Genomic DNA, 119,239 nt, shown 5'->3' with positions numbered 1-119,239 from the left:
CATGTAATTAGCAGCTCCTGGGGCTGCTGGGTTAGGAATAAAGAAGGGACAGTGCCAGGCACGTGGGCAGTGTTCATAGGAGGGTCTGACTGGAGGTGAGAACAACGCAGGGATGAGAGACTCGACAGGAGGAAGATGGACCCACCACAAGGAGCATCACACATGAGACCCAAGAGGCTGATCTTCACCATCTGGGCAACAGAGAGCCAGCAAAAACTTTTAAGCCAAGAAGAGTTCATGAAGAGATTTAGAAAGTGCCAGAGTGTGGAAGACAAACTAGAGGAAGCTCCGACTAGATGTGGAAAGACCTGTGGCCCCAGCCCGCACCGTCTCTCCCGGCCCCTCTGCAAGGCCCCTCCACACTCCCATCTTAGCAGGCCCATGCCCAGGCCTGCCCGCTGTCAGCGGAGAGCCCACTGCACCTGGGAACAGAAAACCCAGTTTATGGCAGCTGACGCAAATAGAGGGTTGTTTTTCTCACCCGATAGAGTGTCTGGCTATAGGCAAGCTTCAGGTTCAGTGGTGAACACAAGGACCCAGACCAGGCTTCCATCCCTTCCACTCAGCCGGCTGTAGCCTGTGGCCCCACTATTGCGAGGGGCTGCTTCTGTTCTCCAGTGGGGAGAAGGTGGCAGAGCTGCACCAGCCAAGTCTGTCCCTTTTTGTCAGGAAAGCCAAGTTTCCCCAAATGTTCTCTCCACCTGCATCTCACAGGACAGACTTGGGGTCCACCTAAGGGCTCCAGGGATGGGGAAAAGGAATATTTAACTCTAGCTTCTAGAGAAGGCGGTGTCCGGAGAAGAGTGGGAATTGCTGTTGGGTTAGCCCCAAAGCAGTGTCCGTGCTCACCAGTTTCTTCTACCTGCCCCTGTGTGTCCCTGCCATTCCCCCAAAAGAATGACCTTTTAAGAAACCTAAACCAGAAGGGTGCCTGGGTGGCTTGGTCGGTTGTGTCCAACTCTGGGTTTCGGCTCAGTTTGTGATCTTACGGCTCCTGGAATGGGCTGTGTCTGTGTCGGGCTCCACCCTTGGCCGGGAGTCTGCTAGAAGAGTCTCTCCTTCCCCTCCCCCAATCGGTGTGCCCCCTTTTGCTCTCTCCAGTAAATAAATCTTTAAAAAAAAGTAAAAGAGAAAGAAAGGAAGGAAGGAACCTAAATCAGAATATGTCACTCTCCTGCCAAAAACCGTTCCATGGTCTTCCAGGCACTTAAATCCAGATGGCTTTCTAGGGGCCTCAGAACTTTGCAAGACCCCCTCCATCTCTCAGACGTTTTCTGCCCCCTGCCTCCCACCTGCCTGCGTTCCAGACGCACAGGTCTTTTCTCCCTTCCTCAGACATGCCAGCGGAGTTCGGAGTTCCAGAGTTAGGGTCTTCGAACTCTGCCTGCATTGTTCTTCCCCAGGTCTTCACAGGGCTAGGGGGCCCAGCTGGGATGCTCTGGTCTGAAAGGAAGCCTCTTGCTAAGGGAGCAGGACTTACTTTTCTCAAACGGCAAGTCTGTAGTGTCAGTTTAGGGCCTGCCTCTGCGGTTTCTTCCTTTTCCCTTGTGGTTGAAGGCTGAGCAGGAAGGGACTGTACCAGCGATACTTGTCTTTCTTTTCTGGAAAGCAGGTCTTCCCCCAGTAAACCCCTCTACCTCTGCCAACTCCCACTAACACCTCTTTGGCCAGACCTGTGTGCATGGCCGCCTTTAAGGGAGGCTGGGAAGATGAGTATTTAGCCAGCCAACAGTGCTGTAGAGAGCTTCTTGTCACTTCCTCGGAGTCCTTTCCTAGAGTTCCAGACATTTTTAATATTTAATTTAAACATCCACGCCCTGCCTCTGCCATCTTCTCTTATATCATTCTTTTCCACAATACCTGTCGCTGTCTAATGTGATCTTGTTTGCTTGTTTTTCTGTGACTGTCTGTATCTGGACTTGAGCTGTGGCGAGAGCTGGCCTGGCCAGCCGTGTTGGTCACTGGTGGCCCAGCACCTACAGCTGCCCAGAGTGCCCTTGCTGAGTGAAGGCTGAGCCATGCACCTGGGCCCAGTCTGTGAAGGGGCATGGGGACAGGAGATGGAGTCTCATATTTGGGAGGAGAGCAGGCAGGATTGTGGTTTGAATGGGGGAGAGATATAATGACTTTGAGGTTTCTTGCAGGGACAAAGGGAGACATACATGATGGGATCATTCACTAACACAGAAGTGATAGATTTAGACCCAAAGGTGTCTGCTGGGTTTGTAAGTGGGGTGTGGGTGAAATTAGCATGAATCACTGCAGTGGGGTCAATGGGAGTTGGACTGTGGACTTCTTAGTCGTCATGAGATGAGGATGTAGTGTGGATACACATGTCTTTCTAGGAGCATGGTCGTGTAAGGAGATGGAGGAAGGGCAGTAGTTAGAAGGGGGAGTTGGGTCACTCATGGGCTTTTGGAAGGGGAGCTGCTTGAGCAGTCAGGGATCTGGCAATTTTCATTTCTTGAGATCTGTTTTACTTTCAGGCTAAAAATGTTAGAAGCTTCTTAAAAATGTTGCACAGATAGGACCTGATATTGGAGGTAATGGGGACTAACAGGCTGGCCTAACTGTGACTCCGTGTGACCTAGAGTGACCTGTGTCAGCTGCTCCTCCTCCTCACAGTTGGGGCAGTGGCTCTTTGGGGCGCAGTAAGGATCGCCCCAGTCTTGTAGCACAGGGTGGCGAGGAGGAAGGACAGCATTTAGAAAGTGAGGTGCTCTTCTAGCCAGACGGGCCTCTACTGCCCTCTCCTGGGCATGGCTACAGAGCTGAAGCTGCCTCAGGAGACTACCTGTTCCAGGCTAGAGTGAAACCATCAATCAGCAGGGGAAGAGAAACAGGGCTTAGGAATGGGGAAGGAGTCACAGATTCACAGATTCTTGTAGAAGGAAGTTGCTTCAGAAGTTACAACATCCAGTGCCTTGTCTCTGGCAGCCCTGCTCCATGAGCTCACTAGATGTTTCCTTCTTTAAAGTGAGGGAAAAAGGAAACCTTGCAAGATTGATTCATTCATTCACTTACTTGCCCATTCATGTATTCAACAGATATTATTAGACCTTATGTACCCACAATGCAAAGTTTTGGGAATAAGATTCAATTTCCTCAAGGAACTCACTGCCTAGTGACTGAAGACAGGTACATAGATAATTACAATACAGTTTCAAAGGTGAAGTAAGAGAAACATACAAGGTATGATGGGCATGCAAAGGAGATGGCCAGGCAATGTCTCCCAGTGTGGGAGCAGAATGCTGACAAATGGATTGGGACTGTGGGCCCCTGTTTGATACCATGTCTCCCCATTGTCAGCTCTGAGGGGCGATTATCATTTCCTCCAAGGCAAGTTCTTCCTGAACTCTTCCCTCAGTTTTATCTCTGTGTTTAATACAGTCTGTTAGGCCTTCTTTTCACAGCTATAAAAAGAGGAGTGTGTTACTGGATGTTACATTTGAGCATCATTGACATGACCGAACTCTATGAATGCTGACATTTGATGAGTTAAAACATCTCCCCGAGAACAGGTTGGCAGGTGCATATGGCCATCCTTGGGAAAATTCAGCTTTAGTCCAGAGGAACCAAATGTACCTTGTGTACAGTTGCCTCACCCTAAATGCCTGCTGAAAAACAAATTCTCAGCATTCTTAAACCATCCGTGTTGGTCCCTTGGGTGGCTGAGTTTCTTTATTTCTACAGGGCGATAACACGTCCCCTGTGGATTTTGTTGTGAGGCTTGGCATTGCACAGCCCGACATCCATACCCATGTGTGGCCCGTGGTAGGCTGCCGTAGATAGCAGCTACTATTTCAGTGAAGTAGCAGAACTCAGTTCGTCATTTCCCCAGAGCCAGGAGCAGTTCCTTAGGGGAGGTCACAGGTGTGGGCACCCTGGTGAGAGGAGGGAGTAAGCGAAAATGAAATGCAAGTTGACATGTTGGAGTGTAGGACTGAAGAATTAGAACTTCTCAAGAAAGCTTTTTCAGGGCGCAACCCAGTGCTTCAGTAGTCACACTTCTTCTTCTTCTCCTTCTTCTCCTTCTCCTCCTCCTCCTTCTTCTCCTTCTTCTTCCTCCTCTTCCTCCTCCTCCTCTTCCTCCTCCTCCTCCTCCTTCTTTTTTAAGATTTTATTTATTTGACAGAACAAGGACAAAAAGGGAGAGAATCAAAGGAAAAGGAGGGACAGACTCCCCGCTGAGCAAGGAGTCCGATGTAGGACTCAATTCTGGAATCAATTCTGGGATCATGACCTGAGCTGAAGGTAGATGCTTAACTGACTGAGCCACCCAGGTGCCCCACAGTCACACTTTTGACCCCGTCTCTCACAGGCCCCACGTGGACTGGAATCTGAGGTCCTTCAGAAGCAGGACTTTAAAAAGTACCCAATTCTTTGGTCATCAGGGCGGAGAAGTGACAGCACAGATTCCTTAGAGAATTACAGTGATGAGAGACTCTCTGGCGGCTGGGAGAACAAAGTGCCAGGAGTTGCCTGATAGTTGTAGATTTGATTATTGTCCAATTAAAAAGTACCTGGAAACAAAACTAGATGGGAAGAGGCTCAGTCAATTACTATATTTCATTTCCACACTTTATGATTAGAGAAAAGAAAACCAAATGCTAAAGAGGATTGAACCGTAGAATTTCTCCAAGTGGAAATTGCCTTAGATCTTAGTGATAGTTGAAGAAACCTGCCCACAGATGACAGAGTGGTCGAGGAGCTGGCACTCTCCTGATTTCCAATCTAATGTGATTCTAGTATTTCATGCTAGAAAAAAAATACCCAGAATTACTAAGTTTGGAGAGCAAAATGTGGATAGGTGACAGTTCAGGAACGTGGAAGTATTATACCTCTGGGTAGTTAACCTAGCCTTCTAACTGTAGCTGAGGACGAAATTGAGTCATTCATTCAGCTAACATGTGAATGCCTGCTATATCTCACTCAGGGTCATTTCCAGCTCCATGAGTTTCATGAATTCACTGTTCTATACATCGTCTTAAACAAGATGCTATGGGGACATCTACTGAGTGTAAGGAAAGGTAATCCTCCCCTTGGGGCAGGCAAGCTGCCCAGTGCATTCTTGCTCACATGTATTCAATAGGTCATAGCAGTGTTTGGAATATGCCACTTTCTCATTTTTTCCCCTCAGCCGATGACCCTTCCAGTAGTAAAACAACAGACTGTGAGACCCGCCTACACCGAACCACGAAGGAGAGGAATTGTCTATAGCTGTCCTAGCCATTGCATTCCTCATACTTAAAGGAAAGGTGCTGTAGTGGATGCCATGGTGTGCCATCCAAACACCCCTCTCCAGGACTGAAGCACCCCTGTGCTCTCTCTCCTGCCTGCACTGCTGGGAATGTTGGTGGCTAACGGGTCTCAGCTGAGACCCCTCTAGGGTCCTCCATTGAAAAATCACCAAAGTTCATGCCCATTCCTGAGGATCAGTGTGGGAGTACAGAGGTCTGATTCCCTTGCCTCTGTGGGGGACAACCCTGAAGGGTCCTCTGTCCATGTTGTGGCTTCTTGCTCTCATAGATGTGTTGGTCCTGACATACACCTTCCTAAACCTTTACCCAGATTTCCATCTCAAGGAATGTTTCCCAGGGAACTCCACCTGGCAAGAATTGGTGCCAAGACTACTGAGGAAAGCAGATTCTAAATTGAGATTTTATTTTATTTATGTATTTATTTGGGATGGTTGACATTTTTATTGCTTTGGAGTTGGAGGGCGGGGAGCAGGTGCTCAGGAGCTCTTGGTGGGGCAGGCACATCCTCTTCATCACCACAGGCTTCTGGCAGCCGTGTGCAGATCTGGGTGGCTCTTGTTCTCGTGATCCTGTGTCTGATGGGGCTGAGGGGGGCCCTGGGGCGATCTGGATGGTGGCCCCTACGTAGGAGGTGGTGGCTTCTCTGGCCGGATCTAGGATCTTGGCTTCCTGACCACTGCTATACCTTTGTTGTAGGATGCAGGTGCCATGCCCACAGTCTGGTGGTGGATAAGCCTGTTGTTGCCTGTGAGACTTCAAGTTACTGGGCTCTGTGGTGTTTCTCTTTTCTGTCTTCTGCACCACCATCCACTGCAGTCAGGTGGACAGGGCAGCTGCTGCTCTCACTGCCGCAGCCGCTGGAGGCAGCAAGACCGAACTGGAATTTTAAAGCTGAATCACCTGTTGGCCAGCTGGCAGTGAGGGACCCCATCACTGGGGGTAAGTGGAGCTCATATGGCCCTGACACGCTGGCTCAGTGCAATTGAGGCTCTCCTTGGCAGCTTAAGGAGAGACTTGTCTCTTGCATCTAGAGAACCCAAAAACCTCAGAAGGACCCGGATTTACTTGTAAGAGTGGGAAAATTCTGGTGAGGTTTGAATTCTTAAATCTGGCAGGTCTGTTGGGAAGGAGTGAGGCCCTGGGTTGGTGCTTTAAAAAATGTTGAATCCTGCATTCTCCTGCATCCCTTGGGACTGCAGGAGTACCCACTGCTTCCTGTTAAAGGCCGTGAGGCACAGCCGGGTTCCCCCTTAGGAAGAAGGCCTGGAGGCCCCATGGGGCTGGCCAGCATATACTGGCTGGAGATGGTTGGAGATGTGACAGGCTGCATTCTGAGGGTGTTGCACCAAGGAGGGTGGGACGTAAGGGTGAGTAGATGGATACGGAAGCCCCTTCCCATGATACAGGACTTAATATTCTGACAAGTGCCCCGAGAGATACTGTTAACATTCTGATGGGATGGCTCTTAATCACTTGGAGGAAGCCATGGCCCACATTAAGTGAAGCAGAAATAACTGTTTCTTCATAAATCTTGAAATTTTTCCATTAAAAAAAAGTTTTATAGTTTTAGTTTATTTTAGGTCCATGGTCATTCTGAGTTAATTTTGGTATGAGGTGTTAGATGTAGGTTAAGTTTCATTTTGTGCCTACGGTTGTCCAGTTGCTCTAGCATTTGTTGAAAAGGCTGTCTTTCCTCCATTGAATTGCTTTGGTAACTGTCAAAAAAAAAATGGGGGGCATATTTATGAGTCTGTTCCTGAGCTCTGTATCCTGTTCTACTAATCTATGTGTCTATCCCTCCACCTATAGTTATACACAGCATTGATTATTTTAACTGTATAATCTAAAAATTGGGTAGACTGATTTCTCACACTTTTTTCAAAATTCTTTAAGCTAGTCCCTTTGCCTTCCACATAAATTTTATGACAATCTTGTAAATGTTTACAAAAAGTTCAGGATTTTGATAGTAATTACAGTAAACCTGCATGTCTACTTGGGAAGGAAGTAACATCTTTACTATATTGATTCTTTTAATCCATGAATACCGTATGTCTCTCCATTTATTTAGATCTTTGATTTTTTTCATCAATGTGTAATTTTCAGCATGTAAATCTTGTGTTTTATTAGTTATACCTACGTATTTTTGAGCAACTTTAAAGAGTATTGTATTTTTAATTTTGGTGTCTGCGTGGTGTGTGTGTTTGTGTGTATGCATGTGGCATGTGCGTGTGAATTTATTTTTAGTTTTTTTTTTTTGTAGATTCCTTGAGATTTTCTAGACAATCAGGTCATCAGTAAATAGGGACAGTTTTATTTTTTCTTTTTCGCCTGTATGCTTTTTACTTTCCTTTCTTGCCTTTTGCACTGTCTAGAACAGCTAGCATTATGTTGAAGAAGAAGGGTATGAAAGAAGATATACTTGCCTTGTTCTGATCTTAGGAGAAAAGCACTCAGACTTTCACCATTAAGTATAATATTAACTGTAGACATTTCGTAGTTTTTCTTGTCAAGTTGAAGAAGTTTCCCTATATTCCTATTTTTCTGAGAATTTTTTAAACAAAAGCCAGGAATGGTAAAAACAAAACAAAACAAAACAAAAAACCATGAATGGGTATAGACTTTTGTCTAATGATTCTTCTCCATCAATTGATATGATCATGTTTTTCTTCTTTACAGTGTTAATATGGTAGATTACATGGATTGATTTTTTTAATATTGAACCAGATCAGCATGCCTGGAATAAATCCCGCTTGAGCATGGTATATAAATCTTACCATAATTTGATAAAATCTATTTGCTGATACTTTGTTAAATTCATGAGAGCTATTGGACTGTACTTTTTTTTTTGTACTGTTGGGTGTTTGTCTGTTTGTTTTCATGGTAATAGACTCATAAAATGAATTGGGAAGTATTCCATCCTATTTTGTGGAAGAAATTATGTAGAATTATTAGTGTTACTTCCTCTTTAAACATTTGGTAGAATTCTCCATAGAAACCATTTGGGCCTGAGAGTTCTTTTGGGGGAGAAAAGGAAAGCCTCAAATAATGAATTAATTCTCCTTAATTATTATAGGACTATTCAAATGATCTATTTCACACTGGATCAGTTATGGTAGTTTGTGTTTTTCAAGGATTTTGTCTAAGTTGTCAAATTTATGCATATGGAGTTTGTAGCGTTCCCTTATCATCTTTTTGGGATCTGTAAAGTCTCTATGCTGTGTTTCATTCCTGATCCTTGTAGTTTGCTTTCTTAGTCTTGCTAGTGGTTTGTCAATTTTATTGATGTTTTTCAGAATACTACCTCTTTGTTTCACTGATTTTTCTTTATTTCTCTCACATTGCTTTCTGATTCCTTTTATTTTTATTTCCTTACTCATGCTTGCTTAGGGTTTACTTTGCTCTTCCTTTTCTAGGTCCTTAAGGTGGGGCTTAAGATGATTGATTTTAGGCTTTTCCTCTTTCCTAATGTATGCATTTAGTGCTTGAATGTTCCCTCAGCATCACCTTAGCTGTGTGCCACAAATTTTAATGTTTTCATTTTTTATTCAGTTCAATGCATTTAAATTGTCTTTCCTTTGGAATTTCTCACTGACCCATGGATTATGTAGAAGTGTGTTTAGTTTCGAAGTATTTTAAGATTTTCCTAGCTTTCTATTGTTGATTTCTATTTTGAGTGCATGGTAATCAGAGAACACATTCTGTATTATTCCATTTTTAAATTGGTCGAGATTTGTCTTTTTGTCCGGGTTATGGTCTGTCTTGGTGTATGTTCTGTGGGAGCATAAACGAAGGTCTACTCTGCTGTTGTCGGGTGGTGTTCCATAAATGTTGATGAGATCTTGTTGGAGTTGTCATTTCAGTTATCAGCATCTACTATCTTTTTTCATTCAGTTTGAGATCTTCCTGGTTCTTGGTATGATGAGAGACTTTTGTTTTCTAATATGTAACAATTTTTTTAAAAAAGTAATCTTTATGCCCAATGTGGGGTTTGAACTCACCACCCCAAGAACAAGAGTCACACGCTCTCCCAACTGAGCCAGCCAGGCACTGCATGATGAGACTTTTTATTGGAACCTGGACAATTTGTATTATGAGACTGAATAAAAATTTAAACTTCTGGTTTTTTAAAATAATTTTTAAATAAACATATATTATTAGCCCCAGAGGTACAGGTCTGTGAATCACCAGGTTTACACACTTCATAGCACTCACCATAGCACATCCCTTCCCCAGTGTCCATAACCCCACCACCCTCTCCCTCCCCCCCTCCCCCCGGCAACCCTCAGTTTGTTTTGTGACATTAAGAGTCTCTTATGGTTTGTTTCCCTCCCGATCCCATCTTGTTTCATTTATTCTTTTCCTATCCCCCAAACCCCCCATGTTGCATCTCCACTTCCTCATATCAAGGAGATCATATGATTGTTGTCTTTTTCTGATTGACTTATTTTGCTAAGCATAATACCCTCTAGTTCCATCCACGTTGTCGCAAATGGCAAGATTTCTTTTGATTGCTGCATAGTATTCTATTGTATATATACACCAGATCTTCTTTATCCATTCATCTGTTGATGGACATCTAGGTTCTTTCCATAGTTTGGCTATTGTGGACATTGCTGCTATAAACATTCGGGTACACGTGCCCCTTCGGATCACTACGTTTGTATGTTTAGGGTAAATGCCCAGTAGTACAATTGCTGGGTCATAGGGTAGCTCTATTTTCAACTTTTCGAGGAACCTCCATGCGGTTTTCCAGAGTGGTTGCACCAGCTTGCATTCCCACCAACAGTGTAGGAGGGTTCCCCTTTCTCCGCATCCTCGCCAGCATCTGTCATTTCCTGACTTGTTAATTTTAGCCATTCTGACTGGTGTGAGGTGGTATCTCATTGTGGTTTTGATTTGTATTTCCCTGTTGCGGAGTGACGTGGAGCACTTTTTCATGTGTCTGTTGGCCATCTGGATGTCTTCTTTACAGAAATGTCTGTTCATGTCCTCTGCCTATTTCTTTTTTTTTTTTTAATTTAAAGATTTTATTTATTTGTCAGAGAGAGAGGAGAGCGAGCAAGCACAGGCAGACAGAATGGCAGGCAGAGGCAGAGGGAGAAGCAGGTTCCCCGCCAAGCAAGGAGCCCGATGTGGGACTCATCCCAGGACGCTGGGATCATGACCTGAGCCGAAGGCAGCTGCTTAACCAACTGAGCCACCCAGGCGTCCCCCTCTGCCTATTTCTTGATTGGATTATTTGTTCTTTGGGTATTGAGTTTGCTAAGCTCTTTATAGATTTTGGATACTAGTCCTTATCTGATATGTCGTTTGCAAATATCTTCTCCCATTCTGTCAGTTGTCTTTTGGTTTTGTTAACTGTTTTCTTTGCTGTGCAAAAGCTTTTGATCTTGATGAAGTCCCAATAGTTCATGTTTGTCCTTGCTTCCCTAGCCTTTGGTGATGTTCCTAGGAAGAAGTTGCTGCAGTTGAGGTCGAAGAGGTTGCTGCCTGTGTTCTCCTCGAGGATTTTGATGGATTCCTTTCTCACACTGAGGTCCTTCATCCATTTTGAGTCTATTTTCATGTGTGGTGTAAGGAAATGGTCCAATTTTATTTTTCTGCATGTGGCTGTCCAATTTTCCCAACACCATTTGTTGAAGAGGCTGTCTTTTTTCCATTGGACATTCTTTCCTGCTTTGTCGAAGATTAGTTGACCATACAGTTGAGGGTCTATTTCTGGGCTCTCTATTCTGTTCCATTGATCTATGTGTCTGTTTTTGTGCCAGTACCATACTGTCTTGATGACAACAGCTTTGTAATAGAGCTTGAAGTCCGGAATTGTGATGCCACCAACTTTGGCTTTCTTTTTAAATATTCCTTTGGCTATTCGAGGTCTTTTCTGGTTCCATATAAATTTTAGGATTATTTGTTCCATTTCTTTGAAAAAAAAATGGATGGGATTTTGATAGGGATTGCATTAAATGTGTAGATTGCTTTAGGTAGCATAGACATTTTCACAATATTTATTAAACTTCTGTTTTAACTTTCTGTGAACTGCTTTGGCATGGGAGGGAAAGGTGGGGACTTCATGACCCTCCACCAGCTCTAATCTCTGGCTTTGTTTAGGATCCCCCCTGTGCATTGCTCCCTCACTGCAGTGCAGGAAACTACCTCTATGCAATAAACTGAGGCAATTGGACGGCTCAGCTCACCTCATTTATTTTCCTCTTCTCATTTAATGGAGTTCTGCACTACCTGCTTTTCAACATCCACAAACATGTATAATTTTGTCTGTGTCTTTGGTTATTTATATTGGGAAGGTGATTTCTGTAGCTGTGATCATTTCATGGGTAGAAGTGGAAGTCTTCCTGAGCCAGATTTTCAGCTGGAACAACTGATGTAAGAGGCTAAGGCCCTAGGAGATAGGACCTTGAAACAGCGTGACTAGTGTGTAAGATAGTAATTCCCCCAGTCTTCTCCCATAAGGACATGATGATTTGTTTGCACAGTACATACTGGAAAAAGAGGAATATTTGACCATTTGAAGAAGTATCTGCTACAGAACCCTATCTGATATTGATGTCCACAGATCTAAAGCATCATATGGCCCCATTAGAGTGACAGTGTATGGAGACAGGGTGTCAAATATTCCAGACCCAGGTCTGGCTCTCAGTGGTTCTGCTGGGTTCATAGATCCACCTAGCGGTCATTTCACTGGTCTTTAATGGGTAACTGAGATGGACATATTTGATAGTTGGCAGACCTACATTAACCATGACAGGGTAAGAGCTCTCATAGTGAAGAAGACCATCCTCAAGCTCTTGAAGCTGCCTCTACCATCTCAGGCCAAGATAATAAATCAAAACTATCACATCAGTGGCCTTCTTGAAGACCTAAAGGATGCAGAGATGGTGGTCCCATCATAAGGCTATTTGATTCACTAGCCTGGTCCCTGGTAAAACCAGATTGTTCCTGGATTATGACCATCTCAACCAAGTAATTTTCAACAAGTAATCTTCTTTGCTAAATGTGGTGTCTTTGCTAGAGCAGATTAACAAAGCCTCAGGTATGCAACAGGCAGCCATTATTCTGAGCAATATATTCCTTTCCATCTGTATAGGAAAGGAGGATCATAAAAAGTTTGCTTTCACTAGTGGGACAAGCAGTAATATAGATTTAGTCTTGCACCTGGACCATGTAAACCCTCCCACCCCGTCATCCTGTGACCAGACCATCTGGGCATTCCACAAAGTATCACCTTATCACACTGATGTCATCATGGTCATTGTACAGGACGAGCAAGAAATGCAAGTACATTAGAGACTGGAGGTACATAAACCTGTGAATATTCATTCAATGATGTTTTTAGAGGTCCAGTGGTCTGGACCATGCCAGGACATTCCCTCCAAAGTAAAGGAGAAATTTTACATCTCCCATCTCACTACTAGGAAGGGAACACACTGTCTGGTAAACCTCTTTGGGGTCTACAGATAGCATATTTCACAGTATTCTGGGAATAATGTTCTGATACTGCTATCAATTTTGATCATACACGGACAGGTGTAGCCCTGTAAAGGGCACAATGACCAGGTACTTTATCAGGTAAACTCTTTGGACTAGAAGTACAAGTTGAGGGGGTGTAGCTAGGAATCTAAATGGGGAGTAGAGTGGGGAGAGGATAAATACCCCTGCAGATAGAACAAGCTGTAGCAGCAGGGACTATGAGCTGTCCCAGACCTTCCTCTGTGTTTTCCCAGGAAAAGGGGCCCATCAGAATCCCAAAGAGATCATTTCAGAACTTATGAAGTAAATGGATCTGAAAGGCACAAAAGGTGGACTGTAGTGGAGACTTACAGTGGGCCCCAAATTCCTGCTCCAGGACTGAAGCTGCTGAGAATGCTGAAAGCTCTTATCGGTGTTCCTCCTGGGAACTACCTTCACCTGTAGTCAGTTATCTCACCTGAGCACATGGCCCTTTCCGGGTCCATGTGGGGGTACATGTCTGGCCACTTGCCTCAATAGGTTACACATTTCTGCACAGTGATCCTAGCTTGAGTGTGAGAGACTGACCAAGGTCTTTGTTGAGACCACTCAGCAACCCCTCCCCCTCTACCCAGTCCCGCTTCCTTGACTCCCCCACCATACACTTCCTGCAAACAAATTTCCAATTCAGTCTGTTTCACCAGGAACTCACATTATAGCAAATTAAAATAGAAACACTTCCGGATTAGCTGTGTGGAATGTTGTGCTTGTTGCTCAGGCAATTTCAGAGAGCTTCACGTTGCTGATGGTGGTGGTATGGAAAAGATGTTGTTAAATGAGCTTTTCATCTTTACCATAGGGATGGAGATCACTGAAATGGCAAATTTCCAACAACACCAGGGGCACACTTGAGTTATGGAGTCTGGCCAGTGTGAGGCTGGCTACAGTTATCAGTGCAACTGATGACAGACCTCTATTAGTTGGGATAGCCTCATGTGAATGAAAGTTACTTACCTGACTCAGAGTGGTAGATGAGCTCGAACACTAAGATAGAAACAAGTCTCTGTGCTTCTAGTAAGGATAGCAGAGTCAATGGTTTCTTCTTTACCCTTCCTAAATTGTGTGACCTCGCAGTATATTTGAGTGACTAGCATAATTCATTTGTCAACTGTTGGGTCTTTTTTCCACTCATGGACCTTGAATTTATGCAGAACTATCTACCTCCCTTATCTCCCATCAAGATCCCTATTCCATAATTACCCAATGACTAGCCCTATATCGTAACCCTGGTCTAGAAACCAAGATACCATTTTTTTCATAATTTCAGGGGCTGGTTATAGAAACAAAAGTTCTCCTTAAATTTCTTTCATCTCAGCTTCATTTTCTCCCAGCAATTATCCGTAGGCCTTATTTGGATCCCTTTAGAAAAGCAGAATCCAGGGCACCTGTGTGGCTCAAGTGGATTAAGCCTCTGCCTTCAGCTTGGGTCATGATCTCAGGGTCCTGGGATCGAGCCCCACGTCGGGCACTCTGCTTGGTGGGGAGCCTGCTTCCCCCTCTCTGCCTACTTGTGATCTCTGTCAAATAAATAAAAGCTTTAAAAAGAAAAAAAAAAGTAGAATCCATTGTGCTTATTCATATTCTTGACTTTATCAATATACCTAACAAAAATAACTCTTAAAACCGAAGCCTATTTGCTTAAGTCCTTTGCCCATAGCACCCATGGGATGTAGCCTACAAAATGCATCCTCTTCAAATGTAAGGGCCTACTTAATCAGAGGGAGCCATTTTGTTGTTTATGCAGTAAACTTAGATTGACCCTGCCCCTCCCAGAGGAACTTACTTGCAAAGCCTAGATACAAGGGCAGGTCAGGCCAGGTAAAGACATCCAATCAGTGGGGTGCACATCTATCTACTAGGGTAAATTAAAATTCAATTGGCCACCCATGTGTAACCTAGCAGTTTTTTTGTGTGTGTGGCAGACCTAGCATGACCGCACAGTTTTCTCTGTGTATTGCAATCTCACTGGCCACCTGTGTATAGCCCGGCTAAACTACCTCTATAAAAGTAAGTCTGGGGGTGCCTGGGTGGCTCAGCGGGTTAAGCCTCTGCTTTTGGCTCGGGTCATGATCTCGGGGTCCTGGGATCGAGCCCCGCGTTGGGCTCTCTGCTCAGCGGGGAGCCTGCTTCCTCCTCTCTACCTGCCTCTCTGCCTGTGATCTCTGTCAAATAAATAAATAAAATCTTTAAAAAAAAAGTCTGTGAGGCTGGGAGGGGTCGCCTCTTTGCAAGAGACAGCCCTGACGGGTCAGTTTGATTCTCGATGCTTGACGCGAAATAAAGCTTTGTTTGACCTTTGCTTTCTATCAGTCTCGCTCCTTTGATTACGGACCCTAACACTTCTTCCTTCCTTTTTAGCTCTAAACCCCAGTAGCTCCAGAGGACAACCTACTTGGTGGTCCTATCCCCAGTCTACTCAAGCCTGGTAAACAACATCTAAAAAGAACACAAGCTTATAGTCAGTGGTATTGTAATAGCACTGCATGGTGACAAATGGCAACCAGACTTCGGTAGGCACAGGAGAACATACAGAATTATCCAATCGTTATGCCATACACCTAAGACTAACATAACATGGTGTGTCAAGTATGCTACAATCAAGAAAAAATGGAAAATTAGGAAGTTAAAATTTATCAAAACATGCACACAAACACGTAAAGACCATACACAGCCCCATTTGTAGCGGACAGAAATGTAAACATAAAGGTGCAGTGGTGTTCAATCCTAACTGCATAAAAGTAACTGTTGTGCATATTGTATCACTGTTGTAAAAACACCAAAAAATAAAAAGAGCAAAACCTCTTTATTTCCTCTTGAGATACAAATGCTCAGTTTGTATGTGGGACCAGTCCTGGAGACCGTGGCTAGCTCTTCCACTTGTTCCAACAAATTCCAGCCCAAACAGGATCTAGACTGTTTCCATCTGTTAATATTTGGCTCATAAAATCTACAGCCTGGTAGCCCGCGAGCAGGACTGCCTGGTAAGGCCGGATGTAGTAACAGGCAAGCACAGAGGTAGGAGATACGGTGGATTCAATGTGTACGTGCAGTTTAGGCCCATGTCCCCACATGCTCTCTAAATTCCATTATTTGGTCAGAGCTGGGAGTGGTATCAGGGTGCTGGCCCATTGTTGCTCCCTGCTCCTCTGATTCTGCTCTTCTGCTTCTGAGGGACAGAAGGGTTAGATCGTCTGGGAGCTGGTGGGGGCCATTTCCTTGGCAGCCTGCCGGGCTAACCAGTACTTGTATCTTTTGGTCTTAGGCCTCTCAAAGTTCACCACAGACATAGGTATCCTCACACTGTCAAGTCCGTTTACCTGTACACAAAACAACAGGAATCCTCAGAGGTCAGTTGGGCAGATAAGAGCTACTACCATCCAATCCCACCTTTTCACCCGCCAGAAAGAGGAGACCATATGTGACACACTCACCGTCACCTCACACCAGTACTCCCCCCACTGTGTAATGGGCTCTTCTGGTAACTTTAATGCATGTGGGGCGACCACAACACCAAGCTGCAAAAAGTCACAACCAAAAAGAGATCTGTTTACATTGATGCAACTGTAGGCAACCTCAAAGGAGGTTCTGGAGTTTCCTGTAAAGGAATGAAAAAAACTGAATTTACCCTGGTTGATTCCTTGGGAGGGCACAGACCTCCAGAGATAAGAGCAGAGAAACTCAGTCCCAATTTCTCAGAAAAGGAGGAGAATTCACCAAGGAAAAACAGGTCTGGAGACTGAAAATCACTTCACAAAAGTACAAACTCTCCAGTGAGTCACATCTCCTAGGTTTTCCCTATCTAGAGAGGAAATAAATGATACCACCATCTCTTCCTATCTGCCTTCAAATTCTGGCCACACTTAGTCCTTAGCCATTTCCCTCCCACAATCCCTGCAACCAACCAACAACACTTTCCCTAACTCCAGCTGTACGATCACACCCTTTCCTAACAGATCAATTGTTGGCCTCATTCCCGGGGAAGCTTCTACCCTTAGAGGTAGAGCGGTATTTGGGAACACTCACATTTTTGAAGAAATGGCGGGCAACTATTTCAGGGTTTAGTTCCCATTTGACGTTATTCTTCATCCCCACCTCCAGATGACAGCTTCTCAGAAATTTCACAGTCTGATAGGAATTATAAACAAGAGATAGGTTAGAGTTGCAATCAAAGGAGAAGAAACACGTTAGCAAGAAGCATAAGGTCTGAGTTCAGGAAAAGGGCACAATTTCTGCCTCACACGCATACAGGGAAGGTGACTGGGAGGAATATTCTTCTTCTTTTTTTAAAATCTATTTATTTGACAGCACAAGCAGGGGGAATGGCAGGCAGAGAGAGAGGGAGAAGCAGGCTCCCTGCCCATCAGGGAACCCAACGTGGGGCTCAATCCCAGGACCCCAAGACCACAACCTGAGCTGAAGGCAGACACCCAATTGACTGAGCCATTGTCTCAAGGCTGATTTTGTAGGAAGATGTTTTAGTGAAACTTTGGAGGAGAAGGCCACCTATACCTGGTTGTTCCTAAGCAAGGAGAAACAAGCCATGTCAAAGTTAGACCTATCAATGGGGACCAGTGGTGTATCTCAGAAGAGACTGACTTTTTCTTTTCTTTTTGAGAGAGAGAGAGAGAGAGCATGCATGAGTGAGGAGGGGTATAGGGAGAGAATATTAAGCAGGTATGACGTAGAGCAAAAAGCCCGACATGAGGTTTGATTTAACAACCCTGAAATCATGACCTAAGAGGAAATCAAGTCGGATGCTTAACCAACCGAACCACCCAGGCGCCCCAGGATAGAATGACTTTCATAGACCATATTAACCCAATACTTCTGGCCCTTCAGTCCTACCCTTACCCCATTAACAATTTCTCCCTGCTTACAGAATGAAGTATAAATTCATTAGCTGAGGATTCAAAATGTTTTACAAATCTCACCCCAACCTCCTTTCCAGCCATATGTTTTGTAATATTACCCTATGTAAGTCCTCTGGTTTTGCTAGACTGGTTCTACTTTCCATGTTAAAAAATGCCTGAACCACCTATACTTTTTTTCCCTTAATACCTTTCCCACTGTCCTGTTCTATCCAAAGCCTACTAATCCCACCAGGCCCAATTCAATCCCATCTGAAGAAAAGACCTCTCCAGTTACCCTAACCCTTTTTGATCCATGTCATTCTTCTAATCTACTGCCTTGATCTAATCTAATCTACTGATCACCTTCTCATGTGCCTATGTTCTCTGTGACTTGTCTGTAAATATCCTTGGAGGCAGAATCCTCATCTCCCATTTTTCCATGGGTCCCCTTGTAATCGGGCTGGGGCCCTCCTCAATAAGGGCAGATCACCCAACAAGTGAGGATCTCCCAGGAGGTGTCAATACCAGTTATGGCAGCCAAACATTTCCCTTTTTTCCTACACTTGTCTCTGCAATCAGGAGATTTCAAGGAAATCAAGGAGCCTCTCAGGAAGAAAATGGTGACTCCTTAGGTGACAAGTAACAACTTTCTATGTTTTTACTCACCATCTCACCTGCCCTGGTCTGGATCTTCTCTAATTTTCCTTCTTGTCTCAGCTAGAAAAGAAAGTTAAAGATGAGAAAAAAGAAAAGAAATATGAGTCCATGATAAATATTGAACTTACTATGCTGGATACAGGCTGAGTTTCTGGATTCCTGTACTTCTAATCTCTATTTCATTTTTAAGTTAGATAGCAAAGGAAAGAAAGTTGCAAGAAGAAATCTTATGATTTTTATTCCTCCAAGCCCCTCTGCCTTCCTTGCGCGCTCACCAATTTCTCCTCCTCAAACAGTTTCTTGTTTTCAGGGGAGGCATATACAGCCAGACCTTGAGGCAGTAGTTGATTCCGGCCCAAAGATTTCTTCACTGAGACCAGGTCACCCCGGACTCCAAGTCCTACCAATGAGAACAGATACTGGATCAGAAACAGGAGCAGAGAATCAAAGAAAGAAGCAGCTATCATTCCCTCATAGTGCTTATTCTAGAAAAAATGTTAATATTAACTAAGAACACTTAGAAACTTCTAATTAGTTTCTCTGGGCCTGATTTAGAAATTTAATATTCCCTGTACAAAGTGAGAGCTGTCCCATCACAGGATCTCAGTAATTGTAGCACATGCTGTTAGGCCTCCTTTTCCCTCCTTGCACTGTTTCATGTGCATTTCTCTATGCAGGAACGCAAGGGCACAATCATAGTACTTGTTATGGCTTCTTCTCAAATATACAGCAGCTCATTTCTACAAAGTAGAGTAAAGACGAAAACAGCTAAGGGAGGACGGCAGGGAAAAGCTGATGCCAAACAGAGCCAGCCTAAGATAGGAAGTATCTTTGCCGGGCCTCACCTTCCACGGACTGCGTGAGGATGAGCTCCAGGCTGCCTTTGGGCCCGTGTTTCGTGTCCTCTACCAGCTTATAAACCCGGTGTCGCCGGCGTAGGCACGGCTTCCGGCCCTCTCCGGCCAGCGGCACCTTCCACCAGCGCTCCACGATGACCGTGCCCTGGCAGCCGGGGACGGAGGGTGAGAGAGTCTCCCCGGAGAACCCCCTGCCGCCCTCAGCCGCCGGAACAGCCCCTGCCAAGCCGCGGCCCCCCAGAACGGTATTTGGGCGTAAAGAGCCCCACCAGAGGCGAGGACCCCCTGAGCTCAGAGGTGGCCCTCACCCGATTGTGAGAGAGACTGAAGTCGCGCTCCGGGCCGGGAGTGCCCCCTGCGAGTCGCGGGGGTAGCAGCCCCCGCACTGTTCCTCGAAGCAACGCTCTCCCCGCGGCCGCCGCCATGTTCCCAGCGCCGAGGGAGAGTTGAAGAGGCCCCCAGCGTCGGCGCAGGAAAGGCCCTAGCGGCTGCCCGCGTCGTGCCTGAGCTTCCGCCTCTCCGGCTGGCGAAGCCTAGGGGCAGACCCGGCCCCGGTCCGAGGGTGGCCTAGCAGCCTCCTGGCTGTCGGGAGCTGGGGGAGCTAAGGCAATGATCCGTGATTCGGCGTTTTCCTCACTCCCTCCTCCCTGTTTCTTCTCCGAGCAGGGACGCCCTGACAGATCATGGCATGAACCGGAGAAAGACACCGTCTCCCTCTTGACTTCCTTTATCTTTAAAATGGGGGCTTTGGTTTATTTCTTGTGGCTCTGAGGTCACTTGCGGCTGTGGCATTCTGTGATAACCGGATGCCAAGGGAAGAGGGTTGCTGCACTCACTTTTCCTTACTTGAGATCTTCCTAAAATGGGGGAGAGATGGGATCCTCTGGAAAACTATGGCCAGCCAGGAGGAGGCCTACCCTTAATCTTTACAACTGTGGTACTCCAGCTAGTATTTAAAGAATTCTAAATTGCAAGGGAGATAAGCCACAGAAAAAGGAAAGCATGGCAGTGGTGAGGGAGCAGAAGGCACAAAGGACAAAGCACAAGCTGACAACCCACAACCCCCACCCCAGCTTGTGCTTTGTCCCCAGCTTGCCTTCTGCTCCCTTAGCAGCAGGGTCCAGACTGTTCTGTGGAGGATCTTCCTACCGGAGAGAAGACCACATACATGGAGTGAATAGGGTCTGTTTGTCATCGGAGATTGCGTGAAGGTGTTCTATGCATCCTGTTATTTGACCCTTAAACGTCCTCATTTCTCCTAATTACACTTGCCTCACTTAGCTTCTGGGACACCAGTTTTGTTTCTGTTGTCTTCCAACTTCACCAATTTTCTTCACAGTTTGCTTTGCTGATTTCTCCTTTTCTCCGAACTTTACTTGGAGTGCCCCTAGGACAGTCTTTGGATCTTGACTCTTTTCAATATACACCCCTGCTTTGATCTCATTCAATCTTTGTGATTTCCAAAGTTCTTTCTCTCTCCTAGACTTCTCCTAAACTCAGACTTGAATAGCCCACTGCTTATTTGTCTTCTCCTTATTTATCTAATGAACAATTCAAAGTTAACGTGCTTCAAATCAAACCCATCTCTACCCTGCCTCAAACTGCCTCACCTGCAGCCTTCCCCATCTCAGTTGATGGAAACTGTTCTTTCAGTTCTTGGACTCAACTTATTTTTCTCAGACTCCCAGAAATTCTGGGGGTTCTATCTTTAAACTGTTTCCAGACTCCAACCACTTCCCACCACCTCTAATGCTTCAGCCTGGAGTAAGACACAGTCTTTCTTCTGGATCACTGCAGTAGTTTGTTGGCAAATTTGCCTTAGTGCTCTGCAATTTATTTACAACACAACAGTCAGGATCTTTAAAAAAAAAACCAAACATATCAGATCATGTCATCCCGGTACTCAAAACTTTGCAGTGACTTCCGCCTATACTCAGAATAAAAGGAAAGGGCCATACAGTTGTCTACAGAGCCTCCCTAATCTGCCCTGTTAGCTGTTTGACTTCATCTCCTCCTTTCCTCACAGCTTACACCATGGCCTCCCAGTTTCTTGAAAACACTCAGGCACTTTCTCCTGAGGGCGTTTGCACTAGCTGTAGCTTAGGCATGGAATGCTCTCACCCCCAGATGTTGGCTTGGCTAACTCCCCCACCTTTAAGTCTTTGATTAAATGTTACCTTTTCATTGAGGCCCATGTGGATCACCCTACTTATTTCTCCAGGCTGCCTACCCCCTTCACACTCATAATTTTCCTTTATCCTCTTTTCTCCATAGCACTTTTCATCTAACATACTAAATTTTATGTTTATAGTTTGTCTTCTCACTGTTTCAGATTTATTAGAGAGAGAGAGAGTGCAACAGGGAGAAAGGGAGAGGGAGACAGACTTCCTGCTGATTGGGGGAGCCCCACGAAATCAAGAGTCAGAGCACTTAACTGAGCCACCCAGGCGCCCCTGTCTTCTCACTGTTAGAAGCGAAGTTCCATTAAGCAGGGATCTTTGTTTTGTTTACTGGTGTATCCCAAGTGCCTAGAATATTGCCTGGCTTTCAGTAGGCCCTCAATCAATATTTGTTGAATGGGTGAGTGAATGAATATGCAGAGGTTTCAAAGTGGTGGCCCCAGAATCAAATTTTGTTCACAGTGTTGCCTTTTTTTTCATTAACGGTTATTCTTTTTTGAGTTATAGCCCCTAGTTAAAATTTGGAGGAATTTAGCACAAAAATCTTTCCATTTTATGTTGAAAAATCATACGGGGGCACCTGGGTGGCTCAGTTGTTAAGGGTCTGCTTTCAGTTCTGGTCATGGTCCCGGGGTCCTGGGATCCAGCCCCACATTGAGCATGCACTGGGCTTCCTGCTCGGCAGGGGACCTGCTTCTCCCTCTCCCGTTCCTTCATTTGTATTCCCTCTCTCACTGTCTCTCTCTGTCAAATAAAATCTTTTACACACACACACACAGAGTAAAAAAAAAAAAAAAGAAAAAAGAAAAATCATAGATCTGGGACCACTGAGTCTGCATTTCTACAACTGGACAGAGCTGAGTTGAGCTTTCCACTTTGCTACAGCCCCACCCAGCAGCTAATTCCATTAGCTGTCCTGGCTCCTGGAGGCTGTTTGCAATTTCTACCCTACAAGGCAATGAGATAATTCAACCATGTGTAGTACCCCTGGATTATTAAAGGTAGGGATATAATAAATACATTGAATTGATAGGAACTGGGAACCAATGTATTAGGTCAGACATTGCGTTAGGGCCTCCGAAGCCTTCAGTGTTAAAGACACCAACCAGTTAGTGGCTTAAGTGCGATGTGTATGTGTGTGTGTTACAGGAGAGTATGCACACGCATGCGTGCATATGCCAGAATAAGGAGCCAGGTTGGGTGCACTGGACAGGTGCTCAGGTGAGCCTGTTTACCAATCAGTAGAGAAACTTAAGTATTCTAATAACTGGAACTGCTATGAACTACTTACTAGATGAATAGGAGCCATAGTTAAGGGGGTTGGTGGGGTGGGGTAGGGGGTCAGCAGAGTGGAGTCCTGAAGTGACATAAGGGCTGACCCCTTGCCCATGTCATAGTACCTACCGGGTCACAATGACACCAGGTTGTGTGAACCTCTGCCACCCTCTCTGAACCTCACTTTGCCGCAAGGAGGCACTGAACTGAGAAACTGCCTTGTTACAGGTTGCAACCCTCTGCCTTCTCCCTTTCTTATATCAAGAGGGGAAAAACACGGAACTACCTCTACCCGATCTGGTCACCATACGCCTTTTACCTTTACTGTTACAAATACCGGATCACCCTCCGGGAGAAGATGCTGCCTTGTTGTTATAAAAGGTACTTGTTTTCATCTCTACTTGTAGTTGTTCATATAAAGTGTCAGGAAAAATAAAAGAATTTGAAGGAAATTCCCAAGTGGTAAGTGATAATAGCAAAAGAGGGTGGAATGCTGGCATGGAACTTTAAAATTTTTCCATCTGGCTGGCCTGGGAGAATGGAAACAGGCTGGGCAACAGAAGATACAGAAGGTAGTGCCAGAGCCCAGTCTTATGTACCTGGAAGTTAGGAGCCTCTCCCCTTCTCAGACACAGAGGGAACTAATTTGGGCTCCTTTTCCCAACCAGCATCACTTATAAGGAACGGGAGGACTTGACACTCCGGCCCCGTTCCTGCCTTCAGTGCTCCTGAGTCCCTAGCAGGCCTCCAGGTGGTCAAAAGCACCAAACAGGGTGATCACAACCAGCTTAAAGAATTATACTCGGTAAGTGGCCTCTGTGCTGGCGCCGTGCCAGGGAAGTCCCTAGCTTGCTGTGATACTTTGTGAAGAAGGGGCATTAGCTAGTTAGAAAAGAGTCTGTAGATCTTGGAGCTCATGTACAACAGCTAGTTGCTTTAGAAACAAGGGTTCTGGCCCAGAGATATTAAGTCAAGATCATAGAGCTGGTGGTGAAAAGCAGAATGGGAAAAGAGGAGGTGGGAACAGAGCAGAAAGTAGTAAGACTTCAGGGAAATAAAGTTGTTTAGATGCTAAGCAGGGTCTAGAAACCAGAACGCCTCAACTTGCCCCTGTACCCTACTGCAGTAACATGCCTGTGGGTGACCTCTGTATTTTAAATGAGAAATAGAATTCAGAGAAAACACCTATCATGGAAAAAAGTGGTAAAGCATTACCAGTGAGACAGTAAACAAATGACAGAGTGTCGTTTGAGGAGTAAGACCTCTGATGTAAGTTTCCAAAGGGCTGGTGTGCCTCTCAGGTGAGGTCAGCAGGCAGTAAACCTGCAACTGCATTGACTCCTTTCTAGATTGTTTGATATCAAGGAAAACTCCACGGTAGAGAATTAGGTCCTAGGACTAAGGGACAGAGCTCCAATTCTCCCAGGCTCCCTTGTCAGCACATAATTAGCTCTCTCAGACACAGCCAAATCGGCCTGCGATCTGATCTGAGGTCGAGATGAGAACAGAAAACTATTACTCTTTTATTCCTCTTCCAGGCTGGGAACCTGACGGTGCTGGCTACTGACCCCCTGCTCCATCAGGACCCAGTGCAGTTAGACTTCCATTTCCGCCTCACCCCCCAGACCTCTGCCCATTGGCACGGCCTTCTTTGTGACCATCGACTCTTCCTGGATATCCCGTATCAGGCCTTGGATCAAGGCAATCGGGAAAGGTGACTGACCCCAGATGGGAAAGCAGGAAAGAGGAGTGAGAGGGGAAGGGGCAGAGGGTTTCCTTCTTTTATGTCATAATCAGGGAGTGGGGATGCTAACCGGTGAGGGTTGATTCAGAAGCTAGATACTCTCGCACCACTGAACTGGCAGGCAAACAAGCCTGTGAGCTGAGCCAGAATCTGGGCTTCAAGGAATCACAGCCCACAGGAGGCTGCTGGGCTCAGATTCAGAAACACAGAAGTGAGGATCCATAAATAGTTGAGTGATAGGACGTGCCTTCCAGCTGTTTGTGTTTATAGAGCAGTTCCTTCTCCCCAGCCCCTTTGGATGTCAGTCCTATTGTGTGCAATCCCTGGCCTTCAGAGAAAAATCTATCAATGCAAGTTCATCAACTTTTAATTCCTGGCTTAGGTCAGGAAAAAGGGAGTTGTAAGGTTTCTTCTACTCCAAGTAGGGGTCTGGATTTTTAGTTCACTAAACATTGACTGTAATTCTTCTCTCTGGCCCCTAGTTTGACTGCAACACTGGAGTATGTAGAGGAGAAGACCAATGTGGACTCTGTGTTTGTAAACTTCCAAAACAACCGGAATGACAAAGGTGGGTATTGGCTGTCCTTCCTGACCCATGGTGCTGAAGCAGCTGACAGCAACTTTCCCTTTGTAGGAGACCCTCTTCCCCTACTCTTTAGAAGAGAATGTGCCATAGGCATTTCAACGATTTAACCACCCCTCCTCCTACCCCCACACACAAGGAAATGAAGGCACCCAGCACTCTGTGCCTTCAAATTACACTGGGATTATGAGGAAGGCCCTGTAGGTAGATGTCAGAAGCCAGACTGAAGAAGCACTAATGAAATTAACACAGAACCATTCAAGGCATGTAGGCTGGTAGGACAGAAAGAACCTCAAACATATTAAGCACCTACAGTGCGAAGGGGTTGAGCATAGGGCCAGGGGGATAGGAATATTTTTAACCAGATGCTTAGAGCACATGTTGCAGAAACCACTTCTTCCCTCATACTGTTGGAAGATGGTCAAGAGCTTATTACCCTATCATTGCGTTGGGCTTCATAAACCTCAGCTCATTTAAATTGTGAGGAAGGTTCTATGATCCCCATCTTACAAATGAGAAAACTGAAGTTTAGAAAGGTTAACTTGTATGTTACAAAGCTAAGTAAATGTTAGAGCCACGTTTGGAGTCTAAATCAGCTAGTCCACAACACGTCACCCTAATGCCAACACTACATGGCTTTCCCCCAGCCACTCCCCGGTGAAAGAAGCCAAATCTGGGGGAATAGCTGTATGGAGCCTTGAAGTGTTTTCTAATTGTTTTTCTCTTTTCACAGGTGCCCTGCTACGGGCCTTCAGCTACATGGGGTTTGAGTTGGTCAGGCCAGATCACCCTGCCCTCCCTCCCTGGGACAATGTCATCTTTATGGTGTATCCCCTTGAAAGGGACCTTGGCCACCTCTCCAGTGAACCTCCCTGAACATACTTATTCCTTCGGATAATGGGAACCTGATAAATGGGAACCAGGATGTGATTCAGGATACCTTCCATCTTAGGAATAAAGGGTAGTGCAATCCTCAAGTGTTAACTTTTCTGCGGGGGAGGTGGGCTGCGGGGGGGAAGGCAGGGTTGGTTATGCAATCCTCAAGTGTTCACTATTTCTTGGGGGAAAAGTGGGTTAGCTGACGTGGAACAAGAGCCCTAAAGAGCTGAATTCACTACAGGATAAACATTTAATGATGGAAAAATTAAGAGGGACCTGCACCAGAGAGGGAATGGAGAAACTAAGAATCTTAGTTTCCTTTGTCTTTTACTTTTACTTATCCTAACCATTTACTGAGCACTTGCTAAGAGAAAAAACCGGGCACTATGGAATTCAAAAAGACTTAAGCCTTGACGGGAGATTTTTATCCATATATTTCAGTTCAAATTAGAGAAATACTAATTCCTTCTCTTTGGTTGTGGAGGAAATCCAAGAAGGTACCTGGATCCCACAGCTGTGACTCAAGGGAAGGATTTCAACAGACAAATTCAAGAAGTAAGCATAGGAGAGGACATTCCACACAGCAAGAAAAGTACAGGGTTGTGTTGAAAGAATAAGGAACCCATCTGATTGGCAAGACTTAAAAGCCGCATTAAAGGGACAGACTTGAATTTACAGTAACAGACTGCAGCCAGGAATGACGCACCATTCATTTTTCTGAGCACCGAGTTCTACAAATGATTTAGCTCAGGGACCGCTCTACTTAAGGGTGATTGCCAAGGGACCAAGGAGCCTGGTGACTAGCTGGCCTCATGACCTGGTTGTGGAGCAGCACCAACCCCAGGGCCAGCGCTGCTTCAGGGGTGGGTTCACTGCAGCCAATATCTGAAACTTTGCCAGGTCAATGGCTGTCCTTACTGATTCTTCTAAGACCCCACAAGCAACTCATCACAGTTGCTCCTTCACTGGAGCATTTCTGCTAGATGGTACTAAGATTTTTCTGAGAAAATATATTTTGAAAACTGTGGCTATGGGAATTGCCATGCTGTGTATGAGTAGGCCTAATTCCTAGATTTAAAACCCTGCATAAGGCATCCTTATGTACTAAAGTTCTGCAGTTCCCCTTACTGAGCCTTAAAAAGCCCTCCCTGTTCATTGGCCATTAATCCACCACCCACATTGCTGCTTACAGTGTCTGCTTCCAAGCCCTTCATGGCTCCCACTGGCCGTACACTACTGCCTACAATTCAGGGAGACACAAGGACATGGCTCCCAAAGGTCTTACAGTAAGTTCACATGGTGGAGATCCACCAGAACCTAGGCCTCTTCTTCCAAATAGCTAGTTTGGATAGGGTCTTTTTTTTTTTTTTTTTTTTTTTAAAGATTTTACTTGAGAGAGTACACATGCATGTGAGTGGGGCAGGGGGAACAGTGTAGTGTGGCAGGGGTAGGGGCAGAGGGAGAGAATCTCAAGCAGAATCCCAGCTGAGCAAGAAGGCTGAGGCGGGGCTTGATCTCAAGACCCTGAGATCATAACCTGAGCTGAAATCAAGAGTCAGATGCTTTACCGACTGCACCACCCAGACACCCTTGTGGTTCTTATTTATATAATCTGAGCCTAAATTGCTCTGGTTCTTAGTAAATGGTAATTCTGAAGTAACTTTAGGGAAAGGACAGGATCTGTGCATGGGAAGGGCCCTTGTTTCAAAAATGGGCCATCTCTGTGAGGCATGTGACAAATTCTCTACCAGGTTTAGGTTCAGAAGATACCCACAGGCCTGCTTTCACCTGATTCAACCAACATTTAGTTTTAGATAATTTTGTGAGAACTTTATTCAGCAAAGAATCCCCCAAATGATTCAAACAGCTATGTAAGTTCTCTTTCACTCTATGAATGTGTATATACACAAAGATACTACACTAGCACTTCAGAACATTTCCTGAGCTGCTGCTCTCCTTGTCTACTTGTATTTTAACCAAAGTTTACAGGGAAAAACCTATCTCCAATAACATATCAGCAGTTAAGGCTGGGAGGCGGTGTTCTCTTCCCCTTTCCTGAGGCTTTTTAAATAATAATTCTGCTGATTTCTGAAACTGCCTCCTGACTCAACTGCAGTCTTTGAGTTCACCACTCAAAAACCTTTAACTAAAGTCACCTGATGAGGTGAGTCAGAAGTCTGCAGAATCATCACTTCGAGTGACCAAACCCTGGCTGCTTCCCAGCCCCAAAAAGGACATAGTCTTGCAGAAGCATAGATCAATGCCTGGCAGAAAACAGTGAGCCAGATGTTGAGCAGCCTGGAAGCAAACTCTGGAAGAATACGGGGTCAGGCAGGTGAAGTGGGGACGTGTACTTGTCTCCCTCTACTCCACACTCTTTCTGGTAGTCTGACAGAAGGAGAGAAGGCATTCAGTCCGCAGCAAGCCAGATCGTGTATGTAACAGAGGAAGGACTGCACAGATCTCTTTATCATAGGTTCCTCTTTCCATGTACCAAATCCTGTGCCAAACCTGCCAAAGACACAAACACACAGAGACACAAAAAGCTTGAAAGGGCTCAACCTGAGAATGAAGCTGCAGGAACTCAGCTGCAGAGCAGTGTTCAGACAGGCTAGGGAAGAGAGCAGAAGGCAAGGCCCCTGTTGTCACCCTTGTTACTCTCTGGTGGCTTCAGACAGAGGAGAGCTGTACTCACGCGGCAAAGCAGGCAGCTGAGGTGGATGAAGCCAACTTCATAGTAAGTAGTCATCATCCAGGTTATCGTCACCAGACATGGAGGCAGCTTCTGTGTAGCAGGAATGGAGAGGAAGTTAGGCACGGCCACTGAGACTCGGGAAAATGGGCTCCTTGGTGCTCAGGATGCTTTTGGTTAAGAGCCCAGCTTTTATATCACCCCCGGTTTGGAGAGACCTACTGAAAAACAGTAACTTCAAAAGATGCTCTAGGGAGGAAATGCAGCCTGTACCTGATAAGCTGAGGCAGGACAGAGTATTTGCTATCTCTCCAGGGCTCTTCTTGGTCTCAGTGAGCATGCTGTCGAGAGACACATCTGTTTCTGTGGCCTGTAGGGATGAAGACAAGAGAGAAAAAAAGAATGTAGTGTTGGCTGGTGGGAAAGGAGAGGCCATCCCAGCTTTATGCCCACAGGATCTGATTAAGGCAGTTGGGTTTGGCTGCCAAGAGGGACACAGTGCTTGCTTTGAGTAACCTGTGGAGCTACTCCTTAGGAAAGCCCTCCATGGAATGCACGCAGGACTAGAAGCCCTCCCATCTCTCTAGGCACCAGATCTGCACCGAAGCAGCATCCTGCACATAGCCACAATGGCTCACTCACCACATTGTGAACCATGTCTGGGACAGCTCTGCTTTCTTCCACGTCTTCTGGAAGCTCAACTGCGTATCCTTTACGAACTAATTCTAACCCAATATCGAGTTTCTGAGAAGAAAAATGAAAAGGGAATGATGTTCTCTCTAGGGATAGGAATATCTGAGGAACTAGGACAGAAGAGTTAGATTAGGATTGATACTTCAAAGACATTCCTTTATGGGAAGTAAGCAGGATCTTATGAGGTAGGAGTAGTATCAGATAAGGGTTTCTAGGAAAGAAAAAGTGAATGAGACTATAAATATACTGAGGAGATAGTGAGCAACGAGTGGACCCCAGTCATACCTTCCCATTGCTAGTATCATATAAGTAAATCTTGGGCCAAGTTGAGATCCCAGTCTGGACATAGCTGGAGATCTTGGCCACCAGGGGCTTCCAGTCAGCACAGTGAGTTAGTCTGTCAAACTCATCCAAAGCTTCCTCTTCCCACTGTTCACCTGGTAAAAGATTGCAGGGAGAACCTATGAAGGGATCCCTGCTGATGGGGTGAGATTACACCCTGGAGGGAAATTGGAACCACCCCTTTCTACTCCACAAGGGACCTATGTCTGCCTGCTTGCTGCTTTCTACTGCTGGGGAGGAAAGACATCTGAGCCCCCAGAACTCATAAAGCTTGGGAATGTGAGAATTTCTTCCATGTGCTGTACAAAAGTTTTTCTTTGTGGAGGCAAGGTCAATAGGCCACATGACCAATTTACCTGAGGGGGCAATCCGTGCCAGACTACACTCTATTGCTTGAAATGGGAGGCTCAGGAAGTCACTCCTAAAGTGAAAGAAACTGAAATTAGAATCCCAGTGCCAGAAGGGTCTCTTACAGTCCTTGTTTCTAGAGATCACCAATTAACCCAGCTGGAGAAGATAATCATCTGCTCTCTGTAAACAAGTTCTCTTCCCAATCCCCCTACATGAGTGCCAAGAGCACACCACCAGCTATGGCCAAGGCAGAGTTAACAACTGGGACTCCACCATGGCCTCCATACTGACCTGAGTGCCCGGAGGTCCTTCAGTGGGCAATCTCCATTATCTCCAAAGTCAACAAAGTAAAGGTCCAGGTTCCCATTCTCCAAGGTGCCAAGGACTCGAGCTCGATACCAGGAACCATTTGTAGGTAAAGGTGCTGCTACAATGTCTCCCACATGCACAGTCAAGTCTTCAGGCTGCACACGGGAGTGAGGATCAGGATGGGGAAGAGTTAGGATGGGCAGGCTAAAAAACAGATAAGCGGAAAGTACCAAAAGGAAGAACAAGTAGTTGCTTCCCAGGAAAAGAGAACACACTACAATGAAAAAAGAGGCCCCCCCCACCCTTTTTTTAAATCAAACCCAGCCCAGTCCCTATGGCACTCACTAGACTATTCTCATAGTGCTGGGTCATCTCACTGACAAGCTTATCCAGCTGCAGGCTGCGAGAGCCGATGATTTGGATCCAGAAGTGGTTGGGATGTTCAGAGGCAGAGACATAGACTTCCAGGAACTCATCGGCATGGAAACTGAAGTCAGGACTGGGGACTAAACCAGGGATAAACAAGTTAAGCTATAGAATCCTCACTTTCTAAACTGGTGACCATATCAGAATCACCTCTGTTTGAAATGGGGAGACTGTCTCAGAGGTGAAGGTACAAACACCAAATGGCTATGACCATTTAAAAAATGGCTGGAGGGAAAACTGGATGAATCACACAAGAACATCCTGAAGACACATCCTAAGTTGATTTGTGTACCTTTCTATGTAACTGAGTAATACATTGAGTTTACATTCCTAGTCATCTGCCATATATTCAAATCAGACACCAATTACAACGAAGGTAAATCCTCCATACGCTAGCTGCAGCATGGACCAGTGGAAAGATGTGGGCTTATTCCAGATCTCATTCTATCACTGACTCATTATGTGGCCCTGGACAAGTCTGAGAACCTCTTAGGGGCCCTGGTCTTCCCTGCCCCCATCCCACAACCTATGCACAGAAGAGAATGCTCACTATCTTTTCATTCTTCTTAATGGTGATTTTTTTTCATTGGTGATGATTTTTAAAAACAGTTAATGAAGTAGGCCAAAAACAAAACAAAACAAAAACAAAAGAAACACCAGGCTGAGTATTTTACTTATTTAATAAATCTGTGAAAGAATATCATGTAAATTCAATTATTTGATATATTCAGTAGTACTAGTTTCCTGTGAACTAGCATATTTTAAGATTTTATTTTTAAGTAATCTTTATACCTAATATGGGGCTCAAACCTACAACCCTGAGATCAAGAGTCACATGCTCTACTGACTCAGCCAGTCAGGGGCCCTGTGAACTAGCATATTTCTATATCATTCTCCAACACTAACTGGTCTGTGTTCAGAAAATTATTATTTATGTTTAGTACTAACCCCAAGTAAAATATTACCACATAAAGGTACATCTGTGAAGAGACTTCTAAATGCAATCCAAAAAACAAATTGTTTTTACTGCTTCCTATTTTAGGTTATCTAAGCCAGTATTTCTATATTCCATATGGCAAATGGGTTCCCACTTTGTTACATACTTTCAAACATGGACATCTCTGGACTGGTCTGGGCTCCAGATTTCTGAAAGCTGTCACCATTAGGTTTCTCCCAAGCACTTTCTGGCCCTACAACAGCCGCATCACCGCCTCCTTTTCGGGGAGGAGCTCCTGGTAGGGTTGCTGGCTCTGGCACTGTGCCAGTACCAGCGTTTTTCCACAAAGCTGGCTCGCTAGCTCCAGCAGACTCTGCCACTTCCTCTCTTCTCACACTGATTGGCTGCTTGCGTGGGACTCTGGTTTCTGCAGAATGAGCAATTCTCTTCCGAAGTTCTTCATCTTCTGAAACTTTCTCCAGTATCAAATGCTGTGGTAAGAGATGAGATCTCTGTGGCCAGATATTTTCACCCAGGACAGAATAAAGGGTTCTCATTCTTAGACACAATTCAAATCTATTAGCTACTTGCCTTAGCTGCTGCCACTTCCTTCTGTGTTCCTGAGATTTTTATAAGCCTTGATAGTAGCAATGTCCCCTCTGATTCTTTGTCACAGGTAATTTTGGCTCCAGAGGCCTTACAGATTGAACGAATAGTCTCCCCACCTCTCCCTGCATTGAAAAAATGTAAAAACCTGTCCTTTCCTCCTGGCCAAACTTAACTATTAGAGAAATCACTATTTTGTATATACTGGGAGAGAAGAGTCAGTTCTCATGTCCCAAGTGAACAGAATGTAAGATATTGAACAGAAAGCAGAAGCTACTGCAATCCTTACTGTGAGAAGGGGACTAGGCACAGTCTTCTCTTTCTGCTTAAACTCTTGATCAGTATAAGTTCATGTCATTTCCATTTTTTGACCATTCAGCATACTTTACACCTGCACTTCAGAAGATATCCCACATTGTGAAACACTGGGCCAATGATGGACATTTCTCTACCTCTAATAGTAGCGTAAGGAATGCTCTTGGGGAAGGCATAACAGATGCTCTCTACAAGAGCACTATCTTGAAAGATCTGGGATAACATGAGCACGATTAGCTTTCTTTTAAATATCTATTATGAGGTAAACACATTTACCTGAACCCTTCTGGAACCTACCTGTAAGGTTCAGATCATAAAACTTCTTGAGGTAATGGGTTTGCTTTACCACTGGTTCTATAAAAAAAGTAAAGCTCTGGTCTCAATATCCCTGTCTCCCCACGCCCCCAGCAAGGTGAAGGGAGATAGGCCCGGAAAAACCCTTGGGAAGGTGTGAAAGAAGGCAAAGGTGAAGAAAAAAGGGAACAACAGAGGAAGCTGTCCAGTGGTACCTATGATCCTGCCCACGGATCTCTGGGGAACTGAGAGCTGCTCAGACACGGGGGTATTCTCTGTCAGGATCTGATGGATGGCTGCTTTGGCCTTGCACACCTGAACAGGAAACCCACTGATAAGCAGCACCCGTTCATCGCCTACATCCTCTGTGTCCACATCAATCCGAGCACCTGTCTGTTTCCGCAGCTGCAGAGAAAAGGATATATGGCAGTACGATCTAGAATGGCTCCCATTCGGGTCAGCGAGGTACACTCTCAACCTAACCATGGAGGTAGACGGAACTGGAAGTAATCAGCTAAATTAGGATGCTATAAACAGTCCTCAATTACCTGTAGTTATGAAAGGAGATTAGTGACAAAGCTAACCTCAACTAGCAGTTGATTCAAAACAATTTCTCTTAGTGTTTAGAACCCTTTTTCCCCCTAATTTTTTTTGGATTAGACAATCAAATATTTGGGTTTTTTTTTTGACATTCCAAACGAATAATAGAAGAATTAAATAGCAACTCAACATTTACTAACAATTAATGAGAGCTCATTAATTCCATAGTAGAAAGGAATGGTTCAAGCTACACCAAGTTGAGAATCATGCAATCAAAAGTCCCCATTTCAAGGTGAGTCATTTATTCTCTAGAGAGAAGTATGCCTCTCTAGAAAGAAAAGAGCATAGTTAGCTAAAAGTTCCTGTATTTCTTTTCTTTTGAAGACATACATAGTATGGGATGGGGGCAGAGGAGGAAAGCAAGATTAAGCAGAATCAATCGCTGGGGAAGCCAACTGCCCGCTTGCCACTTACCTGTTTAATATTGGCTCCTTGCCGGCCAATGATGAGCTTCACGGCCTCCTGGGGAACTCGCATCTCTATCTCAATGTCGTCCTCCCCAACAAACGTCAACCGCTCTTCTGCACAGATCATGGCTCATCAGATCAGACTTAGATAGCATCCAAGGTACCCCAGCCCTCCCCTAAATCCAGGCATCAAAGAGAACTATCCATGAGATAGACCCAGAATCTCAACCATAAGGACAAGAAGTAGCATCTGAGTAGGCATGATAGGGTCCAGAAGACCAGAACGTTATCTCTGGGATACTACTTCAGATTTGGATCTGCAAGGAACGGGTGCTGGCTTTTGTGCAAACTGGATCTCCCAGGAGATTACTCCTGGAGAAGAATGAAGGTTGGGGCACTTGGGTAGCTCAGTCATTAAGTGTCTGCCTTTGGCTCAGGTCATGATCCCGGGATCCTGGGATTGAGCCCCACATCAGGCTCCCTGCTCAGCAAGAAGCCTGCTTCTCCTGCTCCCACTCTCCCTGCTTGTGTTTCCTCTCTCACTCTGACTCGGTCAAATAAATAAAATATTTAAAAAAATAATAATAAAGATTTAAAAGTTGCCCAAGGAGTTCACTGGGCTCAGAACTTCCATTTGTACCTAAATCCTTTCTCTAGGTCCAGCCTATGGATAAAGTGGATCCCATGGTTAGCTTTCTAACAAATAAATACAAGAAGCATATAAAAAAGATAAAGAGTATAGATGCGTAAAAAAAAAAAATAGATGAAAAAGAACCCATTGTGGTGCTGCTGTTGAATGGAACAAATCAAGAGAATTATGAGTTTATCATTTCATAGACTAGCTGCACATTAAGGACATAGAAAAGAAGAAACAAAATAGTTTCAAAGACCCCTCACAGAAAGCCAATTACATCCCAACAGACATACCCAGTCCAGCAAGGAGAATTTTCATTTCAATTTAACAAGGCCAGAGCACGTTCTGAACATTGCCATATGCACAGCTGTGGGGCTCACGTACCTCTACTTTCCCTGTATCTGCGGTATAGGATATAGGCAACCGTTGCACTGGCTGGGATCCCGAGGCCCAGTGCTATTTTCTGAATAGTGGACAAACTTGTCCAAGAAGTTCGTTCAGTGGACATTTTCTGCTGTATTCAGACTTACATCCTGAAATAAGTAAATGAGGGAAAAGAAGCTTTCATCCTGTACCTTTATGACTGGCAGAGAGGCACGGAAACAGATTACGGTATTATTAAAAAGAACATGACTATCAACCTTTCCATATTAAGAGCCTAAGCAGTCTCAAAATCTCCCCCACCCCCCACCAAATCTATTTCATGTAAAAGGTCTCAGGGTATTTTTTCTAAGTTGCTAAGGGACATACATAAAGAGGCAAACTTCATTCCCCATACCCTCCCAAGGAAAACCATACATTGGTCACAATTTTATAAGATGGAAGAACAAAAAAATTGTTAAATGAATAAAACAGTACAAAAATGTATTTTTAGATTTCACATCAGACTACTTAAAATTACTTATCTGTGCCCTTCCATGGCTCTAGGCCTTTCCAGAAGCTGTTGTCTCTGTAAGAATGGCTTTCCAGGCCTAGTTTTATTTATTTTAAAATATTTTATTTATTTATATGACACAGAGAAAAAGAGAACGAATGCATGAGCAGGGGGAAGGGCAGAGGGAGAAACAGATTCCCTGCTGAGTGGGGAGCCTGACAAGGGGCTCGACCCTGGGATTCCGGGATCATGACCTGAGCCAAAGGCAGATGCTTAACCAACAGAGCCACCCAGGTGCCCCTTCAGCCCTAGTTTTAGGCTCTGCTCCTTCTACTTCCTTACCTCTATTCCTGATTTCTATTTATTCCTCGGCTAACACTGAAAGGTCTGCCCTGTTCCTTCACCAAAACTACAACTTCCCAGAAAGTCAAACTAGCTGGCATGCATAAGCCCTATCTAATATCACCTCTGCACCTTCTGTATTTGGGTTTCTCCTCCTCTTTCCCTGGAAGTGCCTTTGTAGTTTTGGGCCTATCTCTCTGTGGCCTCTATCCACTGCTACTGTTACTCTGCTGTCTTGGGGCAATTTCATCCACACCTGCACCTTCAACTACTACCTATATGTTAATGACTCTAACAACACTTGCCCCTGACTGATTCAGAAGCTCATCAAATCTCATTCAGACCACTGGCCTTGCTGCTCTTTGTCACTGTATCTTCATTTTGCTGCCAAGCTAATTTTTTTTCTAAGATTTTATTTATTTGTCAGAGAGAGAAAGAGCAAGTGAGCACAAGCAGGGAGAGTAGCAGGCAGAGGGAGAAGTAGGCTCCCCGCTGAGTCGGGGAGCTTATCCCAGGACCCCAGATTCATGACCTGAGCCAAAGGCAGACGCCCAACTGACTGAGCCATCCGGGTGTCCCTGCCAAGCTAATTTTTAAGATTTTGTTTGAGAGCAAGAGAGGGAGTGAGCACAAGCAGGCAGAGGGAGAGGGTTAAAACAAACTTCCCTCTGAGCAGGGAGCCAGATGCCTGGCCTTGGGATCCTGAGCTGAGCTAAAGGCAGACACCTTTTTTTTTTTTTTTAATTAACATATAATGTATTATTTGTTTCACAGGTACAGGTCTGTGAATCATCAATGTTAACACAATTCACAGCACTCACCATAGCACATACCCTCCCCAGTGTCCATCCCCCAGCCACCCCATCCCTTCTACCGCCCTCCCCTCCAGCAACCCTCAGTTTGTTTCCGGAGATTAAGAATCTCTTGTGGTTTGTCTCCCTCTCTGGTTTCATCTTGTTTCATTTTTTCCTCTCCCCCTATGATCCTCTGTCTTGTTTCTCAAATTCCTTACATGAGTGAGATCATATGATAATTGTCTTTCTTTGATCCGAAGGCAGACACTTAAACGACTGAGCCACACAGGCGCCTCTCTGCCAAGCTAACCTTAACATCATCACTGTATTTCCTTATTCCATAACCTTTCACATCCTCCCAGACAACTCACATTGTCTCTTCTCAAGCCTCTAGCACCTCCTTCATCCTCACTCTCAACTGATGTCTTACCTCCTATGCAACTGAGAAAGCACAGCATTCAGAGAAGATATTAACTGAGCTCTACCACACTTAATACCTACCTCTATCTATGCCCAAATACCTACCTCCTGTGGCCATGGATGAACTGTCTCTTCTGGCACTGAAGGCTCTCATAAAAGTATTGCTCTCCTTCCTTCTCATGCATTCTTAATGTTTTCCTCTCTCCTGGATCTTCCTCTTTCCATCAGCAAACACGCCATAGTTTCTTGTTTCTTAAAGAAAACCTTTCTTGATTCCACTTACTCCTCCAGATACTTCTCATTTCTTTCCTCCCTTTTACAGGAAAACTCACAAGTGCCAATACTTCAGTGCTCAATTTCTCTTCTTCAATCTACTCCCACTGTTCTTGCCAAGGTCACCAGTGACTTCACATGGCTAAGTCCAATGGTCAATTCTCTGTCTTCACTCTACCTGCCTTCGGCCACATATCTGGCACAACTGGGGACTCCCCCTGCTCTGAGACCCTTTCTTCACTTGGCTTCCACAGCAGCACTCTTCTGGTTTTCCTTCCCCCTTTCTGGCTGACCCATCAGTCCGTTTCCTTCTCTGGCACTGGTAACTTCTTAAAACCACACTGCCCCCAGGCCTCTGTCCTTTGCCCTCTTGTGGGTTCTACCGCACTTCCTTAGTGATCTCAGAGTTTGATTCATAGCTTGGCTTTAAATCCCATCTGTATGCTAATAGCTCCCAAATTCATCCATCGAGGGTCATTCTCCTGAACATCAGGTTTGTATACCCAACTGCCTAGGAGACCTCTCTGTTGGAGATCTAATAGGCCCCTCAAACTTAACAGGTACCACACTGAGCTCCTGATCTCACCCCCTGCCTGTAGTCTTAGCTGACTCAGTAAATGGCAAGTCCATTTTTTTAGTTCCTCAGGTAAAAATCTTACTCATCCTCTCCCTCAAATAGCACCTTTAGTCTGTCAGCAAATCCTATTCATTCTACCTTCAAATTATCCAGAATTTGACCACTTTTTATCTTTCCATTTCTAAGATGACCATCTGCCCTAAACCATCATTATCTCTTGTCTAGATCATTGCAATCAATTATATCCCAGCATTTGCCATTGTCTATTCAGTTTATTCTCAACAGCTGAAGTTAAATAACATTACTCAGCCACTCCAAACCTCCCAGTGGTTTTCAATCTCACTAGGATTATAAGCCCAAATCATTATATTAACCCATGAGGTCTTCATTTTGATTTTAACCCCAATGGAATGCAAACTCCACAGGGCAGGAATTTTTGTTTTGTTCCTCAGTGCACACAGTAGCCAGTCAATAAACATTTGCTGAATAAATAAACTTCTTGAGCAACTCTGTTGCCTATGTGAAAAATCATTAATGGCATGAAAGGGTCTTTATAATCTGCTTGCCTACTGCTTTCACAGCCTTATACTTGAAGCCCACTGCTATCAGGGGAACAGGACGTGCTCTCCTGTGTCCCTTCTGTCTTCCTGGTTATACTCCTTAGCCCAGCTGGTCTCCCTTGCAAAATCCTACTCCTTCCTCACATCTCAGCTCTATTGCTACACTTCTGCTGAGGCCAGTGTGATTTCCCCTGGCTGACTTAGGGTGAGTTTCTCCTTAGCTCCTGCTGCCCTATGAATGAGACTTCCATGATAGTACCTGCTCACACTGTATGCAACTGTGTATCTGTTATGCCTGTGTCCTGGAGAGTGGCTTCAAGCAGGCTAGGTCAGCCACATCTATTCAACACTTCTAGGTGCTAGGTGTTATTGTGACATTAAGGATGAAAAGATAAATGTACTGAGTAGCTACTCTGCTACCAGGCACTTTACCTCCATTATTTTAGTTGATCTTCATGTAATCCTGTAAGGTAAGAAATGTTAATCCCAATTTTATAGAGGAATATACCTTATTAGAGAGGTTACCTCTTACCCAGAGTCTGGGTTATTATTTGGATATTAGAAACCTTACAAAGTGACTTTAGGAGCCCCTCCCTCCTTTCTTTTACATAAACTGAGCAGAACAATATTTGGTGTCTTTATTTAGGAAATTCAAAATTAACACTAGTGGAAAACACTCTAGCTGGTAAAAAAAAAAAATAAAGACAGTGCCTACTTTCAGATAGTACAATCTAGTAGAATGAAACAATATGGCTTTTAACAAAATTTGCTTTAAAATGAATGAGGAAATATAATTTATGCTATGATTTGCCTCCAGGTACAAAAATTTACCCAGATGATTTGATATCCAAGAAAAATATTTTTTTTTAACCTTAAAAAAAAACTGGTTCTAGGAAGGCTAAAAACATACTCATTAATATAGGACCTATTCAGGAATAAAACTTTGATTCTAAATGCTTTTCCTGAGGCGGAAGGAAAGAAAAAAAAGTGCTTTCCCTAAAAGCCTTTCAGGAAGGGTGATGAAGGAAAAGAGGAGACCTAGCACAGATAACTCATTCCAGGGACACTTGGGAGGCTCAGTTGGCTAAGTGTCTGCCTTCAGCTCAGGTCATGATCTCAGAGAGGTACTGGGATTAAGCCCTGAGTCTCCCTCTCCTTCTGCTCCTTCCCAGCCCCTGTCCCCCACGCTCTCTAATAAATAAAATCTTAGTAAAAAAAAAACAAAAACAAAAACTAATTCCAAGAAGCAGATAAAAATCATGGTAAGACTGCAGGTGGATTTCTTACTATATTCAGACAGAGGACTAAATTTTGCATCTGGCCTCTAGAGCTTTACTGACCAGCAGAAATGAATAAAGTTCTTTAGAGAACCACCAGAAGTTTGCCTATATTTTTAAAACTTGTGTTTTTAGATGATAATTTTATTTTATTTATTTTATTTTTTTTAAAGATTTTATTTATTTATTTGACAGAGAGAGATCACAAGTAGGCAGAGAGGCAGGCAGAGAGAGAGAGAGAGAGAGAGGGAAGCAGGCTCCCCGCCGAGCAGAGAGCCCGATGTGGGACTCGATCCCAGGACCCTGAGATCATGACCTGAGCTGAAGGCAGTGGCTTAACCCACTGAGCCACCCAGGCGCCCCTTAGATGATAATTTTAAACAAATTTCATTCACTGTTTTGCCCACTCAGGCGCAAAAGAGAAAAACCTTTTATTACCTGGGTGAGGGACGCTTTTCAAGTTTCTTCTTATTTCAGACAATTCGTTATTTAGTAAAGATCCAATATATACAGTATATCACTTTTGGAGATTTAGTATAGACATGGAGAAATGTGGCTGCTTTTTTTTTCTTATTTAGTAGGTAGGAAGAAAAGGCTTGAGTTTAATGTGCATTTGAGTTATGAGGTTCCTTTCCTAACTGGATTTAAAAAAAAAAATCAGTTTCTCTTTTTTCTAGGCTGTAAATAAAATCTTTCACTGATCTCTGTGAAAGTTTGGGTGGTATCATGTTTGCATATACCAAAGGAAAGGAAATAAGCTCTGTCCCATAAAGACTTTTGCTTAAAGTCTTGAATTTTTGAACCTCAAACCACTTTTTTCTTATTTTTTATTCTGGGTATTCAGAAGAGAGTTCACTTCTTTTATCTAGTGGTTACTTCATGTATTTTTTTATATGGTCTCTATAAGTCCAAAGCTCATCTTCACTATTATAGTGCCTCATTTAAATAGTGCTCTTTGTTATGGGCTGAATATACTGGGGACACAAGGAGGAATAAGAATTCTCACCCTGAAATACAATCTAGGAGGAAAGATAAAACACCAAAACAACTAGCTACAGACAATGCAAAGACATTATAAATTCTTGGTTAAAGCAACAGCTGGAGACATCTGGGTGGCTCAGTTGGTTAGGTGTCTGCCTTCCACTCAGGTCTTGATCCCAGGGTCCTGGGATTTAGCCCCACACTGGGGCTCCCCGCTCAGTGGAGGCAGGGGGCTGCTTTTCCCTCTCTGCTGTTCCCTCTGCTTGTGCGCTTGCTTTCTCTGTCAAATAAATAAAATTAAAAAAAAAAAAAAACAAACCCAAAAAACAAAAAAAGCAACAGCTGGGGGGAGCTAGAACTTAAAAGATTTTTTAGATGGCAGAGTTGAAAACTCTTTAAAATAAAAATAATTTTTCTGCACCCAAACCAATAAATATTTAGTATCCATTATGTGATTGGCCCTAGAGGATACAGCAGTCCAGACAGACTTAGTAGCTGCCTTCATGGGGCCTCCTAACTGGCAAGGAAGGTCTTATCTCGACAGGCAAGAGTCTGTAGGTGTTAAAGGTTTTGGGAAACAAATCTAGGTCTGTGAACAAGAGTGGTACTGAATCCATGCTCTAATGCTGTCTGCCTTTTAACACCACATTTCTGGCCACAATTCATGCCTATGAAACCATAGAATTTTAGAATTGGGAGGACCAAAGAAATGATCTGATTCCACTAATAATGTTCCAACTGGGGAAACTGAAGCACAGGGAAATATAGGGATTTCCCTAAGGTTACACAGCTAATTAGTCATTTCCATACAATGCGGTATGCAGTGTGGTTTGAAGACCAGTCACAAAGGCACCTCTTTAAGGAGAAAAAAAACTAACAGAATTTTCACCCCAGTTCAGAAACTGTAAGGATCAAGGCAAAAAAAAATCGGATATTCCTCCTGCTCTGCTGCCAATGCCCGCTCCCCCCAATCCCAACTTCTCATGCTCGGTTGGGTTTCATCATTATGGGCTTCCATAGTACTCCAAATATCCCTTCATAACACATCGCATTGCTTGTAATTCTTTACTAATGGCTGGGTCTGTACTGAGAAGAATGGAAGGTAGCAAGTGTGGGGTAGGAAGACAAATTCAGAGGATAGTTCAGGTGCCAATGACGGAGATGGAGAGGAGAGTTTTAGTAGGTAGAATACACACAAGATCTAACAATTGATTCATGGAAAGGTTCAAGGGTGAGCCAAAGAGCTAGCTATCAGGTTTCTCATTTGAACATGCAGTAGATGGGTGTCTGAGACACAATATTAATAATTTGGTGGTGGACGAAATGTGGTGGGAAGGTGAATGTCCACGATGAGGATAAATTTATTATTTATTCAAATATTCTATTTGAATTGAAAGCTAAATTTCACTTAACTCCTTTTCACATATTACAAATGAAGTTTGTGGAGCTACCTTAGGTCTCAAAGAATGCATATCTACTTGATTAATCAAGTATGATTTTACTATAATATGCATATCATTTCATATGGTTTCTCTTTTAAAATAAGTGGGAAATATAGCAACAGGGATATAACTGTATAGTACTGAATGCCAACTTGTATTTAATTTTATTAATTCAAATTGAATGTGACAAAGAGGCTGGCATTTAAGACCATCATTCTAGGGGAAACTGAGTAAAGAGGAGACACGTGGATCATTTCAAGGTGAGAGAAGCAGATAATGGTTTTCAGTAAAAACCAATTTTGAAATTTCTTGATATTTATATGAAACAGTTGCTATTTGATATGCATAAATAAGGCTTACTATGTTATTTCAAAAACATCGTTAGGAGTCAAATCATCGTAAGCTCCATGCGGCAAGAAATCTCTCACTCCCTTATCTCCAAATAACCAGAACCTACAAAGTAGCTAAAACATAGTGACAGGCCTGTTGAATTGAAGCAGCTTGTTCAATTTTCTCATCCTTGCTACATTTATTTTTAACCAATGAGTGAAGAAAGTCAACCCGTTCAGAGTGAGAATAGAATAAAAACGTAGCTTTGACGGGGAATCTTCAGACAAAACCTCAAGGAGGGAAACTGGGAAAACAAAAACTCCAATTTACTATTCAGACGACTGACTGTAGTCATCCTATTAGAATAATTAAAGAAAAAGCTGGAGAAAATAAAAGGCAAACTGATGGCGGTTCTCAGTCTCAAAAAAGATCTCTCGAGGAGTCCAAAGTAGCTTGGGGCAAACACTTCGGACCCGGATCCGTTGTGGGACCAGAGCATGTCCTCCGGATTCGGTTGGTAGCCCGCCGTTCGGCTGCCCCATACCCTCCGGACGCATCCCTTCTCTCAGCCCCATAGTCCCGCCTGCTTGTTGCCCCCGGCCCGGCCTCTCGCACCCCCTAAGTTTCCGCGTCCGGTCCCAGCCTTTACCGCTCCTCCAGTCAGCCGTCGCGCGCTCCACCTCGCACCTCACCCCAGCGGCCGTCACCTCCTCCCTCTCGCACAGCAACTCGAGCCCCGCCTGCCTCGCTTCAGCCGCCTCTTCCCCGCCCCCGCAGCCCGCCTGCACCAATCAACGCCCGGCTCGCAGTCCGATCAATCGCCTGTCTCGCCACAACCAATCCTTCCTCGGGCTGCCCCTGAGCGACGGGGCTGCTGCGTGCTGATACCCAATTACCCGGATGGAATTCAAAGCCGGCCACCACGTCACCCAATAGGAGCCAGGGAAATCAGACGTTGTTAATTGAGACTGCACCTGCTGAGAATTAAACAGCCAATTAGAGGCTTCGCGGAGTCCTGCCCGCCCACCTCTAGTCCAATTACCGAGGAAGTTTCAACGTTCCCTAATCTGGGGGAAAAATCAGCGCTCCCGAGTCTGGGACCAAGGTGCGAGGGCGTGGAACCACTCATGCTTGTCACCGTTCGCAAAAAATTAGTGCCTTTGTACAAAGCTAGTGTCACCGACACCCCAGTTACCGTGGGGAGAGCAGCCTCCTGACCGGCGATGGCGATGCTCCGCCACTTTTCCTCTGTGATCTTTTGCCTTGATTGGTCCTAATACTGTGGCAGGGACTCAGGAGGCATGGAAAACTTTTTTTTTTTTTTTTTTTTTTAAACATAAAACAGGCTCGGTAGAGATGGAGAGGTTGAGGGGAAAGAGATGCTCGGAGTGAACAGACGATGAAGACGGCCACGGCAGCTGGGGAGATGGAGAGGGACCCGAGTTGGAGCGCCCCGTGGTAAGGGAGCTACGGGTAGTGCGGGCGTCAGGGGCTCGCCTTTACCTAGGGATCGAGGGGAGCGTGTTGACGACCGGAGCAAAGGCACAGCTGGGGGCCCCGTTCCGTGCAGCGCGGCAAAGGGGGTGGGCTTTCCCAGGCGGCGGTTTCCTTGGGGAGAGGGCATTCCAGGCGCCGTTCCGGACCGTGGACCGTTAAGGACAGTTGGGCCCTGCTACCGCCGTCGGGCGGGCTGGGAGCCTGGCGAGCCGGACCCCGCACTCCCCCCGGCTCACCCAGGGACGCGGGGCTGGGCGCTCCTCGTAACGTGGAGGTCTTTGGCACTATCTTCTGTCGCTCTGGCTCACGATGAGCACTCCGTGCGTGTTGAAGGAACGCCAGATGGTATCTTTGGTCAACTAGAGCGATGCCTTTGGGCCTCAGGTTTTCGCTTTGTATTAATTTTTAAGATGTACATTTTGAGTAAGTAATACATACACATTCTACAAAATTCATAGACTTTAAAGGTTATTACGGTGAATAAGGTCTCCCTTCCCTCAGGAGGCAACCAGTTTTACTACATTCTTGTAATTTTTTTTCACAAGATGCTCTCTCTTTTTTTTTTTTTTAAGATTTTATTTATTTATTTGACAGAGAGAGATCACAAGTAGGCAGAAAGGCAGGCGAGGTGGGGGGGGGGGGGGAGCAGGCTCCCAAGCAGGGAGCCCAATGCGGGGCTCTATCCCAGGACCCTGGGACCATGACCTGTGAGTGGAAGGCAGAGGCTTGAACCCCCTGAGCCACCTAGGCGCCCCCACAAGATATTCTATAGTAAACATGCACATATATTCATATATATATATTTTTTTTCTCAGTCGATAATTTATTATCCGTACTGTTCTTGCCATTATATAGCCTAGATAGCTTACCAGCACAGCATATGTACGTGCTTCATAGTAAGTTTCACAGTAAGACTGAGGGATGTATTAAGATATACTTAACCAGTCCTTTCACATTATATTGATACCCAAGTAGATTTCATCTGGCTGATGTTTATCTGTATAATAAATCCTTAGGACAGCAGAATACTAGGTCAAAGAAGTGTGTGCATTGTTTTTCATTTGGATAGATATAATTTTGCAAATTCCCAAAGACCTTTCTCATTTTCATTCCATCAGCAATGAAATTTGAAAAAAATTTGAAAAAATTTGAAAAAAATTTGGTATGTATTGCCAAATTGCCTTCCACTGAAGCTTTAAATTCTCTCTCCCATCAACAGTGTATGAAAAGGACCCGTTTGGTAACATACTTATGCTTTCTAATTTTTGACAGTCTCATAGTGTAAATGGTTTCTTATTGTAATCTTAATTTCCATTTCTTATTTTTTTAAAGATTTATTTTAGAGTGTGAGAGAGAGCAAAGTGGGGAGGGACGGAGGGAGAGAGAGAAAATCTCAAGCAGACACCTCCGTGAGAGTAGAGCCCCAGTGGGGCTCCATCTTGGGACCCTGAGATCATGACTTAAGCTGAAATCAAGAGTAGGACACTCAACTGACTGAGCTACCCAGGAGCCCCTAATTTTCATTTCTTTTAAGTCAGATTGAGCATCTTTTAGCACATTTAAGTGGCAGTTGTATTTTTTTTGTAAATTGTTCATATGCTTTTTTCATATTTATATTGGTCTTATTTGCTCTTTGTTCATATATAAGTTAAAAATAGTTTTCCCTTTTCTCAGTTTGTCCTATGTCTTTTTACTTTGCTTATGGTGGTATTTTTGCTAGGCAAATATTTTTATTTTTATGTATTTGAATTTATCACTATTTTTAAATAACTTCTGGGTTTCCTATAATATTTAGAAAAGTCTTCTACCAAGATTATTAAGAAATTCTCCAGTGTTTTTAAAAAATACTTTAATCGTGTCTTTTTTTGTATGTAAATATTCTCCTGGAATTTATTTTGGTGTAAAAGTGTGAGATAGATAACCAACTTAGTTTTGTTTTATTCGTCTTATTGAATGAACCCGTATTTCCTCCTTTTTTTTTTTTTTTTTTGAATTCTACCTTTATAAGACCCAAATTGCCATATGTATTCAAGTCTGTTTCTGGATTTTTTGTGTTCTATTGATCTCTTTTCAATTCTAGTACCATACTGGTTTTTTAAAATTAATGTACGTTATGTATTTTCTCATCAAAATTTTAAAAATTGATGTATAATATACATATAGAAAAGTGCACAGATGAAAAGAACACATTTTTTTTAAAGATTTTTATTTATGGCAGAGAGAGATAGCGAGAGGGAACACCAGCATGGGGGAGCTGGAGAAGGAGGAGCCCAATATGGGGCTCGATCCCAGGACGCTGGGATCATGACCTGAGCCGAAGGCAGACTCTTGAAAGCTGAGCCACCCAGGCACCCTGAAAAGAATACATCTTGATTGGGGCGCCTGGGTGGCTCAGTGGGTTAGGCCGCTGCCTTCGGCTCGGGTCGTGATCTCAGGGTCCTGGGATCGAGCCCCATGTCGGGCTCTCTGCTCAGCGGGGAGCCTGCTTCCTCCTCTCTCTCTCTGCCTGCCTCTCTGTCTACTTGTGATCTCTCTCTCTGTCAAATAGATAAATAAAAAATCTTTCAAAAAAAAAAAAAGAATACATCTTGATGAATTTTCAAAAATGTAACACATTTGTGTAACCAACACCAGATCAAGAAACAGAACATTACCACTCAAAGCCACCCTTGTGTTCCTTCTCAGGCACTACTCCCCTCAAGAGTAAAAGGCTCTTTTGATTTCTAATAGCACAAACTAGTTTTGCCTCTTTTTGTTTTTTGTATGAAGAGAATCAAACAGTATGTACTTATTTGTGTCTAGATTTTTTTGTTTGGCATTATTTTTGTGAGATTCAGCTATATTGTTGTGTGTAGTTTTAGTCCATTCATTCTCATTACTGTGTAGTATATTGTGAGAATATACCCCAAGATACTTTGTGATTGTACTGTTAATTTTATTTTGATTGGAACCACATATTGTTAGTTTACCCAAGGGAGAATTGTATTTGTCATACAGAATCTTCCTACATACCCATCTAAGCCATTGGTGTTCTGTCAGCAGCATTTTAAAGTATTTGTCATATAGACTTTACATATTTCTTGTTAAGATTATTCCTCAGTATTTGACTGCCTTGATTGCAGTAGCCACGTTTACTTTTTAAAAGGTAAGCCAGTAGTTCAGACCTAAGCAAGAATAACCATTGTTGCTATAAAAAGTACAGGCCTGCTTTGTGGACCCATTATCTTCTAGTTCGTAGGCAAAAAGGATATGAAGTGGAAGTCCAAAAACTAGGATTACAAATTAACCACAGGAGGAATTTCTTAATCAGAACAGCAGAAAACCAGGTGTAATCCGTTTTCACAGAAATTTTTTGAATGAGTGTTGACTTCTAATTAACTTTTAATTGGCTGAACAGAGAGGTTGGCAGTAGAAGGGACAGGTTTAGGTGAGAGGATTCCAAACTCTCAAATCCTTTTTGGGATTTGTCATCTCACGCACCCCTCCAAAGGCCCGAGTCAGGATTGAAAGATTGGGTTATGAGGCTGGGATTGAATGAATTGCATTTTCTGTGTCCTTATCTTCAGTTTTGAAGAGTCTGTCCTCTTCCCTTCAAGGGTATTCCCTCGAAGGGTGCAGGAGTAGGTGATACCAATTAACGTAAGGTCTGGGTTTTCCAGAGCATTCAGTGAGCAGGTGTTTCCATTCAATAAGATAAGCAGGAAAGTGGACTTTAGCTAGAAGGCTGGGCAGTGAGAGGTTCTCAAAGGCAGTAGCCTGGTTCCAGAGCCTTTCCTGCTTAGAGAGTCCCCCTCTTGGACAACAGGCAAATAATCCAGGCATACAATATTCAGCCATCTGGGTTTTTAGAAAACAGCATTCATTTCTCCCTTTGTCTGTTGTAGGAGTTACCCTATCCTCCCCCACGACTCAAGGCTCTGCATCCGAAACCAGCAACCCAGAGGGCAGGCCTAAGTATTCCCAATTATGCTATGCTGCTCTTTAGTCTTTAGAGCCGATGGATGGATTGTGGCAGGTGTCCTCTACTTCTCTGGTCTCCACCACTCAGCTCTATGTCTTCCTACTTAATTCTCCTTACAGAGCAATTTGGAGGAAGAGGACTCAGGAGTCCCTGATATCAAATGCTCTCCATCCTGAATCACCACCACACTCTCTTCTTTGGGCAAAATTCCCTCCCCACCCTGAACTCTCTTGCCTCCCACTGAGAGATGGAAGCTGGTGGGAGGAGGGGAACAAAGGAGGGGAGAAGCTGCCCTGACCTGTGCTAACATCCATTCTGTGCCATAGTCCTTCCCAGCCTTTTCTCCTTGCCTATGATGGACCCCAGAGAGTACAGGCTTGTCCTCAGCCTTCCCCGCCCCTGCTTCTGATGGCAGAGCTTCTTCACCTGCCTTCCATGGAGCCTGTGATGGTTTCAGGGTGACTGAGGACAATCTATAAGCATTTTTGTTCATAGCTCACTCCAGGCATTCTCAGAGGGGTCTGTGACTCCAAAAAAGCTCTGGATCATTGCCTTGCAGGGCTTTCATCCTTGAATCCGGGATCCAGCATAGCATAGGAAATAGAGAAATTGGAATCTGTCAGGGACCAAAATGGGGAGTGCCCAAATGCTGCCCGAGTATTTAGGGGCCCAAGTTTCTCTCAGCTTAGGTGAGACCATGTCTGAAATGGAAGAGAGGAGAGTGGGAGGATGGGGTAATCTCAGGAAGGTTCTGTCAAGCAGGGGTAGGCAGAAGGTAGGCCTTCTGGTTGTTCTACCATACTAGAAATTACCGAGCAGCCTCTCTATAACCTAAGAGGTTTTTGACATTCGAACCCAGAAAAGGAGGAAGTCTGAAGACTCCAAATTGTGAGAGGCTCTGTTGCTGGCATCCAGGATTTCAGTTCAGACCATTTGATCCATGGAATTTCTGCCCCTTTCTGCCAGTCCCTGGAACAGAGGCAGCAAGGACATTTGGAGAGGTAACTGAGAAGAAAGGGTAACAACCAACCAAATAACCCCCAGCTTCTTGAGTCAGGCGCCTTAGTTCCTGAAGGCAGGGGAGGACCAACAGCTGGCTGTGTCCTCCTACGGGACTTGTTCTGAGTGGTGGGGTGGAAGAGGAGCCAGGTCAGACCCTTCCATGGAGAGGCCCTGGGGAGGGGTCAAAGGAGCAGGCAATGACTAAAGCAGCATACTTGGTGGGAAGCATTTGGGTTTTGATTCCCAACAACCCCGAGTTAAAAAACAGCTGCCTCACTAACTAGTGTGTGTCCTTGAGCAAGTTTCTCAATCTGTTTGACCCTGCGGAGAGCCTCTGTTGGGTTGCCCCGACTATGTGGTCCTTAGTAACATCCCCGCACACCACTAGCACGCGTCCCTGGTTGCATTTACATGCTTCTACACACACCCCCCCCCCCACACACACACCCTGTACAGTCACACCTGGACTGAGGGCAACCTCCCCAGGCAGGTAAGATAAGGAACTGGCTTGCTGGTGATTGGACAAGCTGTGGAAGTGCTTATCACAGTGACCTTGCCACATCAAAGGGCTTTAGGAAAAACTGTGTAGGGAAAACAAGGGGTGTTAGTGGGCGGTAGTTCCACGGGCATTTTCCCCAGGCTGAATGTGCTTCTCGAGGGCTACATTTAAATATTAAAACTGATACTTGATTTAGTTATTGGAAAACTTTTAATATATTTGGAACAACGTGGATGTGTGGAACCCCTTTTTCAACAATGACTTTTATGAAACCTATGAACAGCGCGCATCTTTCTGGGAAAATTTAGTGATTGAATTGAGATTTGCTATAAGTGTAAAATAGACACTCAGTTTCAAACATGTAATATGAAAACAATAATGTAAACTATTTCATTACTAATTTTCGTATTGATAACATGCTGAAATGATAATAGTTTGGGTGCCCTGGGTTCAATAAAATACAGTATCAAAATGTTATGGTATCTCTGGGTTCTTTGCTTTTTCAACGTAATACGAGACCATCTGAAATTACATGGGTGACTCACATTCTCTTGCCTTTGGGCAGTGCTGTTGTAGAGACTGTGGGACCCGGGGAGCTGCATCCTCTGCTCTAGGGCACATCATCTGTTCCCCACTGCCTCTGGGGGCTTTCCAGAGATTTGTCTGCACAGCAATGCTGCTTCTGCCCTCTTTTGCATTGCAGAATGGGCAACTAGAGTGAGGACCTCTAGTATTAGACCCCCAAGTCCCAACCTACTAACCTGTGCATGAAAGATTTCGGAGGGGAAAGGGCTGTGCCAGGGAAACCTTTCTGGTGCCTTACAAACTGGAGAGGGGCAGTTGCCAGGATGTAAGCGAATTGGGTTGGGGTTTGGGGGGATGAGGTTGGAAGCTCAGGGTTACCATTTTTTCAAGATTGTTGGATTTTCCAGCCTCACTCCCCAGCCTGCTGGGTTCTTACCTCTGGTCCACTCTTATATCCTCATTGGGCCCTACTGAAGAGCTTGCGTGCCTGTCAAGTCTGGCTGCCTCCTGGAGGGCACCTGCTCCCCTCTCTGGTCAGGGACAGTTTGAGCTGGGAATCTTCTAATTAGTGGAGTCTCCTCGAAGCAAGGACGCGAGCAGCAGGAATTGCTAGGAGGCTCATGATGCTTGCATATTGTGGTGTGGTTGGGGGCTCTTGAGGGCAGAGGGGAGCTAAGGACACTGAGCAGATGCTGCTGCAGAGAGAGGCTCCCTAGGGCCACATGACTCCCCACTTCTCAGTCCCTCCTCCCTGCCCCTCCTCTCCCTTCACTCCTCCCCTTCTGATGATGCTGGTGCTGCTGCCTCTCGAATCTCCCCTTTTCTCTGGTTCTGCCTTGCTTTCTCTTTGAAGCACACGCAAAGGCAGTCAGCATCTCCTCCCACCCCTCCTCTGTACCTGGGGTCTCTGTTCAGTAGTGACCTCTATCCAGAGACAGCTTCCCACTGGGGCTGCACCAAACAGGAAAACAAGGGGCACCTGCAAAAAGGTAGTGGAAATTAGCTAGGCAGCCAGAACCTGCTGCTGCCTCTTTCCTCTGCTTTTCACTACAGTGTGTGGTGCCCCTTCCTGCCTGTTTTCTCCAAGCCTGGTCCTGCTGGGTTCTGGGCCTCTCTTCTAGCACAACGGGCTCTCTCCTAGCACAACTGCAGATCCTTGCTTTCATTGGGCATTTTCTAGGAGTTCCCTTTATACTTTTCCTCCAGGGCACTAGGGATCTGTGATTGGGAGATCATAATTAGGAGATCCCAATAAGAATGAGAAAGAAGTGAAGGCGCTGGGTGTCCTAGGCTGGTATTTCTGCAGCAGATCTCTTGGAAGGTGGAGGACCTCTCTTTCTCCAGCTGCACAGATGCAGAGGACAGGGAAAGGGCTGAAACTGAAATAGATGGGAGTCTCTCCAGAACATCTCTGGGCCTCCTTCTGTGTCAAGCCTGTATATCAGGCAAGCCCATTGGGATACATGCTCAGTGGGCAGGCAGAAAGGGTAGGAAGGGAGGGATTTGCTAACAATGAAGGGGGAAAAAGAGTGAAATAAAACTCCCGATATCACACTTCATTTAGGCTGCAACTGTCATGGCCATTTGGCAGCAAGTTTAATGATGTGACAGATGGGACAGGTATTGGAGGCTCATGCAGACATAGCGCCAATGTGTAGTGTGACAGGGCCCCCCCCCCCCCACACCGCTATCGCATATTCACATCTTACTACCCTGAGGTCCTTGGCCCTAGTTCCTTGTGCCTGGGGAGGGGACAGAGCAGAAAAAAAGAGGGAGACTGACTGGTTGAGGAGCAGAAACACTGAGAAGCAAGCGGCACTTCCCAGCCCCACCTCTGCAATAATCTTATAGCTGTGGTTGGCAGCTGGTAGTGATTGTTAAAGGGCATAAGTGCGAGCAAGTAGACTGGAGCCTTGGGGATGTTTCCTGCTTTGTTGGGGGAAGGGTGGTTGGGGAGGGCTGGGCTGACTGTGGATCTGTATCTTCTGCTCCCTGGGACCCTCAAACTGCAAAAGCAGGGGGAGGCAGACCATCCTTAGCTGCTGGCGCGAGGCAAGCGAGTGTGGGACTAGCTTCTGGTCCAAGGAGCCTTGGTTTTCTTCCCTTCTGATATCTTGGCTGGAATTCCACCATGGAAGGAAAGGTCAGAAGAGCTTGGCAGTGACCCGGTTACCCCCAGAGTTCTTATCCCCAGAGGGCCGAGGGGCCACAAAGTCAAAGGTCATGTGATGTTTGACCCGGCCTTTGCCCTTGCTCCAGAGGGCAATGAGGCCAAAGCAGAGGGTCACGGAGGTGAGGAAGGGAAGGAAGCCCACTGCCAGCACCATAGCGACCCCCCTGCTGTCTAGGAAGAAGGGCCCTGGGATAGTTGGCATGGTGATATTGGGGTCAGAGAGGGTGCCATTTGGCGGTTCCACTTGGATTACTTCTAGCCAGGTCCTCAGGGAGTCATTCCCAGCAACATTGCTGACCACGCAGATGTAGGCTCCCCTGTCCTGTAGCTGCACTGAGCGGATCTCCAGCGTCCCATCCTCTAGGACCCTCACTCTCCCAGCCCTTCCCAGCCAAGCCCCCTGTGGCCTCATCCAGGAGACAGTCGGAGCTGGGTCTCCGTCTCCGGAGCACGAGAAAACGGCATGCCCCCCCTCCTCTGCGATGACCCATCGCGGCCCGGACTTTCGGATCAGGGCTGGTTGGCAGGTAAAGTGCCCTGGAGGTAGGATGTCTGAAAACTCCCTCAGGCTCTTCCCCTGCACATGCCGGGGTCCTGCACAGGCTGGGGGCGATGCGCCAAAGTCCAGGCGGCGGCGGAGCCGTAGCAGCCAGAGGAGGCGACAGTCACAGGTCAGGGGGTTGCCGGACAGCCTCAGGGTGACCAGTTTGTCTGGAGCAGGGAAGGCTGTCTCCTCTAGGGTCTGAAGAGCGTTATCTGCCACATCCAGGAGGTGGAAGGCGGTCAGGCCGTGGAAGGCGTGGGCGGCAATGGAGGTGAGGCATGCGCCAGACATGCGGAGCTCCTGGAGCCGCACAAGAGGACTGAGCCTTCGGGCTGGGATGGCTGAGATGGGGTTCTGAGATAGATCCAGGACCTTCAGGAAGCTCAGGTGATGGAGTGCTTGGAAAGGCACGGAGCTCAGATTGCAGCGGGTGATGGCCAGGCTGCTAAGATTGAGCCCTGCCAGGCTCCCGGGCTCCAGGGCCTCTAGAGATGGCCAGTGGTGGATCTCCAGCTCTTTGAGCTGCCCCAGGCCCCGGAGTGCCCCGGCTGGCAGCCTCCCGATGTCCAGTTCTCGAAGCCTGAGAGCCACCAGTGTCGGGAGGCGGGCCAGGGCTGGGCCGGGCACCGTGCTGAGGTTACAGCGCTCCAGTGTGAGGGTGCTCAGTTTGGCCAGCCCTGCAAAGGCCCCTGGAGCCACAAACACCAGGTGGTTGTCCCCCACCTCCAGCTGCTGAAGGCTGCCCAGCTCCCCAAAGGCTCCGTCAAGGAATAGGACAATCTGGTTGAGGCGGAGGTCCAGCAGCCTGAGGGCCGGTAGGCCTGAGAAGCTCCCAGGCCCCATGATTCGTAGCCGATTGCCCTGAAGCCTCAGGGTGAGTAGGCTTTGGAGGCCATGGAAGGCTCCGGGTTCCAGGCTGGACAGCTGGTTGTAGCTGAGGTCCAGCTCCTGGAGCAGGCCCAGGCGGGAGAGCATGCCACGCTGAAGCCCCCACAGGCGATTCCCACTCAGGTCCAGGAGCTCAGTGTCCAGTGGGAGTCCTCCAGGCACAGCCTCCAGTCGCCGATGGGCACAAAACACTGCCCGGGGCTGTGAGGCGCAGTCACAGACAGCAGGGCACCCGCCGCAGCTCCCTCCGGGCAGAAGGAGCAGGAACAGGAGAGGGGGCCAAAGGGGCCAGGCTCGCTTTGGAGCTGTGGCCATGGCCATACCCTCTTCAGTCCTGGAATAGATGATGACATGGTCCTTTATGGAAAGTGACTTCAGGTGATGGTGACCCCGGCCTTCCCTGGGCCTCCTTAGAGGAGAGAGAGATGGAGGTATCTGTCTCAGCATTGCCAGCAAGTAGGGTGGAGACCCGGGAAGCACCACTGGTGGACCACTTCCTTGGGTGCCTCCTGGGCCTCCTCTTCGGAGAATCTCTATTTTCCTCCTGCCCCTAGCCCTGGACACCAGGCCAAGTGCTTATTGGCTCATGGAACCCTAGTTGAGCCTGACTCCAGTGGGGAAAGTTTCCTGTGTGATGGGACAGGAAACAAGGAAGTAACTCTGAGTCTTCCTGTATTGGGTTTTTCCTGTATCTGTGAGATCCAGGAATACCTCTGGTCCCTTCTCCCTCCTCCCTACTTGTTCTCCCCAAGCCCTGCCCTCCCACTCTCTGCTGACCCTTGTTCTCCTGTGTTATCTGCCCCAGCTTTTCCCCCCTAGCTCAGGGGGAATCACATCCTTGGATTAAGATTGGAGTGAGGTCCTCACCTTGACTGAGTCCTCCAAGGCTGGGAAACCTGCTCAGCTCTGCTCCCCCAGGCTGCACTTACTGCCCCTCTGCCCTTCTCCAATCTGGCCTGGGGCCCTAAATGAGCAAGATCCAATCTCCCTGAAAATGCCCGTGTGGACAACAGCCAAGCAGCACCTCAGCTACGGTATAGGTTGCAGGGGGCACTTGAGTCCCTCACAAGAACCCTAAGGGCGATCCCCTAGTGGATGACACTGGGGTATGTGAGGGACCCAAGGGATGCCCAAGTTTTGAGGTTGTTGCTTAGTCCTTAGTCTCAGGCTTCTCTTCTATTCCTCCTCAATGGTGTTTTTTATTTAGTCCAAGGTGTTAATCTGAGGGAGCTCTCTTGTCCCCTTTGGGCTCAGCTGTCCAAGTGATACACAGGAGACAGGCTGTGAGCCAGGGATGCATAGACAGGTGAGAGACAGCACCCGGCCCGGTGCTGTGGGTGGGGAGCATGCAAGCCCTTGGCTGGCACAGCGATCTCTGGGGGAGGCCGTGTGCAGAGCCTGTGGACTGCAAGTGAATTTTCTGGGAACCGAGGGCCTTGGCAGAATCATGATGATGGTGGGCAGAATGGCCACCGGGGAGTGATCGAGGTGCTAGAGGAGAAGGGGCCTGGTAGATGGTGAACTCACCCTCAGCTTCCCCTGTTCAATGTCAATAGGGCATTGAACAAGGGAGGGGAGGTATTGGAATTGGCAAGTGAGGGCTAAAGAGATGGGACTAGAGACGAGGGATGCTCCCTGGATGTTAGGCTGCCTGGGTTTCTTTCTAGCTGCGGATCCAGATGTCCTTTGGGGCTTCAGGCTGTCTGGGCCCTGCAGGGTCAGTTTTCTCCCACACGCCCCATTTTCTCCCATGTGGAACTTAGAAGAGGCAGTTTAAGAGATGGTAGGACTTCTTCCCATTCGGGGGGATCACATCCCTGGATCCTGATTGAAACGAGGCTCCACAGCCCCCCTTTAGAAGGGCTGTTCTGGCGGCGCTCCTGCTGTGGTAGTGGGAAACTGAAGATCAGAGAGGCAGAGGGAGGCAGGACACCATCCCCAGGCTTGGGATGAGAGAGAAGGGCACGGGGCAGGCCAAGGCTGCTGCTCAGTCTCCTCTTGTCCCCAGCCCAACCTAGCAGGTATTTCTGGCATGGGACAGACGTGTCCCAGTGTCCCTCGTTGTCCCTGTGCCTGTTCTGGGAAGTCCACCCAACAGCTAGCTCTTTATCACAACCGCTGCAGTTCCTGCTCATCCTTTTCGCTGTGCATTCAGCAAAAGTGCAGTGAAGCATGTAACCCAGCTTCCCTTCCTCCTACTCCTGTGAGTTTCCTCTTGGTCCCCAAAGCCTGCTGGGCCAGGGGCTGGGGGATCTGGGGACAACCCCTTTTCTTTATTTTTAAGGTGGCTAATTTAATCACAAACTTCCCTTGCCAGTCTCCATGGCTACAGGACTGGCTTCCAGCCACTTTTGCAGGAAGAAATGGGTGTCAGAACCACTTCTTTCTCTAAATGGGGTGGGGTCTGGGCAGCATCTCTTCAGGGAACAGGAAGCTTTCTTCTTGCGTCTATGTGGCAGTCCAGAAACACATCTGAACCTGGATTATCCCTTTTAAAGCAGACCTGACTGAGGTGTGGGGACCTGCATGGGGAGAGGGCTCTTGGGGGAAAGATTTCTGGAATTTCCACACTGAAATGTGGGAAAAACCCATCCCAGAGGTAGAGGAAGCCCTGGGAAGATGGACGGAGGTCTACAGGGGCCTCTGGGACATTTTAGTTTTCCCATTGAAGTCCAGCGGGGCCAAGATCAATAGCTGGCCAGAGCCAGGAGGGGAGGCAGGAGGGGGTGCTGGGGACAGCTGGTGGGGAGGGACAAGAGGGGCACAAACCCTCCAGCCTGACAGGCATGTTGGTCTAGCCATGTCTCTGAGAATGCTATAGAGAAGGGCAGCTGCAGCCTTGGGTCACTTACCGGAGAAGCTGGAGGGCGGCATCAAGTTGGACACTGCATCTGTCTGGGGCTGGGGGCCGTCCCATTCAAGCTGCACCCCAGGGCTGGGGTGGGGGCTGGCTGTACCTCCGGGTGTGTCTCACTCCTCACCGCCTGCCACCCGCTGCCCGCCCGCCCGCCCGCCTGCCTGCCCACTGTGGCTGCTGTCGCTGCTGTGGCCGCTGCTGCCAAGACCGAGGTAGAGAAAAGAGCCAGAAAGCATTTCTCCTTTTTTTTTTTCCTCTCTCTCTTTTTAAACCAGGCGAGAATGAGTCTGCAGCAACCCTGTTGGTGCAAAATAAATAAATAAAGCAACCAGGGAGGGCTGCAGCAAGCGCCACCACAGGAAGGTGAATGGGAGGGGAGCGCACAGGGAGACTCTGGGGTCTAGGAGGGGTCAGGAGGTAGAGGCAGCCAACAACTCGAAAGGGTCTCTTGTGGACATCCTGACTCCCCCCTGGGGAGCTCTGAGGCTCAGCACCCTCCTCAGGGTTGTCTTTTAGTCTCCCAGATGCAGGGAGAGTCTGTGCAGCCTCTCAGTCTTAATGTCCCACAGGGGTAGCATTTTGTGGGGAAAGTTCTCAGTCTGGAACATCTCCCATGGGGTTTAGTTTGAGACTTCTTCGGTGGGGGTTCCTGAGCAGCAGCTCCCAGGCCTCCCTGGAGGGCTGTGCAGAGTGGGGGCTGCAGTCCTCATGATGTTCATGGGTCGCTGGGTTAGAAACCTGGGTCTCCACACAGGAATGAGACAGGAGAGCAGCTTGTCTGTAATCGGATTTAAGAACCCCTGCCTCTGTCCCTTCCACACATACCTATGGGCTTTAAAGTCGTTTTATGAAGAATAGCACAAGTTGGGGTTTATGTTTAGCTGACTAAACCCCTCCCCTGAGAGGAACACAATACCCCCACATCACTGGTTGTTTATCCCTCAGAGGAGGGCTCACAGTGATTTGTAAAACCAAGAGAAGTTCTGGGGCATGATCACAGCCAGAGACACAGGTGTCTGTCCTGTTCCCTGGTCTCCCCCCTGCTGGAGTCGGGATGAAATGACGTCTATTTCCTTTCCACACAATGAAGGATGACTCTTCCAGGGGTCCGTCTGTGGGCATCTGACTGACCAGTAATCAATCATCTCTTCTTCTTTTGGGGTTTCTTGTGCTGAAAACTGGGGCTGGGATTGAGTTTGAGCCACCCCAGCTCTAAGGTTGGTGGACTGGTAAACCATGAGAATGTTCTGGGGTCCCTCAGGATTGGGACTCTTTCCTTGAGGCCACTAAGTACCTCGGAGCTGTGACCTCGAGGAACACAGAAATCATGTTAGGTTAAATGTGTCTACAGAGGTACAGAATTGCAGTTTGAGTTTGTGAGTGTGTTTTTCCTTGTATGTGGATGTGTGTCTCTCCTCAGATTTGTGCTGACGCCTGAAGTCTATTTCTAAAGTGCACAGAAGTGGTTTGAGTTCTAACTATCTATGATGTTCTTGGCCTCCAATTGTACCCTATCCCTGTACCCAAATGCCATAAAAAAAATTATCCCAGCCCCTTACCCCCCTTCCATCTGTATTTTCCACATATCCCGTTTTTTTGTTGTTGTTGTTGTTTTTTGTTTTTTGTTTTAAAGACCCTGGGAAAAGGGCAGGGTGCCCAGCCATTTCCTTGCTGAGCTAAGAGGAAGGGGGAAACAGCAAATCTAAAGATTTGGATTCATGTTATGTACAGGTTCTCCTGGGCTTCAGCCATCAGTCTCTGAGCTTGACATATTTCACCAGACAAAGCCCATGGGGAAATGCAATGAGGTATTTTAAAGTCCTATTCTTAGCTTCTGAGCCCAGAGGTGAGTTCTATTCATCCAGGGTATCCTGGATCTGCCTAGTGTCCTGAGGACACCATGGTCCTTCTAGAGGTCCTTATGTGCCACCCAAGGCCTCTCAGAAGCTGGGGATGAAGGGTCATGGGAAAGGAGACGCAACAAAGCTGAGGCTGGAGATGGTGTTCCTTCATCGCCACCCTCTGGCTCTTGGCCCCACTGCCAGGCAAGCCTGTGGGGGAAAACCAGTCTCAGCAACGGCACACCCCTCAAGAACAGGCAGGGACCACCCTCTGGGGGCACAGGTAAGAAATACGTGAAGGTGGGATGAGATCTGGGGAGGAAGGCCAGTAGGCTGTAGGGAAGGGAAAGGAGTCCTTCCTCCAGGTCACTCGGACAGGCCTTCAGGTGACTCAATTTCAGTGCTGAAGAGTTCCTTGTAGAGTGGAGGAAAAGCAGCTTGGACCACAATGGGGTGGAGATGCTGGAAGGTCTGCAGCTTTTCCACATGCTGGCTACACAGGCTCCGAAGTTTCCCCTTGGGTGGCAGCTGGAGATGGGTTAACAGGGGAGGAGGGTCAGTACTTTGGCCTTCTCCCCAGAGCAAAGATGTCCTCTCCTTCCTGGGCTAGGGCAGCCTCCCTTGCTTTCCCCCTCTGCACTTGGCACTGGAAGAGAGGCTGGATAAGAGTCCATCACAGGGGGGTTATGTGTTCAGGAAACCGGAGGCAAATGAGGGCTGCTGCAGGACAGGTGCGTGTTTTCTGAGTGAACCCCCCCCCCCCAATTACATTCCTGCTATTCCTAAAATGAACCCTGGTGAGTACTCTAATTCGCACTTTCTGCTCTTAGAAGAGTGATGCCTTGGGGCTCTGTTGTAGTCCATCACATGCCCCTGGGACCTTCCTTGATGCTGTTCTCCTCACCTGGAATACCTTTCCAATCCTTCTTTGCTTGGCTAATACTTCCTCACTTTCAAGTGTCCCCTCCTCTGGGAATATTTCCCTAACCTGGATGAGGTGCCTTTCCTTTGGGCTTCCCTCTGTGTAGTAGCACTTAAACCCTATTTTAGGAAAATGGTCTAATTTGTTTGCCTTCCCACCCTAGCTAGGTTTAATTTCCTTAGGTAGGGTCTCTCCTTGTCTCCCTCTCTCCGTTTCCCTCTCTGTATCCTTTGTTCCTGTCATAATGCTTGGCACATGACAAATGCTCAATACCTCTCTGAATTATAAATGGTTTCCAAGCAGGTACCCAACACCACCAGTACTCAGCCAGAGGGGAACAAAAGAGGCCCAGAGACCCATGAGGAGACACAGGCAGGGAGACCTCACTGGAGAAAGGCTGAAAAAACCATTCAACCTCTGCACCTTCCTGTATAACTAAGCTGGGCTTGAAAAGACCGCTCACTAGCTGCTTCCTTTTCCCCCCACTTAGTTTCCTAGGAAAGGGGCAGTCAGAGAAGACCAGGCACATAGATCTCTTGATATCTCTTGGATTCATTGTCTTCTCATTTCTGCTGGTTTAGTCTGAGTTTGTCCGGACTGCCACAGTAGTTTCATCTGCCATCTGTTCATCACTAACTGTTGAGAACCTACTCAACTAGGCACTGTGATGGGCTACGGTGATATGTCACTGGATAAAATAAAGTATAATAAAATATCTAGCTTTATTAAATGCATATTCTAATGAAGGATCCAGAAAACAAATATATAATAAGTTTGAGAATTTCTTAAAAAACAGTACTGCCAGGTGAGGGCTTTTTGCCTCAGGCGGTCAGGGAAAACCTCTCCAGAATGAAGAGATGGAGCCATTTGGAAGACTGGGGAAGAACTTTCCAGGCAGCGGGAACAGCAGATACAAAAGCCCTGAGATGCACGTGTGTGTGATGTGCTGAAGGAATGGCAAGGAGGCCAGTGCTGCTGGAACAGATGACTGAGGGGGCGGTGGGAGCAGAGGAGGTGAGAAAAGAAGTCGGGGTCATATCGTGCATGAGGCCAGTGAGCCGTGATAGACTCTCGGGTTGTCTCTCAGCAGGATGGGTGGCTACAGCAGGACTGAAACCTGTGCTAAATGGCTCTCCTGCAGGATGGCTGAGCGAGGACTGGGGGACCTAACAGGCCACAAGAGAACACTTGGGGGTTAAGTGTGATGGTGGAGGGTTTGTATTCTGAAGGTAGAGCCAACCAGATCTGCTTTCCAGCTGCGCTCCCAGGCTCCAGTCTCCTTCCAATCCGGTCGACCGGACTCGAAGTTCTTTAGGACTTAGAATGTTGTGTAAGTCATCTCTTTATCCTCAGCACCTAGCACTTACTGTGCCTGGCACATAGCAAGGGCCCATTGCTTGAATGATTACATAAATGGTTCCTCTACGCGGGTTCCAAATTAAATTGCCTAAATAATAGCTCTGATGATATCATTCCTCTAGCCTTCGGAGCTCTCCATTGCCTGGAAATAAAGCCTTCATTCTTTAATATGGCACTGGAAGTCCTCTCTGATTTGTTACCTGACCTAATTTCAAGACTGCCTTCTTCTACTTCCCTGCCCTCATCAATGCCAGCTCTCAATCTTACACGTTAGAATGTACCATGAGCTATTCCCCATATATGTGCTATTTTGCCTCCTTATTTTTGCCAATGGTTCCCACAGCCTGGAATGCTTGCCCTACCCCCATGAATGTCTGTTAAAATCTGACATACTTCATTGCCAACCTTAAATGCCACCTTCCTAGGAAGCGTTTATGACCCACTCCTTTTACCCCGAATTATTTTTAATTCCTGTTTTATGCTGTAATAACATTCCCCCACTATCTCTTATCGAAGTAACCTATGAGTGGTGCAGGGATATGGTAGGAGAGCCCTGGGATTAAATATTACATTTATTACTTACCAATCATGCAAACTTGGACTAGTTGCTTAAGTCTCTTCATCACTAAAAGGAGGTTTTAATACCTGTCCCGTTGACTAAGCTGCCCTTAGGAGGCCTGCACGTCTGGGACAGCAGCATCTTGTTAATTGCATTACTATTGTCTCACATACCGTAGGCTACTCTATATTAGAGTCACTGGTACACGAGCCTCTTTGTACCAGACCAGAAACGCTGGGTGAGGGCAAGCACCGCCTCTTGGGATCTTGCCCTTCCACAGTGCCTTACACAAACAGGTGCTGGGTGAGTGTTGGCTATATTAAGCCAAATTATTTCCTGGCAGTCCCTCCCAATTCCAGATTCTCTTAACCTTCCGTCTGTATGCACGTCTCATCCCCTTGGTTCCCGAGCTGCTGCAAGCTCTCTTAACACAACATGTCACTCAAGCGCTTCCTACCCCCAACCTTGGAGCCTGGCCCTCGCCAGTCCTGGGGGCCCTGCTCCTGCACTGAACCTGACCTCCTCCACCTCAGGGATTGCTCCTACCTTAGCCAGAATGCCTTGGCGGTGAGTCTTGTAGAGATGGTGATGAAAAGCCAGCTCCAGGTTGTGCTGCAGTTGCTCTACTTTCCTTTTCTCTTGGAGCCCTGGCCGGTCTGAAGGAGGGCATGGGACCATAGTGAGAACAACAAAGAACACGGATGTTAACGGCCCCCAGAAGGGTGTATCAGTTTGGACATCTGTGCTGGATAGTGGCCTTCTCGGCTGAATGTGTACGCACGTGCATGTGCATCCTGGTTTGGTCATGAGAAGCTCTGGAGCCTGGGGCTTGGCTAGCTGTCTACAAGGAAAGCTGGGGAGAGATGAAATGGATAAGGACATCCAGTCTCCTGGGGAGCCTGGGTGGCTCAGTCAGTTAAGCATCTGCCTTCGGCTCTGGTCATAATCCAAGGTCCTGGGATCAGGCCACGCATCTGTCTCCCTGCTCAGTGGGGAGCCTGGTTCTCTCTCTCCCTCTGCCTCTCCCCCTGCTCCTTCTCTCTCTCTTGCCTTCTCTCTCTCAAATAAAATCCTTAAAAAAAGTAAAGACATTGAATCTCCTGACTCCAAGTGGCCTTCTCCCTGGTACCCTGATATTTCACATAGCCCATTCAATGCTCAGATTCCACTATGGGGGGAAAAATGAGAGGGATCCCTGTCTCCTGGCTAAGGATGAGCCTGACAGCAGGTGGCCCTGCTGAAGCCCTAGGCCAGCACCAGGGCTTCTGCAGCCATCTGGGGCTAATTTCAACAGACAAACCACCTTTTGCCCTGGCTCCATAAAACGGCCAGAAGTCATCTTTTAAGTCTTTATCTCTAGTTCTAAGGATGTGTTTAGGTCTCTACCCATTGGCAGAGTCAGACTACAGATAATCTTGATGGGCAAACTCAGGTTAGTAGCTCGACCCACTTCTCCGAGTTCTCCAAATACTTAGCCTTCCCTGGCTCAGCCCAGCCTGCTCTGTTCTGGGGGGTGGGCCCCCCCCACCCCGAGTCCTGCCATGACAGCGCACAGTCCTCAACCCGGCTTACACAGAGCAGTGATCCCCACGCATATGGCAATCTCCTGCGGGAGGCTATAAAAAATCCTGGTGCTCTGGCTATTCCCCAGATCAATGACCTCAGAGTCTCTGGGAATGGAGCCCAGAGAATCACTTTTTAAAAATCTCCAGGTCATTCCAGTGTGTGGCCTCACTGAACTGACTGACATGAGAGCTCAGGAGCAGACAAATCTCTCCCCTGGGAAGTGGCGCCCTTCCTCACCTCCTCACGGCTCCCCGGCTCCCCACTTCTCCAAGCCCATCTTGGAGGGTGTTTCCCTCCCTGAGGCTCCTCTGAAATCTACTCTCTGCTCTTTAAAGCCATTTCCCAGATTTAACCGCATTTGAAGGTCCAGGCCCTTCAGCATCCGTCTCTCGCTCCAGCCACCTGCATGTCCCTCAGGCAAGCCCAGCGACACTCACTGGCATTGATGAGCACTAGCGCTGTGTAGAGAGCGATCTCGTCCTCAGAAAACCGCAAGGAGCTCAGGGAGCGGGAGAAGTCGAAGATGGAGCTGATGAGCTCACTGCAGCCTGAGAGAGGGAAAAACCAAAGGATGAGCAAGGTAGATGAGGCCATGGCACCCGAGGACACCCGCCCTCTTGGTGTTGGGAGCAGTGGGGGTGATTTGCCCTGAAAAGAGGGAGCCTGGGTCTTGAAGCTTTAGATGGACTTGCTATCCAATTCTGGTCTCTCTCATTTCCCCCTGCCCCTCACCCAAGGCTCGGAACAGCTCCATGCCACCGTATTTGCCTTCGAAAAAGACCGTGTGGTTGTCAGCGTTGTAGGCCCGGCACATCCTGACCAGCACCACTTCCATTGCTCCTGGAGAGGGGGGTATAGGCAGGCAGGAGTCAGGCGGAGCCAGGGAGCTGGCTTGGTGCCCCTCCAGGGTCCTGCTTTCCCTAAGCCACCTCCCTCTGCTCAGCCCAGCCCCACTGCATGCTCTCTCCCCCTCCCTCCAGGCCTGCCCCCAGTCTCCGGGCACCTGCTTTGAGAAGCACAATCTGGTCATTCTGGCAGAGCTCCATAAAGCCTGAGAGCCTCTTAGCGAACTCCACCACGTACTGAATGGCCTCGGTGAGGCGGTGGGCACAGCGTTCCCACATCTCCCACATGGACTGCAAGGAAGGAGGAGGGTCCCACTGTAGCCCCGTTTATGACCCTGTCACCCTCCCATGCCCCTGGGAGCCCAGACTGATAAACTGTGGGCGTGAGGTTCAGAACTCCCACACTCTCAACTCTGGCATTTTCAGCCTATTCTCAGCACAGATGCACACTCGGGTCAACTCCTGTCATTTGGTCCCACTCACTGAGCACCCACCAGCCACTGGCACCAAGTTAGCTGTCGTGGGGAAATGAAAAAAAAAATCTGAGATGCAGCTTTGCCCTCAAAGGGTTTGTGTTTTGTTGAGGTGAGAAGCACATACTGACCCCTCTACCCGTAAAGACCTGTAGAGCAGGAAAAACTGAATGCCCAACGAGTGTTTTTTAGAACAGGTGTGATAGGCAAGAGCATAAACTTTGGAGCCCGGTGGATCTCAGTGTGCCTGTGGCTCTGCTACTTTATGACCTACAGTAAGTCTGTTGACTTCCCCGAGCTCAGTTTCCCAGTCTGTTAAATACAGAAATAAATGCCAGCCTCGTAGGTTGCTGTGGTGAGGGTGGAGGATCATTTCTGGGAAGCGTGCATTTAGCACAGTGCCCGGCAGAGAAGGGGTGTTTAACAAATGGGAATCAGGGTTCTGACTACTGCTATCACACAGAGGGGACGGGGAAGGAGAGTGTACCGAGGGCTGTACACACCCAAGGTCTGGGTGCTGGCAGAGGCGGGATGAAGTCCAGGCAAAACATCAATAGGAGAAAAGGAAAACCTATCCATCTGCTACACATAGACATGTAAGCACACACACACCCCAGACTTAAAAGCAGGTACACACTTATGTCTGTCTGCTTTGCCCCAGCCCACTTGCATGTGCAGGTAGCCATCTCTTACCCTCCCCCCAGCCCCTCCCACATGGTCTCCTGGCCTCACCTTCGTCTGGTAGCCGGCCACCTCCTCCCGGGAGAAGATGTTAGGGCGCTGCCGAAGCAGGTCCTCTAGCCGCAGCTGACATGTCTCTCGGTAGGACTTACAAACGTTCTGCACCAGGTGCTCTGGGGACAGAGAAAGGCACAGGCTTCATCTCAGCCAACTGCAACCCTACCCATACTCCTTGGGTATGCCCTTGGCCTATCCTTGGCCTGGCCCACCCCTGTTCTACCTCCCACCCCTCGGACCCTCAGCTCCCTGGGGCTCATGTTTGTTGTACACAGGGTGCTGACTAGGGCCCCTCTCTTGGAAGCCCCTCCCTCATCATCCCTACCCTCTCCACCACCCCATTGCTCACCAGTCTCTGTCAGGGAGGCATAAGGCCCCTCTGGGGCACTGTGGAAACTGAGGCTGCAGTAGCTGTCCGGGCCCCGTCCAGGTTCCTCAAGCCCAGGATGCCCGGCATCCTCAAAACGAAGTCCACATCTGTCAGGGCTCAGCTGGCTGCCTGTGCTGTAGAAGCCCTTGCCAGCCTCAGCCTTGCCCCGATCAGGGCTGTATTCCAGGTGGTATGAGGCCCCGTCAGGCCCGGCCTTGGCCAAGCTGCTGGGGTAGGAAGACCCGGAGCCCGGGGCTCTCAGGAGGCCAGGGGGGCAGGCCGAGGCCTCAGGCAGGTCAGGTGAGGAGCCCAGGGGCAGCTGCCCATCAGGGAGCCCTATATGGCAGGCGAGGGGGTCGGCCCCCTGGCCCCCCGCTGGTGGGGTCTTGGCCACCTGTCCCCGCTGCTGCTGTTGCTGCCGCTGAAGCTGTTTCTGCACCTCGGCGTGCAGGCTGTCCCTCTGCTTCTTGGACATGCGGCCGAACTTGACAGCTGAAAGAGATCGGGAATCAGGAGTTTTCAAGGCAGGAGCTCGGGGTACAGGACAGCATCGACAGGCATTTTGATCATTACAGAATTCACTTGCTGTTCCCTGAATAGCTGGCTCCAAGCAGAGCTTCTCCAGTGTGGCCTAAGAACCTCCCCTGGGGACCCCCACTTTTGCTTGAGAGCCCTTCCACCTCTTGCAGGTGTTTGCTGCGGGCTGTGTCCAGCCCGGTCTCCCAAGCAAACTCTCCCAGCTGGAAACCAGCTTCTGCTGGTAGCAGAATTCAAGCAGCAAGTCTGGACCGAGGACTCTGGCCTCCTGATGTCGGGGCTGGGGGTGGTCGATTTGGGGGCCTCGAGCTGTATTGGGGTCATCTCGCCTGTCTAGGAGGGTCGGAGGAAGAGGAGAGCTGAGAACACAGGTCTCCCTGTGGTCAGGCCTGCAGGCTCCCTGGTGACCTAGATACTCACCACAGCCCAACCCAGGCTCCGCGGCTTGTTTCTGAACATCCTCTTCTGCTCTCTCTTTCCTGCCTTTTCACTACCCCCCACACCCCTCCCAGGTGTGGGGGCACAGCCCCTCGCCCCGCCTGCCCCTTTGCACCCCTGCGTGTTTCCTTTCACTTTGTTATTTTGGGCGCTGAAAAGTGCTGACAGCCTCTTTCTGGCTCCTCCTCACCTCATGCCTCCCCCAACCCCACCCTGGGCTCCCTCTGTGGTGGTGATGGGGGGCTGCACTGAGGTGGTGGGCAAGGGCTGAGGAGAAAGGCCTCAGGAACTACAGCCCTCACCCTCATGCCTTCCAGGTGGTTCTCAGGCTGACTCTGGCTCCAGTCTTTAGCCACTGTCCCGTGTCCTAGCAAGGGGATGGGGGTCTGGGGGGATGAGGCTAGTTCTGGAGCCATGGGGCAGGAGGGAGTGTGGAAGCTGGATGGTAACTGGGCCACAGGCAAAGGAAGTAAGGAGAATCCATCCCAGAAAGAAGGAAATGAGGAGCCTAGGACATTGGGGGAAGGAGGGCTGTTCTAGCAGAGCCTACAGTTGGGGACCACGAAGAACTTTGCTGAGGTGCACCTCCACGATGCGTGGCCAGCCCATGCCCCATGGATGGAAGGACGTTTCTAAGGGGCAACCTCTGCCTAGCACAGCAGGCCCGCCTGCCTCTTTGGAGACTCCAGGGAAACCCCAGGGGGCTGCCTGCTTGGCCTCACCATCTCGGGACATGCCCAGTGCCAGACATTTCTGCAGGCGACAGTGCTGGCATCGGTTTCGGCTGGTGCGGTCGATGGGGCAGTTCTGCTGGCGGGTGCAGGAGTAGACCACGTGGCACTGCTGGCTCCGGCGGAAGAAACCCTGGGGAAGGCAGGCAGAGACCTCAGTTGCCCATCCCGGCCAGCCCCAGCTCTGTCCCCAGGGCTTCCAGCCCAGGTTCTGGCCCCAGCATTCCCAGACCCCACGACCAGTCTGTTTTCTCTCCTCCCTTTCTTAGCAGAATTACGACTTGCCACACAGTCATGTCCCCAGATTACGAAGAGGCCCTCCCGACTCAGGCACTGCTCCAGCAGCCCCCTAGCTGCCTCAGGAGACCGACCCGGAGTCAGAACAAATGCCACAGAAAGAGAACAAAGCCCACATCACCCCTTCTGTCCACCGTGGAAGAGAAACTGTGCACGAGTGTGCCTGCTTGTGCATGCTCACCTTGCACCCCTCACAGGTGATAACCCCGTAGTGGATCCCAGATGACTTGTCCCCACAGATTTTGCAAGGAATGACTTCAATTTGTGCTGAAAGAGAGAAGGAACAGGAGGTCAGCCCAGGGACCTGATCCGCCTCCTACCTTGTGCCTCTGGGCTGTAGATACAGGTACATGGTGTGTCCCTACCCTGCTCCGGCTTGCCCTACCCCGTCTTGCAAAATGGAAGAAGGGCAGTGCCAGTGCTGCCCTGCAAAGGGTCTGGGGAGGCCGTTTTCAGTTTCACGGGGCAACCAGGAGCTGTCTCAGCTCCATGGGGGCAGAAAATGCAGCTGCAGAGAGGACACCTGCTCCGCCCTTGAAGTTGAAAAGCTCCAGTCACCACCCTCCCTCCTGAGGACCTAGGAGTTCTTGCTGATTAACAACACCTGCTTCCCGCCCAGGGGGCTTCCTCTAGGCCACCCTCCCCCACCAGGCTTTGCTCCCATGGGCAGAGGGTGAGGCGTGGGGGTGGGGGGAGGAGATGTAGTACGTTAAGGCAGGAGGCCCCAGGGGACCAAATAGAGATGCTGGCCATGCTCTGGCTGTGCTCGGCTGGCAGTGAAGGCTCAGGGATGGGCTGGGCAGTGACCAGGGCCAAGAGGACAGGGTCCACCAAGTAGGACCCAGAGAGGGTAAGGAGGAGTGAGATGGAGCCCAGGAGAGGGCTCAACAAGCCAGGTCTGTCAGATACAGAAGAATCAAGACGCTGAGGCCCCAGGCCCTGGAGCAGAGAGTGGGCAGCTCTGTGTGTGTGTGCCCATGAGAGTGCCTGTGTTTATGGGCCCAATCACATGTGCGCCAATCATGAATGTTAACTCTGGCTGGGACTAGAGACCATCTCATGCAACCTTTGTCCTTTCCTTTCCTTTCCTTTCCAGGTGGAGAGATAGACCAGACAGGGTAAGGTGGTTGCCCTGGAGTTCATGCAGCTAGTTTCCCCCAGAGCTGGGTCTACACTCTATCTCCCCTGCTTTTCATTATGCTGTTCCTTATACCTGGCTTTGGGGTCCATATGCCAGTGGGCATGTATGAGGGTGTGTGCACACATGGAAGGTATGTTTGTTTGTTAGCCAGCAGGCACAGTTGCCTGTTGGTGTGTTAGTGTTTGTTCATTAGCCAGTAGGACCCCCGGCTGCCCACTGAGCCCATCGTGGCCTTTCAGGGCTCCAGATTCTTCTCCTCTACTTCGCCCTATCCCTTTCAATGCCCAAAGCTCTCTACTGAGTTTCAGGGACAAGCAGTTGGGCTTCTCCCAGCTCATCTTTGAAGGGGAGTTGGGATTCCCGCTATGTCAGGGGTTTTTATCCATCCCAAGAGGACAAGGGTCTCTTCTCTGCCGTGGATGCCTTGCTGCCTCCTCTTTGAGCAGGGAGGCTGAGTCCGAGCAGGCCAGAAAAGTGATCTAAGCCCCCAGCCCCAGGTCATCTCTGACTGGTCCCCAATTGTGTCCCACCGTGAGGGTCAGTGGAGGCAACAGGTTGCCTGTAGGGCAAGCCTGTGTTCCGTTGAGCTTACCTCCGGCCCAGGCCTGGACCCTGGTCCTGCAAAGGGCCTCCTGATGTGAGGTGGGGAGGGGGACGGTGGCTTGCCCACCACCCCGTGGAATTTTGTTTCCCTCATCTTGAAACCACTGTCCCCTCAAGCCAACTTGGAGCTGAGTCAGAGTAAGCAGCTGCCTTCTCCTGGGGGACAAGGCCCATGGGTGTCTGCAATTCCTTCATGAGAAGTCATTTCTTTCCCCAACCTCAGCCCGCACTTGCCTGCCCAACATCCACATAGGAGGCTGTGATCATCATGGACAGATGGCAAGAGAGCCTTTCAGATTCTTCCCAGTAAATTAAGAGCAGATTGGAATGCATGGAAGGGAAGAGAGAACAAGAGGGGACCGGTAGCTGGAAAGGGGGCAGAAAATGTGGAGGCACCTGCATGTCAAGTCACTTAGATTCTCTAGGCCTAGGTTCCCTTGTCAGTGAAATCAGGATTAAAAAAGAACATTGCGGGGCGCCTGGGTGGCTCAGTGGGTTAAGCCGCTGCCTTCAGCTCGGGTCATGATCTCAGGGTCCTGGGATCGAGTCCCACATCGGGCTCTCTGCTCAGCAAGAAGCCTGCTTCCCTCTCTCTCTCTCTCTGCCTGCCTCTCCGTCTACTTGTGATCTCTCTCTGTCAAATAAATAAATAAAATCTTAAAAAAAAAAAAAAAAGAACATTGCTTGTCTGTGGGATGATTGTAGGTAGGACAATAGGTGTGATGACATTACCTGCGGAAAGCACGGTGTTTTAAGAGGCGAATTCTATGTATGCTGTTACTACAGAGCACAGCTGAAGGTGAAGAAATGCAATGGGCACCTGAGGCCCAGCAGAAGCCTTATGCCCCATAGAATCTGCGCTTGCCTCGACACCTTCCCCTCCAGCAGTGTGGGTCTCTCTCCATGGTGGCCCTCAGCTCAGAGAGGGGAGAAACCAACGTGGGTCACCCAAAAAAGCAAGCAGAGGGGAGATTAGGCCAAGCCACAGTGGGAACTCGGACTCTAGCCCAGCAGTCAACCACAGGCCTCCTGGCCTCTTCCCTTCTCCCAGAGCCACATCCGCGTGCGTGTGTGCACCAACCACACAGGTGACCCAGACCCATCTCTCTCTGCCCCACACCTGACCCACAGCTGGTCCCAGCCCCAGGAACCTCACAACACTGTGAACCAGACCTTGCTCTTCTCATGGGATGGTGTAGCCAGCCATGGACCCCTTCACAAATACCTGTGCCTGGGGGGATGCTGGAGTCTGGACCTCAGCCACCAGGCCAGCCAATCTTCAGGGTTCCCCAACCAGAGGCCCCCAAGACAGAGGTAGGAACATGGAGTCAGAGTTTCTGAGCTAGAGGGGTCCAGACCCTGTAGCCTCTGAGCTAGAAAGACCAAGAGGCTTGGGACTGGCAGGCAACAGAGATTTAGACCTTGAGATGGAGAAACAGGGGCAGCAACACAGAAAAACCCACAGTGAGGTCCCAGTCCCAGTGTCCTGCTCTTGGCCCTGTGTGTACCATCAGGCCCTCTGCTCCCACTGCTCCCTCCTTCCCCTGACACCTGTACCCTGTTCAATGCCATCTGCCCGAAACCTCAAAGAGAAAGTAATGGTGTGCATGAGTGTGACTTCTGGAGGCGGGGAGGGGAGAGGATGGGAAGGGCTGGCAGAGGTGGCAATGGGCTGAGCAGGGGCTGAAAAACACCTCGGATCCCTCACCTTCACAGCCTACCCCTAAGCCCCTGCCTGAAGCAGCAGGTGATGGGAACCCAGGTTGGGGAGGGGGAGCTGAGTAATCACAGGATTACTCAAACTGTTGTGCTGGAGCCTGGCCTGCCAGGAACTTACCATCTAAGGGCCTGCGGGTGCCAGGAACTCGAACCAAGCAAAGGTCAGGGCTGTCTAGGCCAGCCCCTGTGGCCCCTGCTGCTTCGGGAAGATCTTTGTATCTCATTGTTGCTCTCTCCCGGGGGCCCAGCAAAGGAAACTCTCACACTCCCAGGAGACAGAATTGCCTCCTTGCTCAGGAAGGCTCCTGAGATCATCTAGGGACTTTGTGATTCTAGCCCTTTGTGTTTCACACAAGATCACCAAGGGATCTTGTGAACATGTTGTGAGAAGGTCCCTTCTCAGGTCTGGGGGCCCAGATTGTGCATTTGGACAGGCTCTGGTTGGTGCTCACTCTGGCTGGTCGTCAGCCTATGCTTTTGAGTAGCAAGAATCTGGGCCCTCTTGAGGTTTTTTGGGTCAGGCGGCTCCTCCTGGGGGGTGAGGGTGGGGTTGGTCATCTCCTCCCCTAGTTCATTCTTGTGTCTTCTCTTCAACCTGGGAGACCTCTAAAGCTTCAATTCTGAAAGGGTGCTGGGAAGAGAAAAGGAATCTCTTCTGGATTGCTTCAGAGACTGAAGTATCCCCAAGGAGCTTGCTATGCATGTCTCCTCTGTGGGGAAATCTGGTAGCAACAAAGTGGTCTGTCTGCCCCTCCCTCCAACCCCCCTAATCTCGCCCTTCCCACAGCTGTGAGATTCATTGATAGCGCTCTCTGAATGCATCCAGAGCCTGGCCCTGGGCCACCTTAGGAAGCCAGCCGTGAGCCTTGTCCAAGTGCCCTATGCCACAGAGAGGAAGTGGTGGGAGCAAAGGAGGGGCTCTAATCCAGGGGGATCTCTCCCCTCAAACCCCAGAGCCTCCCCTAGCCCTGATGGTGAGTGGGTGCAGTCAGAGGAGCTGTGGGGTCCTTAGCTTCTCCTGGTGCTTTGTCAGTCTCCCGCTGGGCCTTCCTTCTCTTCTCTTTCTCTCTCCTTTTCTCCACTGGACAGTGATTAAGGTGGGATGGTAGTGATAGACATCAGCCTTGGCTGAATTCTTACTCTGTGCCAGGCTTTCCATATGTGTTTCCTTAATGATTATGCCAACCCTGGGAACTAGGCATTACTTGCCTTGTCCCCGTTTCACAGATGAGAAAGCAATCTGAGAGGGCATAAGTGGCTTGACTATGGTTACAGAGTCGGACGTGGCATATCTGGCACTTGAACCCAGGTCTTTGTACCTCGAGAGCCCATGTCCCCAACTGTTAAGCTACACCCCCTCCAAGGAGGAGATGCCCAAATACATCAAGGAGATGGGATAGGGGACAAGATTATTGGCTGCAGAGGAAAAGTGTGATGTGTGGAGGTGGGCTGGGAACAGAATTCAGAGAGGACCCCCTGTGGAACTAAAGCTGACACTTGTGTCTAGTGTAAAGACCCATGGAGACATGGCTCCCTCTGTCCCAGCTCTTCCTCTCTGGAGACCACTTCCTCCTGCCTTTACTCATGTCTTGGGGCAGGCTTCCAAGGCCAAGGTGGAACAGCTTGCCTGACCCAGCAGAGCTCCTTCAGGTGTGTGGACTGGCTTTCATACATCTTAGTAGGCCTCTGCAGAGATGAATGAGTGAATGGGAAAGAGGAATGCATCTCTTTTCTTAGTTTAGCTCCTCCCAACCCCCCACCAGCACAGAGACCACAGCTCAGGCCAGGGGTCCCCTGTGTACCCCAGCCTGCCACCAGCCTCCCTCCTTTCTCAGCCCTCCTTCCCACAGCTTCTGCAAAGCTGGAAACCACGGTGGTGGGTGCCACCACAGGGGAGCAGGAGGGGGAGGGTCAGTAGGGGGCCAGGAGAGAGCCACTCTCTACCTGCTGAACACTACTCCCAAGCCAGGGCGAGGATTTTCTGCTGATACACCCAGATCCCGGGGCTGAGAAATTCGTGAAGCTAAAACTCGGGTGGGCGAGGGAGAGTCTGGGGTTCTGAAAAGCCATGAAAGCCAGCCAGCCGCCTGAAACCCCTCCTGGTGCCCCCGCCACCCCCGCAGTCTGGGACAGGAGAAAGGAGGGGAAACAGAAGAATTGAGTGAAAACAACCAGTGCATGGCGGGGGGGGGGGGGGGGGGGGGGGGGGGGGGGGGGGGGAGGGGATGAATCACCAGGAGGAAGCTCTGAGGAGTGGGAGCCCCAAGTCCCAGTCACGGGCTTCCCAGCCGCCAGGGTGGGAGCTCCCTTCCACAGGGCTCTGCTGTTCCAGGACACATGGAACCCAGTGACACTCCGGCTCTGGTGTTGAGTTCCGCCCTGTTAGTGTCCCTTCCCGAAAGAGACACCCCTGTCTGTTCTGAGGCCAGAGTCCCAGGACAGCATTGCAGTGGCAGGAGGAGTAGAGGTTAGATCTCAGAAAGGACTGGCCATGGAGGACGAGAGGAGACCCCAGGGCTGCCTTCCGTAGAGGGCCCTTAGCATGGGAAAGTCCCTGTTCCCTGTTTGAGTCAGGTACACAGAGGCAGGGGCGGGGAGGCGTGCCTCTGGCACGGGTGGGGACACCAACACCCATGCTTCGCTGTACGGGACAGGCTGGGATACTCCAGCTGCTAGTATCTTGGGCTGGGGGTGTTTGGGATTCCTGTTAGGAATGGAAGAGAGGAAAAGGCAAAGGTGCAGGGTGATACAAGGAAGGAGGGGGCCCTTTGTAAAGTCTTCAGGTGGCCCTGGGCTCTCAGGATAAGAGCTGTGACCCCCTGGGGACCTGGACTTCTTTCTGGTCCACTGCTCATCATGATCATGACCAGACTTGGGAAGATCAGGGCACAGCAAAGACAGGCATGAGACCTCCCATCTGCCCCCCACCCCCACCACCTCGCCATCCATAGCCAGTGCTGGGGCCTCATGCCTCTTGGCTCCACACTTTCATGTCCTCAGAGAGAGAGATGCCTAGGGCCACCATGCCTCTGGCTGGCTGGGGAATCCGTTTGGCCAATGGGCTTTTCCTCTTTACTTAGCACCAGGTAGCCATGGCCGGGAACTGTGCCATCCTTTCAGAACCTCCATGTACTCCATGCCTCCCTCTCTCTGCCTTCCTGGACGCTGTCATTACTTCACGTCTCCCTTTGGCCACCCATCCTCCTCCCTCTGCATCTCTCTCTCTGTGTCGGTGTGCCTTACTATCTTCTGTGCTCCAGCTCTGTCTTGGGTTTCATACCTCGGTGTTTTGGTGGTATTTCCTGGTACTTCTCCATTTATAGCTCCATCAGGACATCACTGGCCTCTGCTCCTCTTTTTATTTCCTGGTCCGTGTCTGCCCCTTGGTCTCTGGGTGTGTCATAGTCCCCAGCCCCCAATGTGCTGCCTCTCTCTGACTATGGTCAGAAGGCATGGAGGTGGCTGGCACTCACTAGGAGTGTGTATGGGGCGGGAGTGGGGGACAGTCAGGTAACCCAGGGCCATGAGATACCCAGAGATGTCCAAGTGAGAAGCATTGGTGGCATCCGGTCCCAGATCGGAGGGGACCCCTCTCTCCTATCTACCAGCCTGGATGGAGCTGTTGGGGGATATCATGTGGAGCTGCCTAGAAGCTCCCTCATTCAGTCCTGGGGACTCCTGCTCTCCTGCCGAGCTCTGAAGCATATCCGATCCTTGCTCGCTAGGGTGGATTTGCTGACTGGAGGTCATTTCTGGGAAGATTGGTTTGCTAACCTTTGCTGCTAATCGGAAGAAGCTAGAAGGAAACGAAAGCTCCAAAGGGCCCCTCTTCCTGTGGAAGGTTTGGCTTTTTTCCTCGCCTCACTGACCCACCCAGCTCATACACCTGCACTGGGATCTCTGTCCCAAGCTCTTCCTTTCCTATGGCCTCCTTTTCGTCTGTGTCCTGGGAGCGTTGAGACGTCTTCACCAGCCTTGGGGATGCTCACCTCGGGGACGAGGGCTCTCTTCTTGGTCATGGGTCCTTAGAACTGGGAGCCTCTCCCAAGCTGGTTTTGTTTTTAGGTTCAGCTCTCTTGTTTTGTTGATGAGGAGACCAGGGCCCAGTGACTTGCCGAAGGCTACATGGCGAGTCAGTGACAGAGCTGGCACCAGAACCTGGTTTTTAGACTCTTGACCCATGGGTCTTTCCAGGACCCAATATGGCTTCTTTTCTGTGGTTTGTGGGAAGACCCCAGGTGGAGGCTGGGGCTGCCTCAGGCCTCAGGCCACAGAGACATGGGGCTTCCCTTTTGCTCATTTGCCTGCTGCTCTGAGAGGTTCACTAGCTTTCCTTACATGAACACAGGGATTGTCTGATTCACCCATCCTTGCTCTGCTAGAAGGCACAGGGACCCCAGACATCTGCCTACTAGCTGTTGGCCCATGGCTCCACACCAGGAAGGGGGTGAAGCTGAAGTCTTTCTGCTCCCGTCTCCCTTCCCCTAGCCCCCTCATCAAATGGGTGACTGAAACTGAAGACACACACACACACATACACACGCATGTTGAGACCTGGATGTGGGGTTCGGACCCCCTCTACCTGCTGATCTGGCTTTCCTCTCCCTGTCCTGCTGCTTTGGGGCACAGCAACCCTTCTGGCCTTCTGGCTCCTCTTTCACCAATTCGGAGGCAGGCTGGAGGCATGGAGGGAAACTCTGCAGTGAGAGTCCGGGTCTGTGCCTGTCAGTTAGCAGCTGCCCTCTGCTACAGCAGTGGGATCTGGGGCGAAGCTCTCCCCTTCCTGGGGCTCAGTCCTTTCTTGTTAAACGAGGAGCAGAGCACCTCAGATACTCCTGCAGATCGTTTCCAGGGCTCACGACAGTGGCGTTCCTCTACAACCCCATGTATTACCCAACCCGCTCTAAGAAAATTGCCCGGGGAGCAACACTTGTCAGTTACTCCACCCATCTCCCAACAGACCTTGGCCTTGCCTGGGACACACGCTGCCAGCAAGAAAGAGCACTCAGCTTTGCTCACACTGTTCCCAAGACACCCCTCTGTTCTAGAGGCCCAGGGATGACGATGACGTCCGGGCTTCCCCACTCCCAGGTGGCCCCCTTCACTTACTTCTCATGACTGAGCCTTGGGCTTTGCCGCTGCCTCAGCTCTCTGTCCTCAGCAGGGGGTGGTCCAGGGATGGGGCACAGCTGGCAGCTGGGTTGGGGGTGAGGCCCTTTCTGCAGAGCCTCAGCTCGTAGCTCTGCACCTAGCTCTCTCCCAATTCTTCTGGGGCAGGGGGGTTTAAGCCACCACCACACAGGTGGCTGAGTGACAAACCCCCCTCACCGCATCCCCACCCCCTCTGGGGTGCAGCAAGTAGGATGACAGGCGCCCCACGTGGCCAATCTGGGCCCGGGGCAGGGTGTGAGGGGCGGGGCAGCCAATTGCAGGGGGCGTTGGAAAATTCCAAAACCACATGCGACAGCCACACGCGGTAAAAGCTGTTTCCACCCGCCGGGGTAGTTCTGGCTGGGGAACCAGAATGGAGCTCACAGGAGCCGGGCCAGGGCCTACTCCCCCCTCCCACTGAGGACCCAAGCCTGACCCTCTTTGCCAGGTGACTCCAGGGACAGGAATGTTTCTAGAGGTAAGTCACAGGATGTCTGCCTGGAGGGGGCAGTGGCTTGTGCCACCTGAGACCCTGTGGACTGCCAACAGCCACCCAGTCGGGTGAGATCTGGGAGGCTGCCCCACCACCCACCATGCTCAAGCCCTCCTTACTGACGTGGTGCATGCCCCGGGGCTAGGGAATCAATGATAAGAGCAGCGGTAATAATCATCAGACAAATACCCACTATCTGCAGGAAGTGTTAGTCTGTCAGAAATTTCCTCAAGAGCAAAACTGAAATTGGAATGCAGATAACGATGATAGCGGTGATGATGGTGAGGGTAATAATAATAATAATAATGTTTACATTGTGCCAGAAACACTTCTTAAGGTTTTATATGGATTATCTAATCCTTACAAAATACTTTTATGAGGTAAGGTACTATTATCCCCATTTTGAAGATAAAGAAAATGAGACACAGAGAGGTGAAGTAACTTGCCCAAGGTCACACAGCTAGTAAGTGGTGGGGTCAGAATTCAAACTCCGGCAGTTTGGCCTCAGGAATGGCAGGGTTTCTCTGGTTCAAGTCTGCTCTTGAGGGTGTGTCTCAACTTGGGAGGTCTCCTGGCATGTGAGTCTAGAGTTTTTGGCCTGGGGGTCCTTCTGAGGGGCTCTTTCAGCCTCATATCTGCTCTGTGGGGTACCTCAGACTGGGAGTTCCCTTTTCAGGGCCCTCCAGTAGCTAGGCCCTCTCTTCATCTGGGGGTCTCTCCTGGGTTCCTCCCTTCTTGGGGTTGTCTTGGACCCCCTCCTTGGAGTTGTCTCAATTTGGAGCCTATTTCTCTGAGCTCCCAGCCTGGGGGAGTCAATCTCTCCTGGGTTCTCTGCACCAAACTTTTTTTTTTTCTTTTTGAGGAGGCAAGGCCCCCCGGGGGCTGTTGTCTTAGTGATTGAGTAAGCAGGGAACTTGGCTCTGCCAGAACTGGTTCCTAGGCCAGGCCGGAACCTGTGGAGGCCCCATCCCCCATGGCCTGGGGGTCAGGGCTGCAGCCGGCTGAGGGCACTGTTTGGTTGGGGGGGGGGCTTTGGAGGCAGAGGGAAGCATATTTCTGTGCTCCAGAGTGAGACCCATGTGGGTGCCCTAGGGCTTCTCCCCACCTCAGGACACCGTGCTTACTAGCCCCTCCCTGCAGGTTTCCCTCAATGCTTGGTTCTGGTCCACAGTCTTCCACACCAAGGACACCGACCTCACAGAGGTGAGCGCCCCTCCTGCTCCCCCTCCTGTGTGGGGCAGTCCCAAAGGACCCCAGAAGGGGTTGAGGTCTCTTAGGTTTCCTAGGGACTCCCATCACCTGCACCAAACTTCTTAAAGAGGTCTCTGATCTTGCCAGGCCTCCAGCAGCTCCTCAGCCTGGTATAGGCTTTTCCCCACTGGCCTTCCTCTGCCTCTCAGGACCTGGGCAGTGGATTGGGGTAGGGGCTGTCCCCCTGGGTTCTCAGAGGACACTCTGGACTGGGGGTAGGGACATGGTTGCTCAGGACCTTTGGGCTGGGAAGGGGGCGTGGTCCTGGCCAAGGTTTCTGTGGTAAGAGGTTAAGATAGGAATGGCATGTAGCCTCTTCCAGTTCCTGCTGCTCCGAAAGTCCCCCTTCTCCCTCCCCACCCACATATGGTCCCTGGCTCCCATCCCCCAGCTCACGAGCACGTCACTCCTTGACCTGCTTTCCTCCCAGGGCCCTGCTCAGCATTTCCGTGGGGCCCTGTGGCTAGGGGCAGGCGAGGCACAGATCAGGATTGTGCTGAGCAAAGCAAGCCCCCACCCAGGAGGATGTGGCATCCTGGATGCCCCCCCAGCCCCTGTCTGCCCAGCTCAGGGACCAGGGGATGCTGTTGCCTCTGCGATTTCTCTACTGGGAACGGGGAGGCTCTAAGCAATCTTGGAAGCCAGAGGAGGGTCAGCGAGTTCTCCTGAGGAACTGGCTGGTAATCCAAGGGAGGGCCATGGAGAAAGGCAGGTGGTCTCTTGCCCCAGAATGGTCCTCTGTCCTCATTAATTCAGGGACTTATGCTTATGGAGGCCTTCTCCCAGAGTACCCTCGGGCTATTAAGGGCAGTGTGCATGGCCCTGATGGGATAGAAGCTTTGTGACTGAAGTGGGGTGGGTGCATTTTCTGGGAGAGTAGCCTCTCCCACAAACTAGGGGGCTAGATCTGCTGTGCTGAGAGGTCCCTAAAAGAGGGTACATACTATCCAGTATCCTTGGGAAGTCCTTCCTGAGCTCTAGACCCCTTCCCACATGCTGTAGCCTCAATCTTTCAGGGCCCAGAGTGTCCCTGGGTATCATGTTTCCTACAGAGGTGAAGGCTTTCCTGCTCTCCAGCTCTGTACAGCCTGGCTTGTTCACACCTCAGGACGTGTTAACCACCGAGAGGAGCACCAAACATGGCTCAGCTGCCACGAAGCCTGCTGGCACAGGCTCCCTGAGTTCCCGAGGCTGCCCCTTCCTCCCTCTGCTCTCTCTCTCCCTCCTTTCCCCTACTGGCTCCTGTGCCTCTGTCCAGCACCCCTCCGCTCCATCTCCCAGGGATCCCTTTAATAATCATTCTCCCCTTGTGTCTGTGGTGCCCCCTCTCTGTGAGCTTCCCCCTGATGTGTCACCCTGCTTTTGAGGTTTCTTCACCCCTCCCCCTGCTGGGCTCCCCATCTCCCCTCTTTCCCTAGGCGCTGCCTCTGCCGCCTCTGCTGGGCTCCCCTGTCTCTGGGCCTGCTCCCAGCCTTGCTCTCTCGCGCACACCCCCAGAGCCCTGCTCAACTCATCTCTCCACACCCCATGCCAGGGGCTGCCCCAACCCTCTACTCACAGGTGTGGGTCTTCTTTGCAGCCAGCAGCTCTGGAAAGAGAAGACAGAGGGCCGGGGCCAGAAGTTGAAGACGACCGTGGGCACCAGGAGACAAACCCCTCCCCATCACAGCCCCTATCCTACCCCATTCCTTCCTCCAGAACCTGGTGTCTGAGCAGAAGGTAGCCCCATCCTCCACAGCACCCGTCTCTCTGTTCTCTGCCCCGCAGGGCCTCCGAAGTGCCAGGCTTCTCACCATGTCTGGGAGTCCCCCAAACTATTCCTTCTCTTGAAATGTCCTTTCCTGACACCCTGCTCAGCGTTAAGCCAACTTCTTCTCATCGCTCAAGCTTCCGATGGGAGAAGCTGCCCACGCCCCTCTCTGCTAACCTCGTGCTGTCACTCAGCCCCTTGCGTTTGGTTTCCCAACACTCACTGCCATGTGGTTATCTAACTGCTATCATTGTGTCATTATCCATGAAATGAGGCTCTCTTGCTACCTGGGAGGCTGTCTCAGTGACCTTGTTATTCCCAGAGCCTTCCATAGTGGCTGGCCCATTAGAGGAGCACGTAAATATTTTGGAACTAGAGTTACAGCTCTGTGGGAGTTAAAACTCTTGGTTGCTTTCTGGTGCCTGAAAGCACCAAGGGCTTCCAGAGGTGTGGAGATTGAGGGTAAGACACTGAAGATATCTGGAGGAAGAAGAGGGAGATTCTGCCTTCCCAGACATCTGGTCTACCAGCCCGCAGAGGAGGGAGTCCCTTCCTACTCCTAGTGCAGGTAGACAGCAGGCAAGTAGAGTGCCTGGGTGGGTTGACACAGGGTGGGCAGGGGTGCACATACTTCTGAGGGGCGGCTGCTAAGGGGAAAGCCTTAGCTACAGCGTCGTGGCAGTGGTGGTTTTGGTGGTGGGGTGGGGAAGGTGGTTATTCATTTATAGCATTTATTGAACACCTACCAAGGGAGCCCCTGGGAAAAGGTTTCCCCTGCCAGTCCTTGGTCCCTTTCCTACCACCACACAGCAGCTCCTCATAGAGCACAAGGCCAGCCTTTTGTCCCAGAAAAGGCTGCAGCCCTCCCTTATGCCCCCTATAGTATCCCTGATCTCCAAATCTGCTCTCCTGTTACATTTTCCCTTCCGCTACCCAATCCTGGACATCTCTCCACCATCCCCCACATACTGTCCTTCTGCATAGGAGATGCTCCCCACTGGCCAGCTTCCTCCACAGGGCAGGGTTGGGGGGTGGTGGTAGTGGTGATGAATGGACTAGAAGTGTTGGGCTCTGCTGGGGTGGGGTGGGGGAGGATTGCCCCAGGAAGGAGTGGTTCCATCCGGCCCCTCCCCCCTCCCCCTGATCCTGACTGGCCCCACCCAGCTTCCTCCCTGACGTGGCACCCTCTCTCTGGCCTCCAACCCTGTACCTCGGAACAGTCCTGGGAGGGGGGTGCTCCCCTCACCAGCCAGCCAGTTGCCTGCCTGGGAAGTGGATTTCTTCCTCCACCAGGTGGCCCCAGAGCCTGCTGGCCTCACTCGCTTTGGTGCTCATTACTGATCAAGCATGTGGCAGTGGCTCCCTCTCTGAGAGGGTCTCTGAGTTAGACCACACGTGGGGCCAAGGACTGCCTGACTCTGTCTCCCACTGCCCCGGTCAGCTGCAGAAACGAAACCCCACCCTCCTGGGCCAGTGGGGAGGAAAGTGCCAGGCTAGTGGACATGGGCAGCTGACAGGGTGTGCTTGCTTCCACCCCCGACCCTCGGTCTGTCACCCTTAAAGGTAGGACAGGTCCCTCCGTTGGTGAGTGAACAGAAGGTGGAGTGGCCAGCCTTCCAGCGGTGGCTAGGTTCCGTTCCGCCAGCAGTGTCGCCACCTCCTTGCAGGGGGCGCTCATGCTGGGGAGGGCCTGCCCACATTCTGACCCTTCCTGGCTCAGCTCCTCACACCCCACCTCACCCCTGCCCCACACCTGTTGCTTCCTTCTCCACAGCTCCCTTTCTTTCCTCTCCATGTGTTTCCTGCTTCTCCCCCTTTCCACGCTCTCCTCCTCTGCTGAGTCCCCAGTCTCTCCTCCTGCTTCTCCTTCAGTTTCCATCAAGACTGGCCGGCATCCCCAGCCAGTCCATCTCTCTCCTCTTTTCTTGTCTTGTCCTCCTCCTTCTCCTCCTCTCTTCTTGACCAGACTCTTCCAATCTCTCTCTCTTCCGAACCTCCTGGCAAATCCTTTCCACCTGCCTGCAGGGCCATGGGCCTCTTACCCTGCGAGGCTCGGTGCTGTCTCTGTGGGCCCCTGTCCATGGGGCAGCTCCCTTGGTGCCGTCCTTGCTGCCCTGGCTGCCCAGGAGGGCAGGGAGCAGGGCCCAGGAGAGGGAGGAGGGAGCAGGGAGGGAGCACCTGGCCTGTCAGCAGGCAGGGGAAAGGAGTGGCTGGCAGAGTGGCCTGGCAGCAGGAGGGGACAAGGGGAGAGACTGGAAGAACAGAGTTTGGAACCTGGAGGAGAAACCAGAAAAGGGAAGGGGACTAGCATTTATTGACCACTTATGTGTGCTGGGCTCTTTGCCAGATGCTTTATGTAGGTCCATGATTTTTTTTGATCCTCACAACACCCACCATTATTCCAGATTTACCCCTAAGCTACATGATGCTCAGAGATGTTACTGACTTCCCCAAGGAGAGTAAGTGGCTGAACTGTGATTTGAACCCAGGTCTTTGTGACTTTAGGATGGTGTGTTTTCTACCTGACCAGGAGAGGCAGCAAGAACAGAGGAGATGGGGAAGGGAGGGCTTCCCTGGGGGGGTGGGGGGAGCGGATTTGCTGCTTCTCCGGGATGAGGTCAGACTCATCCCATGGTTCCTCAATTTCTTGAGGTCTCTGGCTGCTTAGCCCCTGCACCTCCCTGTCCTTCCCCTGAATTCCCTGGCTGCTGATGCCTCCACATTTTCCTGGTCTGTTGGGGGCATTGCAGGGCTGGAGGAGTGTGTGGGACCAGAGAGCAATGGGAGGTGAGCAGCCAGGAGAGATGCCCCTGCACTAGCTGGAGGAAGTAGAGCCCCCCCCCCCCACGCCGACTCAGTGGGCGCACACTGGAGCCCACGCAGAGAAAGGGCTCTGCAGAAGGCTTCAGGACAGGATGAGGCTGGTGCAGGTCTTGGATGCCGCTTCTCTCCCATACAGCCTCAGTCCAGAGTTTGATTAGCTGGGCCTGGCTCTCCTGGTTACCCAACAGGCTGGCTGGCCAGGGGCCAAGACGCAGTGGGGCGGCTCCCTGGCCCCGGCTCCTGCTCTCGCTCCCAGCTGGTAAACAGCAGAGCAGGAGCCAGCCACACCACAGCACGTGGCACCTGGCATGGAGAGGGCAGGCGGCTGTCCCTTCCCTCTCCTGCCCTCCTGTCTTGTCATCCTACCCTCTTGCCCCACCCTGGAGCTTCGCACTCTGCTGCCATCAGCACCTCCATTCCTGGGTAACTCCTGGTATCTCCCAGTGGCTGCAGCTTGAAGGACAAAGGTTAGAAGTGAAGAAGGACTTCCCAACTCCTAGGATGGTGGGCAAGGGGATAGGGAGTGAGGAAGAGTGGAGCAGCCACTTTGGGGGACCTTCTTATGCCAAGATTCTGACGGTGTGTCCCCCACACCATTTTCGTAAATGGAGGGCCCTCACATCTAAGTGGCCCACACTTCTTTGGACCACACTTCTCCACACAGAACAGGATGCAGACCTGTTTTGGTACTCTCCCCCTCGGGCAGGCTTGGATTAAGAGGCAAGGCTCTCCAAAGTACCACCCCACCTGGTGCCCTCTGGCAGACAAGTAGAGCCAGCCCAGAGGCAGAGGGACAGGGGTACGGGGGAAGGCTGGGGTCCCGCTGTACTGCTCTCCCTTTCCCAGCCCAGTGATTGGCTTTGCTTCCACTCAGGATCCTCTCTGTCTCTCCCTGTCCGCCCCTTCCTGTCTATGGTTCTGTTTTCTGTGCCTCTCCGTCTTGTCTCCTCTTCCAGCCTCTCTTCCTCTGTGATTCTGGGTCTCCCAGGGCCCTTTCTGACCTCCTGGTTGGGGGCACCATGCCAGGCTATCGGGCTTACCCCCCCAAACCACAGGTATGACTGCCTCTCCCAGCCACGCCACTGGTGCCACTATGTAGGGCGGGGAGGAAGTGACTGGTGCTTTGGAAGACAGGGTCCTGGCATCTCGGCCTAAGCAAGTCATGTGCTTTTTGGACATTCCAGGATCTCTACCCCTTTCCTTTCCCAAGCATGGATTCCTGGGATTCTTGTCCCTAGGACAAGAAGTTACTGTGATCATCCTTTTGGAAAGTCCCCCCTCATGCCTAATCTTCTTCCCTCCTGCTCCAATCACAGCCCCTTTTCTGGAGGAATTGGTCCTTTCAAAGTGGGGCAGTGTTTGGGTTTTTTTTTTTCCCCTCCTCAAATTTATTCTTACAATTCTTATGCAAGGAAGAGGCTGATAGGGATCAGAGAATCATTTCACCCCCACGTGCCCAAGTTCCCTTATCAGACTGGGGAATCTCAAAGCAGGGGGCAAGCAGCCTGGAGGAGGTAGAGGGTGGTGGTGGTGGCTTGGAACTGGGGGAGCAGTCACCGATTTGTTTTCCCTTCCTCCCCACCCTCTAAACCACAGAAACCACTTAAAGCTCAGTGCAAGCCTGCCTTTCCAGGGAGGGCCTGGGGGTGTGAAGATGGAAAGAATGTGGGGTCTGGGCAGCCTGCAGGCCCCATACTGCCCCAGCGCCATCCTTCCAGGGCCACCCCCTCTGGGAAGCCTGAGTCAATGATGAGGACAACTTTTCTTGGGTCCTTTCTAGGAGGTCCAGGCCTGGGAGACCTCAACCCATGGGAGTGATCCAGGCAGGGGGCTGTACCTCCCTCCTCCTCAACCATTAAAAAAAGCATAACAGAGGCTCTAGAAACATCTGTAGAGCTCAAGGTCTCCACCCCTCCCCCTTCCTGTCACAAAGGCCACTGTGGGTGGAGGAAACAGTAGGAGTTTGACCCCAGCTACTGGCCCTGAACTTTCTATGGTGACCTGCCTGTACCACTCATCTGTCAATTAACATCTGTGATCACTTAGGCTTGGGCACAGCAGCGAGTGGTGAAAGGTGGAGGCTGAGAGTTTGGGAACTAAAAGACTTGGATAAGAACATGGACTGCTACTTATGAGTCTTCAATGACCGCAACGTGTAAAAGGGGATGATAGTAACTCCTGGGAACGGGCTTTGAGGCCCTAGCAGTGTGCACACAGGAGGGATTCTTGGCACCGTATTTGTCCGGGGACACGTTTCTGTGACTTCAGCCACAGAAACACAGAACACAGAAGTTCCTCTGGGGACCCTGGCCTCCAGCACAGGGGAACAGCTCATAGCTGTGACTTGAGTGAGTCGCTCTTTGAATCTCCACCTCACAGCCTCCTCTGAGCAGCAGGGTGGGGTGGGAGATCTGGGGGAGCCAGGGTCCTAAACCTTCCAGGCAACCAGGCCCTTCCCAGGCCAGTTTACTTAGCCTCTCTGATCTACCTCTCAGTAAGACTGGAATGACAGTACTTTCCTTACTGAACAGTTGTGATGATTACTGGGAAAACACAGGTAAGCTACAGGACCTGGTCCAAAGAACTGTGGCTAAAAAACGATGTTTTGGCCCATCCATTCCTATGGTCTTCCCTTCTCTTTATCTGACTCCCCTTTCCTAGGCCCCCTCCTGCTTTCTTTTTCTCCATAACATTTACCAAGTAACTTAACTTCTCTTTTCTTTTCTTTCTTTCTTTCTTTTTTTTTTTTTTTTAACATTTTACTTATTCATTTTGTAACTTGTCTGATCCCAATGTCTGTTTTGATCATTGGCACCTCAGTGGGGCCTCCCTACCTTGTGTTGCAGGAATGCATGAATGAAAGTGAAATGACCTCTGTGTTTCTCTCCAGGGACTTTCAAATGGGCATCAAATCCAGTTGCCCATCAAAGGTTGTGATGGGGGGATTTGGGGCTGACGGAGAAGGACAGTATTAAGGACAGAGCTAGACCGATGGGTGATTTCACAGAAAAAAAATGGGAACACTGTCCTTCTAGGGAATGAGGAGACACCTTTCAGAGTGACCTGGGTGGGAGGTGGCAGCGGGCACTTAGAGATATAGTGGGGTATTAAGAGCCCAGAGTCTGGAGCCAGACCCTCTGAGTTTGAATCCTAACTGTACTCTTCACTATAGGAGTAAAGCCCAAGGTCACATTGGCTAACAAAAGTACTTAAACCTCCAGGGAGTTGCTGGGAAGAATAAACGAGTTGACAAGTTGTTGAACAGTTCCTTGCTGGGTGATAATCCTTGCAGCTGTTAGCCCTTCTTATTGTTTGGTCAATGCTACCCCCTGGTGGACAGCTGGAGCAAGGGTTCCCTGGCCTTGGGCTGGGGCGGCTGGTGGAGGTACCTAATCAGGGGAGGGAGAAGGCATCCCGGCGATCTGAGCGAAGTACGTTTGTGTTTTGTTAGCACCACTCATGCTGAGCTTTATCAGGATCCAGCAGGCTCGTCTCTGGTTCAAGGCACCATGGAAACTGAGAAAGGGCCCAAAGGGGAGGGAGAAAGAAGCTAGGTTGGCCCATTGCCTTCTCCTCCTCTCCCTCCTTACCCCCATCCCTCTTTCTTTCCTCTAAGTCGGGCATGAGCCAAGAGGAACCAACTCCAGGGAGGGTGGAGAGACAGACAGAGAGAGAAGAAGGTCACTGCTGACGTCAGGGACATTCAGGTAGGAGGTAAACACAATGTGACCTACATTTTCTCCTTCCCCACCCTCCCCCTACTCACCGGGGTAGCCTTTCAGAGCATCTTTGAGAAGAGCTCTCACACTCAGCTAAGACGCCCTTCCCATCTCAATCCCTGGTACAGTTTTTCTCCGCCATTCAGTCCTCAAGGGCTGCTTGGACTCTTGGCTGCAGCTTTGCCCGCTAGGGTGGCACAGGCAAGAGAGAAAACACCTAACTCAGCACTGTGTGCTGACATCTCCTGACTCACTCTCAAGACACAGAAATTTCTTTTCTCCTCAGGACACACGTGGGTACAAGTGGGGAGGCAGAGGGGTGGGGGACTGCTGATTTCCCCTATGCAGCCCCAAGGAACCCCCTTGGGGGAAAGGTGGCTGATGTTGGTTTCAGTCACAGAGCTTTATCTGGAATGACTCAGTGATTAGAGGACCCCCCTGAAGGGGTGGAGGCCTTTTTGGACAGGGCCTTAGGACCTACACCGCCCAGACCTATTAATCTAGCTTCAGCATCTCTTGGGGATGGAGCCCAAGACTGCGGATGTCCGATTATTCTAATGCTCACTCAAGTTTGAGAACCACCACCTGAGGTCGGCTCTAACTCAGTGTAAGTGAGTTTCTTCCATCCCTGGTGTAGCCAAGGTGGAGGGAAAAGAGTAGGCTGCAGATCGGAGCATAGGATGCCAACAAGGGGCGAGATCCTCCTAAAAACAGACATTTTATTAGCAAAAATAAATACAAGCTGGGCAGACGAAAAGAAAGAATACGCAGACCTAGAGGAGATCACTTTGAGGAAGAGACATTCTCTCAGTCTACAGGCTGAGATGGGCAGGCGCCAGGGAGGTCCCCAGACCCAGCCCCCCGCCCAAGGGGGGCAGCAGGGCAATGAGGGGCGTCTCACACTCCCCCAGCAGCAGGTCTCTGCGGAAGCCTGCGCCCCTGTCCAGCACCTTGGCCCTCAGACTGCGGGCGGCCAGGTCTGGCGGGCCCAGCCCGTCGAAGAAGAAGTCCTCGTTGAAGATGGGGTTGGCGCTGCATTTGACCACGCGGCTCCGTTGGCCCCGCGGACGGACGCGCGGCCGCAGCCTCAACACCACGCAGCAGCCTCCACCGCCGCTCCCGGGGCCGGGCCGCGACCGCGGCAGGCCCTCGGCACTCACCAGGCGCAGGCGCAGCCGCCGGGGTCCGGCCTGGTATTCGGCCGAGAGCCGCAGCTGGCCGCCGCGGGGCCCGAGGCGCAGCACGCTCTCCTTGGTCGGCCGCAGCTGGCAGCACAGGAAGTCCAGGTGGAAGAGCGGCGGCCCCATGCGGCGCGGCGCGTGCGGGCTGGTGTAGGCCGAGCTCGCTTCCTCCGGGGACAGTGAGTGCGGCCGGGGCCTGACGGGGCGTGACCGCGGTGAGCCGAAGGGCGACGACTCGGGCGACGAGGCCGTGTCGCTGTCGGGGGCCCGGCAGAGGCGCAGGTCCGGGGCGGAGACGTGCCGCCAGCCGTGCGCTGGGGAAAGCCCCCCGGCGGCGGCGGCGGCGGCAGCGGCAGCGGGCGGCGGCAGCGGGTGGAACAGGGACTCGCGCCGGCGCGTGTGCGGGCTCTCGGGCAGGAAGGCCCAGCCTTCCCGGCCTGCCAGGTGGGGCAGCGAACAGGCCGCGGGGAGGCTGCGCCCGGCCAGGGGCTCGGGGCCCCCAGCGTCCGGGAGCCGCGGCGGGATGCAGAACTGCGGGATGCGATCGGGAGTGAGGACGTTGGGACAGGCGCGCGCGGGCGGGCCCGGGGCTCGGCGCTTGGGGAGCAGGCTGGAGGGCGCCCATCGGGGCCTGGACTCCGGGGGCCCCAGCCTATAGCCGGCTTTCTCCAAAAGCCACATGCAGTGGGGGTGGGGGTGGGGAAAGTCCGAATTTAGCGTTCCCGGCGGAGGCCTGCGGAGGACAGAAGAGGGCCCGAAGTGGGTGATACGGCCAACATACACCGGTTGGTCCGCCACGGCGCACTTTCCCCCGGCGCACGGGCCCCTATCCGAGCAGGAAAAACAAGGGGGGGCGGGTGAAGCCTGGGGGCCTGAGGAGAAACGAAGGGCATCAGGGCATCGGACAGTCACATTTGCAGATGCACGCCTTAGGCGCCCGAGATCTCAGACTCCGCCATTAGTGCTAAAGATGCTCAGTGAGAAGGCCCAACACACCCACTGAAACTCTAGGCTACTATTAGGAGAATGGACGAACATGCTCAAACTACCGAAAGGTCCATAGTCACAAACACGGACACAGATCCCGAACCTGCTGGGACATCCTGTTCCCCGGAAGAGACACAGAGACCGTTGGCAAGCTCATCCCCTTCTCCCTCGCCCATCCCGAACTCAGACTCTCCTCCTAGGTCTTGTCTGGCTCCCCTCCCAGAGGAAGGAGGAAGCTAGCTCCGGCTACCTTCCTGGCAGCCAGGAGCGCGCCTCTTCAACCTGAGCCATCCTTGGTCCTGGCCCCACCTGCCTCCTCTTGCTCCTCCCTCTCCTTTCTGAGTGGCTCCACGCCGGAGCTGACTCGAGGCACACCAGGCTGCTGCCCTGCGAGCCCCCAGGGCAGGTCCAAGGACACGGACCTCTGGGGGTGGGGGTGGGGTCACAGAATACCCTCCTCCCCAAGCCCTTGTTGTCCTTCTGCTGCCTCCCAGCCCCAGGGCATCCTGAGTCTGCAAGGCGGGCCGTTGGGCCGCCACTCCCACTCCACTCCTTCTCTCCCTAGGAAACCACTGAGCACAAAGGTGGTATTGATTCTCTGCCACCCCCAGAGTCGGTTCCGGAGGCTTCGCCACTGGTCCCTCACCACACACCCACGCCCCACCCGCGGGACCGCGACATCCTGACCGTCTGACCATCTGCCTGGGAGCCCGAGCCCACAGCTGGCTCCGTCAGACGCCCGGAGGGCAGGCCTCACCCGTGGGCTGCCACTGGTTCCTGGCTTCTGGCTGGCAGGAGTTCAGAGCCCAGAGGGGAGCAGCTTCCTCTCCAGCTTGCTCCCCCAGCCCAGTCCTTCTGGGAGGAGCTGGCAGGGGCCTCTGTTGCCTACGCACGACCTCTTTTCCTGGATAAACAGAGCTCTGTCTCCACGGTCATCAGCCCGGCCTTCTTAACTCCTTCCTCCAGGTTCCTAGCAGCAAGCCAGTCCTGGGCCCTGGCCCTTTCTGCAGGGAAGAAGAAGGAGGTCATCAGTGGGCAGTGGCCTCCATTCCCTCTGTGCTGCCCGGGCCCTACCCTCGGCTTGCTAGGTGAAACCCATGGTCATGGTCACACGCACTGCATATTCTGCAAAGCCCTCTTTGATGGAGTCCCCCCACATTGTTCTGTTCTGGAGCCATCACATTAACTCTCAGACAGAGGGACTTGCAGTGTGACTAGTTCTCTGAACTATACTGGCTCAAGGAAAAGTTACCAGGATTCAGATTTCTGGACATAGAGACACTGAAGACAGAGCTGGTTCTATCAGTGGGTCAAGCGCCAGCTGGCCTGTGCTCCTTTTCTTTCGCAGAAGGCTGTTAAACTGGAAACATGGAGGGTGCCTCTCCTGCCGTCCCCTCCCCTGCAGGCAGATCCCACAAAGCACAGGCCACCACTAGCAAGATGAGACCCTCAAGTGCACCCACCATCCCTCACTCTCTCAAAGGCTTCAGGCTCATTCCCTCCTTAGGATTTTTGCATAGGTTGTTCCCTCTCCTAGGACAACTGCCCCCTTTCATCCTTCAGATCTGGAGGCCCTCACTGACAGCCTCCCATCTAAATTAGGGGCTTCTGTTGTATACTTTCACAGCACCCCATATTTTGGGGTCATTGGTCATTGGTCACAGGTGTTTTTTTTCCCCTCTGTGATTTTTGTATGTGATTATTTAACATCTTATTAGACTGTGAGCATCATGAAGGCAGCACTTAGGACAAGGCAGGTGCTCAATCAGGATTTGTTGAATGAATTAATGACATTAAGCAGAATTATATCTGAATCAATTTATTCATCCATTCACTGTGCTAGGTGCTGGGGATACATAGAATGGGGGCAGGCTAAAGGAAGAGACAGTTAATAAACTTGCAAACAACAACAAGATGCAGGAAACAAGATGGTTATTTTGACATCTGATACCTGAGAGTTTTAAAAGAGCATATGTTTCTTTTGTGGAGATCCCTGGTGACCTCAAACCCTCTAGTCCCATGGCTCCTGACTCAGCGAGGCCCTGGTGTCCTTTCTGGGGAGGGTGGTCTGTGCGGAGTGTGGCAGCCAAGAACTCCAGGCTTTGGCATTGGTCAGACATTTTTGGCTTCTATAATAAGAGGTCCAGAGGTAGGGTAGAATTCAGGGAAGTTTGATTCTGTGGCTTCATTCATTCAGTTACAGACCACCTATATGTGCCAAGCACTGTGCTGGACTGGAGGATATAGCAGTGAAAAAACAGATGTATCTCCTATCCAGCCGAAGTTGATACTTTATTTATTTATTTTTAAAGATTTTATTTATTTATTTGACAGACGGAGATCACAAGCAGGCAGAGAGGCAGGCAGAGAGAGGAAGGGAAGCAGGCTCCCTGCTGAGCAGAAAGCCTGATGCGGGCCTCGATCCTAGGACCCTGGGATCATGACCGGAGCCGAAGGCAGAGGCTTTAACCCACTGAGCCACCCAGGCACCCTGAAGTTGATACTTTAGCAGAGGAAGAAAAGATGATAGAAAAAAATCAGTAAAAAAAAAAAAAAGTACAGTTTATGAGAAGTGTTGGGAAGAAAATAAAGGATCATAAAGGAGTGCTCAGTTTAAAATGGGGTGGTCAGGGATGGCCACCTTGAGAAGGGAACATTTCAGTAACAACATGGAGAGAGAAAGGGTTTCTGAAGGAAAAGCATTCTAGGCAGAAGGAATCATCAATGAGAGGCTCTCAGGCAGAAGCATGCCTGGAGTGTTCAAGGAGGCAAATGGGTCCGCAGAGCTGGAACAAAATGAGTGAGGGGGAGGTAGAGTCAGAGGGATAACAGAGCCAGATGTTGGGACCTGTAGCTGCTGTGACAATTTTAGCTTTTATTTGAGCTGAGGAGTAATATGACTTGCCATGTATTAAAAGGGTTGCCTGGTGACTATGTTGAGAACAAAATGAAGGGGATACGGGCATAATTAGAGAAACTAGATAGGACACTAATGAATTAATCTTTGCATAAGATGATTGGGGCATAGATCAGGGTTGTAGTAGTTTCTAGATCTGTTCTGAAGATCAAGTCAATAAATGGATCCATCCCCATCTAAAGAGAAAGAACGATCCAAGGTTTTTGGGCCGAGCAACTGGAAGAATGGAGAATGGGCTGAGAAGAGGAAAGATTAGGAGCTCAGTGTTAGCTCTATATAGTCTGAAATGCCTGCCGACATCTAAATAGAGACATTGAATAAGCAGATGCATATACAAACCTGGAGCTCAGAGGAAAGGTCCAGACTGGAAATATAAGCATGGGCACCAAGAGAAATGAAGATAGAATTTAAAGTCAAGAGACCTGATGAAGTATAGGTAGAAAAGAGGAAGGACCCCAGGCTCAAGGCTCAAGACTGAGCCCTGGGCATGCCAACATTTTTTTTAAAGGATTTTATTATTGGGGCGCCTGGGTGGCTCAGTGGGTTAAAGCCTCTGCCTTCGGCTCAGGTCATGATCCCAGGGTCCTGGGATCGAGTCCCGCATCGGGCGCTCTGCTCAGCAGGGAGCCTGCTTTCTTCTCTCTCTCTCTCTCTCTCTCTGCCTGCCTCTCTGCCTACTTGTAATCTCTGTCTGTCAAATAAATAAATAAAATCTTAAAAAAAAAAGGATTTTATTTATTTACGAGAGAAAGAGAGAGAGAGAGGGGGGTTGAGAGAACGAATGGGAGGAGGGGCAGAGGGAGAAGCAGACTCCCCGCTGAGCAAGGAACCTGATGTGAGACTCCATCCCAGGACCCTGGGATCACGACCTGAGCAAAGGCAGATGCTTAAGCGACTGAACCACCCAGGCCCTGGGTATGCCGACACTTAGAGGGGAGAGGAACCAGCTGTGTCAGATGCTGTGGCAAGATCCAGTAAGATGAAGACTGAGAACTGATCATTGGATTTAGTAATGCAAAGTCACGAGTATGCTAGCAGCAGTTTCAGTGCAGTGGTGGAAGCAGTAGGATGCAGAGTTGGATATAGGATGCAGAAATGTTAGGGAAAAGAGAGACCAAAACCAAAACCAAACCAAAACAAAACAATAAAAACCAGACCAAAACCCCAACAAACCTCTCTTGAAGAATTTGCTGAAAGAGCAGGGAGAAGTGGGGTAGTGGTCCGGGTGGGAAGTGGAATCAAGAGAAAAAAATTTTTTTATATTTATTCATTTGTGAGAGAGAGAGAGAGAGTAAGCATAACAGGAGGAGGATCAGAGGGAGACTGAGAAGCAGACACCCCACTGAGCAGGGACCCTGATGTGGGGCTCCATCCTAGGATGTTAGGATCATGACCTGAGCCAAAGGCAGACGGTTGACTGGCTGAGCCACCCATGTGCCCCAAGAGAGAAATTTTTAAATCACAGAAATAATGGTATGTTTGTATGGTGATGAGAAAGATTCCATAGAAAGGAGGAAATTGGTAATGCAGAAGAGACAAACGAGAATTAATGCAGCGATATTCCTGAGTAGACACAAAGAAATAGGTTTTGGGCATGGGAAATCAATCTGGGGGTTGTCCTTTGCCTGCTATGCAAACAGTTCACCCAGTTACTGAAGAGAAAGTAGAATAACTAAGTAGAGATAGAAGGTGAAGGAGTGGGTGGTGAGAGCTTCTTCTCTCTGAATGCTCCTTATTGCTCATGAAGCAGGATGCAAGGTTACCAGCTGAGAGTGATGATGGCTGGAGGAGGAGGTGACTCTAGGGTTTGGGTAGGTACCAGGAAAGGAACAATCACCCAGGAGGACAGGGGAGTGAAAGCTTTAGGGAAATGCAAGCTGGCAGCTGGGCAGTACTGCAGGCTTGCCTGGAGGATAGCAGCCGTAACTTCATGCTGCAACCAAACAGCACAGTTGTGAGAGTTTTCTCTAGCTGTATTCAGTTGTACAAATGCAGGGAGAAAATGGGCAGAGATTTGGTTCAGGATTGTGCTCAGTCATTGATAGTTCACTTTCTGGCTCCCTCTCTCCTTCCATTTCCTTCTCTTGGTGGATAAAATCAAGGGCACATACAAGCACACCCACTGCCTGGGTCGCACAGCAGTGGGACTGAGAACGGAGTATAGATAGATAATTCACAGCCTGGTTGCCTCAGTCAGGGTCAGGTGAGGTGAGGAAAACAGCACCTGTTGGGCAGTTCAACAGAGGGAGTTTAACACAGGGAACTTGTTACGAAGGTATTGAAAGAGCTAAAAAGGCAGATAGGTTGGTGAGGACAGTCTAGCAGAATCTGGGACCTTGGAGACATAGCCTTTCAAAGCAGAGAAGCGGAGAACTCTCTTAACTTCTTGCTACTTCCCGCCTTCCAACCGGTCACCAGAGCCTCTCAAAGACCTCTCAAAGGTGACAACGGGACACCTGGGTGGCTCAGTTGGTTGAGCGTCTGCCTTTGGTTCAGGTTATGACCTCAGGGTCCTGGGATCCAGTCCCACATCCAGCTCCCTGCTAGGTGGGGAGCCTGCTTCTCCCTCTGTCTGCTGCTCCCCCTGCTTGTGTTCGCTAGCGTCCTCTCTGACAAATAAATAAATAAAATCTTAAAAAAAAAAAAAGAAAGAAAAGACGAGTGACAGTGGAGCCTGGTTTCCCAGGTTGTGGGCACTGGCTTTGCCCAGTCCAAGGCAGAGGAGGGGAGGAGGAGGGATCTGAGAGCCATCAAGCAAATGACTGGCGCACAGAGGAACCACAGGTCAACTTAACGAGAACAAGATGTCAGACCTGGAAGTAACTTAGGTGTCACCTCACCTGTCCTTCCATTTTTATAGAACAAGGAACAGAGCTAGAATGCCATGATGTGCCAAATAGTAGCAGAGTTGAGGCTAGAAGCTAGATCTTCTATTTTAAAGAGCATTTTTTTTTTCTTGAACCCTAGAGGTCTTTGGATTGGAGCAGAATTGCTCCCTTCAATGAGGCCCAGGGTGCTGCCTCCTCGCCTCCACCAGCACTATCACTGCCACTCCTGGAGAACATCACATGTGACCCAGGGCCCTGATCGCCTTATTCCTGCTGGTGCCATTGTAGAGGGACCCCTGGAAGACTGGGCATTACAGAAGTTATCTGGGTTCAAGCCTGATGAAGAGGCAGGCAGGACTTTCTCCCAAGTAGGCAGGCAAGTACTTATAAGACTCCCTGGGCTTTTGGGTCTTGCTAAGCTCTCCACCCCATGGCCTTGAGTAGTGGCCTCAGCATGATTTGCTACAATGTTCACTGTGGGCACTGGCAGGTGATGGAGTTGATGATATGCTGTGTCTTACAGCTCTGGCTCCTTACCTAAGACCTTTGATGAATGACTTAGCTCTGCAGTTCCAGGAAGGCCTTAGGAGCCCTTTTTTTAAGAGCTGGTATGAGCTAGTATCTCCTGCCTTCTTGAACTGGTTGCTCTTACAATTGCATTATCCACTCTTCGGTTCTCTTGGCACTGGACTCAGGCACCTGGAGAAAACATATCCTCTGGTTTTGTTTTTTTGTTTTTTAAAAAATTGATTGATTGATTGATTGATTGACTTGACAAAGAAAGAGAGAGAGAGAGAGCACAAGCAGGGAGAGCAGGAGAGGGAGAAGCAGGGTCCCTGCTGAGCAGGGAGCCCAAGGAGCCCAAGGAAGTTCTCTGTTCCGGGAGCCTGGTGTGATGACCTGAGCCAGAGGCAGACGATTAACTGACTGAGCCACCCAGGCAGCCCTATCCTCTGGTTTAAGCAGTATAAGCTGCCTCATTTGCCAGGATGGCCAGTGGATTCCATTCCATCTACCTTTAGAGTAATTGCATTTCCGATGACTTTTTTTCAAGTGTGGAGGCAGCAACTCCCCTTTCCTACCTAGAAAGCTGTGATACTTGACCTCCTGGAAAGGAGAGGGACTTCTCAAAGCCCTAGAGCCTAGAGAAGTGTGCCTGCAGCCGATAACCTTATTTCCCATACCAGGATCCCTGCCTGCTTTATCCAGTCAAGCCTGATATTCCCAGCCCTGCTGTAGGGTCTTGCCCAAGACATTCCCAGCTCTGTAGATTTCCAGCCCGTGCCTGTTTCTGTTAGAGGTGCCAGGGTAGGGGCCCCAGCTCCTGGAACCTCAGCCTAGGCCCGAACTTGAATTCTTCACTTTCCAGGGTGAGGGTTTGGATATAGACTCTTCCTTCCTCTGCCCATCCTCCTCTCAAACGGAGACCATGGTTACCAGCTATTCTTCCTAACCTTTTCCCTTTCTTCCCCAACATATAGTTAGACCATGTTTTCTAATTAATCTCCTTTTGTTGTTTAGTGGGGCCCTTGTGACTGAGTTCTGATCAATGGAAATATTTTGAGGCTTGGTCCCCAAACACCTCTGTTATGATTCTCTCTTCTCTCATCTGGCAACTAGATGTCAACATCAGGATGATCTTGGAAGTCATGTGTTAAAGACAGCAGAGCTTCCATCTGCCAGATTCCTGAATGACTCCTACACACCAACAGCTGGACTTTATGTCCATTCTTTTTAAAATATGGTGACACTTCAGAGATGTAAAGGTATACCTGTCTCAGTATTTGGCTTTACCACACTTGATAATAAAGTCCTTTGTGATATGCTCCCTTGGAGTTCTCATTCTTTGGTAAAACTTCTCAAGCCCTTGAACTCTTCCTGGGCCTCGCCCGCACCCCTTTAGTTTGGATGGCTTTCTGCCTGTCCCGGAGGCCGCTGCTCAGTTTCCCACTTCTCTCCTCTGCAGGCTCAGAGGAGGCTCTGGCTTCTCCTTGGTGACGATTTCCTCCTTCAGTCTGTATTCTTCTCCTTCATGTCAGACCATTCCTTCTTAAAAATATGTGCCGGCCATATTCTTTTTCCTCAGTCACCGCTGTTTCCTTGCCTGGCTTACTGGCCATTGTCCCGTAGTCTTGCCAGCTGGGTCCCACCTCCCGCTCATCCCAGGTCAGTACACTCCAGACCCCCATTTTCCACCAGCAGTTGGGCCTTCTGCATGCTTTGCCCATGTGTACCTGGTTGGTTTGTTCTGATCCCCGCAGTGGTGTATGGCAATCATTGCTCTTCTTCCAGACCCCTCTCCTCACTGAGGGCCTTGCCTCCTGTTTCACTGAGGACGCTGAAGTCCTCTGGCATGAAGCTCCTTCCCCTCCCCCCTACTATGCACTCCCCCTTCTACTAATTCCTTTTTTTGGTATCAGAGTCACTGATGCTGTCTCCACCTGTGCTCTCAATCCATCTCTGAGACCAGATAGGTGTTTTGCTGAATGACACCTCTCTCCCTCCTAGAGTGTCAGCCTTTCTCCACTAGCTCCTTCCAAAGCAATTTATAAATATAGTCAACCCTCTTTCCTTAAATAACTTCATCAACAACAACAACAACAACAACAACATTCCTAGAAAGAATCATCTAGATTCATTTGTCATTCCCACCCATCTTTTCACTCACCATAATATTGATTTTGCTCCCACGTGGCAAAGAAGACCCTCATCTTCCTCATTGCCAAAGGCAAAGGCCTATTTTTAGTCCTCATCTGTCTTGGCTTCTCCTGAGTGTTTGACACTGCTGAGCTCTTCCTCTTCAGAATGGTCACTCCTGTCCTATCCCCAGTCTCTGGTGGCTTTTCGTCCTTTGCCCCAACTTTAAGCCTTAGCGTGACTAAAAGTTCTATCTGTGACCCTTTCCCTCTCCTTCATTTCTCCCCCCCTTCCCTCCTTTCACTCTGCATGCTTCACTCCCCATGGTTCCATGTCCCTTTTTATACTGATGACTTACAGACCGAGTCAGTTGCTCATCAGTCTCGAGCTCCAGACCATAATATCCAGGTTCCCGCTGGTGCTTGCCATGTGGCTAAAACACCACGAGCACTTCAAGCTCCATGGGTGGGAAACTAAGCTCATTATCCACCCCCACCTCAAAACTGCTCCTCTCTACTCCCGATAATGCCACTTGCAATTCCTAGGCCAGAAACCTGGTGTCATCCTGCAGAGCTCTTCACCAGTCCATGACATGTAATTAGCAGAAAAGTCCCACGCTCTTTTGTTTGTCCCATGTTCCATCTCTTTCATCTTCAAAGCTCTGACCCATGTCAGGCCCTTACTATCTCTAGCTGGGGGTCGTGCTGGGGTCTCCCAACCAGGGTTCCCACCTTCGGGCTTGCTGACCCTCACTTTACTGCCACCAGAGTTCTTTTTCTAAAAAACAAAACTTTATGTCCCATGCACCGCCCCCCGCCGCCCCGCCCTTACCGACCACCACCAGGCTATACCCTTTAAAGTCTTTCCTTGCTGTGTGCTTGGTGCCTCACCCAGAGCCTGGAACCTGCAGGTGCCCAGGAGATCTCTTGGTGCTGAATGGGAAAGTGGGTGTATGGGAGGTGCTGGCGGGATTCTGATTTCCGGGCACAGAAGGGTCTTAGCCTGAGAATGAGGCCATAAATCTATTTATTCAGAGGAGTGTGCCCTCTCCTTTACCTCACTAGTCACTTCCTGGGGACCCCTCCCTGCTGTGTAGTGGGTCCCTAGCAGGCAAGGCAGTCAGCAGGAAGGCTTAGTGACTATTACTGGGATGATTCCTCTTCCAGCTGCAGCTGAAGGAAAACACCTGTGGGGGAAGAGGACAGGCTGAATGGCAGGAGCTGGATGGGGTGCCCTGAGCATTTGCATCCTGTTATCTGGCGCCTGATCCTGTCCCTGTGAAACAGGTCAGGCCACTCATACATAGAAAAAAAAAAAAAAAAAAAAAAAAAAAACCACCCTAGCCTGGTTCTCCAGGTGCCCAATCCCACTCTAAAAAGCTGGTCCCTGCTTGGGACAGCATCATCAGCATTCTTCCTTCCATTTGCCCTGAGGGTGATGGTGGCAGGGGGCTGAGGCTGAGAACCTCTTTACCTGAAGACTTGGCATAGACTGTCTGCTGGTCCCTACTCTGGGCGATGCAAGACATGTAAAGCTTCTGGTCCTCGATCTTTTCCACGTCAACGTTCAGGACAGCCACAGAGCCCACAGGGATCAAGCTGGAAAAGGAGGTGGTTTAGCCCGTCCCTCATAGGACTCCCCAGCACCCATCCCTTCACCCCTCCATTTCCCCCAGCCTTCTCTTTATTCTACTCTGCCTCAGGGAATAAGTGACTCAGGACTCAGGGCCCCGTTTGCAGACTTCCAGAGTCTGACAGCAGAGGCTGTGCTCTGGCTGGGACCCAAGGTATGGCTGAGCAGTGGCTGGGGAAGGAGGGCAGCAGACAGGGCTCCCACACCACCACCGCTGAGCATGGCCACTCCTCAAGGATAAAAAGGGCATGACTTTGGCCAGGGCCCCAAGGACCCATACTTACTTTTTGAACCTGATGTTGAGGCTTACTGTGAACAGCCCCTCTCCAGCCAGGTAAGCCGTTTTAGAGAAGGTCTCGTCCATCAGGGCAGCCAAGGACCCTCCATGTGCAAACCTGGGGGTGGGGCAGGAGCTAGGCAGGGGCGCAAACTTCCCCGCCCCCCTCCCTGATCCCGACGTGGAACCGCCCTGCCTCTGCCTCTCTACGGGAGAGAAAACGAAGCAGAGCAGCATCCCAGCTCATCAGACTGGTCCCAGTTACTTCAGCTTTTCTACCATGTTCCTTCAAAGGCGCCAGCAACCATCTGACATAATTCTTTTATTTTGCCAGGAAAACGTGTTGTTGTTGTTGTTTTTCCGATAAAGTTAATGGGAAAACATTTTTTCTGATTTATCACCTAGTGGCTGGCAGAAATGGCCATCATTTCCACAGGGCCTGGAAAATGCTTGGTGTCTTTCAGTGTGGGCTCCGGGGCATGGCCTTGGGCCAGCTCCCACCTTACCCATCAGTACATCTGGGGCCGAGCCCACATTTTCAAGGCAGAGAAATGTGAACTGTAATTTATGTTCTCTACAGGGCCAACAGGACAGCCTCCTGAGCAGTCCTGCCTGCAGAAGGCGCAGGGCCCCCCTTTGGTGGGTTGCTGCCAACACCTGCTTTCTTTAGTGCGAGAGAATTTCTCAATCTCAGTTGTGTAAGCCGACCTTATGCCAAAGGTGCTTTGCTGTTGGTGAGGTTGGGAAAAAGAGAAGTGTGCCGAAATCTAGAATGCAGATAACATGAGACAGATTCAAGCTTCTGATTTCCAGAAGCATGATTCTCCATGGACCAGGCCAGCTGTCCCACTGTGCTAGCGTGGATTGCCCTCCTGTTCCCACCACCAGGAGGGGAAAGAGCTGGAAGGCTGTGGAACCACCCTCCACCTGGTTTGACTTCCTGCCCCACCTCCCACTACCTGTCTGATCTTGAGCAAGCTGCTAAGTTGCTGAGCTGCTAAGTGGCTAAGCTTTTCTGAGCCTAAGTTTTTCCACTATAAATTCTGAATAGAAATAATTCCTATTTCAGCAGATTACATGAAGTAATGTTCATAAAACCCCCTACTTCCACACTGCTTTAAAGAGGGGAAAATAAGTTGGTGCCAAAGAACCCCAAATCTGCTCTTCCCTTGGCATCCTCATTGGCCAAACAGGGACCCACTGACAGGCTTGTGGATTCTGCAGGATAGCGCTTGGCCAGCCCGCAACCTAGCCCTCCTCATTGCCTAGGGGCTGGGTGGGCACTTGTGATAAGATAGGTGATATCTATTGGTCTCTGCCCTGGATTCAGCGCAGTGCTGTTGAAACCCTTGTAATTTCCTGGGCGATGGGAGTGTATTGTTTTACTGAGGTGGCTCTGGGCAGGCTCCTGGATGGCTCCTGGATGAGGGCTGGTCCCCAGAAAGACCAAGCCATGATTAGAAGCTTCTAGAGAAGGGCTGGAAATGGAATATTTGATGGATCACACCTGGTGAGGAAGTCTCCATAAAATCCCAATGGTACAGGGTTCAGAGAGCTTCCAGGCTGGCAAACACAGGCCCGGGGGAGGGTGATGCATGCCAACCCCACAGAGACAGAAGCTCCTGCATGTGCTTAGGACCCTCCCAGACCTCGCCGTATGTGTGTCTTCATCTGGCAGTTCTTCTGTATCCTTTATCATATCCTTTAATAAACTAGTAAATATAAGTGTTTCCCTGAGTTCTGGAAGCCTCTCTAGCAAAGTAAGTGAGCATGAGGAAGGGGTTGTGAGAACTCTGACTAGTAACTGTAGGGACCAAGGCAAGCTGCCCCAGGATGGGCCACTCGAGCATGGATATTATTTTGAGCTGAAGGCAGTTGAGACCCTGTGGAATTCCTTCACTACATAGAAGAATTTAAACTGGGAGTCTTTCCCAGAGTAAAGGTTATTACCAGAGATAAGTTTTACCTGAGTGACCCATCTGTAAGGCAGGATAAGCATCTAATTACCAAACATCTGCTCTTCTTGTTATCATGCAAAGTGCATTCCTTCCCTTCTAAGTCCCAGACCCCTGCCCCCTGCTCCTTAGTTCAGGATGACAGATAGGCTTCATTTTGCCTGTCTTTGGAATTCCCATGTCTGTGTGAATTTCCTGTATGTACACTATTAAATTTGACTTTCTCCTGTTAATCCGTCTCAGGTCAATTTGATTCCTAGTCCAGCTGCAAGGACCCTTGAAAGGGACGGGAAATTCTTGCTTCCCAACATAGCGAAGTCAGACAAAAGTTGTGGGAACCTGGCGACCTGCCACTTGCTCTTGGCGTCTGAAGTGGGGGGCAGTCTTGTGGACTGAGCCTTTACCCTGTAGGATCTGATGCTGTCTCCAGGTAGATGGTGTCAGAATGGAGTTAAATTGTAGGACACCCAGCTGGTGTCCCAGAATTGCCTGGTGTGGGGAAAAGCCTCTACGCATTTGGTGATCAGAACTATCAGAAGTGTCCTGTGTGAGCAGTAAAGGAGATGCACAGGAGAAAAAGACATAGTAGTTGAGAACTGTTTTTTTTCCCCCCTATGCAGTAGATAGACTGAACTGGGTATCTCTTTCTCTTCAGTATTCATCTCTTCTCTGAACCACTCAACCCACTGGCTTCAGTGTTGGGTGGTCCTCCGTTGCCTTTCCATGAGCCCCTAAATCAAAATCAGCTATACTTCACCCCTCAGCCCCGCCTTCTATAGTTTTCCTCTTGAGAACGACAGGCATTCCTGACCTGTGTAGGGCTCTGACCTAGTTCCCCAGTGCTCAGTGGGAAAATCAGTGTCCTCATGGAAGATGCCTTTGGGATGGCCAAGGTGGCCAAGGGCTGCAGTCTGAATCCATGGCCTGTGGAGGTGCTGACATCTATTAAGACCTCTGAATTTAGCTGTGAGTTTCTCCCAGGCCTTGGGACCCTAAAGCTACCCCCCCACCATTCTTTCTCTCTTGTAGGAACTCTGGCACCACTAGTAGGCTTTGGTGACTGTCTAAAGAAGGAACAGGGATGCAGGAGAAGGCGGACAACCATGGACTTGGTGGCCCAGTGGCCTTGGGCAAGAGGCTCAAGGCCAGCTTGATTTCTCTTGTGGAATTCACCTAGTGTGAGTTCCTTCCTGGGCCTATCCCAGGTTCAAAGGCAGCAGAGTATAATGGAGAGATCAATGGCTTGGAGTCCCAGATCCTGGACTAGAGACCTGATTGGTTGCGTGGGCTGCTGTGCTTCCTTATCTCTGTGTTTGCCCCTAGGCAAAAGATGAAGTCTGGAGAGATGGTGTCTGAGAGCTAACATTGTGTCATATCATTTGTGAGTACATAGACATGGTCCTGTAATACCATATCTCTCAGTCATTCTGGCAGCTGGATATTATTGCCCCAGGTTTCAGGTAAGAAGGGTGAAGGCCAGAGGTTGAAATGCTTGCTTAGGGTGCCAAGGCCAGCAAGGCAGAACAGAACTAAAAGCCTGGCTCCAGATCTTGTCCTCTTCTAAGTTCACAGCACATTTCTCAAAGTGGCCTCTAAGACCACCTTCTTACTAGAAAAAATTTCAGACCTCCATACAGAGGCTCTCCTTATCTGCCCAATGAGGCCTGGACCAGGTGACCCAGAGTGCCCTTCCAGGCCTGGTGTGGAGACAGAAGCCCAGTGCCCACCCTCCCATCCCCCAGCTCCTGAGGGAGAGGGACAGACTCTGGGGCCCTGTGTGTGGCCCATCTGAACTGAGCCCAGAAAGCAGCCAGGGACATCCACCCAGGCTCTGTCTGTGGCTTACCCTGGGGGCCCCTCCAGGTAGGGGCCAGGTTGGAAAAGACAGATGGACTTCTTCTTGGATGGGTGGAAAAAAATGACATACTCGTAGCCTTGTCCTTCCTCTTGGATGCATCTGGTGAAGATGCGCCAGTCGCTTTTGTCTAGGGAGAGATGGGCAGTGCTGTAGCTCGAGAAGTGGGTGCACAAGTGTGTGGGGCCCAGTCGGGATTCAGCACCACGGTGGAGCCCTGCCTTAGGCACAGGGTCCAGGAGAGAACCAGAGGATGCCCCAGCTCTGTCCTCAAGGAGCGTTCAATCTGAGAGTGGAGAGTCTGCCCTTTCCTCAGGGAGCCCTTGGTCTGGAGGGGCAAACACTCAGGAAGTTCCCTAGCTGAGGGGTAGAGACAGGCTCATGGCCAGATCAAGACTTTAAGAGACCTTAAACCTGGGAAATTAAAAATGTAACATGTACTGCACATATAATTCAAAATAACAATAGTACTAAACTGTAAAAATCAGGATGCCTGGCTGGCTCAATTGGTAGAGCACATGACTCTTGATTTTGGGGTTTTAGTTTGAGCCCCATGTTGGGTGTAGAGATTACTTAAAAATAAAATCTTAAAAAAAAAAAACCACAGTAAAATAAGTACAGAAAAGTCCATCAAAGTCCTGATTTTTTCCCCAAGATGACTACTACAACAACTACATCCTTTTTTGGTAGACATAAAATTCTTTGAAAAAAATTAATTTGGTGACCTGCTTTGTGGCATAAATGCAAAGGTCATGTGCCTACCATACCACAGATTCATCAGTGGGCTGGAAAACCACATGCATGAATGAGAGAGACAAGAAAACAGGGACATGTGTGTGCACAGGCACACATACATGCACCCACACACATGAAGGAAGGTGAAGGTGGAAAGTTCTATCCGTCTGATCTGGTGGGAGTTTGGGGAGCCTGGCTATGAAGCCAGTAGAGTGGGGATGCTGTGTTGAGGCCTACAGTGGGGGAGGCAGGCCCCAGGGCCCCGACTGGGTGGAGAGGAGGACTTGGGATAAAGCTTGATGGCATAGGAAGAACACCCAGTGGGAAGGCAGAAGGGTAGGGGGTTAAAGGCTGTGCTCAGGGGGTGGCTCTTGACTGGAAACAAAGGCCAACAGTAGGTTGTGTTCTCTCAGATGCGAGGAGAGAACCAGAGATCAGAGAGAATACTCTTCTCTTCTTCTCTACCGGCCTGGGTCAGACACAGAAAGAACTTCCTGCTGAGAACTAGAAGGGAGGTTATGGATCTCCTTCCTGAGGGTCCTGAGGGTCAACACAGTGAATGGGACTGGCTGAACCCCCCGGTGGGCCTGTGGGCACATCTGCCTAGGGAGCAGATGTGCCCAAAGGCCCTCCCAGGCCAGGCCTTACCTGAGGCAACTGCTAACCCAAATGGGAGTTTCAGCCCCTGGATGTGGTCTCTGTTGGACTTGAAGGAGGGGAGTTTGACCCAGCCATCGGTCTTGGTCTTCTCCAGAAATTCCTGGTATAGGTTCAGCATGTCTGGACACCAGCTGGCATTGGGAAGGGCGTAATCCTTCAAATCCGTCTTCTCCGGACAGAACCTTGAGACCTGGGCAGGAAAAATCAGAGAGATTAAAGAGCTTCTTGGGGAATGGGGGCTGCTGCTTGTGCTGTGGGACCTCTAGGTGGTTTGCTCCTGGGTTCACTGGCTCCACCAGTGTCGACTTACAGGAAGCGGCCCAGGTTCCTTGCAGAGGGTTAGGGGACACCTGTGGGTGATGGGCAAGGGGACCCTACAGTGCAAAGGAAGGATAAAAAAGGAACGGGGGCTGACAAGTAGAGGCATACCGCTCTGTGGTGTGCCTTGCAACTGTCCTGTTTAAAAACCCTTGAGCTCTTCTTTGAGGCTGAGAACTACTAGTCTAAGCTGCACTGTACAGATAGGGAAACTGAGGAAATATGGCTAAGGTTGCCAGGCTTGTGAGTGTGAGAGCTGATGGTCAAACCGGAGCCTGTCCTGAGATACTATCTATCCCAGAGGGTGTGTCCAGTGGTTGAGGGCCATTGCTGCCACCTGCTTGCTTTCGGGGCTAGTCTAGCTGTCTATAGTTATGGGCGTGCCCTGGCAAGGTAGCTCCTTTTTTTTTTTTTTTTAAGGTGGCTCCTTTGAAACATGTTTCAGGTGCCCACACAAGGGTGTTACTATCTGTAGGAAGAGTGAGCCCTCTGTGGTGTCAAATACTCACGGACCTGTCACAACTATGGGCAGTGGGCTGGCTGCTGGCCAAACCACACGCAGGTTTGTCCATCAGGAAATGCCCAAATGCAGCTGCAGCAGTCTGAGTTCCACGGGAGGAAAGTGACTCATGCATGGCTGCACAAGATCCAGACCAGGATAAAAGTGTCCTGGTGGTCTTAGTTTTGGATTGCTTGCCCTTTCTTTCTCCCTTCCTTCCTCCCTTCCTGCTTCCCTCCCTCCTTCCCTCCCTCTCTTTCTCTCTTTCCCTTTCTTCCTTCCTTCTTTCATTCTTTCTTTCTTTCTCTTTCTTTCTTTCTTTCTCTTTCTTTTTTTCTTTCTCTTCCTTTCCTTTTCTTTCTTCCCTCCCTTTCTTCCTTCCTCCCTCCTTCCTTTCTTTCTCCCTTCCTTTCCCTTCCCTTTCCTTCCCTTCCCTTCCCTCCTCCCTTCATATCTTTAGGCCCAACATGGGGGTTGAACTCATGACCCTGAAATCAAAAGTCATGCTCTACCAGCTAAGCTAGCCAGGAGCCCCTTGGTCTGGGTGACTTGATATCCCAAGAGCACCTTCCCTTTGCCAAATCACATAGCTCCCCAACACACTGCCCACTTGCTCCAGCCATCATCTGGAAAGAAGAAATTTGGGGTGCTCCTTATGCCCTAGGCCCCCAAGAGAAGGAGGGCTGCCTACCTGGCTGAGCTGGGAACTTACCAGGGAGTCCGCGGAGGATCCGAATGCTGAGGTGGGGCTGAGTCTGGGCAAGACCTGGGGGATGCCAGGAAGGACCCTGTGCTGGCCAAGTCTTACTGCCCCCAGGAAGCCTCTCCTGATCATGGCTGAGTTCTGAGGCTGGGGCTGGCGGGACAACCGGCAGACTCTTGAGAAAGCAGCAAAGTGAGTGAGTGCTTTTTGGGTGTACCTGGGTGCCGCGGGTATCGCTGCCACCTCTGGTACAAGCTTCTCACCTTTTTGGTCACCAGGCTTCCAGCAGCAAGCTGCCCCCGCAGATGATTAGGCAAGGCTGGGCTGGGTTGACAGAAGACTGCAGATGTTTGGAGCCTTTCACTGGTCCCAAGCCCCGCCCAGCGCTTGGGGAGGAGCAGACCCTGCTCGGGCAGGAATTCTTAATAGGACTGGGCTGAGTCCAGAAAGAAACATTTCTTAAAGAGAAAGAAGCGCATAAGGAAATAGCATATGGTACACAGGGCCTCAGAGGGCTCCCCTGAAGTGTTTGCGGCGGGGGATATGAGAAAATTCCCAGAAGGATAAGGGAGGTCTGTCTCTCGATTGGAGAGTGTTGGTGGAGACTTTGTGGCATGTGCTCTGCAGCAAGACCACTTAAGTCCCCTGGTATGGTCCTGGCACCCCTTTGTATATCACAGACAAGGGGTCGCACAGGGAAGCCTCTATCTGCTGGTCCCCGGAGGGGATACTGGCAAGAAGGAGATGGTCTTAGAAGCACAGACAGAAAATCATTTGGGAGCAGTGAGCTTAGCAAAGGTACTTTAATGCTTTGGGAAGCCCAGGGAAGGGCATGAGTGCTGGGGGTGAGGTGGAAAGCTGGGCAGCGGAGGCCTTGTTCCTGGCAAGCCTGGAGGAGAGACAGCTTTCAGGGGAAAGTGGAGAGGAGTGTTCAGCAAAGTGTCTACGAAGTTGCGGGCTTTTCTGGTGCTGGTATTTTTTTCTATTGAATTAAAACTGCCAGTTTTCTACTAGAAGTCCTGGTTTTTAATTTACTGGAGAAAAGCATGTTCTGATGGTCAGAACCATGTAAAGGTGGAATTCTGATGACGATGGTGGTGATGGTGGCGATTGGGGCAGTTTCTGAACAATCAAACTGATTTAATAGGAAAGTTTACCGGTTTTGTCCCACTTTCGGTATTTGGCTTTCCCAGAAGACTAGAGTATAACTATTTCCCTCATGTCCTCTCAAGATTTGAATGAAATTTCTTCAAGGACGGGGAAACCAGGTTTTTGATTGAGTTAGTCTCTGGATCTAGCCCAAACGATTAGAATTAGTTGCTAGCATTTAAAAAACAGGGAGTTTCACACAAAGCAGGTCAAGGATCTCCAGATAAGTAGGAAGATCTGGCCACAATGTCCTTTTAGCACTGTGCCACAGCAGCCGGCCGGGGGCAGGCATTGTGTTCTCTGGCTTGGCCCAGGCCTCCCCCCATGCCTGGCATCCCTTCATTCCCTTGAAGCCCCTATGTGTGATACCTGATGGAAAAGACGGGGCTTGAGGAGGAGACGAGAGAGGAAAGAGGAATCTCAGAAAGACTGGAGAGGGGTCTGAGGAAACAGGAGTAGGGAGGAGGAAGGGCTCCACAGGGGCCTGATCCCAGAAAGGTTGCCGTTTTTGTCCAGATTCCAAGAAGAACCAGTAGCTAAACTTGAGAAAGAAAGTCCTTGTTTTCTTGCTTAAGAGCCATGTGGGAGCTAGGTTATCGCCCTTGCACAGCCTGAATTCCCTTGCAGATCACATACCCCAGCGGGATCAGCCTCTCTTCTTAATGGACTAGCAGAGAAATACTCTGCGAAATAATAGAAGATATATATATTGGTTTCTGAGCACAGCTCCTAAATCCCTCGGAGTTTTCTGGATGATCCAAGTGTCTTTCGTTCTAATGAGGCAAATCTGGAAAAGGAGTCTCCTGGATAGCTTCAGGGTGGAGACTGGTCACCGGAAGGACCAACCCAGGATGAGAAGCTTGGAACTTACAGTCCCTGTTGGTTTGAAACCCCTTGGGGGCGCCTGGGTGGCTCAGTAGGTTAAGCCTCTGCCTTCGGGCCCAGGTCATGATCTCAGGGTCCTGGGATCAAGTCCCACATTGGGCTCTCTGCTCAGCGGGGAACCTGCTTCCCCCTCTCTCTCTGCCTGCCTACTTGTGACTCTCTCTCTCTCTCTCTGTCAAATAAATAAATAAAATCTTAAAAAAAAAAAAAAGAAAAAGAAACCTCTTGGGAGCTTCCCTGTGTAATCTGAAACTAGCTCATAAGGGAACAACAAAGAGAGACTGGAGAAAAGAGGCAGGCCACTCCAGGTTGGTAGGTGGCAGTTTTAAGGAGGCAAGGGAGCTTACAGGAGAGGCTAGTCTTGGGTGGCAGCAAGACAAATGGAACCCCGCACCCACCTGGCACCTTTTAGGTTCAGGGACAGAGGGGCCTTAACTGGATTCAGTCATGTAGACTATGCAGGGCTTCTCAACAGCACATTGTTACTCAAGGCTGTGTCCTTGGAGCAGCCTCTCAGAGTAGGAAAGGCAAATGAAACCTACATTCCAAGGACAGGGGTGGGGGCAAGAACCTCTGATCACCAGGGTCCAACTTATGGGTCAATCGGCAGTCATGTCTTCTTGATGACCTTCCTGAACAGGTACCCTCCTCCATTCTTCAAGAAGGGGACAGAGGCTGGAGATTGAGTTAATGATCCACCATGCCTATGTGAAAGCCTCCATACAAATACCAAAAGTACAGGGTTTGGAGAAGCTTCCAGGTTGGTGCATCTCAACCCTGTGGGAATAGCATTTTCTGAGCTCAAGACCCTCCCAGACCACATCTTACGTATCTCTTCATCTGGCTGGTCATCTGTATCCTTTATCACGTGCTTCATTGTATAATAAACCAGTAAGTGTAACTGCTTCCTGGAGTTCTGTGAGCAGTTCCAGCCAACAATCGAATCTAGGAAAAAGGGTATGGGAACCTCCGATTTGTAGCCAAGACAGACAGATGTTGTAGTTAACCCAGGGACCTACCGCTTGCCATTGACATCTGAAGTGGGGGGTAGTGTTACAGGACTAAGCCATTAACCTGTGAGGTCTGCACCTAATTCCAGTTAGTGTCAGGACTGAACTGTAGGGGTGCCTGGGTGGCTGAGCTGGTTGAGCCTCTGACTCTTGGCTTCAGCTCAGGTCATGATCTCAGGGTCATGAGATTGAGCCCTGCATTGGGCTCCGTGCACAGAGCAGAGTCTGCTTGGGATTCTTTCCCTCTTCCTCTCCCTCTGCCTCTACCCCTCCCCCTGCACGCTCTCACCGTCTCTTAAATAAATTAAAAAAGAAAAAGAAAAAGAATTGAATTGTAGGACATCTACCTGGTGTTGCAGAGAATTGCTTGGTGCTGAGAAACCCCACACATCTAGTGTCAGAAGCGTGTGCAATTAAAAAGGAGAAATGCAGGAACATTTTCCGATGGACATCCTCCCACTTTAGTTGTTTCACAAATTTTGGTTAAATCTGCTTTCAAGTATTTACATCATTATGCTTATGTAAGTTTTGTTCCCAGTCTGCTCAAGCCCTATTGTTAAATTTCCTTACTTGTGTAACTAATTTTCCGTGAGCTGATGATTCCCAAGGTTCTGCTGGATGCTGTGGTCCGGGGCAATACAGGGAACTGAAGGGGCTGTGCTGCAGATCAATCTTCATTTCCCAGCTGGAAGGGAAGAGATCCATGAGAGAAGAAAAGAAAGAAAGACCTGGCGATGTCTGTGATATTTAAGACAGTAAAATGGAGTCAAGGGTATAATAGATAGAAAGTGATTAGAAGGAAAGATACCTGAGAGAACATCTATGCTGATGGCAAAAGCATGGGTATGGCCTTGCAATTGGTGAATGGAGGAAGTTATTCAAGGCCATTCCACATATCTTGCAAGTTCTCTGTGCAATACGGAGCCCCTTCTAGAAATGGGCTGGGAGGTCAGCTATGCAGGGAGGTGGAAATGTGTTGGCTAGGGCCTTCAATGGATTTTGTTAGAACATGAAATTTGGCCCTGATCCTTCATTGTGAACTCAGCTTAGAAAGAACAACAACAACAACAACAACAACAACAATAAAACCCGACTCAGCTCAGGGAAAAGTGAGCTTCTCCCGGACCTGGACTCTCTGGAGAAGCAATTAGAAAAAAGAGGGAGTGGAGTGCCTGGCTGGCTCAGTCTGAAGAACAGGTAACTCTTGATCTCAGGGATGAGTTCAAGGCCCATGTTGGGTATAGAGATAAAAATAAAACTTAATGAAGTACTGTCTGATGACTAACATAACATAATAAATAAAAATAAAAATAATTAAAAGGGAAGAAAAAAAGAAAACAGAAGGAAGCCAGTGAAGGTTCACTATAATTTAGAACTCCTGTTGAATTCTGATTCAGCCTGTTTGCCTGTTTGGTTCATTTCCTATTTGGGACCCATGGGGGGATGTGGAGTCTGGGAATTTCTCTCACCAAGGTTTGACCTGTCCCCAGAAGCATGTCCTGGGCCAGATCTGACAGGTGGGTGGTCCATCAGGAGAACCAGATAATTAACAACTGCCTCTTGGGGGTGGGGAGAGCTCAGAAGTTTGCCAACTTCTGGAGTGGAAATATTCCCATGGTGGCTGGTTTCAGGCTAGCACTCTGAAGCCACGGACCCTGACTGTGAAGCTGGGAAAAGATGTAGACAGTTGTCTCCTGCAAGCTGGTAGGTATTGGCTCCAGCACTCCACTGATCTAGGAACTTCTCTGGTGTGTTGTAAAGCAACAGGGGTGATCAAGGGCTGGTAGATTCCATGGATCACTTCCCAGTCCCAGGACTCTTTCTTCCTTATAGCAGGCTCCCAAATCTGAATGCACACCCACCTCTGTCTCTTTGGGAATTTCTTTCACTGTAAGACTATGTGGTAGCCCTTAGTCTCCCCAGCCTGCCCTCCTTCCCTGCTCTCACCAAACAAACTCAGAGGACCCTTTTTGCTTAGGGGGATTTACTGTAAATCGCTAAAAGGAAACAGGTAAAGATGAACATTGCCAGAAATCTTACAAAGTCCTTCTCAACTTGGGGGCCCTGGAAGCCCTCTCAGATCATTCTGGACATGTAGTGGAACTCCCCACGTGGGCTGGCCGGCTCCCACCTGTGATGGTGGGTTCTGGGCACTTCGGAGTTGTTCTGTCAGAATGGCCGCAGGCCCTTCTGGATGAGGAAGGGACTTCCTAGATGTCTTTGCTCTTCTGTGATCTCGATCCCTCCTGAAGACTTGGCTCTTACACTAATCTCTGCAATTTCTAGAGGGCTCCCAGACTACCCCAGGCCTCTCTCAGTCTGTGACTGATCTTCAAACTTGTCAGGCTAGCCCCAACCTCGGGGAAGCTTGGTTTCTTGACCTTCTGAGTTAAGGGTCAGGGGCCAGGCTGAGTGATGGGAAACCGAGGGCACTCAGAGAGGGCCGCCCTGGTCTTGCTCCCCTCAGGAGTTGCCATGAAGGAACACAGGCTCAGTTACCAGCTTTCTAATTTCTCCAGAAAAGCTAGTATAAAACCAGACTTTTATGTTATGTGAAACCTTCCAACTTGCAAACGTTGCCCCTAATTTATAAGTACACAGCATACACCAATTCAAATGCCTCTGCCTGGATTTTATCTGGCAGGCTGCTTGATCATGCCAGCTGGGTATAAGTTCATGTCTCGACCTTCTCACACAACTGTTCTCCCGGGAGTCCGCTGCTCTTCTGTTCGGGTCCCGTCTCTCTGACTATCCCCAAACAGTCCTCTTTTTATGGCTCCCTGAGGGAGGGACCCTCCTCAGATGCATTTTATATCCTGGACACTCACCATGGGCACTTTGGAAAGGAAAATAACTGTCCAGTGTTGAAACTGATAAATCAGTTGCCTTAAGAGTTTTTCCCTCCATCCTGTTGCTAAGAGGTTTTGTCTGTGCTGCTCATGGGACCTGTGAATGAACAGCTTGGGGAAAGGCAGAGGCTCAGCCTCAGGATAGCCAAGACTGGAAGAGGTGGGGGAGGCTGCCTTCATGAAACCAGGGCATGGGATGGAGCTAAAGAAGTGGTTGCTACGGAGCCCAGAGGGGCCCTGACTGGGTGGGCTGGTGGGTGTTGCCTGGGGGAAGGGTGAGCAGGGCTGTGGCAGGAGACCTTGAGTCCAGGGGAGCTGGGCAGCCGATAAGCAGACACTAGATCCTGGTATGATCATTGCACTGATGGAGGGGGTCCCAGCAGAACACAAAGCAGGGACTGCGCTGGGACTGATGGGGACCTGCTCTCTTCCTCTGAGATGTGAGTGCCCTTACCCCAGCTCAGCTGGAGTTCCTATTTGTGAATGGCCAAGAGGCAGAGAGCTGGGACCTCTAAGCTCAGAAAGTGACAAATCCTGAATGGGTGTGTGTGGGTGTGTGTGTGCACACTCAGGGTAGGGCTCCCAGTTCCCAGCCAGGCCTGTATGTAAAATCCCTTCTTCTTCAAACCCAGACGGTCATTCGAGAGATAGCACCTTCACATCAAAGGGACAGCCACATGGTGCCACTGGCAAATCTGCTTTTACGATCTTCGGACACACAGTAAGGTCACATTGCCTTTTGTAAACATATCACATGGCTAACACAGATCCCATGATACCTGGAACCTTTTCTTCTCCAAAAGCTCTGGAACAGGGGTGTCAACCATCTATTGAACGAGTTCAGGGGCCAAGTCTGTGAGGCCTCCAAGTACAGATGACAGTGGCTTCACTAGCTGCTGCGGGGCACCACGTATTTCTGCCCACTTTCCTCAAGTCACGGGCATCCCGGTGGTAGAGTGTGTGTCTATCCCATGGGCATGGAGCCAAGTCCTGTGGCCCTGACACTCCCTGGCATGGGCTAGGGGAGGAGGGTGTGAAGGCAATTCCTCTTCAGGCCACCAGGAGGAGCCTTCTCTAGGCCTTGGGAGTGGGCTCACAGGATGAGTCAGTGGCCAACTAGCCCCCGGAGGAGGCCTTGAATAGTGACCTTACAGGGTAGCCTCCTAAGGCTGTCCCCCTCAAGGTCCCACCTCTGTGCTTCCCAGGCAAGAAACCCCCTCCTTTTTGGGGCAATTTCCCCTGCCAGCTTCCTTGTAGCCCGCCGTCTCCACCTCCCCTTCTCTCCAGCCAGTCCTCAGACCTCCACTTAGTTCCCATGCGGGAGGCCCACTTCCTTCTCCAAATTCTTCCCATAGAGTTCCCAGAGCCCATAAACCCTGAATGATTAGCATCTGAAAAAAACCCCAAAAAACAAAAAACAAAAAACCAACCCAGAACAGTTCTTCCTTTTCTGGGGTATTGTAGGGCACTATTCCCCACCAGCTCTGGGAGATAAGAAGAACTATTCCATTCTTTGAGTGGCAGGTAAAGATTAAGTTTGATATTAAACCAGCCTAACCTTGGATTCCCTCCTCAAAGCCAGGCTGCCCAGGAGTGCCTGGCTGGGGCTCTGCCTTGGGTTCTACAAAGACAAAGAACCCATAGGGAGGTCCCATTCTGAGGTCGGGGCTCCTGGCTCAGTGGGGCAGGGGAGCTTGGAGGATGTGGCCTCCTCAGAAGGCGGCTCTCCTGACCACGGCTGGGCACTGGGCACACGGCATCAGCACTGGGCCTTGGTGGTCCTGTCAGCAGAGAACAGTGTTGCAGCCGCTCCCTGGTGTCAGGAAAGCCTTGCTCCCTCCGTTGGTGTCCCCTGTGAGGCCGAGCTGGCCTGGCTCCTGGCCACCGTGAAGCCCAGGGCTTTACTCCTCTCGCCTACCAGCCTGAGTCCCCGCTGTCTCAGTGCATACACATGCACATGCGCGCACACACAACCACACATGGGCACGTGTGCTCACTTACAAACATACTATGCATGGCTACACACACTTACACATGCACACACATACTCACCTGCTGGACTGGGAGAAATTACCAAAGAAAGGCTTTCCTCTCATCTTTCATGGCATGAGGGGCAGTGAAGTCCGTGAAGGGAGGGGAGCCTGTCACAGGCCACGTGCTGTGGCTGCCTTCTGGCCAGGGGCATCTCTGGCCAGGTGTCTGCAAGTGACATTGGTGTGATCATCCCCTAATGGAAGCAGGTAGAAAAAAATAAAAATTCTTTTGTGAAATGTTGATTTGGTGGACATAAAGTTCAGATCAGTAGAGGAGTTTCAAGGGCAGGAATATTTGGTCATCCTCATCTCTACCGTATCATCAAATGAAAACAGATTTGAAGATTATAGATATTTTTTGGGTTTCTTATCCAACTCAAAAAGATCTAATGTTGCGATCAGCAGACCCAAAGCCTTGCTGGGAAATCCTCATGTTTTAGATCCCTGCTTTGGTGCTTTACTGGAATACAGCATTACTAGGGGTGTCTACACGGGGTGCAATTCACCTCCTGAACTGCAGTTTCTGCAAAAAGCCAGGATCAGAGGAACCCACAGGACCAGGTCCACAGCCTCAGTTAGTACCACATCTGAGGGAGCTGCTGTCCTCACCTCTGTGCCAGCGCCCCTGCAGCCTGCCTTGTGTCCCGGCCTTCGCCATGAGCATGGGGGCCATGGGGTCCGAAAAAGCCTGCTGTCCATTCTCCACACCAGCTGATTCCGGCCACAGGGCAGTTACTACAACCTGTCACTGAAATAAATGCTCACATGGGACACCCAGCACGACTGGCTGGAGGAGGCAGGCATTGAAGTGCATGTTGTCTGGCGGAACGGCTGAATGGCGGGCCACGTCCTGGTCAAAGACTGCAAAGACCTGGACTTGATCTTTCACGTAGCTCTTCCCACAGAGGCCGAATTTCAACTGGTCAGGGACGTGCTGCTGAGCTCCCTTCGGAACTTCCTGCCAGAGGGTGTGAACAAGCTCAGAATCAGCCTGGTCACTCTGAAGGAGGCGTACATGCAGAAGATGGTGAAGGTGTGCACAGACACGGGCCGCTGGAGCCTGATCTCCCTCTCCAGCAAGAAAGGCTGGAACGTGGAGCTGAAGTTTTCGACTCCATCCAGTGCCAGTTTGAGTTTGACGTGGACTCAAACTTGACTCTCTGCTCTTCTTCTCAGATCATTCTGGACTCTCTGCTCGTCTTCTACGACTGCAGACCCTGAACCCCATCTCCCTCCTGGCCTCACACACGTGCTGACAGAACAAAACATCATCCCCAACGCCACCAATGTCACCTGTTACTACCAGCCAGCTCCCTACGTCAGTGATGGCAACTTCAACAGCTACTACATTGCCCATCCTCTGGTCACCTACAGCCAGCTGTACCCTACCTGGCTTCCCTGTAGCTAAGCTTGAGACCTGAAGGCTTCCACAGTGGGAATCCCAATAGGGCAAGGGCTTTCAGGGGTGAAGAAGAAGGGTGCCCCCTTCTCGATGTAGGTGTTTGGCTTTTAAAGGGGAACTCAGCTCTGATTCTGCTCTTTTTTTCTTTGTGCACCCATTGGAATGGGTCTACAGTCTATCAAGAGCCAACCCTGAAGGGACCCAATATTCCAGTGCCACTCTGGAAAATGCTATAGAATGGACGACCTCTCCACATCTTTCCAGGATCGACAGTAACACGCATGTCCCCAACACCCGCACAGGGAGATTGGAGCTCCATGCTCTAATGGAATCTGGGAGAAAGCTTGGTCAGTGTCTATTCTTTCTCACTCAAGCTGAGAGTATGTTTGCCCTCACATGGGATTCTCAGCTGTTCTATGAAAGTTGTGGTTGCAGTCTATTTTCTTGTACCGATTTTAGTCACGCAGAAAATGGTGGATGTGAGAGTGGTCTTGTGACTTCATTTTTGTTCAAGGGACTGAATTGCTTATGTTTTTCCCTATTAGCAGAGCTGAGGATTTCTTTTCTGAGCAAACCAAAGCTGGTAGCTGGAGAATTGAGATCTGGTTGCAGTGGTTTATGGTTTAGAAGCTGTGCTCTCATGAGGAATTGCTTAGGAAATATCTCATGAGATATTGCTTAGGAAAAAAAAAATGACCTTTGCTTGAAATGTAACTTGAAAACAAAATAAAATGTAGAACGTAATGTCTTTTGTTTTTGTTCGTTTTGCCAAACGCTTTGTTTTTATTTCATGCTGGGCCGGAAGGCCCATGGGTGCCCTTCTCTACCATTTCACCAAGAAAGTAGCACTGCCCACTCCCAGCCTCCCATGACCTGGTCCCAAGGCCACAGAGCAAATGCCTAGAATCAGAATTGTTTTCTGAATCGAATGCAAAGTTCTCCAAGGGCCCTGAGCCTGCCTGGCTCAGCCTTGGGTCAGGCTGGCTCTGCCCGCAGGAGAAGCGGGGCTGGGGGTGTGCAGTGGGGCTGCACAGGAGAACTCCAGGGTGGTCTTCCAGGTAACGCTGGGGACAGAGCCTGGGGTACTTAGGAAGGCCACGGCTTCCCTCTTGTTTTATGCAACCTGTTGTGATGCTCCCTTCGAAACAGAGCGAGGAGATCAACCCGAGAGCCTCTCTCCAAGTGGTTGCAGGTTCCGTGTTTGGGCAAGAGTGGATGACGTACAAAGTAAGAGGAGGGGTAACAGCGCTACAGTTCCAGTGGTTTCGACTCTAGAGTAGGCTCTTCTGAAACTCGGGGATGTTTGTGGGGCATGTCACAAATGGACAGAGGACTTGGAAGGTCTTTTTTTATTCCCCCATATTTTAGATATGGGTGAAGTGGATATTATTCTTGAATCTTGTTTCCAGTTGCTTTCCTTTGTCACATTTATTCTTACCTGTGATGGCGGATTAATTTTTCCTGAGAACAGAAAGTTACTTCAGAGGAAATCTACAGCCTGAGTCTCATCCCCTTACTTAGAGCATTTTGTTTGTATTCCTGACAGGGCTGATGTACTCAGCTAATCAGAAACAATTAGCTACAACTCTGTAACATTTACCCCTAGCCCTTTACACTTACTTTACTTAGTATTGTTTACTTCAGAGGTTTTTCTCCTTGACCCTTAAAATGGACACTAGTGATATACTACTATCAAAATTTGCCTTATGATTAAAACTTTACCAATTTCTTGATTGGAGTATCATTCTTTATAAAGTAGAAAGTTTTCAAAATTCAAGTTTGTAAATTCTGGCCTGAAATCAGTGATAAAGGAAATGTCCGTTCTGCCTTTGCCTCCTTGTGGATCTCTGTGCACCATACTTACACACTTGGCTGGGTTTGTAACAAGAGGAGGACAGTAAATCCTGGTGATGGAGTCTTGAGATCTGGAGTTAGAATGACAGATGCAAATCCCAGGTTTGCCTCAGCTTCCCCATCTGTAAAATGGGAACATCAAGAGTTCCTACTTCATGAGGTGGCTGTGCGACTTTGGGAAATTTACTTAACCTCACACAGTTTGCTCAGAGGTACAATAAGAAGTAGAGGAAGTAAGGCAATAATGTGTTTACACAATGACTGAAAACTTGTAATTTTAGGCAATAGCTATCTTTTTTTTTCTTTTAATAATTCTTAAACTGTTGTAGGCTTGAACCACTCCAGAGAAGCCCTATGGGCCAATTTGTCTTCGTTTCATTCACACAAGGATACAGCCTCTGTAAACAGCCTGTGCACACCTCTAACACTCTAACACTGATTCTCTAACACTGCTTCTCCCAGGGGCAACTTAAGACACCGTCAGCCAATGAGGGCAAAGGCCTTGTAAAAATCTATTGTACAGGTTCTGAGAAAGAAGATTCTTTTTTTTTTTTTTTAAGGTTTTACTTCTTTATTTGACACAGAGAGAGAGAACACAAGTAGGCTTAGCGGCAGGCAGAGGGAGATGGAGAAGCAGGCTCTTTGCTAAGCTTAAAATCCCAGGATCCAGGGATCAGGACCTGAGTGGAGGGCAGACGCTTAACTGACTGAGTCACCCAGGCACCCCGAGAAAGAAGGTTCTTTTTTTTTTTTTTTTAAGATTATTTATTTATTTATTTGACAGAGAGGTTACAAGTAGGCAGAGAGGCAGGCAGAGAGAGAGGGGGAAGCAGGCTCCATGCTGAGCAGAGAGCCCGATGTGGGCCTTGATCCCAGGACCCTGAGACCATGACCTGAGCTGAAGCAGAGGCTTAACCCACTGAGCCACCCAGGCACCCAAGAAAGAAGATTCTTAAGGTCCGTGTAGATTGCTGCAATCTTGAAGTTGATAGCCCTTGGGTTTGGATCCCTTTCCTCCCCCTCCCTTTCTGTCCTTCCTAGATTGCCATGCTGTGGAAGCACAAGGCTGAGGGCAGAAAAGGGTTTACAGGAGGGTGGGTGGACTGCCACAGTTCAAGGCTGGCCACAGTTTTCCCCGGGGAGCTAGCTGGGACCTTCACATTTATAATTGTGCACACACTAGTCAGAGTGTTTAATGCTAGTGCTAATAGTATGGGGTAGGGATAGCAAACACAGCATAGGGGTGCTGAGGGAGCCTATCTCTGTGGCGGTGCTCTGCTATTTCTCTAGTTGACCCTTAGTTCACTGTAGTGACTGAGACATGTCCCCCCACCGACCTTGTCTTTCTTCCACGGTTACTAGGAGTTACCTAGGCACATCTTGCTTTCATGGTGAGAGCCACCACTGCTTTCTGAGGGGAGGATGGCAAGTTGTTTTCCCAGAGTGAGGCTCACCTCTTTGTGTTCCTGCCAGCTGGGCCTGGGTTCCCACTGTGTTCTAAGGGTAAATTACAGATAGACACCGTTCTTCAGCAGGGGTCCCGGATGTGACCACTTCTGGGTCTGCAGACCAAAGGACTGGGTCTGGCACCCAAAGGGCTGAAAGGAGCCAACTCTAGAGTCCAGCCATCTCATACCCCTTCCAACTCTTGCGCATGACTTCTGCCTCTTTCTGCCCTCCTGCCTCCCACCGCATCTTACTCCCCCACCTGGGTACCTCCAGACATGATTAAAACACTTGACTCTTAGAAAGGTCCCAGGATCCTTACGCAATTATCTCCCTACTTCCTCACGGACTCTCTGGGCTTCACATGTCAGTAGTTGAAGGGGAAGAGTTTGTGAGGGGGTGGAAAGAAGGATGATTTGGTTCCATTTGTCCCTCTGCCAGTCTGACAAGATTCCACTAGTAGAGACAGAAATGGGGAGACATGTCAACCAGAAATGGCTAATCCTCTTCAAAAGATGTTTTGCTATATTAACTCACCAGGCACTTCTCCATTAATTGTAGGTTGAGTTTATCTCATATAAGTTATATGAGACTATATATATGGTTCCTGGACTATAGCTATCCTTATTTAACATTTAAACTCTAAATACTTCACACATTGCTGCATCCTGTGGGCTCAGTAGTGTGCTGACATGGCTCCCAACCAATGTGGGTGAAGAGGAGAATGACAATAACAGCAAACATGCATTTTACATTCATTTACTCACTTAATTCTCCTTACAATCAAAACTAGAGACTAAGATTACTTAACTTGCTCCAAGGCACAGTCAGGATGTGAAGCTAGGCTGTCAAACTCTGAAGAGTAGGCTCTGACTTTCTTTCCTTGTGACAGACCCTGACAGACCTTGACTGACAGACCCTGAAAGACCCTGACTGACAGATGCTGACAGACACTGACGGATCATGGGCTACCAGAAGACTTCTCTTTTGAGGAAACCTGGGCAGATGAGAAGCTACCAGTAAGAGGACCTATAGTTACCAAGCTCTTCCACCAGCCAGAGGCCATAAATTACTGCATAAACGTCTCCTTAGATGAGCACAGAGCCCAGCCCTAGCCAGCAGAAGCCAAATTTCAACAAGTTTTGTCTTCTTTTTAAGGGTAAGGGTGTCCTATTCAAATCACTTCTCTACCTGGGAATTCATACACATTTTTACTGAACTCTTTCTCTGCATCATACTTAATGCTATGTATGGATTTGCTGTTTTAAGCCTCATATCCTCATGAGGTATGCATTATCTTTTAAAAATTAATTTATTTAACAGAGAGAGAGTGTGATAGAGCACAAGCAGGGGAGGGGAAAAGGGAGAGGGAGAAGCAGGCTTCCCACTGAGCAGGGAGGTTGATGTGGGGCTCCATCCCAAGACTCTGGGTTTAAGACCTGAGCCAGATGCTTAACTGACTGAGCCACTCAGGTGCTCCAGGTATGCTCTATTTTAAAAATCCAACTTCTATTTTATAAAAGTAATTTCTTCTTCCTTTTTTTTTTAAAAAGATTATATATATTTATTTGACAGACAGAGAGATCACAAGTAGGCAGAGAGGGAGGGGGAAGCAGGCCCCCTGCTGAGCAGATAGGCTGATGAGGGGCTCGATCCCAGTACCCTGGGATCATGACCTGAGCTGAAGGCAGAGGCTTAACCCACTGAGCCACCCAGGTGCCCCATCAAAGTAATTTCTTGCATAGAGTTTAAGGTTAAGCTTTATGGAAGTAAATTTTTTTTAAAAGATTGTATTTATTTGAGACAGAGTGTGCATGACAGAGTGAGAGAGCGAGAATGGGGAGGAGCCGAGGGAGAGGGACAAGCAGA

At 49.3% G+C, this 119,239-nt stretch overlaps 7 protein-coding genes and 1 long non-coding RNA gene across 12 annotated transcripts; 2 read left to right on the top strand and 6 right to left on the bottom strand.

Moving 5' to 3' along the window:
• Nucleotides 1–15,569: 15,569 nt before the first annotated feature.
• Nucleotides 15,570–19,618, bottom strand: MRPL9 (mitochondrial ribosomal protein L9). Its single transcript, XM_047727049.1, has 7 exons — nt 19,458–19,618; nt 19,138–19,294; nt 18,568–18,692; nt 18,302–18,352; nt 16,809–16,910; nt 16,217–16,300; nt 15,570–16,102 (listed from the first exon to the last, which is right to left on the bottom strand). The coding sequence occupies exons 1-7, from the start codon at nt 19,572–19,574 to the stop codon at nt 15,968–15,970; spliced, it is 771 nt and encodes a 256-aa protein (XP_047583005.1). The 5' UTR covers nt 19,575–19,618; the 3' UTR covers nt 15,570–15,967.
• Nucleotides 19,619–22,479: 2,861 nt separating this feature from the next.
• Nucleotides 22,480–25,908, top strand: OAZ3 (ornithine decarboxylase antizyme 3). The gene is given in 7 exon segments (XM_047727048.1): nt 22,480–22,550; nt 22,833–22,985; nt 23,273–23,333; nt 23,335–23,409; nt 24,143–24,318; nt 24,831–24,916; nt 25,665–25,908. Coding segments are annotated over 7 exon segments (750 nt in total). The 5' UTR covers nt 22,480–22,494; the 3' UTR covers nt 25,808–25,908.
• A 1,717-nt stretch (nt 25,909–27,625) lies between these two features.
• On the bottom strand, nt 27,626–43,922 carry TDRKH (tudor and KH domain containing). The gene is made up of 18 exons (XM_047727038.1): nt 43,790–43,922; nt 43,482–43,565; nt 43,183–43,263; nt 42,317–42,409; nt 40,790–40,792; nt 34,801–34,949; nt 33,790–33,896; nt 32,991–33,180; nt 32,152–32,291; nt 31,727–32,051; nt 30,543–30,703; nt 30,180–30,352; nt 29,894–29,958; nt 29,481–29,632; nt 29,145–29,246; nt 28,776–28,872; nt 28,506–28,595; nt 27,626–28,321 (listed from the first exon to the last, which is right to left on the bottom strand). Exons 6-17 carry the CDS (start codon nt 34,922–34,924, stop codon nt 28,543–28,545), a joined length of 1,689 nt encoding a protein of 562 aa, XP_047582994.1. The 5' UTR covers nt 34,925–34,949; nt 40,790–40,792; nt 42,317–42,409; nt 43,183–43,263; nt 43,482–43,565; nt 43,790–43,922; the 3' UTR covers nt 27,626–28,321; nt 28,506–28,542.
• LOC125098339 (uncharacterized) lies at nt 43,220–61,643 on the top strand. Its single transcript, XR_007126800.1, has 3 exons — nt 43,220–43,391; nt 43,632–43,744; nt 61,559–61,643. It is a non-coding gene; the product is annotated as an uncharacterized LOC125098339 (long non-coding RNA).
• LINGO4 (leucine rich repeat and Ig domain containing 4) lies at nt 51,318–58,099 on the bottom strand. 3 transcript variants are annotated; one of them, XM_047727035.1, is made up of 2 exons: nt 56,228–58,099; nt 51,318–54,002 (listed from the first exon to the last, which is right to left on the bottom strand). In XM_047727035.1, exon 2 carries the CDS (start codon nt 53,820–53,822, stop codon nt 51,915–51,917), a length of 1,908 nt encoding a protein of 635 aa, XP_047582991.1. In that variant the 5' UTR covers nt 53,823–54,002; nt 56,228–58,099; the 3' UTR covers nt 51,318–51,914. The 3 variants fall into 3 exon arrangements, with proteins under 3 accessions (XP_047582991.1, XP_047582990.1, XP_047582992.1); XM_047727034.1 differs by having other exon boundaries at nt 51,318–53,784; XM_047727036.1 differs by having other exon boundaries at nt 51,318–53,709.
• RORC (RAR related orphan receptor C) lies at nt 58,237–81,163 on the bottom strand. 3 transcript variants are annotated; one of them, XM_047727039.1, is made up of 11 exons: nt 81,059–81,163; nt 78,825–78,854; nt 67,090–67,175; nt 66,603–66,744; nt 64,885–65,397; nt 64,530–64,651; nt 63,483–63,615; nt 63,212–63,319; nt 62,917–63,027; nt 61,460–61,569; nt 58,237–58,601 (listed from the first exon to the last, which is right to left on the bottom strand). In XM_047727039.1, the coding sequence occupies exons 1-11, from the start codon at nt 81,096–81,098 to the stop codon at nt 58,440–58,442; spliced, it is 1,557 nt and encodes a 518-aa protein (XP_047582995.1). In that variant the 5' UTR covers nt 81,099–81,163; the 3' UTR covers nt 58,237–58,439. The 3 variants fall into 3 exon arrangements, with proteins under 3 accessions (XP_047582995.1, XP_047582996.1, XP_047582997.1); XM_047727040.1 differs by lacking the exon at nt 63,212–63,319; XM_047727041.1 differs by lacking the exons at nt 58,237–58,601; nt 61,460–61,569 and adding an exon at nt 61,624–61,766.
• A 5,099-nt stretch (nt 81,164–86,262) lies between these two features.
• Nucleotides 86,263–88,339, bottom strand: C2CD4D (C2 calcium dependent domain containing 4D). Its single transcript, XM_047727042.1, has 2 exons — nt 88,149–88,339; nt 86,263–87,472 (listed from the first exon to the last, which is right to left on the bottom strand). Exon 2 carries the CDS (start codon nt 87,418–87,420, stop codon nt 86,371–86,373), a length of 1,050 nt encoding a protein of 349 aa, XP_047582998.1. The 5' UTR covers nt 87,421–87,472; nt 88,149–88,339; the 3' UTR covers nt 86,263–86,370.
• An 8,778-nt stretch (nt 88,340–97,117) lies between these two features.
• On the bottom strand, nt 97,118–105,034 carry THEM5 (thioesterase superfamily member 5). The gene is made up of 6 exons (XM_047727050.1): nt 104,752–105,034; nt 103,211–103,412; nt 101,819–101,957; nt 98,025–98,135; nt 97,582–97,706; nt 97,118–97,294 (listed from the first exon to the last, which is right to left on the bottom strand). Exons 1-6 carry the CDS (start codon nt 104,872–104,874, stop codon nt 97,251–97,253), a joined length of 744 nt encoding a protein of 247 aa, XP_047583006.1. The 5' UTR covers nt 104,875–105,034; the 3' UTR covers nt 97,118–97,250.
• Nucleotides 105,035–119,239: the final 14,205 nt, after the last annotated feature.

The sequence above is a fragment of the Lutra lutra genome, chromosome 4 (assembly GCF_902655055.1).
Source record: "Lutra lutra chromosome 4, mLutLut1.2, whole genome shotgun sequence".
Taxonomy (NCBI): domain Eukaryota; kingdom Metazoa; phylum Chordata; class Mammalia; order Carnivora; family Mustelidae; genus Lutra; species Lutra lutra.
The sequence above is the reverse complement of the archived record's forward strand: the minus strand, read 5'-3'. Positions and strand labels throughout refer to the sequence as shown.

Bases quoted from the DNA above. Each gene is read 5' to 3' on its own strand.
- MRPL9 (XM_047727049.1), bottom strand. From the start codon at position 19,574: ATGGCGGCGGCCGCGGGGAGAGCGTTGCTTCGAGGAACAGTGCGGGGG. The intron at 18,693-19,137 runs GTGAGGCCCGGC...TCTCATTGGTAG, and splicing joins CCTCACGCAGTCCGTGGAAG to GACTTGGAGTCCGGGGTGAC. The intron at 16,301-16,808 runs GTGAGTGTTCCC...GACTTTTTGCAG, and splicing joins CCCGCCATTTCTTCAAAAAT to CTTGGTGTTGTGGTCGCCCC.
- TDRKH (XM_047727038.1), bottom strand. From the start codon at position 34,924: ATGTCCACTGAACGAACTTCTTGGACAAGTTTGTCCACTATTCAGAAA. The intron at 32,292-32,990 runs GTACCACTGGAC...TTTTCAATGCAG, and splicing joins ATCCGTGGGCAGGATCATAG to GGAGAGGTGGGGAGACTATT. The intron at 29,959-30,179 runs GTCAGTATGGAG...CTTTCACTTTAG, and splicing joins AAGGACCTCCGGGCACTCAG to GAGTGACTTCCTGAGCCTCC.
- LINGO4 (XM_047727034.1), bottom strand. From the start codon at position 56,292: ATGGGACGGCCCCCAGCCCCAGACAGATGCAGTGTCCAACTTGATGCC. The intron at 53,785-56,227 runs GTAAGTGACCCA...CTCTCCTCTAAG, and splicing joins GCCGCCCTCCAGCTTCTCCG to GAGGCCCAGGGAAGGCCGGG.
- RORC (XM_047727039.1), bottom strand. From the start codon at position 81,098: ATGGACAGGGGCCCACAGAGACAGCACCGAGCCTCGCAGG. The intron at 67,176-78,824 runs GTGAGTAGAGGG...TCTCTCTTTCAG, and splicing joins TGCAAAGAAGACCCACACCT to CACAAATTGAAGTCATTCCT. The intron at 65,398-66,602 runs GTGAGGCCAAGC...GATCTCTTTCAG, and splicing joins ACTGGGCATGTCCCGAGATG to CTGTCAAGTTCGGCCGCATG.
- C2CD4D (XM_047727042.1), bottom strand. From the start codon at position 87,420: ATGTGGCTTTTGGAGAAAGCCGGCTATAGGCTGGGGCCCCCGGAGTCC.
- THEM5 (XM_047727050.1), bottom strand. From the start codon at position 104,874: ATGATCAGGAGAGGCTTCCTGGGGGCAGTAAGACTTGGCCAGCACAGG. The intron at 101,958-103,210 runs GTAAGGCCTGGC...ATCTCTCCCTAG, and splicing joins TGGGTTAGCAGTTGCCTCAG to ACAAAAGCGACTGGCGCATC. The intron at 98,136-101,818 runs GTAAGCCACAGA...CCCCACCCCCAG, and splicing joins TACCTGGAGGGGCCCCCAGG to GTTTGCACATGGAGGGTCCT.